We start from the raw sequence: 142,863 nt of genomic DNA on the forward strand, positions 1-142,863 counted from the left end.
TTGAGTGTTGCATTGGAGATGGTTTTGAAATAGAGTGTCTCTAAATGACCAAATAGAAAAGAGACCATTTAGAGATCCATTTTTTACACTTGACACATAAGGTTTTTAAAGTTTTTCTTAAGGCCCCATGCTGCTTATGTTTTTTTTTTTTTGGGGCAAAAAAGAAGCATCATATCTATTAGATTCTACTGCGTCACTGAGGCTGATTTGTTACATATAGAATATACAAAAAAAAAAAATGATATGAGTTGGAGTTGTTGAAACTTACTACACACATCAAAAATGCTAATTGGTCTGAAAATGGAGGGGGACCAAAGCAATGAAGTTGATGTGATCTGCTACTATTGGTCCAAACAAGTGGAAAAGAAATTGTCTGGCCCAATGAGATAGATGATCAAATTAACTTTCGAGTTGTTGTCGGCTTCCATTTTCGAGTCAAATGGCATTTGGTATTACGTATATATGATTAGACTTATACATGTTAAATATGAGCTTTTTTTTTTGTAAAATAAATCTTTACCTTCGGAAATTAAATTTGCATTATTGTCTTTTATCACTTTTTTTTTTGGAACCTTTTTTTATCACTCTTAACTTCACACGAAATCTATTTTTTGAATGCATCTGCAAAGAGCTGGAACACTGAAGAACTCAGCCCTAATTAAGAGTGGACCCAACAGTTATGGGTGTTCAAATATTTGGGAACCCAATCACTAGCCAGTGTGCTAAAGGGGGTCCCTTGGCTGGCTCCCCAAGAAGTTGGGAGCCTTTTGGGAGAGGTTAGGAACCTGTAATATTTTCTTAGTTCTTAAAACATCAAAGCTAGATATTGAACTATACAATGCACCAGATTCTCCTTTAGTGCTTCATTCCTTCCTTATACTTCTTGGGTTGATTTAGTTCGTTTTCATATCTTGTTTTGTTTGTCCTAATCTATCTCAAGTCAGACTTTAAATTCTATCTAGGTGCATGCTATTAGTATTAACCTTCTAATTTTTATTTTCAATCTGTCTATATTACCTGTTTAGTTGTGTTTTACTTGATCTAGCTTCTCCATATCCTTGTTTCCATTTCTATGGTACCTGACATTTCTTGCGTCATGAATCAATCTTTCCTCTTGAAATTATTTGATAATTACAACTCTTGGTTCATGACTTCGAATTCCTCCTTTTCCGGCACCGATGACGATCGTATATGGGACTTGGATGATAAGACACGTGCCCATCTCAAGGCCCCCTGCTGCTTCCTGGAGTCACATGTACGTTATCTTGCCCTCCAGGTGGTCATCTACACTTATTGGGCCTTCTTTTGATTTCTGGGCCCAGGTACATTTCAGACTGTCGAGCCCAGTTAGTCCACCACTTGGGCGCTACCTTTAACCCAGGAAAGTTTAGTGGGATCTGGTCTCTATTCCTTTTGGGTATGCCCTTTGATCCAGGCAAATTAATTTCAATGATGCTGATCAGATTGCTTCGAACACCTGCTATGTTGCTTAGCTTTGTTATATGGGACTCACCGCTGATCAGACCTTGCCCTGTATTTTCCTATGGATGCCTAATGTTACCCTCTTTTCCCTGCTCTTGTCACCACAATTATACCTACTACGTTATTCTCTTGATAGTCATATCTATCTACTTTTCCATCATTACTTTCGTGCGGTTCCGTGTCAGCTTTGAAATTCTTACTTCAAGTGTTGATGCGCTCCCTAACCTTTCGTTACTTCGGTGCAATACTTTTGTGTCAGCTTTGAAATTCTTACTTCAAGGGTTGACGTGATCCCAAGTCCAGGAGTTTACTCTTTGATCTTGCTATCGGGATCTAGAAAATTTATGGTCTCTTTATTGAGACGTCTGGGGGATAACCTCTCTATCACTCTTTGTCTCTACGGAGAATTGAGTTTTCACAGTTTGGTACGAGATTCGACGGTCAAGAGATATCACATGTTTCGTTATTTGTGTGCTTACAGTGCTTTCCAGTTACGGTCGTTATTCAAGGGAGCTCATATTGAGTTACGTGTTAGGCAACGAAGTTCTGAGAAGATCTATATTGCGGCTTTTTCTTTAGTCGCGAAAGTTACAAATGGGAGTGTTTGCTTAAATTTGTTATTGTTACCTTTTCACTCTGATGTTGTATCTTGTCTTCTCTTTCTGTAAACTATGAGTTATAAATAATACGATGTTTACAGATTTAAAAAAAAAAAATCAAAAAGTCTATAGAGAGATTCTTGAAGAATCATAATAGGAGGATAATTTAAAAACTCAAAATTTGGGGTATAATAGAAACCAGATCCAAATCTAAATAATATTTGAAAAAATTCATTTTGTGAAAATACAATTTTACACCCAAATCAACATAAAAACATTTTAGAAAATTCTTAAACAAATCTTAGTTTTCTCTCAACAATTTTGTAAATTTCGGAACAAATTTATTTTTGCTCAAAAATGTTTCACATTTTGTCTTTTCCATTTGACAAACACAAACTGACACTAACAATTTGGCTAAAACATCTTTCGATTGTCATTTTAAAGAAAAAATGGTTTCCGCATTTTTTTGTTTTGTTTTTTACATAAACATTTAGATTAATACATGTTTTAATTTGTCTTTTGCAAAATTAAAATGTATGCATATTATCTTTTGTATTTGACAAATCTATTAACGGACAAATAATATTTTGCCTAATGTATTATATATGTTGTCAACAACATAATTATGTGTTCAACAAAAAAAAAACAACATAATTATGTATGTTGTCAACATTTTATAACTAGTCATGACATTATTTTATATGTTGTCAACAGTTTATAACAAAACAGTTTTATATGTCGTTAATAGTTGATAATAACATATTTATATACGTTGTAAACACGTAAAAAGGAGATTATGGAAAAATATGATTGTCTTCTTAACAAGATAATTATATATGTTGTCAAAAGTTTTAAAAGTGTTAAATCGAGTTTTTTTTACATTAATATTTTTGGTTGGGTTTTTTTTTTCTATTAGGGTATAGATCTTGGGGTTTTCACTAATAATTTCAATCATAATCATATGGACATTAAACTGTAAAAATTGATGAATCTGAAAAGGTTACAACAGAAGTTGACGACTGTCAAGTAATCGGTAAGACCAAGGTCGATCCACGAAGACAATTCGAAAATATATTTTATCTAAATTCGTAAATGCGAAACTTGTGATTTGAGCTATCAAAAGATGAAGAAAAAATGTTGTCTGAGTAATCGATATGTTCCCCTTACTCCAGTTGCCCTTAGGCCATGACAACAACCAAGGCAACTCGAAGCCCTACAAGGCAATTCGAAGGCCTCAGCTAACGAAACAACCAAGCATTAGCAGTGGAGAGATAACAACATAAAGATTGGAGCTTATAAACGAGCCGCCAACAAAAGAAGTCGTAGAACTGTGATGTACGTGAACTCAGTCAGATTGAAAGCATTCATTAGACGAGAAATTAGTGTATCGATTTTCGGTTACACCCTTTTCTCCTTATCATGGAAGTGACCATCAAATTGTTTATTCTATTTCAGAACTGCGATTGTTACTGGTTATGCTGTTGTTACTTTTCATTTTGTTTATGTTGTTGTTATTGGCATGTTAAATGCACTAATATCCTTATTCATCGTTTTGGTAGGATTTTTAACGGTTGGCGCAATGATGGATCCACACCGATTATAGATCTTGCTTGACTTTTTATTGCGTATGAAATCTCTCATGACCTACTTGTTATCTCTATTCTGTAAGTAGTTGAAATGCATTTAATCTTGACGATTAATTTAGTTTTTACTTTTTATGATATTGTACTCAATTAACAACGATCGATCTCTCGTGAAACATATTGACATTATCAAGTAGTTTGTTAGTTATCTCATAAAAAAGTAGTTTGTTAGTTAATTCAATTTGGTTTTAGTCATCTTGTCTATGTTGATATTGTTTAGTTTAAGTATATTGTGTTTGGGTTGAATGTTTGTGGTTTTGAAACAGAGAAATATGGTAAAAAGCAGCAAAATATTACTACTGGTTTTCAAGGTTTTTGTATATTTTTTTTTTCTTGAAAATAAACGTTTGTAACGGCCTTCTAAAATTATGGATGTTACAACTATTTCTTTTATAACGACCACTCCTTTCCAAAGTCGTTACATATGTGTTCCCGCCAACCATTCCTGTGCACTTTTTTATAAAGGTCGGAAATAGGAAAGCCGTTACAATAACACTTTTTATAACGGCCACTCCTTTCCAAAGTCGTTACGTATGTGTTTTCGCCAACCATTCCCGCACACTTTTTTATAACGGCCAAAACGAGGAAAGCCGTTACATAACGGCCTCCGCTCGTTACAAGTTAATAGCCACGGGTGTTCTTGTAACGGCTTTGGAATTCATTGTAAAGGACCACAACCGTTACAATAATTTTTTTTGTAACGACTTTTCCTTTGTTGTAACGGCTTCTAGCCGTTACAAATACTCAGTATTTTTGTAGTGGTTAAAACTTGTCAAATATAAGTACCCATGAAAAATTAGTCACATCTTGGGGGGGTAAATGCCCCCTACCTCTATTATTTATTTTTTGAAAAGAGGCATCTTATCTATTCTACTGCCTCACTGAGCCACTGAGGCTGATTTGTTACATATATAATATACAAAAATAAAAAAAATGAATCATATAAGTTGGAGTTGTTGAAACTTACCCATCAAAAATGCTGATTGGCCCGAAAATTGGGGTCGACTAAAGTCGTGAAATTGATGTGGTCTACTATCACAGGCCCGTGTGAAAAAAAAAAACCTGGTCCAATGGAAACATTAACTTTTGGGTCGTTGTCGGCTTCTAATTTCGGATCAAATGAAATTTGTCACCACATATACGATTTGACTTGTACACGTTAAATATGAGAATTTTCTTTGTAAAACAGATCCTTACCTACCAAATATTAAATTCTACTTTACTTTACACAAAATTTAGTTTTTGAATGCATTTACAAAGAGTTGGAACCCTGAAGAACACAACCCTCATTAAGAGTGGACCCAATAGTTGGGGTGTTCAAAATTTTGGGAACCCAATCACTAACTAGTGTGCTAAAGGGGGTCTCTTGGCTTGCTCCCCAAGAAGTTGGGAGCCTTTGGGAGATGCTAGGAGCATGTAACCTTTTCTTAATTCTTTAAAACATCAGAGCTAGATATTAAACTACACAATGCATCAGAAAGTCTACAGAGAGAAACTTGAAGAATCATAATCATATGATATGGACATTAAACTGTACAATTGATGAATCTTAAAAGGTTACAACACAAGTTTACGACCATCAAGTAATCGGTAAGACCGAGGTCAAGAAGACAATTCGAAAATCAATTTTTTTTCTAAATTCGTAAATACGAAACTTGGATTTTTGATTGATGAGAAACTGTGAATAAAAGAAACAAATAAGTAACTAAACCAAAGGCAATCATTATGAGGAAAATTGCAGAGTTTGGGTTTCACCATAAAGATTCATAAATACTTTTTTTTTTATGAGATAACATTCATAAATACTTATCTACCCATTAATAATTCCTTATCTATTTTATAACTCAATATTTCATATACTAATGTGGCGTGAAAATACCACATCTATATCACCTAACTTCGATGAGTTAGTTCATTTCGGGTTTTATATATCATAATGCATGTGTTTTTCTTGTTAGGTAGTTTATTTGGGGTTAAGAACTTGATTAGGAATAAAACGAAGCAATTCATAACATTTTCATCTCATGTGGAAGAGACCGGAAGAAAAGAACATCAGTAGTATTTTTGTCATTTTGATCAAAATCAGAGGTCAAATGATAAGTGGAGTCAATAGTGAGACCGACGGTGAAAACAAAGTTCGGACGGTAAAGTTATGAAAGAAAGAAGTTTAGGGGCATTTTTGTCTTCTCTGAAAATTAGAGATGTAGAGACGAGGATTAAGGCACCCCCTTGATTTATAAATGACAAAGAAAACCCAAAGCCCAATGAACAAAGAAATTTGTTTTTTGTGCACAAATCCACCCTTATTTCTTGGGGGTAATATGTATGCACCAACCAGGGAGGTATATATGCTAGCAAATCGTAAATGTAACAAAACTGTATGGTGTCTATTTATATTTCCAAACGAATAACTGAGATTTTTGCAACAAAGCATCTAACTGTTCTTAGAGCGATACACATCATTTTTAACATCTTATTTCTCGTGTACTAAATTCCAATAACCCATTTACATTGGAATACTGCGAGAGAATAAACCACACACTCCAAGACTCGTATAATATCTCGGATTTTGAAGAAAAGACACAACGGTTGAGATAAAAGCTCATTATTTTGGTAATGAAACAAACACTTAGGGGGGTAGTGGTTGGGGACATTGGGGGACATTTTCATGTCCCCCAATGTCCGTGTTATTGGTTGGGGACATTTGAAATGTCCCCAAATGTCCGTGTTATTGGTTGGGGACATTTCAAATGTCTCCAAATGTCCCCAAATGTCCGTGTTATTGGTTGGAGACATTTGAAATGTCTCCAAATGTCTGTGTTATTCGTTCGGGACACGAAATTAGGGACATTTCAAGACAAATTGTTTTTTGGGATATTTGGAGACATTTTAGTGTAAATTTGGAGAGCTTTTGGAGAGAAAATGTCTCTCAAAATATGGAAGACACTTGGGGACATTTAAGTAAGGAAGATAATAAAAATAATAATTATTACCAAATCATATTATAATAATATTATCTTATTATTATATTACTACATTATTGTATTATTATTATTACTATTATTATTATTATTATTATTATTATTATTATTATTATTATTATTATTATTATTATTATTATTATTATATATTTGAGTAAGGAAGGTAATAAAAATAATTATTATTATCAAATCATATTATTATAATATTATCTTATTATTATATTACTATATTATTGTATTATTATTACATTATATTATATTACATTATATTATATTATATTATATTACATTATATTATATTATATTATATTATATTATATTATATTATATTATATTATATTACATTATATTATATTATATTATATTACATTATATTATATTATATTACATTATATTATATTATATTATATTATATTATATTATATTACATTATATTATATTATATTATATTATATTATATTATATTATATTATATTATATTATATTATTATTATATTAATATTTAACTATATTAAATAATAAATATTTACCAATTGTCCATCAATGTCCACAGATATCTACAGATGTCTACGAAAGTCGAAAAATATATATTTGAAAATATTAATTAATTTTTTTTTATTTCATATGGTAAGACAGTAATAATATTAAAAATAATAAATATCAACTAAATATCTATCAATGTCCACAGATATTCACGGATGTCTACGAAAGTCGAAAAATATATTTTCAAAGTAGTAGGGCAAATTTATTTCGTATGATTAGACAATAATGATTACATTAAAATAATAAATGTCTACCAACTGCCATCAATGTTCTCAGATGTCCACAAAAGTCGAAAAATATATTATTGAAACATGAGTACAAATATATTATTTCATATGGTTTGACAATAATGATAATATTAAAATAATAAATGTCTATCAATTATCCTTCAATGATGAGATAATAATAATAATAATAATAATAATAATAATAATAATAATAATAATAATAATATCCACTACACATTTTGTCCATGGATTCAATATGTTGAAATGTCCCCAGGACATTTTGTCCATGAACCAAATGTCTTGAAATGTCTCTGAGACATTTTGTCTATGAATCAAATGTCCTGAAATGTCCATAAAGACATTTTGTCTACGGACAAATGTCCCGAAATGTCTTGAAATGTCTCTGGAACATTTTGTCTCTGAGTGTCCTCTAATATCCTGAACCACTACCCCCCCTAACATTTTCAGCCATTAGAACACGCCCAGACAGTGAATGAAAAATGATAGAAGCTACAGAGATTAGACCTACCCGGCCCAAACCTAAATAGAAATCAATTGTTCATCGAGAGTGAAAAATCCCATAGAGAGAGAGAGAGAGTTGACTTGAAAACAAAGACTATTGATTCCATGTAGGTCTGAACTAGACTATGATTTGTAGCCTCTTCTAGCCTTACTCATAGAGTCGTAGTGAATGGCCGAAAATGATTAAAAAACACTTATATCAAGGTAAGTGAAAGCTAGTTGGAACTGCATAGAGAGGGTTTTTTCTATTGACAGTGAGACCAAAGGCTTCAGTCATGTCTAGTTCCTCACAGTAGTTACCAGCTGGTAGTTCCCAATTGAACCAATACAAGAGATTGGCAAGAGCCAACTCCACAGCTGCGACACCAAACGACATCCCCGGGCACGCCCTCCGTCCGGATCCAAAGGGAATCAATTGAAACTCTTGGCCTTTAAAATCGATTGGGTTTTCTATAAATCTTTCAGGACGAAATTCTTCTGGATATTCCCATACCTTGGGATCTCTTTGAATTGCCCACACATTGATAAGTACTTTAGTATTTGAAGGAATATCATAACCTTCTATTTTGGTACTTTTCATGGACAATCTTGGAACCAAGGTTGGTGCTGGAGAATGTAACCTTAAGCTCTCTTTAACAACACATTTTAAGTAATCCATTTTGTTAATGTCTTCCTCTTCTACTTTTGACTTATTCCCAACAACTCTTCTTACTTCTTCTTGTGCCTTTTTCATCACCTTGGGGTTCTTTATGATATCTGCCATTGCCCATTCCATCACCGTTGCAGACGTATCACTTCCACCAACAAACGTATCCTGATAAACAATCATGTTTCAAATGATAAGAAAATTAAATTTGCAATTAACTTTATAGAAACGAAGAATATTTTAACTAGTGATGAATTATTCAAAGAGTACTATAGCTTACCAATATTATTGCTTTGATGTTATCTCGGGTGACATTCGAGTTAGTCTTTTGAACATCAAGAAGAATGTCTATCAAGCCTACTTTATGTACTTCTTCTTGGCCATTAATATACTCTTTTGATGATTTATGAAGGAGATGTTCATCAATTACTTTATCGAAGAAGATATCGAGTTCTTGAGAAGTCTTTTTGAGCTTCCTAGTTAATCCAGTAAGAACATCTACCCATCCAATTAATGGGAAGTAGTCCTCAAAACTAAAAGTCCCCAACAACTCCATCACCTCTCTAATTAATCTGTTCTCATCAGCTCCTTCATACTTGGTACCAAAAGCATACCTAGAAATTATGTTATTGGATAGAGTTAGTACTAATTCACTTAAATTAACTTGTTCTTTCTTCATAGACGAACCAGTAATCTTCTCGATCATAACGGCAACTTCTTCTTTTCTAACAAACTTGAAGGTCTCCACTCTCTTATGGTTAAAGAGATCGAGATCGCAAATTTTTCGAACTTGCTTCCAGTAATCACCATAAGGAGCAAAAGCAATGTCGGTGCGCCCATAAAGAAGAGCTTTAGAAGCTCTAGCAGGAGGCCTACTACAAAAGACAAGGTCTTGATTCTTTGTTATCTCAGCAGCTATTTCGACCGACGAAACTATTAAAGTTGGAACCTGACCCAATTGCAAGAGCATGATAGGTCCATGTTTCTGGGACAAATCTCTAAGAGACCTGTGTATCAAGGCACCTAGCTGATGAAGGTTTCCAATGATTGGAAACTTGGGTGGAGAAGGTGGTAGATTGAGTTTATCCTTAGAGGCTCTTTGGAGGAGCTTAATCAAAAGGAGAAGAGAGAAGATGAGAATAAGAGCAAAAGAGAAGGGATGCAACAATAGCTCTTGTTGGACTACCTTCAACCATTTTAGGTCTAAAAGAAGTGATGATAGACTCCTCATTGTTATTTTGTGAAGTTTAGTAGCATTTGTGATCTATTTATATAACTCTATATGGCTACTAGTATAGTGTCTTTCTTACGTGGCTAATAGGACAAGAAGCTAAATTGTGATTCTAATGACAATGTTGTCTCTTGTTGTATATGAGGGGGTATAGTAGCTGGTGAGTTTGGGTGGGACATGTATCATTCCTCTATAACTTACTATATAAACAGTTTGTTTAGAATGTTAATGGCATATAATAAGTATTTTCTGTCGTCTTTAACCAAAAAAAATGAAGTCAATCAAGTCGTTAATGATAAAAGAAAATAGTAAATAAATAAGAAGTCCTAACTATAAGTCAACTCTTTGGTTAATCATAAAAAAATCCTAATTTTAGTAAGTAAATGAAGTCAATTCGATCTTAATGATAAAAAAAATACCTTGTTTTAGAATACTAATTGTTTGGATGAATAACTGAGATAAAGTACTTAAAAGATATTGTAGTTTAATTTTCCACATGAGCAACACATATTTATAGGATGACTCACTTAATGATGGCCAGATGAAAATATATTTTAAGCATATTGTTTTTAATAACCTCCCCATTACTGCAGGCCTGAGACAATTGTGACATTTACAGAGTACCAAGGGTGGAGTTAGGATTTTAAGCTAGTCTGGACTAGCTAAAATTACTTAAAGAGCAAAATCTTTGTTTTAATTTATACGACTCATAGTTTTTTGCCGAATAGGATACTATTTTATCATTATTCTTATATCTATTGTAAATTTTCAATCCACAACAAGATTCCAGAAATTTTCATTAGCACAAATAAAATCTACGTGAAATTTTCGTTAATAGTTCAAAAATGAAGCACTTAAGAAAAACTTCACTTTCATTAGAATTAATGTATGGGATCATTGGTAATTTGAAGACGAGTGACTAGAATATAGGACGGAACCTAACAAAAAGGATAAAGTTTAACTTAGCAAGAAGAAGGGTCAAAAAAGAATCTGGTTCAAAAATAAGGGGCATAAAGTTGGATTGAAAGTTATAAGAATACAATATGTAATGGGCAATATGGAATTAATTTACAAAAACAAAAACAAAAGCAAAAAACAAGGTTTGAGGTGAAAAGGAGTCGATTCATGACCCGATGTGCGTTGGCCATAGTAAGCAACCACCCCAGCTGCCAATCAGCTATGTCAAATGTGGCACATATATACTACAAGTACCTAACATTTGACCCCTGGCTGCAGCCGGGGACCGTCCCACCCCAGCTCCGCCCTTGCAGAGTATTATTTTCTCCACAAATATGTCCTGGTGAAATATTATTTTTTACTTTCTTATTTTTTTCGATAGATCCAACGGATCCTTTGAAGATAAGGCATAAGAAACAAAAAGATGAGAAAATGTAGTACTTACAAGTTTGGTGTTGCAATGAAGAGATGCCCTTACTCTAAAGTATTAGATAATGCGGCCACTACTGATAAGTAAACATTCGTAATACGGAAATGCTAAATGATCCGAAAAATTAAACCGACAGCAGACCAAAAATTGATGTTGCCTATTCCTATTAGACATGTCATTTCTTTTTCAACAGGCTCCGCCTAATATTAGTAGGCCACATCAACATTAGACCTGTGGTTAACCCCATTTTTTCAGACCATTTAAATACTATCAATTCATTGATGAAGGTTCAACTACGAACTACAATTTTTTTGTAAAATCGGAATTAATGACTACTTTTTAGTTTTTGAAAGGAATTAATGACTACTTGATGGTGCAAATGGAGATGGCAAATTAAAGTATCATTGTAAACCAGAGATAAAATTCAGAAATCCTTTTATCTGATTTATCTAATTTTTCTGTCCAAGTTTGAAGTGTTTACATATTTCAGGTGGAGACTGAATGAGTGAATTGTTAGTTTTTTTTTTATGAGAGGAGTGAATTGTTAGCTGAAACTTTGAACTCATTTTATAGGATCAATCTTGCTAGACCTAGACTTTAATGAGCTTTTTTGCTTACCAAATGTGTAACAAAATGTTTAAGTTATGAAGTTATGGGACCAATATTTAGTATGTATCCATGATTTACCAGAAAATGAAATAAATGAAAAATTAACAAAAGAAAATTTAAATAGTAGGTTCCCTACTGAATATTTGACTACCCATGTTGACACTAAGCATATCCTCTCAAGTTCTTGGTTTGGATGGTAGTATTGTGGCTATGTGAGCAGGGAGGGATCCAGAGTTTCGATTTAGTGATGTGAAATTGTATATCCAAATACTTTTTTTTACAAACATAGTAATCAACAACATATTTATATTCGTTAATTCTATTAGTACATCAAGGATTGCAAAGGCAAATGACTTCTCTACGACAGTTCATGTTTTGAAATGTTAGCATAATCGACTCACTGTTAATTTCACTAAAAACTTCATTTTCAAAAAAGACTACTAAACTATCATTCAACCATATGTTGTTTCTTAATATGTCTTAACTAACTTCGTAGCTGAAAAAACTCTTTCAGCGGAGATAGTTGCAACCGACAAAATCAATGCTAAAGTGATCAAATAAATTAAATGATATGTTTTATCTCTCTTAGTTTCCACCGATGTTCTTCGAAGAGCTTCAATCCCATCTAAATTTGAGAAATTACCATTCTGTCACATATCGTAAATCTAATTATCAAGTTGAGAACTATGTAGTATAATGTCAACACTACTAAAATCTGACGGAATGAAACGCGTTGCATTATCGTCTTTAGGAAAATTATGGTCATCTGGTTGAAATGGACACTGTTACAAATAGTATCTACGAATTTCATCTCTATATTCGGATTCATAACTTGGAATTGGTAGTGTAAGTTTCGGATCAATTGTAAAGATGACAAACTAAATCTGAGAGGACTTACCAATGTTGGAATCGGTTCCGGTGTTGGAATGGCAAATAAAATTTTCTTTTAAAATATTTTTCCATAGTTGATAGTGGAACTTGAATACTTGATTAGATGAAAAAGAAGAAGAGAAACGATAGAGAACAAGAAAATCCAGACATACATCCTATGTGGTTTGTCGTGATTCGTTATCTAGTGAATTAGAATCATCAAAAACACGAATCACAGTAAGCCACATAGGATGTATGTCTAGAGTATGTCTGGATTTTCTTGTTCTTTATCATTTTTTAAAGAAGAAGTAGTAATAGAATGTAAGTGATTTGGTGTGATTTGAGATGAAGAAATGAGAGACATATATATATATATATATATATATATATATATATATATATATGAGAGAGAGAGAGACGTAGAGAATTGAATTATGTAGTTGGGTGATTGGGTAGTTGAATTGAAGTTTATAGGGTTTAGAGTGAATGTGATGACGGGGGGGACTCGATCCTGGTACCTTGGACTCCATTCAAGCCTCACTCTCATACCACTGAGCTAGGAACCAATAGATGTTAATGTTTTCACATGATTAGGGGTGCGGCCGCACACCCTCGCATACTCTTGGATCCGTCCTTGCATGTGATGAGAAGTGACTTCTGTTAAAATCTTGAGTATAAAAGTGTCTGAAACTAATTGTGTTTAATAGTCAAAAAATATGGCTTGCACAAGTCTACATCGTGTTATCCAGTATAATAGTTTCTACTACTATATATTGTGAGAACGTGTTGTATATCAACCTTACTTAGTGTAGGGGTGGGAATCGGTCCGGACCGGTCGGTACCGGACTCTAACTTTATCGAACCGGTCGACTCGGACATAAATTGTTGGTGACCACCTATTTATTCGGGCGGACTCGGACGGTCACTCTTAAGAATTCTTTGTCCATTGACCGTCCAAGACCGTTTATTTTACCGGGCCAGTCGGACACCGGACGGTCTCGGTCCGGACTTTCCAATAAAGTTTACTTAAATTCAGAACTTTATTTTTATTACCACAAACAAATTACTTACAAATGAAGATGTTTAACCAAGAAATCAAAAGTAAATATAAAAAAGAAAAAAACACAGTTTGATCATCATTTGACAAGATATAATTAAGCCATGTACAAATGTTTGGTCTTCCAGAGGACTATATGACTATAGCCAATGACCATCATATATTCATATGTCTATAAAAATTCAACGGTCCGCTTCTAAAAATGAGGACAGTTTAGTCGGTCAACCTATTCGGTCATTCGTACCGGTCGGTTATTTAGACGGTCTATATTGGTCGGTCGGTTAGCGGTCGGTCCTTCGACATAGAATTTTGACCGTGACCGTCCGCCAATTCTTTCGGGCCGTCGAACACTGACCGTTATGACCATCGGGTGTCCATGGACACTTTTTATCTCGGTCGAACGGGTCGGATACCGGTCTTCCGGATCTTTTTCCCACCCCTAACTTAGTGTGAGACCGATTATGGTGTTCGTTGCAATTTCCTGACATATTTTCAGGAAATCCTATACACACACTGCTTTTGTTATTCACATCCACATATCATATAAACCCATTGTCTAATTAAGGCCAATGTTTCGGGGAAATAAGGATATTTTTCGGGGAAGACAATTTTGGGTGGAAACAAAATTTTTTATTTTTTTTCCAAACACTACTCATCACTTCTTATGTTTTGATTTTCTTCTTTCACCATCTTCCTTCTCACCAACATCAACTCCGGGGGCCATTATTTTCGGCGGTCATTATTTCCGGCGACAAAATCAACTCCGACGGTCATCTATCTCCCTCCATCCCTCTCTTTCATATTCTCTCTCTTACCTCTATCTTCTCTCTCTTACCTCTCTTTTTTCTCTCTTTCCTCTCTCTTTTTTTTTTATAGTTCCGGCGAAGGGGATGTCCTTTCTGAAAAGGGCATTGAAGTAGATAAGGCTAAAGTAGAGTTGATAAAGAGCCTTCCAGTCCCTAAAACGGTTAAAGATATTCGATCGTTCTTAGGACATGCTGGATTTTATCGACGGTTTATTAAAGATTTCAGCAAGATATCTAGACCTCTTTGTAATCTTTTGGCAAAAGAGAACAAATTTGTCTTCGATCAGCCTTGTTTAGAAGCCTTTGAGAAACTCAAACTTATGCTTACTTCCGCCCCTATTGTCCAACCTCCCAACTGGAGTACTCCATTTGAGATCATGTGCGATGCATCTGATTATGCTATTGGAGTCGTGTTAGGTCAACGTGAGAATAAACTTCTTCACGTTATATACTATGCTAGTAAGACGTTGAACGATGCACAGCTAAACTACTCTACCACTGAAAAAGAGTTGTTAGCTGTAGTGTATGCCCTAGAAAAGTTCAGATCATATCTTGTGGGTTCTAAGGTTATAATATTCTCTGATCATGCTGCATTAAAATATCTCCTTTCTAAAAAGGATGCAAAACCTAGACTGATTAGATGGATATTGTTGCTACAAGAGTTTGATATAGAGATTCGGGACAAAAAGGGTTCCGAAAATTTAGTAGCAGACCACTTGTCTAGACTTGTAGTCGAGTCTGTAGAAGACAAGTTACCCATGAGAGAGAGCTTTCCTGATGAGCAACTTTTTAGTGTCTCCCAATTACCTTGGTTTGCTGATATAGTGAACTATCTTGCTACTGGTCAAATGCCCAACCACTGGACCAAGCAAGATCGTGATAAATTTCTATCCGAGGTAAAACGGTTCTTCTGGGACGATCCATACTTGTTCAAGTATTGTCCCGATCAGATCATTAGGAGCTGTATTCCTGATAGTGAACAGTCCAAAATCATTTCCTTTTGTCACGATCATGCATGTGGAGGGCATTTTAGTGGTAAGAAGACGGCCGCAAAAATTCTACAATGTGGTTTTTACTGGCCGTCTATCTTTAAGGACACCCATGCATATTGTCTGGCGTGTGAACGATGCCAGAAGTTGGGAAGCATTTCACGTAGGAACATGATGCCCCTTAATCCTATTTTGGTAGTTGAGGTCTTCGATGTGTGGGGCATCGATTTCATGGGTCCCTTCCCAAATTCATTTGGAAATCTGTACATCCTAGTTGCAGTTGACTATGTGTCAAAGTGGATAGAGGCGGTCGCTTCCAAAACGAATGATCACAAAGTTGTGATCACTTTCTTAAAGGAAAACATATTTTCACGTTTTGGTACACCGCGAGCAATCATTAGTGACGGGGGAACACACTTTTGTAATAGGCAGTTTGAGCTTTTAATGAAAAAATATGGTATTACCCATAAAGTGTCTACCCCATATCATCCACAGACTAGTGGTCAAGTCGAGGTGTCGAATAGGGAGATTAAACGCATTCTAGAGAAAACGGTTAACACCAATAGGAAGGATTGGTCTTTACGACTAACTGATGCACTATGGGCTTACCGTACAGCGTTTAAGACTCCTATTGGAATGTCTCCATATAGACTAGTGTATGGCAGAGCATTCCACCTACCCGTTGAGTTAGAGCATAGAGCATATTGGGCTATCAAGCAATTGAATTTTTCGCTTGACAAGGCGGGTAGAGAGAGAAAGTTGCAACTCAGTGAGTTGGAGGAGTTGAGAAATGATGCATATGAGAGTGCTAGGTTGTATAAGCATAAGATGAAAATGTTTCATGACAAAAATATTTTAAGAAAAACATTTTCACGATAAAATCAGACCAACCAGGCTTTACAACAGATTAAAGTTTTTATTATTTTTACGATAAAATCTTCCGGGTTTTTAGACCATTCATGGACTAAAACCTGAGTTATATAAATAACTCCCTAATTAGATCAAAATTAAATTGTCGTTAGAATTGATTATATGGATGGATTCGAAAAACCCTAGGTTCCCTTTATCTGAATATCAACTTTAGTATTATTTGAATTTTAAAAAACCTAATATCTTTTTATTATTTAAAAAACCGAGATCATCATCCGGTTGATCAACATCATCATCTATTTTTCTTCTTCATCTTCATTTTCTGAATTTCTTTTAGTGACAGAGAGAAATTAAGAGAGGTTGTAGAGAGAACAAGCTGTAACTAGTTTAAGAACCGAGGTAGGTCAACTTAGAGAAGCCGTCAGATTTGAGAAGGAAAGACTCGGGTGTATGGTAATAGCTTGTCCGCGGTTGTAATGAATCTAAAGCCCCTGGAATCCCTGAGGTACACCCGTGTCTGACCGAAACTAACCCGAGCTCTATCCGAGCCGTTCAGATTGAGCGGGCCACTGAAAGTTTCTGCTCCATGAAGTACCAGATCATCTGCCTAATACTCTGCTGACTTGGTCAAATTGACTATACTCCCAACTTTGACTTGCTCCAATTTGATCTCCTGGACTCCGATTTGACCTCTGTTTCCGCCGTTGGACTCGTCTTGGGCTCTACTTTCATCCGAGCACCAAAAATTGATCACAACTCGCTGAAAATTAAAATGACCAAAATGCCCCTCTTTCATCTATTTTTCGCGCCCAATTCCGTAGAAGATACCTGAGAAAGAAAATCAAACAAATCATCAGAGTAACCGCTCGAATTGGACTAACTAACCCGAGTTAAGAGATTCAGATGGGACATTTTCATGTCTCATCAGGGGACTCCCCTTCGCCGGAACCCTCGTCTGGTTTTCCATACGAGGGGTCGTCTGGTAGAACCAGGCGAAGCTCGCCTGGATCTGGAGTCCAGATCAGACGAAGGGTTCCGGGAAGGGGCCATTCCCTTCGCCGGAACTTAGAGAGAGACTGAGAAGAGAGAGAGAAGAGATAGAGAGAGAAGAGAGAGATAGCCGGTCGGAGAGAGAGGGTTGGCCGGAGAAGAGAGAGGGTTGGCCGGAGAAGAGAGAGAAAAGAGTTAAAGTGTGTTTGGTTTGAATTTTTTTTGTTTTCCGCCGTCTTCTACGGAAATTTTTCTACTTTCCCCAAAACGGTGGCCTTAATTAACTAACTTCTTATTCACACCTGCCACATTCTCACCCAGGCGTGTATGTCACCGAGGAAGACCCTCGATTGTGTCTCTTTCATCGACTCTCTCTCTCTTTATGATCTCTCTCTCAATCTCTTTATGATCTCTCTTGCTCAATGTCTCTCTATCAAATTGGTAAGAACTTACAGAGACATCTACTCGACATACCATTCCAATTGAAGTAACCACCATCAGTGGAGGTGTACGGTAGTTAGGATTAACCACCAGTAGCCTTCTACTAGTTGTTCTTTAACCTTAGATAGAACACTTTTGTGCTCACTTGTACCGTCTCACAGGGAGGATTAAGGTCTTAGGAGACATCAAGAGGGAGAGGATTAAGGTTTTAGGAGGGAGGGAGAGAGAGAGACTGGCAGACAGACAAACAGAATGATAGAGAAAGATATTTGCTAAATGTACTAACGGATAGACAAACAGAGAGACAAAAAGAGATTTTATTAGATAGACAGACAGACAACCCAAGAAACAGAGATAGAGAAAAGGACAACAAGAGAGAGAGAGAGAGAGACAAACCAAGAAAAAAAATTTATGGGAGTTCACTGGCGGTGGTAGTTGGAGTTAGCTTGTCAGTCGAAATTGTGGAGAAAGGAGTTGTATAAATAACACTTGACTTCGTCATATTAATTTACCAAATCATAAATAATACGAGTGTGAATAACAAAAACCATATTAAAATTTTCCCATATTTTTGTTAATGAAACCAGGCCTAGATATGCCAAAGGGGCATTGGGAGTGTTAATAGTGCCCTTAATTTCTGTTAAAGATAGTCTATTTTTCTCACACCCCCAATATTTGTCTTTCTCTCTTCTCTTCCTCCAACCACACCACCATTACTTCTCTCTTCTCCCCCCTATTCCTCTCTTTCTCATCTTTTACCTCTCTTTCTTCTTCTCACTCTCTTATTCTCTTCTTCTTGGTTGTTGGTATATACAGAGCTTCCAAGAGCTATTTACAGTGCTGGATATTTACAAAGTTCACTTTTAATATTTACAAAAAGTTCATGTGTTCTAAAAGTGTACATTAGTTATAAATAAGAACCTCATTTTTAACCAATAAGAACTTCATTTTTAACCAGATCGATTTTGCGACGAAGAGAATTTTTCCTCGCCAAAATAGATATAGACATGGAAGAGGAAAGAGAAAAGAAAGATACAAGGAGTAGTCCAACTGTCCAAGAGGAGGAAGAAAAACAAAAAGATGAATAATGATGGCGGGATGTGGTGACAGGGGGAGTGTGGTCGGAGATGAGGAAACACTAGCCCAAATTTGTCATGTGGGACACGTCTGTCTTCATCACTTTTAATTTTTGTACTCTCAAAAATTTCCCTTTAAAATTGGGAAAAATGACTTTTTAGGTTGGAAAAAATATCATAATAACAAAAAAAGCCAAGATCTTTTTCTATTAGTTGGAAGTTACCAAAATATTATGTATTATAATGGGTAAAGTTTATAATAATATTGATAATTAACAATCAGGTCATTTCTTTCTTTTTTCATTCCTAGAACACCCCTACCCACTAAAACACTCTCTTCTCTCTCAAACGACACCAATACTTTTAGGTTTTGGTTCTTCTTCTTCCTGATTCTCCTTCTTCGAAATTTCTTCACGAAATCTTCCATTCTTCTTCTGATCTTCCATTTCTAATTCGTTGCAGAATCTGGTTTTGTTGTTATTTTCAGTCTGTATGAACTTGATTTTATCATTTCTTTGAGCCTCTGGTATGCAGTCAATGAACACCATATTAGGGTTTCTGGCGACGGTGTGAGAGTGAGGTAGAGAGGGTCGTAGTTTCTTCTTCTTCGTCGTTGGTAGAGGTAATATCTATCTATTTTGCTGTTTTATTCATTCGATTCATAGTTCTTACTCAAATATGTTGAAGCATGGATCATGTTCTTTCTGTTGATTTTTGTTACTTTGATCAAATATGATGGTGGTTATTATATATTATTGATTGATAGGGTATTTGATCTTTTTTCCCATGTTACAATTGCAATTTAAGTTTTTGCACACAATCTGTTTGTGAAAATGTCTGAGAGGATTTCCTTGACAAAATGTTGATTTCCTTCTCTGTTATGTACTTCCTAATATGTTGATTGGCCCACAACCCAATGTTTTCACTTGAAGTATGAGTTTGAAGCTAACAATTGAGAATGATGTATCCCATGTAGATGGATATGATACTTCTTTTTCTTCTTCTTATCCTTCTTCTTTCATAAATGAATGAATCGAGTTCAGATCCCCTAGAGATGTCGACGATTATGGAACTCATACAACTTCAAACATTGATGGTCGATACACATTCAAAGCGAGTATTGCTGGTTCAGAATGCAAGAAATTATTCATTTGAATTACATTTAACTATATATCTCACATTGAAATTAATAGTTTATTGTTGGTTGTGGTGGCAGGGAACCCTGTGTGCAGCAAGGAGGAATAAGATTCACCATTAATGGTCACTCTTACTTCAAATTGGTATTGGTAATAAACGTTGCAGGTGCCGGAGACGTTCATTCTGTGTCGATCATAGGGTCTATTACAGGATGGCAAGCCATGTCAAGAAACTGGGGTCAAAATTGACAGAGTAGCTCTTACCTTAATGGGAAGAGCCTCTCTTTCCAAGTTATCACCAGTGATGGCAGAACTACTGTTAGCTACGATGCTGCTCCTGTGGGTTGGCAGTTAGGTCAAACATTCGAAGGGAGCCAGTTTTAGACCTACTACTTCAGATCTATCAACACATTGATGTTCCACTACTGCTAAAAAGATCGAACATATTACTTGTATACTACCTATTAAGGCATTTATTCTTCTTTTTCAAAATGTGATGTTTGTCCCGGTTGTATCTGTTGCACCCATAGATAGTGAATGAGGTGTCTAATTTGCACCAGCAAAATACATATGGCCATATGGGTTAATTATGCGATCGTATCTCGAAGTGTTATGTGAAATTTTGAAGTGGGGATGAATAAGATTTAGTATTTACAAGTACAGAAATGATCTTTTATTTTGCATTGACATGATCAAGATAGGAATACAGCAACAAAGATGTGACTAAAGTAGCACTTGGGTTTGATCATTGAATATATGTAGAACAATTATGAGGGGGGAACTTGATATTGTTATTTGACCTTTGTACCTTGTAAATGTATATATGAGTGGGTTAGTTGATGAAAAGTTGATCATCGTTGTAGGCAAGCCTAAGAGAATCATGCAATAAAGGCGAGTCTTGCAAACTCGCAAATCATGCTCTACAAAGGCGAGTCTTGCAAATCAAGTTTGCAAGATACGCAAGAGATTACATTATGCAAACACAGTTTGCAGTTTACATTATGCAAACACACGTTTGCATAACAGATTGTTGCAAACACGTTTGCAGAACAGGTTCTTGCAAACACGTTTCCATAACAGATATTTGCAAACACGTTTGCAGAACAGATTTTTGCAAACACGTTTGCAGAACAGATTTTTGCAAACACGTTTGCATAAAAACGTAAAGGAAAAAACGTCGTTTTTTTCTGGGTTTTTTTTTTGAAAAAAAGGTATTGAAAGCGGATCTTGTTAGAAAGCTAATGAAAAATCATTTCTAAATATATAATTTTTATAGAAATCCGACATCCCAAACAAAAGTTATATCGATTTAAAGTATAAAGAAAAATAAAAGAATTTAGTTACACAAAATGACAAAAAGGGGTATTTTAGTATTTGCACACTTTTTGACCTGAATAATCATTTTCAAATGTTTTGTGCTTTTCTACTCATTTTCAATATTATTTTGACCTTTCTAGAAATTACGTACTCGGACGTAGTCGCTGGAGTTGAGTCCACAAATCCCTTTAAAATTTTGCACTCCAAATAAATTTTTGTTTTCGGAAACCGCAGGCCTATATTTGTCAAAGCCCATAAGATTGGCCCACGCAACATTTTAAGAGCTAGCCAATTGTTTAACAATAAAATTGTCTTTGAAATTAGTAGGTAAAGGTAGTTAAGTAGTTTAGAATCCCATTTAAAGTCCTCAGGAGTTAGAATTCCCCATAATTAAGGTAGAAACTAGAAAAACGTAGAAAGAAAAAAGGACATCTTTGGAGAAGTTTAGCCCGGAGAGGAAATATAGTACTAATAGATATCAGGTTTTAACCACCATTCCTATCCTCGTTTCATAAGAATCGCCATTCACCATACACATTACCCGATTTCCTTCTAACAAGAATTACAGGTCCATCTGAATTTAGGGTTTCCTCAAACTCTCTCAAAAAACACCTCTTGATACGAGTAAGTTTCTCAGATCTCTAAAAATTTCTGTTTTTTTATTTGATTGTTTTGTGTTTGATTCAAAATTGTTTGTTCTAAATTAACTATAGACATAATCCAGAGAATTATGCTTGGCTACTAAAATTGAATTTAGGGAATTCATCTCTGATACCTAAACTCCAATTAGATTCTTAATAATTTGTTTAGAACGTAAATATCAATCATGGGTAGCTGTTTAAACCATTAAAGGAACCATCTTTGATTCCTGAATTGGGGTTTTGAAGAATTTTGTTTCAATTTTGGGAAATTAAAGAAGAAGAAGATGATAGAATTCCCTCTTTCATCTTCACTGAGAATACCTGTCTAATCTTTATGATGAAGCTCCTCCTAGTGATACTTGAATTATTTCATTAGGTGTTAGTGCTTTGCTTTTGGGGTTTTTTTGTTATTTATGTTTTTCGATGCACATAATAAACATATTTATCCTGCACTTTAGTTGAATGTGTTAAGCTAAAATTCGTTAAAACTCCCATTCCACTATGGCACTGCCCAATCCGATTTTGTTAAATTTGATTTGATGTTTGAAACGAAGCTAATAAAATTGTTCATGTTGTTGTTTTATGCGTAAGAACGTCAATATTTGGATATAGAAACATAAAGCATTTTATAATTTCTATAACTAAAAAAAGAATTAGACTCGATTGGAGGTGTATATTATTTTAGCGTCTGAACTTTGAACAAGATTATCTTTAGAAGTTAAGTGAACGACATGCTACGATATGTAGAGCTTGAGGTTTGAGAAAGTGACATTGAGCACTCGAGTCAGTTCCCCTTAAGCTAAAATCTTTACTACCTCTTTCACATTTGATTTCATATAATTAGGTGAGTGGTGACGAGTTTATAGGATGGTACAATTACGTTTTGCATTAACTTCTCAGAGTATTCTCATATACAATAGGAAAAAACATGGAATATACATACTAGGATACGATAGAGGGAAGAAAAACGAAATCATTGTGATTGATATAGTACACTGTAATTGTTTTAATTTTCAGTGTGATTAAGCTTTTGGTTTGTCATGGTATTTCTTCCGATAAGTTTGTGATCTTCTTCTACCTATGCAGACATCAATTATGAAATGTAAAGAGCAGTAAGAAGTTCGAAAAGTTCTTGTTTTGCTATTTAAATGTTTCTACTTTCCTGACCATATGTTGTTTTTTCTTATTGAATAGAAGGATTTACTCGCTAACTACACATAATAGCCACTTTTATCGGATTACTACCAATGCAAGGGAATCAACCACTTTTCTCGTTTGGAGTCATATCAGATGTTCAATATGCTGATATTCCCGACGGTCGCTCGTTCCTTGGTGTTCCTCGCTATTACAGGCACAGCATACAAGTTCTGCAAAGGGCAGTCAAGAAATGGAACAATCATCGGAAAGTAGACTTTGCAATTAACTTCGGAGATATTGTCGATGGGTTCTGCCCGAAAAAGGACTCTCTAACAGCTGTGGAAAAAGTTGTTTTGGAATTCGAAAAATTTGACGGCCCTTCCTACCATATGATAGGTAATCACTGTCTCTATAATCTTCCAAGAAAAAGTTTACTCCCATTATTGAAGATACCCACACAAAATGGATGCGCATACTACGACATCTCTCCTTCACCAGAGTATAGATTTGTTATTTTAGATGGTTATGATATCAGTGTTATCGGTTGGCCTCGTGATCATCCAAAATCCATACAAGCCGTGAAGACTCTGCAAGAGAAGAACCCTAATTCTGACAAGAACAGTCCAGCAGGAATGGTGGGTCTTGAACGAAGATTTCTAATGTTCAATGGTGGTGTCGGTAGTGAACAGTTAAAATGGCTCGAAGAAGTCCTTCAAGATGCTACGAAGAAAAAACAAAAAGTAATTATATGTTGCCATACACCTCTTGATCCTGGAGCGTCGGGCAAAGAAGCTTTGTGTTGGAACTATGATGAAGTAATGGAAGTTATTCACAGATATAATTGTGTGAAGGTATGTATAGCTGGTCACGATCATAAAGGTGGGCACTCTATTGATTCACACGGAATCCATCATCGAGTTCTTGAAGCGGCTCTAGAGTGTCCACCGGGCTCAGACGCTTTCGGGTGTGTGGATGTTTATGAAGACAGGTTATGTCTATTGGGTGAAGATAGAATGGCTAGTACTGAAATGATTTTCAGTTCTCAAGTCTGACTTAAAAGTGTTTTATTAGCACAATCCATTCTTTGATTAACCATAATTATTTGTAGATTAGATTTTTGAGAAATAGAAACTCTTAAGAGATCAAAAGATTTAAGTGTACAAATTATTGATTGTGGGGATTATGTTTTACTTGTTCAAAATGTTCTTCTCTCTAATATAAAACCTTTCTTATAATTGAAGCACACAAACATATTTATTTATATATACCAATCTTTATTGCATGAATTCATTTTCTATTCAAATGTTGGAATGTATGGATTACCATTAGGTATCCACATTGGTTTAACTTTCTTAGATCATTGGAGTTTTTTTTGGAAGACGACTACGATCTACGTAAGTCGTGATATTTGGCATTTGATACATCATAAATGTGATAAGTTCGATAACCGCCCACACAAACACTAACAAGACTTGGCTTGTAGCCCAACAAAACAATGACCTGAAGCCCAACAACACTATTTATACCCTAATAATACCAATTCAAATAACTAAATATTCCACCTTCTCTAGTATTCAAACCTGACACCTTCAGGACTTTCTGGAGCTTAGGTCAACACCTTCAGGACTTTCTAGAGTTTAGGTCAACACCGTGGAACCACTTCGACTACCAACTGTTGACAGACAATACGAGTTAAACAAAAGTTCTAGCACACATAAACTAATCGATTTTTTGAAAAAGGAGTATGTCAAATGTGGGGCCAAACATAGCTTTAAATATGTATGACTTGCCCACCCACCATTTGGTGGAAAAAGGTATAGGAAATAGCTTTTGCTGGTTGGGTCATCCGAATAAGATAGTATATGAAATTTTGACATTCCTTCCATCCAATCAATTCCCACCCAATAGGGTTGACAAGAATCGTGTGTCGTAATGTAAATATTTATTTGACTAATCGATGTGTTGGTTGAATATGGAAAACTATTAGTAGTAGTAAATTCCTCTAGAATAAGAAAGTTACACAAGTCTTGTTTCAACAAAAAAAAAGTTACACAAGTCTTCTAAAATATTTGCAAAAGTTCTCATCACTTAAACAAAAGGAAGTATTCTTTTTTCTTACAACCTCTTCACTTTTATTTTTTATTTTTAAGCGAATCACATAACATTCTTCCTTCTCTCTTTCGTCTTTCAAACTGTCTTTCATTTTCGAAAAAATACATCACAAATGCACAAAAAATTGTAGCTAAAATTCGTAGAATCCCAAGATTGAGGTTAAAGAGTACTAGACGATGTTTTTCTTTGTTGCAAGAGTCCTAGACGATGTTGTCAGACTGTCCACTAACATTTTTAAGCCCCTTAGTCCATAAAATTGTGAAATGGAAGTTCCTTATAGGTAAAAATCCAAGTCCAATTTTTGTATTCTCTGTACCACCTTTTTTAAAATATTATATAAAATTTGGAGAAAACTAAAAATCTTGGTTTTCTTTCTCGTCCACTCTTTCCTTCATTGCCTTACCGTTGTCAATCGTATCTCCTTTGTTGTTATCAACGGTAGAATCTAATTTTTATGCAACAACCTCCTCATTAATTTTTTTTAATGGCATGAATGTTAGGCCTATAAGCTATTTTAAGCCTGGTGTACTTAACACCCATGGCAACCAACAATAGGAAATAGGCAAGGAAGTCCGATGCTTTGGAAAAAAGATCATCGTCTTGGTGACGGAAATTATAGGAGGATACAATATAGTTTCTTAGACTTCACACGAATAGATATATCTATGAAATCATTTATTTTGAAAGTCTTTCATCTTTTCTTTTTGGTGGAATCACTTTTCTCCATTTTCATTCCCATCTTTAGTTTTTTTTTTTGTAAACGTCAGCATACTTTAAGGGGTATGACTTCGTGTCTCGAACCTTTGACCTATAGGGTGGAAACCAACTTGGTAACCACTCCAACCAAAGATTGTTGACGACCACCCTAACTACCATTGTCAGGTTGACGACTACCAACATCTCTCTTTCTGTGAATCCTTGATTGAGAATTTCACGAGATGAAGGGGTGGTGACAGATAAAAGAGAAAGTGAACAAGTGAAAAATAACTTTGTAGTCCTTAACTATTGTGATGAAGAAGAAGAACGAAAGAGAATGACCAAAAAGTAAAAAGGTTAGAATTTTAAGTCCTTAAAAAAATTGTCGGCATTTTGGCGAACAAAAAAACTTTCGGGATACAAAATTGTAAAGAGAAATTATGAGTTAGTCGATTTTTTCGGGACATCAAAACTTCTTCTTCCTTCTCAGCTCCTTGCATCACAAATTCTTGTTAACACTTCCTGTCACGACCCACCCACGACCACCATATTACTCATTTCTCTCTCTCTCTCTCTCTCTCTCTCTCTCTCTCTCTAAAACCTTATGCTTAAGTCGGTTGGAGTCTAAAGATTCGGTCTGAGATAGAAAGAGAAGAGAGAGAAAAACAGTAGTGGTGATAGTCGAAGGTAGTGGTCGACGGAAGAGAGAAGAGAAAGATTAGAGTAAGAAATGGTGGTGCTAGTGTCGGCGACCCTTACTAATGCGGAGTGAGGGTGGTGGGGAGTTCAAGAAACAAAAAAATGATCAAAATTATCTACTGAAAATTTTGTATTTCGAAAAATTTCATTTCTTTTCCCAAAGCAGGGTTGCCCTTGAGCACAATTAGGGGTGGGAAACGGACCACACGGGTAGTCCACAGTCACTTACCATTTAGGTCTGGGCGGAACAAACAAATTCTCAATTTGTTCGTCCGGACGTCTGGACAAATCAGGCGGGCACTTGACAAAATTTGGTTGTCTGTTGCTCGTCTGTATCTGCCTAATTGCCGGGCAATCTGGGTACGAGACCAGTCAGACTCGGGCACAATGTTTATTTTTTACTTGAGTGCCTATAAAAGTTACTCATTAAGATTTCACCCAAGCAAAGTCCATAAAACATAATCCCACATGTAAACTCTTTGAGATGAAAGGATACAAATCTTTATAGATAAGAAACGTAGTCTTTCCGTGTAAGTGTAGTATAAATGTTAATTATATTAATTGATTATGACTACCTATATACGATTAAAATGTTTAAGTACGTCGAAAATATCAATCGGTCGGACATCTCAGTCGGACTCAGGCGGAATGTCGGTTGGAGCCTTTTGTTTGTGCCCGTCCGACTAAATTTGACAGTCCGAACGAGTAGTGTCTGTCTCTGACACTGGCGGCCCACGGTCACATCGGGCTTGGACGATTCGTGGGCGGATGAGGACTCCCCGGCCTTTTCCCACCCCTAGGCACAATTATGACATTCGTCCGCTTAAAAATTTCTCAAGTCCCCAAAGCAGCAGCCCGGAAAAGTAACAAAATATCTATCTGGAGATTCTGGAACGACATTGTTTGCTCGAATGGTTCAATTTCTCTCTCTACTTTCTCTCTCTTCTCTAAAAATCTTTAACCGCAGAAGCGCATGATAGCAGAGCTTCGGCTCCATTGAAGGAGCCCTAGCTTTCTTTGTCTCTCATTCCTTCCACTTGTCTGTCTCTCTCTCTCTCTCTTCATCCTCTTTCTATCTCTATAGAAAAAAACTAGGGCTTTCATTCATTTCTCACAAGATCTCGTTTGAAAATGTCGAAACCTTGGGGCGGTGGTGGAATTGGTGCTTGGGCGGAGGAAGCAGAAAGAGAAGATGCAGAAGAACGTGAACGCCTTGCTTCTGTTGCAGCGGCGACTTCTAAAGTTCCCGGTGGTGCTCCGATTGAACCAAAAAGTTTCCCTAGTCTCAAAGAAGCTGTTTCTGCGAAACCGAAGAAGAAGAAACAAACGATGTCGCTTTCTGAGTTCACCGTTGGAACTTACGTCGGACCTGGTGGTGGTTTACGCCGAGATTCCTCCATGGATTCTAAAAGATTGACACCTGATGAGATGATTAGGTTACCGACTGGTCCTAAAGAGAGGTCCGGCGAGGAAATGGAGTTTGGTCGTCTTGGTGGTGGATTCAAATCTTATGGTGGTGGTGGTGGAATGCGTAGCGGCGGTCCTCCTGGACGCATGAGGGAAAGAGGCGATGATTCCGAGGGATCTTGGGGTGGTGGTGGTGGTAGGAGGTCTTATGGTGGTTTCGACGATGAAAGGAGGGCTCCACCTCCTAGGGTTTCTGATTTTGATCAACCTTCTAGGGCTGATGAAGTTGAAAATTGGGGATTAGGTAAAAAGTCTCTTCCTTTGATGAATTCTGGTGGAAGGCATGAACTTTCTGGACGAAATGATCGATATAGTTCACTTGGTGGTGGTTCTAGGGCAGACGAAGTCGATAACTGGGGTTTTGGTAAAAAACCACTTCCTGCTAGAACGACAAGCTTTGTTGGTAGTTATTCAGCTGGTCCAGGACCTGATAGATGGAGCAGGGGAGGAGGAGGAGGATCGTCTGATGGTGAAAGACCTCGAATTGTTCTAGACCCACCGAAGACTGAGGTTGCATTGAATGAGCCTCCCAAATTAACAAGGCCTAGTCCATTTGGAGCAGCTCGCCCAAGGGAGGAGGTACTGGCTGGAAAGGGTTTAGATTGGAGGAAATTAGATTCAGATATTGACACAAAGAAGACGAGTAGGCCAACGAGTTCTCAATCTAGTAGGCCGACAAGTTCTCATTCTAGCAGGCCACAGAGCCCGGGTACCCAGGTTGTTGAAGGAGTAGTAGTACCAAAGCCCAAGCCGAAGGTGAACCCTTTCGGAGATGCTAAACCTCGAGAAGTATTGCTGCAGGAGAAAGGAATGGATTGGAGGAAAATTGATTTTGAGTTGGAGCATCGTGGGGTTGATCGGTTTGTTTTCCTTGCCCTGCTACTTGTCATTTTGTCATTGCATGTTTAGTAGAAATTGTTATCATTTCTTTCGGAACATAGCTTTAATCTATGCCATATAAATTTGATTACTTCCAATTTATGGTAGCACATTTTGCTCTAATTGATCTAGGCTGTGAAATGATTGAAAAGTTCTTTCACTTTTATATCACTTCAATGACAAATCTCATAATGGTCAATGGATTTTTATAAAAAATTATTAAAGTTTTAGACATATAGTAATTGATAAATGTTTCTGTAGAAATAATTTGTCATCGATCTTCGTTGATACGGTATAGTTGTGAACCACTTACATTGGGAAAAGAACCAGCAAAGATTTTCAACTTGCCAACTTGGTATCCGGTGGTAACACATGGGGTATTGAGATGTTGTTGAAAGGGTTTGTCTTGAATCTTGACCAGTTCATGATAAGCTTCATTTATTGTGGCCTTTTATTAATACCAGTGCCAATTGGCTAACTCTGGAATTTTAAACCCTTAAAGTTGTAGATATCGCTTACTTACTTGGTTATAGGATATTTGTTTGTCATAAGTTAATAGCATAGCAATAGTGATAAGTTAACTATTTCACTTCCACATTGGATCTTTTGATGATTTTATGAGTTCTAGCCTTTGTTTTCATTTTTTACTTCCGTTTTCCCCTTGTGTTGTTTCACGTCAAGGCATTATTATAAAGTATGGTAGTGGATCTGATGCCGTGTCTAATGCTGTTTTTCCGTCTCTGAAATTTTTATGTGACGACTAGCCGCAAAATTGAGTTATATGCAAATAATTGCTTTATATGATTTGTAAATTGCCAAGGAATGCATATTCCTTGTAAGTATACGTCTCCTCTTCATATGTGTTTCTATGGTTGAATGAATCTACCCAATGAAGAACTAAAAGATGATGACCTAAATGCATGTTATCTTAGTCCAGACAAGCTTCTGCTAAATAAATGTGGTCTCTCTCGATAAATTGTCTCAGGCCGGAGACGGAGGAGGAAAAGAAGCTCAAAGAAGAAATAAACAATTTGAAGAAAGAATTGGAGAAAGAAGATGCAAAGGATGCAACTGATGAGTCTTTAGGTGGGGTGTCTGGTGGTGAAAAAAGCCGTTTGCGCGAGGCAATACAGTTCAGAGAGAAGGACCTGGAGCTTCTCATTCGGGAATTGGATGATAAAGTCAGATTTAGTCAGAAAGCCAATGAGAGACCTGGTTCTGGAGCAGGCAGGGTTATTGGTTATCCCGAGAGGCCACCCTCTCAGTCTGGTAGGTCAGAGGATTCGAGAAATATGGAGTTCATGGACAGGCCTCTGTCTCGTGGAACGGGAGATGTGTGGTCAAGGCCAGTGGACGATAGAAGAGCTTTCTCGGGTGGTAGGGAAAGAGGATTTCTAGGCAACAGAGACGCAGACAGGTTCGACACTACCTTTTTGTTTTGAACAACTAGGACTCTCCCTCTCTATCTCTCTTTATCTATACATGTGTGTGTGTGTGTGTGTGCGCGCATAAGTGCGTGTGTGTGTCATTAGAAACAGAAGTTTCATGTGTAGACACTTAGTCCTACATTGCTTAAGAAGACGTTCCGGACCTGGTTTATAACACAATACTTTGGTGTACATATCTGGTAGGCCTTTTGGGTGGGTTTGGCGCCTAGATCGGTCAGGTGGGGAGCCTAGGGTTGTCTAGGGCAGGCCCATGCAAAGGAATAATCTTGTACCTCATGGAACTAGGCCAGTAGGCCTAGGTGTGGCCTAGGTGGTGCCTAAGTAGCCATATTGTATCGAGACAGGTGTTAGTTACATCAGTTTGTGTGTTCAGAACTTCAGATAGAAGCATCATAAGTGGAAGTTCCGGGTAATTTGTGAAACTGAAAAAAACATCTCCACGACATGTCCTCTTTTCTTTCCTTGCTTATGCCACTCTTCACTTTTCTTTATTTGGTATTTTATTTGAACTTTCTCCCATATACTTCTTCTCAACTTCATATGCACGTCTCCTAGATCCAAACTTGGTCTTTGTAACTTTGAAATCCATGACTTTATAAGTTGAGTATCTTTTTCGTTCAAATGATATAAACAACCAAAAAAGTAGAATTGCTTCTCTGTGGTTAGAAAATTAGGGTGTTTTAACTTCATATATGACTATGATGGTCCGAATAATACATGGTAATCTGCTAACCAAGTGCCTGTATTTTTTGTTTCAACAGGCCCAGGAGTCGTGGGGAGAGATGGTGAGAAGCTGTTTTTTGTGTGAATTCCTCCGGAGTTGGTTCTTTTTTTGACACCAGGACTTGGATTCGCCATTTCCTTCATGTTTCCGATTTGTTTTTTGCTTCTCTCCATTATAGTTCTTGTTCTCTCTCTGGGGGTTTTGACCTGTGGTGATAATAGGGTCGCGGCGAGTTGCGAAATCATTCAGGGTAACTTAATATGATTATGATTTAGACCTGAGGTAAAATTTGCAATTTTCCCCTTTCATGTTGAGGGTTAGGAATCTGTATTGTTTTGAACAACTCAGTTAAATTCAAACCTTGTATTTCTATTTATAATTAGACAAGTTTCTTGCTTGGCATTATGTGTTATTTTTTAGGTTTTCAATCAGTACCATCCACATGCCTGCTTGACATTGATAATCAATGTCAATGGTTTGATACAGTACCTTTTTTTTTTTTTTTTGTTGAAGTAGAAACTTTCATTAATGAATCATACAGTTATTACAATATTTGTCAATTAAAATACAGGAAATATTCGACCACTTCTTATTTCTATTCTTCTTTCTCGCCCATTTAGCTATTTTGTCTGCGAGCACGTTGCAGTCCCTTTTAATATACTTGAAATGAACTTTCTCGAACCATCGTCTGATCTCCCGTATTTTCTGGATATGAGACATCGATTGCCATTGTATTAAGTGCTTCTGGTTATTTAAGTGATTGATGATGTTGATATTGTCGCTTTCTATGATAATAGACTTGAGGTTCTGTTCCTTGGCCCATTCAAGGCCATGAAGAATGGTTTGATACAGTACCTTACCTTCTAACGTTACTTTCGTTTCGTAGAGAGACAATATGAAAATAGGTGGGAATTACCGATCATATTGGTATCGGTACATCCCTCCATAGTAGCATTATTACAGAGTCCGAAACAACCCTAAATTGACCATGATAACAAATACTAAAAGCTATAAAAAATGCAAATAAAAGTGCCTATGAATCAACCTAGGACGATTTGTAAAGACGGAGCGTATAACCTTAATCTCAACCTTAGGTAATAAGTTTGGGAACCGTAATCTCAACCTTAGGTAATAAGTTTGGGAACCGTAATCTCAACCTTAGGTAATAAGTTTGGGAACCGTAATCTTAGTCATTGAAGAAGGTGATATATTCTAAAAAAGATACCCTCCTAAGATTTAACTACTTTGGGTACAAGTCTATCTGCCGTATACATATTTTTGGTTTTTTTTCTTTCTTGATTAACGGTTGATATTTGATTTAACCAAAGACTTTAGATGATTGAGATTTATCTATATAACAAATGATTAAGATACTTCCTCCTCAATTTGTCGTCAATGATCCAACCAAAAAAAATTGATAGAAGAGAAATGGTGGAGAAATTTGAAACAAAATTCTATTTTAGTTCATCGAGGTAATTCGGTTTTCGCTCTTAAATGTGACAACCCGTCTCAGTGGACGTCCAAAGCTGACCAACTTCCTAAAAATGTTCCACCGAATGACTGTTTAGTAAGTTAACTTCTAATTTTCACTTTCTTTTCTTTTAAAAATCTCTCTCTTAGGCGAACGGGAGAGAGAAAACGACTTGGTCTGCATTAACAATATTTTTTTCTTCAGTATCATGTGATTGTTTACGACAGTTTCACGCTCCCAAAGTGCATTCCCAAGAGAGGTTACACGCAAACATAAACATTTTTTATATCGACAAAATGCTCATTAGCATAATATGAAAACAAAAATGTGTATCACCGAAATATATCCCGGACAAATATTGGTCGGGGTATGTGTCCGGTCATGATCTAAAGAGAAACTTTTCTCCCTAGATCATGACTCAACACACACCTGCCGGAATTGGGTCAGTATACGTCGGAGCATAGCATCACGCTGATGTGAAAAATAGGTCACACCTAGTTACTCTGTAAGAATGAAATCTAACGGTTGTGGTTAATTCTTAACCTCATAAAGATCTCCACCGACTCATCTATCCCCGCGGTGAAGGAGCTCCCAATATATATATTCGAGACTGAGGAAAAAAGTGAGAGATCGAAATCTTTTCCTTCGCAAGTTCTTCGCTTCAATTATCCAAACATGGCTACTGCTTCTGGTACATCATCTCTCTAATCCATCTTTTTTAATTCTAATTTGATCTATATATTGATGATTTTGTTATTGCTATACCTCTTTATATTCTGTCGAATTAGGGTTTCTGATTTACAATACTTTTTAATTCATGATATCTAGGTTATATGTTATTCGAATCATTGAAGGATTATCGTTTCTGGGTTGTTCCGTTTTCACGGTGTTTGAACGATTCATTGATTGTGACTTAGGATCCCTAATATGCCCTAATAAAAAACGGATTTTGGTACCTTTTGATCCTTCCTAAGTGTTTCTGGATGATTTAGGTTTCAGAAATTCTGGAACTTTTAGTTGGTTCTAGGATGCCCTTACTGAAACAATCGAAATCCTTCCTTTTGCCCCTTTCGAAATACAAATTAGGCGAAAACTTTTCTTTGCCTCGAATTACTCATCTAAGGTTTTTAGGGTTTCATAAATTTGCTAACTTTGCTGTTTTACCGTCTGTTTATTGCTCCTATGGTAATTGATTTGCGATTTTCTTCTGTTTCAATTTTTGAAAGATATGGGGAAGTATATATGGTCATTGTTTTAATTTTGCTCATCTTAATCTTGCTTTCTGTTCATCTCTTAGTATATAATTTATTTTCTTGTGTTTGTAGTTTCGTTTAAGTCAAAAGAGGATCATCGAAAGCAACAAGCATTAGAAGAAGCACGTAAAGCTGGGCTAGCACCAGCCGAGGTCGATGAAGATGGAAATGAAATCAATCCTCATATTCCTCAGTATATGTCATCTGCACCTTGGTATCTCAAAGCCGATGGACCTAGTTTGAAGCATCAAAGGAATTGGAAATCGGATGGGACTATCACAAAACAATGGTATGACAGAGGAGCGAAAGTCTTTCAAGCCCAAAAGTACCGAAAAGGTGCTTGTGAAAATTGTGGGGCAATGACTCATAATGTCAAGGCATGCATGGAGAGACCTCGACAGAAGGGAGCAAGGTGGACCAACAAGCATATCGCTCCTGACGAGAAGATAGAAACGTTCGAGCTTAATTACGATGGGAAACGAGATAGATGGAATGGACTTGATACTGCAACTTATTCCCGTGTTGTTGAGCAATACGAAGCTAGGGATGAGGCTAGAAGGAAACATCTAAAAGAGCTGCAACTCCAAAAATTAGAAAAGAACGAAAATCAGGATGCTGAGGCTGAGGTAAGTGAAGAGGATGATGATGATGATTTGAGGGTTGACGAAGCTAAGGTGGATGAAAGCAAACAGATGGATTTTGCTAAGGTTGAGAAACGTGTTCGAACCACAGGTGGTGGAAGTACGGGAACTGTCAGAAACTTGCGTATTCGGGAGGATACAGCAAAATATCTTCTGAATCTTGATATCAATTCGGCCCATTATGATCCTAAAACTCGTTCTATGCGTGAGGATCCTCTTCCAGACAGTGATCCTAATGAGAAGTTTTATGGAGGAGATAATCAGTACAGAATAAGCGGGCAAGCCTTAGAGTTCAAGCAGCTCAATATGCACGCTTGGGAAGCTTTTGAGAAAGGGCAAGATATTCATACCCAAGCAGCTCCTTCTCAAGCCGAATTGCTTTTTAAGAATTACAAAGTTATCAAGGAGAAGCTGAAGTCCAAAACGAAAGACACAGTCATGGAAAAATATGGAAATGCAGCTTCGGAAGAAGAACTTCCGAGAGAACTTCTTCTAGGACAAAGTGAGAGACAGGTTGAATATGATCGGGCTGGTAGAGTCGTTAAGGGTCAAGAAATCGTCGTTGCAAGAAGTAAATACGAAGAAGACGTCCTTATCAATAACCACACGACTGTCTGGGGTTCATGGTGGAAAGATCATCAATGGGGTTATAAATGCTGTAAACAATTTATTAGGAACAGTTACTGCACAGGTACTGCTGGAATCGAAGCTGCAGAAGCAGCAACTGATCTTATGAAAGCTAACATTGCCCGTAAAGAGGCAACTGAAGAGAAACCAGCACCAGCAGAGGAGAAAAAGCTTGCTACTTGGGGAACTGATGTGCCCGAGGACCTAATTCTAGACGAGAAGCGATTGACTGAAGCACTTAAAAAGGAAGGTGGACGAAAGAAGGAAGAAAGAGATGAAAGGAAACGGAAATACAATGTTAAGTGGGACGATGAGGTTACAGCGGAAGATATGGAGGCCTATAGGATGAAGAGAGTTCATCATGAAGATCCAATGAAGGATTTCTTGAATTAGGTAGTGTTCTGTTTCATTGTAGTTCTTGAATATCTTTCAGTTTATGTGGACTCGTTTTCATAATTTGTACTGCTTATGTGCATCTTGTGGTAGTAAAAACTTGTGTTATGAAATGATTTACGATTTGGATGATATTTGCAACAAAACTTCTAGATGTACATACAACCATCGGGAATGTAAGAGAGACCGATGTTGGTTTGTGATCGGTATCCTAAATGACGGTAAAATTTTACAATCACATTCTTGCCGAGTAGTTATATATTTGTATAGACTTTGTAGCACCACCTTACTTGCAAATTCTGCCATGACCTATAAACCAACCACCACATTCTTTGAAATAGAACTACTTCAGTATCCATGTTTGTGGACCTAACAAGGTCTAGTTGTCCATTATAAGATATAGTGAGGGTTTGGGCTGTTGGTCTTTAGTTAAGCAGGAATTTTGATACTATTGCTATATGGCAACTACTGAATTGTGGCCCAACAGGCCATGTATATATTACCTTTGGCCCGTGGGCTCGGGACCTGTGAAATTGGTGGGCACATTTCAGAACCCACAAGGCCACAATGGACATCGTACCTCTGTAAAGGTTATCCATTTAGCCAATTGGAAAATTGTACATGGCCCAAGAAGGTAAAATTGCTGGTTGTAAAGGAGTTTCGTTTTTGGGCTATATATTAAGTCGGACTAAGTAGCATTGTTGTTAGCAAATCGTAGAGATGAAACATGGGTCCGAGATTTTAATGTTTGAGATGGAAAATAGATAGAGGGCTAAATTTACCTCATTATAAATTCGACACGAAAAAAGCCCTCATGAGTCATGAGGCCCATGTAAGTAATTTCATGTAGCATTCACCTCATGGACCAAGCTGCCATCACCTACAAGTAAAAAAGACAGATTCTTTGCTTAAAACGTGTCTATGTTGTAACAGATTTCACGGCGGTCCAATCGGTTTTCTCTTTCGGCTTGCTTTTCAGCAAACTTTTACCTTAATTTGCTCTGAAAAGAAAAACAAACTATAATTGTGTACGTTTTTTCCTTTACTAGTTTCGATGAACTCTTCTCTTATACTCGACCAGTTACTTAAAATAATTGAAACAAGCTGACACATTTCGAAGTCTTGTGTTATTTATATGGGAATTCGAATATGCTAAAATAAAAGATAACCCGCTTTGAAAGTTTAGGTAAAAATGAATAATTTGAGTCATTTCTATTTGATTCGCTTTCCTAGTTAGCTATTTGGGTAAGGTAATGCAGATTATATTTTATGGACTCCCCTCGTAATGGTGGTAAATATTAGAAATCCACCTTATAATCAAATTTTTTTGTTGAAAACTTTATAATAAAGGGATATGCTAAATATACTTACCATATTGACTTTATTTATGATTTAGTAACTCTTTTTTTTTCTTGTTGAAAATGACTTAGTGACTCACCTGGATAAAAAACGGTTTTTTTTTTTGTTGAACTTAAAAACGGTCTTGATTATAGTCAAATTTTAATTTTTTTTGTCTTTTAGTGAAGGCAAGTCATTAAGTCATAAATTAAATCAAATTTTTTTTGTCATTGTAGCACTCCCCTTCTATAATCAACCGGTATAAAGAAATGATAAAGAAAGAGACCCATTGAAATGAAAACTCAGTAACCCTTGGTACAAATCACTTGTGGTTCTATAGAAATTTCTAACAAGGAAAATGCCAAAGCTTATAGCACCCTCGGAGGCCATAATGGACCAAACTTTGTTATAATCAAACTAACTGTCTTCCTTTAAAATCAAAAAAGAAAAAGAAATTAAGAGTGTCTTTGTTTTTTTTTTTTTTGTTGAACTAAATTAAGTGTCTCCACCAAACTATAAACCTATGCCGGTGTTAGATGTACAAATGATAATCTACAATTGTGTTATATGCAAATAATAATATATCTACTCGTATACACCTCTCACATAAGGAGATAGTTGATGAGTGGAGCAGAGAAAAATTATTTTAGTTAGAAGATGTTAATTAACAAAAGAAAAATGAGACTTTGTCCGGTCACTATCTTGCTGAATCCCGAACGGAGTATGTAAATTTAGAGAAAAGAAGTGAATGCATTTTTGCTCTCGTCAAGTTTTAATTGACAAAAATACCCATATTGTTTAACAAGTCAAGGAAATAGGCTTTTTAGGCATGGGTATTTTTGACAAGACAAGTAAATAAATAAAGAAGAACATGTGAATAGTGGCAGTCCCTCTCACCTTTCTAACTAGTACTACTTTTCTAACTCCCACTTTTATATTAACACTCTCTTTCTCACACTTCACCCACTCGACCTCACTCCCTCTATCTCTTTCCCTCTCCAACCTTTCTCTCTCTCTGTTATGGACTACCATAGCTTTAGACTAACCTTTGTTAGTTCCAATCTTTTAATTTCATTAATATTATTAGTTTCAACTTCTGTATTTGCTTCAAGTGGTTCTTGTCATTTTCCGGCAGTATTCAACTTTGGTGACTCCAACTCCGACACTGGAGGTTTCTCCGCCGCTTTTGGACAAGCTCAACCACCAAGCGGGGAGACATATTTCAACCACCCTGCCGGAAGATATTCCGATGGCCGTCTTGTTATTGATTTTATAGGTACATATATACTCATGAGACATTATATAGATTTACATTGTTATTATGATTGTTTTGTCTTAAATGTCACATGATAGAATATCACTAGTGATATATATATATATATATATATATATATATTATATTGATACATTAGGTAGCTATGCCAGAGATATCCCATTGTATAAAATAAACATTGATTTTGAATTTTTAAAACGTGCATATTCATTTAGAAGATTCGAATATAAAAATGGATTGTACTTATAAAATTATGATGCACCATCGATATTTCAGATTCGTACTATATATTATAATGATGTCTCAGAGGAAGCATAATATCAATGTTGATGCAGTTGAGATTGACATCAGCTTATTCATTATCCTTTTGTTCTTTCACATTATTGTTTGGTAGGCCGTCTTTTCTTTTTCTTCTTTTCTAGCTCTTCTAAGTTAGGAGGATTTTGTTATTTAGTGTGAAGTACTTTCCACGGCTACAATACCCCCTTTTTGTGAGAAACTCCATTTAGATAGTCTACTGGTATACGTGCACGGTGCACACCTCTCATGTAAAATATGTCGTGGTAGTCCGTCCCACCACTATTCTGACTGAATCTCGACCCCTATATATGGCCAACAGGATTTAGAGAGAGAAAAAGACACGTACCCCGCCTAGTGCTGGCCGAACAAATCCCATTTTCCGCGCCAAAATCTTCTTTTGCCTCAGACCACCACTAATAGACAAGTCACAGTCTATAGTTGAAATTGGTAAAAGTAGATATTGAAAAGTAGGTATAATATTTGTTTATGATATATTTTGCAGCTGGGGGTTTGGGATTACCATATCTTAGTGCATTCTTAGATGCAGTTGGAGCCAACTTTAGCCATGGTGCTAATTTTGCAACCGCGGCCTCAACCATCAGACCCTCAAACCTAACATTATCACAAGGTGGAGTCAGTCCAATTTCATTAAATGTCCAATGGTACGAGTTCTCTGGGTTTTCAACAAGGTCTCAGTTTGTTCGATCACAAGGTAATTCAAACCCTAAATTCTTCAATTGTAATTCATTTTAACACTACCGATTCCGACTCTGACTAGTTCATTTCAACTTAAATGTTTATTATTGTAGGAGGTTTTTTTGGAAAGCTGATGCCCAAAAAAGAAGATTTCTCACGTGCTTTATACACATTTGACATCGGTCAGAATGATCTTACTTCAGGGTACTTTCAAAATATGTCTACAGATCAAGTTCGTGCATACGTTCCTGATGTACTTGACAAGTTCTCCTTAATAATAAAGGTAATTTAGACATTCGTGTAATTTGACTAATTAGATACTTAAAAAGGTTGAGACAACATCGAAAATTGGTATAAGAACATTTCTATACGATATTACTAATTCTGAGGTTTTATATTACAATAATTTCATTTGGTGTGCCTCTTTGATCTCCCACTTGGCCCTCTCGCTAATAGGACAGGAGGGGAGAGATGAGTGTGACGGTATCGTTATTTCACGCCTCTTTTACTTCTCATTTTATCATCATACGGTCGAATAGAAATTAAGTAGGTGGAGAACCTTTTTGAGAAATGCTAAAAGACCCCAATTTTAGGGCCGACCACAGGGTGATTGTTGATGAGGCCAGCCACGATTAGTTTGGCCATGGCCTGACCATTCTGGCCAGACCCGTGGTCAGTCTCAAATTTCGGGTCATTTACCATTTTTCAACATATTTCCTGTTCTTAGGATGTCAAACGATAATCTTTTTTTAACATATACTTCAAGAGTCATTACAATATGACATAGATACACTGACAGATACATGAATTCGATAACTCCTACAACTAATCATCCACCATCTTTTTAGGAGCCATACAAGCTATCATATGGGTATGAAAGCCCATTCGTACGTTTTATTTATATACTTAATGATAATAATTCATACAGGATATATATGACCATGGAGGAAGATATTTTTGGGTCCATAATACAGGTCCGGTTGGTTGTCTACCATACGTTTTGGACCGTCTACCAGTGAAGGCAAGACAAATTGATAGTGCGGGATGTGCTCGTCCTTATAATAAAGTAGCACAGTTTTTCAACCATAGATTAAAGAAAGCAATTGTCCAATTGCGCAAGGAACTTCCGTCCGCTGCAATCACGTACGTTGATGTTTATTCGGTGAAGTACTCTCTCATAAGCCAAGCCACGAAATATGGTAATCTCATGCTCCATCCACACCTTAACAAAATCACTTCTTAAGTGCAACTCTAGTTTAGGTCCGACTTGTATAAAAAAGGTCCAGTCTGACTAAATCTCAGGCTTGGACCAGGCCACCCTAGGCTATCTTTGCTAGCATACTGGCCTGGTTTAGACACAATTTGACAATTGATAAAGTTTTAAAATGTTTTCCGTTTGGCAGAAGTATTGAGAGGTCGAACAGTGAAGGTCATCAATGACCCGTCTTGAACCCTCCCAGAGCGATTGGGCTGGAACTTGATCGCGTCCACTAGGCTTCAAATTGGATTACGTAGGCTGACCTAACCAGTCAGGGGTCTCGTACGGGGCTAGGTTGCTCTACCCAGCTATTTTAATTTGTTGGTTTGGTCTAACTATTAGACAAACCAGGCCAGACCCGACCTTAGAGTCCTCGTGCCCTCCGCGAGCGGTCAGACAAATATGGTTGAACCCGATGGCATCACTAGGCCATAAGGCCAATGGACCTTTAAATTGGATCCTGAGATTAAGAGCCTATCGCGTTTTAAGTGTTGAGAACTTGATTCGACTAGATTGTTCATTTTCTGAACTGGGCATGATTTATGCTCGGTTGTTGTAACGTTGTTTCTCATTCTGTAAACTTTTAATTATGAATGCGCAGGATTTAAGGAGCCATTGAAGGCTTGTTGTGGGTATGGAGGGAAATATAACTACAACAAGCAATATGGATGTGGAAGTAAGATTATAAAAGATGATAAAGAGATTTTTGTTGGTTCATGTAAAGATCCAAAGGTCAAGATTAACTGGGATGGAGTCCACTATACTGAAGCAGCAAACAAGTTTATATTTGATCATATTGTTGGTGGTTCATTTTCAGACCCACCCATTCCTTTGAAAATGGCATGTCATAGACAGCCCAACTAAATTTCCAATTTGGTTCCATCTTGAACTACTATTTCTTGAGAGCTTCATTTTCGTAAACAACAGCAATATTAATATCTGATTTCATTGAAGTGCTGTTGTTATCAGACTTGTTATATTTTACCATGAAACTGTTGTTACAAGACTTGTTACATTTTAGGTGGAGATAGCGAGAGTGAATACGCATAGGCAAGGAGCTACCATCGATAGAGCTCTCTGATGGACCATATTAATCCTGTTAATTAGATAATGGCTCCCTTAGAGCGTCTCCCATCCAAAACCTCCAAAACAAATTCTAATCGTTCAATTTGTTAAGTTTTTGAAGACATCTCTAATGCAACACTCCGAAAACTTCAAATTTGTTTAGGTGACATCTTATAATTAAATGGGTTATTTTCCAAATGGCCCCCAACTTTGTGACCAATTTCCTGCCTAGCCTCCTAGATTAGCAAAAATACTCATATGGCCCCTTTTTAAGATTCCGTTATAACACCGTTAACCAGTCAACATTTCTCTCTCCTCCATCTCATAATCTCTCTCTGCCACCTCATCTTCTAGCCAACTCATCATCTTCTCCGGTGAGAGTCGCCGACCGGCCAATTTCCGGCCGGCTACTTCAAACCTAAAAAAAAAAACTTTTTTTTCCTCTACCTCTCTCTCTCTAAAACTTTTTTTTCTTTCTTCTCTCTCTCTAGAACAGATCTAGAGAGAGAGAGAGGAGGTAATTGGGGAATGAGTTTAGGGTTTTGGTAATTGGGGAATGAGTTTGATTCTAATCATTTAAAAATGAAATTCATTGACGTAATCCAAATTGAGATCCCTAATTATTGTAAATTTTGGGGGATAGTTTGATTTTAAACAATTATAATGAATTTTTTTGTTATATGACCAAGATTGGGGTTCCTATTAGTTAGAGTAGTTTCTAGGGTAAATTAGATCTCTGGTTCGTGAAATCAAGTAAATAGGTTTGACAAAGGAATTTTATTTTGTTAGGTTTTAAGAAATGGATGATGAGTTTGGGGATTCAACAAACATACCACCACAAAACCCATCTTGTTCAGGAACTGGTAGCAATGATGCAGGTAGCTTTGAATGCAATATTTGTTTCGAGCTTGCTCAAGATCCGATTGTGACACTCTGTGGTCATCTTTTTTGTTGGCCATGTCTTTATAAATGGCTCCATATTCACTATCATTCACAGGAATGTCCTGTTTGTAAAGCCCTTATAGAGGAAGAGAAATTGGTTCCTCTTTATGGAAGAGGAAAAACGGCGACGGATCCGAGGTCTAAATCTATTCCTGGTGTTCACATTCCTAATCGTCCGTCAGGTCAAAGGCCTGAAACCGCTCCTCCTCCATGTCCAAACCATTTTCATCATCATCATCATCATAATCATAATGGATTTGGATTCAGAGGTGGGTTTGCACCAATGGGAAACGCTAGGTTTGGGAATTTCACACTTTCTGCAGCCTTTGGTGGTTTGATTCCTTCGCTTTTTAATCTTCAAGTTCACGGGTTCCCTGATACTTCAATGTATGGATCAACTGCTGGTTACCCATATGGTTTTTCGAATTCATTTCATGGTGGGCATACTCATGGTTTCCGTATGGATAATTTGTTGCAAGATACATATATTATGTTTTCTGTTATAAAAACATCGTACGGAAGATGTTTGAGTAATTTACTATAAATTATGGGAATTTATCAGAAACTACATGTAATGTAGATTCTGTTATGAGGAACCGTACGAAAAAACGCCGGTTTCATAAATCTGTGCGAATTGAAAATGAGATCTGAAGAACAAATGTGAATATCATTAAGCTTAAACAACAATCTAAAGATATATGATATGATGATTGATTGCAATAATAACATACTCGATTTGAAGGATTCAGAAAAGAAAATAAACATCAAACATTCGAAAAATAATGAATTAGTAAACAAATCTTTGAAACTTTTACTCAAAATCATATATGATCAACTTTAGAGAGAGATAATCTGTTATAATAAACTGAAACAGAATATAAAAACTTATAAAACAGACGAAAATTGACTTCAATAATGTGTTTTACCTGATTAACGATGAAGAAGATGATTTCAGCAGCTTGATTTTTTGATGAAGAAGATGATTTCAGCAGCTCTAATGAATATGAAACGATAAAGAAGATGATTTCAGCAGCTCTAATGAATATGAAACAATGTTTCTGATTTAATGGAGGAATTCCAGAAGATTAAGATGTAAAGAGAGAAAGAAAACCATTATTTAGATTTCGGTTACAGATTTATAATGAAGATCACAGTTTCTTTGTTTAGAAACGTGATTGGAGAGAGAAATTGGGAGATAAAAATAGAAAAGATATTTGGTGAATTAGAAGATAAATGTGTTTGTATATTTAAGGAAGATTAGTTTAGGTATTAAAATTTATTATATATTCTAGGAATTTGTGTTTTCTCTCTAGATTAATCCAAATTGACTAGATATCCATTAAGATTAATATTTTGGTTTTTAAACCCTTTATGAGATTATGGAGGATTAAAACTGTTATTAGGAGGTGTTTTTTGGTCTATATGCTCGTAAATTCAAAAAACGAAATGATAAAGAAAGAGACCAATTGGAATAAAAACTCAATATCCCTAGGTACAAATCACTTGTGGTTCCATGGAAATTTCTAACAAGGAAAAGGCCAAAGCTTATAGCACCCTCCAAGGCCATAATAGACCAAACTTTGTTATAGTCAAATTAAGTGGCTTTATTGGTCCTCCCAACTATAAACCTATGGGGGTGTTAAATGTACAAATGATAATCTACAATGGTGTTATATGTACAAACAATAATATCTCTCCTCGTATACACCTCTCACATAACGAGGAAGTTGATAAGTGAAGCCGAGAAGAAACATCTTAGTTAGAAGATGTTAATTAAGAAAAGAAAAATGAGACTCAATCCCGTCACTATCCTGTTGAATTTTGGGCGGTGTATGTAGACTTAAAGAGCATAAATGGGTGCATTTTTTCTCTTTAAATCAATCTAGCTGAGATAATTCATTAATTTATTGGTAGACTATCGCTCTCTTTTTTTTGTTGCAATCAGACTGTCACTCTCGTTAAGAAAGTGATTGTTCTCTATTGTCAAGTTTCAAATGACAAAAATACCCATATTGACTTGACCTAGTGAAGAAAATAGGCTTTTCAGGCATGGGTATTTTTGACAAGACAAGTAAATAAATGAAGAAGAACATGTGAACGGTGGCAGTCCCTCTCACCTTTCTAACTAGTACTACTTTCTATCTCCCACTTGTATATTAACACTCCCTTTCTCACACTTCACCCACTCGACCTCACTCCCTCTATCTCTTTCCCTCGATCTCCAACCTTTCTCTCTCTGTTATGGACTACCATAGCTTTAGACTAACCTTTGTTAGTTCCAATCTTTTAATTTTATTAATATTATTAGTTTCAACTTCTGTATTTGCTTCAAGTGGTTCTTGTAATTTTCCGGTGATATTCAACTTTGGCGACTCCAACTCCGACACCGGAGGTTTCTCCGCGGCTTTTGTACAAGCTCAACCACCAAATGGGGAGACATATTTCAACCACCCGGCCGGAAGATATTCCGATGGCCGTCTTGTTATTGATTTTATAGGTACGTATATACTCATGAGACGTTATATAGATTTACGTTATTATTTATGTCTTTTTTCTTAAATGTCACACGATAGAATATCACTAATGATATAAATTATAGATTGATATATTAGTTAGCTAAACCAAAGATATATCCCGCTGTTTAAGATAACATTGATTTTTGAAGTTTTAAAACGTGGGATTCATTTAAAAGATATGAATATAAAAATAAATTGTATTTAGTCGACTACGATCTACGTTAGTCATAAGCTCAATAACTGCCACTCAAACTGAAACAAGACCGGGCCTATAGCCCAACAAGACAAGACGACGGCCTAAAGCCCAACTACATTATTTACACCCTAATAATCCCAAATCAAATAACCAGAGATTCCACCTTCTCTGAGATTCGAACCTAGGACTTCCAGGGCTTTCTGGAGTTTATGTCAACACCTTGGAACCACTTGGGCTACCAACTGTTGACTGATTCCTGCCATTATATTAATGTCTATGAGGAAGCATAATAATATAATATCAATGTTGATGCAGTTGAAATTGACACAGGGCCGTGTTTGAGGGGGGACGGGCAGGGCGTCCACTCTGGCCCCCCCATCAAACATGGGCCCAATCTTTAATTTCAGGTAATAAGTCTTCTTAATACTAAAATAATGTACTTGTAATGTGTATGGCAGAGCGGAGAAAAGTATGTCATCCACGTCAATGGTCATGAGTTTGACTCCCATGAATAGCACTATCTTTAAACTAGTACAAATGAAATTAGACTTCGTTCAATAAGATTTCAATAAGAACTCCACAAGTTCTTGTGTTCAATAAGATTTCAAATTGATTTCAAATATTCTAGGGTTTCACGGTTTTACAGATAATTCAACTTTATTTTTTAAACTAGTACAAATGAAATTAGACTTCGTGAGTATGAATGTCTCTCTTATTCATAAATATTTTGAACCGAAGTATGCATATAGTTTTCAGTGTTATACCAAAATAATTTTCACAACGTTATCAAATTTTATGTTAGCCTATTCTGACATGAAATCTTAGTTCTACATGTATCGATTACGTTCTCTTTGATAATCTGAAAGTCTAATTACTTAGTTGTAGACAAGTCACAATCTATAGTTGAAATTGGTAAAAGTAGATATTGAAAATTAGGTATAATTTTTGTTTATGATATATTTTGCAGCTGGGGAATTGGGATTACCATATCTTAGTGCATTCTTAGATGCAGTTGGAGCCAACTTTAGCCATGGTGCTAATTTTGCAACCGCGGCCTCAACCATCAGACCCCCAAACCTAACATTATCACAAGGTCTCAGTCCAATTTCATTAAATGTCCAATGGGACGAGTTCTCTGGGTTTTCAACAAGGTCTCAGTTTGTTCGATCACAAGGTCACTCAAAACCCTAAATTTTTCAATTGTAATTCATTTTAACACTAACAATTCTGATTCTGACTAGTTTATTTGGACTTAAATGTTTATTATTGTAGGAGGTGTTTTTGGAAAGTTGATGCCCAAACGAGAAGATTTCGCGCGTGCTTTATACACATTTGACATCGGTCAGAATGATCTTGCTACCGGGTACTTTCAAAATATGTCTACGGATCAAGTTCGTGCATACGTTCCTGATGTACTTGACAAGTTCTCCTTAGTAATAAAGGTAATTTAGACATTCATGTAGTTCGACCAATTAGATACTTTAAAAGGTCGAGACAATATTATACGGTCAAATAAGAATTAACTAGGTGGAAAACCTTATTGAGAAATGCTAAAAGACCCAATTTTGGGACCGACCACAGGGTGATCGTTGATGTGACCGGCCCCGATTAATCCGGCCATGGCCTGAACATTCTGGACAGACCAGTGGTCGGCCCCAAATTTCTGATTATTTAGCATTTTTCAACATATCTTTTGTTCATATGATATATTAAGATGTCTAACGACAATCTTTTTTTTAACATAGACTTCAAGAGTCATTACAGAATGACATAGACACATGGACTCTTAACAAAAAAAAAGACATAGACACATGGACAGTTACATGAATTGAACACCTCCTACAACTAGTCAACTACCATTTTTATGGACATTTTAGGCCCTAAAAGCAATATGTATCGAACTCCATTCATACATATCACTAATGATAAGAATTCAAACAGGCTATATATTCCCATGGAGGAAGATACTTTTGGGTCCATAATACGGGCCCGGTTGGTTGTCTACCTTACGTTTTGGACGGTCTACCGGTCAAAGCAAGACAGATTGATAGTGTGGGATGTGCTCGTCCTTTTAATAAAGTAGCACAGTTTTTCAACCATAGACTAAAGGATGCAATTGTCCAATTGCGCAAGGATCTTCCGCACGCTGCAATCACATATGTTGATGTTTATTCGGTGAAGTATTCTCTCATAAGCCAAGCCACGAAATATGGTAATCTCGTGCTCCATCCCCACCTTAACAAAATCACTTCTTAAGTGCAAGTCTAGTTTAGGTCTGACTCGTATAAGGTAGGTCCAGTCTGACTAAATCTCGGGCTTGGACCAGGCCACGCTAGGCTATCTTTGCTAGCATACTGGCCTGGTTTAGACACAATTTGACATTGATAAAGTTTTAAAATGTTTTCCGTTTGGCAGAAGTATTGAGAGGTCGGACAGTGGAGGTCAATGACCCGTCTTAAACCCTCCCAAAGCGATTGGGCTCGACCAAACTTGATCGCTTCCACTAGGCTTCAAATTGGACTACGTAGGCTGACCTAACCCAGTCAGGGTCTCTTACGGGGATAGGCAACTCTACGAAGCTAAATTTTGATTTGTTTGGTTTGGCCCGACTATAAGACAAATCGAGCCAAGCCCGACCTTAGAGTCCTCGGGCCCTTCGCGAGCTGTCAGGCAAATATGGTTGGACACGATGGCATCACTAGGCCCGTGGAGATTCAAATTGGATCCTGAGATTAAGAGCCTATTCATATTTTAAGTGTTGAAAATTTGATTCGGTTTGATTTTTCGTTTTTTCCATTGGACAAGATTTATACAATTTTGCTTTTCATTCTGTAAACTTTTAATTATGAATGCGCAGGATTTAAGGAGCCATTGAAGGCTTGTTGTGGGGATGGAGGTAAGTATAACTTCAACAAAAATTATAGATGTGGAAGTAAGAGGATAGAAAATGGTAAGGAGATATTTATTGGTTCATGTAAAGATCCAAAGGTCAAGATTAACTGGGATGGAGTCCATTATACTGAAGCAGCAAACAAGTTTATATTTGATCATATTGTTGGTGGTTCATTTTCAGACCCACCCATTCCTTTGAAAATGGCATGTCATAGACAGCCCAACTGAATTTCGAATTTGGTTCCATCTTGAACTACTATTTCTTGAGAGCTTCATTTTATTAAACAACATCAATATTTATATCTGATATCATTGAAGTAAAAATAAATTCCATATTTCACCGTGAAACTGTTGACTTGTTACATATAGGGGTGTACTCGAGTAGTGCCGAGCCTAGTAGTAAGATGTTCAAGCTCGGTTCGTGTATTTGACTGTCGAGTTCGAGTTCGTTCGAGTAATTGTCCACTTGTTCAAGCTCGGTTCGTATAAGTTTGAAAGAGCTCGAGCTCGAACTCGAGCTCGCATTCTTTTAAGCTCGGTTATCAAAATACTTCAAATGAAAACTTTCTAAACTATCGAAATACTTCAATGATCATTTGTCACATACAATAATAATGATTAATGATTCATATTCCGATCATTTTTTAATGTTTGATATTTCATGTACAAGTTTCAATACTAATACGTAATTATGTACTACAATATTATAAGAGTATGTTAAACGAGTTGTTCACGAGTAGCTCGTGATACACTAAAGAATGATCAAGCTCGGCTCGTTTACATAAACGAACATGATTTTGGGCTCGTGTTAAGCTCGTGCTCGTTAATATTCGAGTCGAGCACGAGCAATAGTCGAGCCGAGCTCGAGTAGCTCAATAAGAGCTCGACTCGTGTACACCCCTAGTTACATATTAGCCTGATAAAAAAGACATTAGGAGAGAGGACGTTTCTCTCTCTTATTTGGCTCTCACTACTTTTTTCTCTCTCCTGTAGTACCATATATCTCTCACTCTTCTCTGACTCACCTCATTCACCTTCATTTCACTTTGTGACTTTTTTTTTTGATGAGACACTTTGTGACTTAATATCCATTAACATCAACAAGCTGAATTTTGTGCAATTCTGAATGGGGAACATTTTCTTCAAAATTTAGACACTACAGAACACGAACTTTCAACAGAATTAAAAAAAAAAATCGGCATCAACAAGTCAAACCCGAATATGGAATTTCAAATATAAGGTCCAATCCATCAACCACCACAATAAATTGATTAGAGTGTTGACATCTCTAGTCTCTTTCGGATGAGGGAAGCTTTCTGAAACCGAATATTTATTCAGTGAGTTTTAAAATTTTCAGATAATCACGATAAATTTATATTGTCTCCGTGTTCCATGAGGATAAAATTGCGAAGGCTACGTAAGCAATCGTAATACATAATAGGGTTCTTGTTAAGTTTGTGGGCATCCAAATGAGAAGAAGAACTAGATATTAAATTCTTATTCGTGAGAGTATCATGAACTATTCTCACACACTTCATAACGTGCGGCGTTCTCTTGAGCCTAACATATGTTCTTTTTCGTAAGCGATGTAGAGGATGTCTGACTATTGCATATTTGGACACATCACCTTTTATTTCATGTTAAGTTCGTGAACATCCAACTAATAATTAAGCGGTGACGAGAAGATAAACCTAAATATTATATAATTGATGCTATTATTCTAGACTATTCTTAGAAACACAATATAAAATTTACCTCTTACAGATGATTTTAAGACCCATTTTTCTTCAGAATGGTAAACCAAGAAATTTAGACGTAAAATCAATCTCTACTAATCTTATCCCACGAAGACTAAAAAGTAAATTATTCTTATCAATTACATTTCATTTCCGGGTGCCAAACATAGTGGATAATGTGGTGGTGGTTTTATCTTTTAGATCTGTTATTTCATATTCCACTCTGAAACCCTAATTTTCACTGACATCTTCTCTACAAATTTCAATTTTCATTCACTGTGCGCAATTCATTATCCTTTCAGTTTCCCCTAATTTATCAGATATTAGGGCGATTATTAGTTTCATTTATATATATATATATCGGGAAGAACTGAAGCAGAAGAATAAAAGAAAAAGGGTATGTAGGATATGTATAAAGATCGAAGATGAGGTGTTGGATCAAAGTCACAGACTGCTTCCCTTGATGGTAAACGGATCAATGATGCCATAGATAAACAACTTGAGAAATCATCACCATCCACTTCAAAAGGAGCAGTTACTGACGATCTCTCGTTACTTCAACATTTCGCGGTTTTATCAAGGATGATCAATCTACTACTACAATGGAAGTCGAGAGAGATATAAATTAGTATTTTCTATATTATTAGTATAATAAAATTCTATATTGTCGACCTTTAGGGTCTTTTCATTCTCCATCTCAAGGATCTCTTTTGTCTACCTTTAGGGTCTTTTCTTTGAGTCTGTGTCTTGTCAATTCCTTTCCCTTCATGAGACACTTTACATTCGAAAGTTCTATGTAGAACTTTACTTGCGTAACTCTCATGTAGCTCTTAGAGGAATAAGAATTATCTACCATGTAATTTTGTGATCGATATCACTTACGAATGAAATTGTAACCACAGTGAATGAAAAGACAGCCTAACTTTTTAATCAGCTAGGGCCCAAGTAAGTTTTTAAAATAGGCCTGAAGGACATTTTTACATGCACTCACTTTTTAAAAGTCCAAATTACCCTTTATTCAATTACAAATACCTAGGAACCCAATTAAACCTAAACCAAGAAGTTTTTTTAGGGATCGATCCGAGCTAGTGGAATTGTGGTGGCCGAGTTGAATTTTTAGGGTTGAATTGATTTTTGCTATAAGATAGGTTGATGTTTTTAGGTTTTGGTGATTTAATCTATTTGCATGTTGTTTGGAGGTGATTTTGAGTGTTTCAGTTTAGTTTTTGGTGGTGAATTCCAGAGAGAGAAAATTGCAATTTCTTTCATTATTTGCTAGGGTTTCAAAAGTTGTATATACTTTCAATGGAAGGAGAATCTGATAGTGTTTCAAGGTATAATCTAACTTCTTCATTGCTTTATTTTCATTGAATAATAGATTATGAGTTATGAATGACAATTTGTTAGTTTAGATGTTTATGTTCAAACTTATTTGTTGGATTTATATGGAAGTTGTGAAAGTATAGTTGATGCAATAAATGTGTTTAATAAAATGCTTGAAAGAGATGTTGCTTGGAATGCAATGTTAGTTGGTTATACAAGACTTAGGTTGGTTATAATAGCTATAAAGTTTTTAGATGAAATGCCTGTGAGAAATATTTTTTCTTGGACAATCATGATTGGTATTTATGTTCAAAATGAGAATTTCATGATAGCTTTGGAAGTTTTTCGAATAAATGTAAAATGATGGTGCTAGAACTTATAAAATAACTATTATGAATTTGTAGGGGTTTTAGCTAATTTTTTGATACAACATTCTATTAGACAAAATATAATAATTTGTAACAAATTTCATGTTAAATCAATTCAAAAATTAATTTGCAAACTATTTGCAGGGTACTGCAAGGTGTTTGCAAGGTTATTGCAAGACTGTGCAGGTTGTTTGCAAGGCACTGCAAGCTCATTGCAAGGTATTTGCGAGGCACTAAAAGGTGTTTACAACGCACTACAAGATATTTGAAAGGCACTGCAAGGTGTTTGCAATGCACTGCAAGGTTATAGTTCATATGACTTCATTAGTGATTTCTATCATGCTTCTCATTATCGTGCATCGTATGATAAGGTTATTGAACTTGTTGTTGATTATGACCTTCCATATCATTATTCTGACGAGCTTATTATTTTGCCATCGACTGAGAAGAAGAAACCTGGAAGACGAAGGCGAAAGAGGATATCAAATAGTGGATTAAAGTGGAAGAAGTCGATAAAGTGTAGCGTGTGTCATACACGTGGTCACAACAAGAAGACTAGACTTGTAAACTTGATGTTTGAATAAATTTTCATTATGTTTTACTTTCTACGAAGAATACTTGCCTACTTAATTCATGAATTAGTTTTCATTATGTTTTCACTTACTATTTCTCTTCATTTTTTTGATGAATTATGTTTATGTAATTGTTTGTGACAGTAGGTGAACTTCATACCATTGTGGCAGCAGTTGTAACATAATTGTAGACTCTGCAAAGTATTTGCAAGGCTCTGCAAGGTGTTTGCAAGGCTCTGCAAGGTGTTTGCAAAGCTCTGCAGGGTGTCAGCAAGGCTACGCAAGGTGTTTGCAAGGCTACGCATGGTGTTTGCAAGGCTACACAAGGTGTTTGCAAAAGTCTTCTAAGCTCTAGCAAAATTTGGAATTTTTTTTCAAGATTGGTCAAAATCACTTGAAATAACCATGAACTCTATTCACATCATTTTCGTCTTCTTTTTATGGAGGTTCAGGGGCGGAGCTCCCGTATTTTTGAAGAAATTTATGTGTATCTTTATATTGTAATTGTTGTCGACCTTCTATTTACGGGAGTTCGACGGCGGAGCCCCCCGTTTTTGTGAAGAAGTTTTCAAAGCAACTCATACGAAAAAATGTAACTTTAGAATTTATTCAAAAAAATAATTAAATGAATAAAATATAACTTTAAGAGTTCGACATTTATATTGCAAATGTTGTTGAAGTTCTTTTACGGCGGTTCGGGGGCGGAGCCCCCTTTTTTTTTGAAGAAATTTTCAACACAATTCATACAAAAAAAATATGTAACTTTAGAAAACTTTGCAAGGTTATGCAAAGTGTTTCCAAGACACTGCAAGGAGTTTGCAATCTATTCAAAACATGTAAAGACAATATGAAAATAAGAATACACAAACATTGTTCAAAATGTAATTATCATATGCATCCAATCTACAAAATATTAACAAAAATATTCATTCATTCATCAAAATATTCAATCATTCGTCGAAATGTTCATATCCAAGAGACAAATTCAAACTTTGTTTTCTTTTTTCGACCAACAGTAATTATCATCTCCGAGTTGATAATTTTCTTTCTACGACAGCTTTAGCATTTGATCTCGTTCGTTTTTTGTTTGTTTCTGCTTTACCCATACTGTCCATCGAAAGAATTGTACGTTAGTCAAGAGATTATAAACCTTACAAAGATATTATAGGATTTTCTAATTATGAAACATAAATTAAACTAAACAAGGTGTTTGCAAGGCAGTGCAAGGTGTTTTGTAAGACAGTGCAAGTTGTTTGCAAGGCGTCTGCAAGGCAGTGCAAGGTGTCTGCAAGGCTTTGCAAGGTCGTGCATGGTGTCTGCAAGGCAGTACAAGCTCATTGAAGCATTTTATCGAGCAGGTCTTGTGCATCATTTAAACAACATAATTTCAACAAAACCTACACAAAAGCCTTGCAAGATACCTTTAGGTGTTTAATACAAAACCTAATAGCACCATAAAATAGACTTATAAACCTAAATATTACAAAAATTCTTTCTGCGAAATCCATCAGCGACAATATTAATAACAACATAAACAACAACATCAACAAAAACATCATTTTCTAAGTTCATTAATATTTCATTCAGGCTAAACCCTAAGTGAAGAGTAAAATTAGAAGAAGAAAAACAAATACTGATTTGTAACATCAATGCAGTTTTATAATGCACAAGAATGCCGAAATGGTCGGCTAAAAATTGAAACCCTAAGTGAGAAAGATGGTGAACTTTTAAGTATGGGAGAAAGAAATGAGAGACAAGGAGTACCTGAAAAGAAAGCTTCAGTCGCGAGAGGTGGACGAGAGTGTTTCAGTCGGGGTGAATGAAAAGAAGATGAAGAGAGAGAAATTGTAATTTCTTAGACTAAGGTTAGGTTGGTCTTTCACGTAAATAGAAAATTTCATAATTGCGACCAGAGAGGTAAAGCCTAAAAACCAAAGTCATAATTTTTTGGGTTATTTCCCTAATGGCCCCCAACTTTGTGACCAGCTTCCCGCTTGGCCCCCTACTTTACGAGAAATACCCATATGGCCCCCTTCCGTTATAACACTGTCACTCTCTCTCCTAAATCATATTTTCTCTCTCTGCCAAGTCATGCCACATCATCTGTTACGCCACCTCGTCACCTTCTCCGGCGAGAGTCGCCGGCCGACCAATTTCCGGCTGGCGACTCAAACCTAAATTTTTTTTTCTCTTCCTCTCTCTCTCCAAATTTTTTTTTTCTTTCTCTCTCTCTCTAGAACTGTTAGATCTAGAGAGAGAGAGAAATGAATTTTTTTTTGTAAAGAGAGAGAGAAAAAAAAAATTTAGTTTGAAGGTCGCCGGCCGGAAATTTGGCCGGTCGGCGACCTCTGCCGGAGAAGGTGGCGTAATAGATGATGTGGCGTGAGTTGGCAGAGAGGGAAAACATAATGGAGGAGAGAGAGTAACGGTGTTATAACGAAAGGGGGCCATATGGGTATTTCTCGTAAAGTATGGGGCCATATGAGTATTTCTCGTAAAGTAGGGGGCCAAGCGGGAAGCTGGTTACAAAGTTGGGGGTCATTAGGGAAATAACCCTAATTTTTTAGGTAGTTTTGGCCAAATTCTCGATTGTGGTTCCAATCAAATAAAAAAGAGTTAATTCCTATATGGCCCCCTACTTTGTGACCAGCTTCCTTTATGGCCCCTCTTTTTCGTAAATTCAAATATGGCCCCCTTTTTTGATGTAATTGTCCTAACTACCCTTCCTTTAAATCTTCTTTCAAAATTAAAAATAAAAATAAAATTATAATTCCACCTCATTTCCTCTCCACCACACATCTCTCTCCATGTCAACTCTCTCTCTCCACATCACCTCTCTTTCGAACTCACCTCTCTCTCTCTCCAACTCACCCCTCTCTCTCTCTCCAACTCACCTTCATCTTCTCCGATTGAAGTCGCCGGCCGGAGATTTTTCCGGCCGGCGACTTCAATCGGAGAAGATGAAGGTGAGTTGGAGAGAGGTGAGTTGGGAAGAGAGAGAGGTGAGTTGGAAAGAGAGAGGGGTGAGTTGTAGAGAGAGATGAGGTAGAGAGAGAGAGGGGTGAGGTGGAAATAACTTTTTTTAAATGTTTTAAATTTAGAATTAAGAAGGGTAGTAATGACATTTACTTGAAAATAGGGGGCTATATTTGAATTTACGAAAAAAAGGGGGCCATAAAGGAAGCTGGTCACAAAGTAGGGGGCCATATAGGAATTAACTCAATAAAAAAGGCCATAAAAAATGAGGGGGTGGTTTTGTGCGGATTTAGTAAAAAGTTGGGTGGAAATATCGGTTTCTTTTCTGAACGATTGAACCCCATCTTCTCTTCTTCTTTCTCTCTCATCTTCCATTTCTCTAGAGAGAGAAAGTAAGAAGAAGAAGAAGAACCTTTACTTCCTCTGTTTGTCGCTCATCTTTCACTAAAGAGGATGATCCTCTCTGCAATTTCCCCCAAAATCACTACTACCCATAACCATAATAATTACCATAATGATCTCTTTCACTCTCACAACAAATTTATTCTTCAATCTCGTTACTTTTGTACACAGAGAACAACTATTCTACCCAATGCTTCTCCTTCCCTTACAAATGGAACTTCAGAAGATAAAAAAACCATTGGAAACCCTAATTCTAACAGAGAAACAACTCTTTATGTTAATTATAATGGAGTAGATGAAGAAACAGGTACTACTAGTTTAGTTCCTTCAGCTTCTGCCGTCGCTACAGCTATAAGGAATGCTTCTTCTTCTCCGGTTGAATTTGTGCAGAGAATTGAGACTGATGGGAAGAGTGGGTTGGTCTTGCCTAGTACAGATTTTCAGAGATTATGTATAGAACAGTTGGATCTCTTTCGTGGAGTCATTGATTCTGAAGCTGTTTTATCGGTTTGTTTATCTCTCTCTCTCTCTCTGTGATTTCATTACTGAGTACCTATAAATTAGTAACTTCAAATTCCATGGGTATGAATCTCAAGTTAAGAACTTGAAAAGGAAATTGTGTAATACCTGTTGAGAAAATTATATCACTCTAAATAGGTGATCAGTCTAGTTAGAGTTTTTCTATTACGCCCGAAATACCAGGATCTTAGGATGCAATGGTGAATAAATACAACATAACCACGAAGCAAATAAAGAATAATGACACGCAAAATTTATAGAGGTTCATAGCAAGTCCTACGCCCTCTTTGAGCCGCACCAAGTTAATCCACTATGAATGTGAAGTTACAACTTTCCTGAGTTACCGTACACAAAATCCAGTTCACTCGCGGGATACATAATTTCACTACAACTCTCCAACCCTCACACTTACAAAACTCTCATGATCTGACACTCTTTCTTACTCTCTCACTTATTCAAAGGAGAACTTGAGAATGGGATAATCAAACTTGTGAATGAGCATGACTATTTATAGCCTTCATTCTAAGATTAAGAGAGGCAAGATTTCCTCCCCCCACCTTACGAGTATGGGTGCACTTGACTTCCTATAGCTTGATCTTCACCTTGCCACATTAGAGAAGTCTGCACAAATCAAGTTTATCAAATAGGTTTTTTTTACTCTAAGTTGTTTATTTGACCCCAAGTGGGAGATTGTCACATTGTGGGGCTTAATAAACAACTCGAAGTCAAAAAGCCTATTTGCTAGATTGTTTAGGATGTGCCTTCTCTGATGTACGAAGGTGAAGATTAAACTCGAGGAACTCAGAAGTTCAATGCACCCATACTCTCATAAATGAAGGTAAGGTGGGTGGATAAAATCTTGGCAAACATTAATTACTTCTACTAATCTTACGGGTAAATGAAGGCCTATAATTTGGCTTCTTCATTCACAATATTATCATCCCATCTCAAGTGAATGTTCTCATTTTTACAAGTGGGAAAAGAGAGAGTGTGAGATCAAAGTTACCTGGTACGCGGATCGCTCCGTTACGTGGTACATGTACTAGTACGCGGTTCGCTACCATGTGAGTATTGGGTACGCCATACGCTAAGGGTATATTTCTTTGGTGCGCCATTTTCAATTTCAGTTTGTTTTGGACTATTTTCCTAGACAATATATATTCTTTATGATGCATTTATAATAGACACACCTATCCTCAGACATTCTTTTTGCATAAAATTTACAATCAAACAAGCTAAATTAAAAACTCTTGTAGTTGACTGCCCAACTAGTCGAATTTATAGTTTTCTAAAAAGATTTTAGGTAAATTAAGACTAAAAACTCGGGTACGCTAATTTTGGGGTACTGGATCGCGAACCCACCCAAAAAGGGTACCGTGAATCGGGCACACAGTACGTCGGGTGGATGAGAGTATATGGTAACTCTATGTGAGGTCAACAAAGAGTTCTATAAGTGAGGGTAAGAGAGTTGTAGTGAAATTTTGTAATCGGGAAGTGCACTAGACTTTGTCTACAGTAACTCGGGAAATTTGTAATTTCATATTCATAGTGGATTAGTTTGGTGCGGCTGAAAGAGGACGTAGAACTTGCTCCGAACCTCGGTAAATCTTGCGTGTCATTATTCTTCATTTGCTTCGTGGTTATGTTGTATAATTCACCATTGCATCCTAAGATCCTGGTATTTCCGCATTAGAGAAAAACTCTAAGTAGACTGATCACCTATTTGGAGTGGTTTATTTCTCAACAATACCCACTTTTATGAAGAAATTTAGTGATTTCTTAGTTACCATTTTTATAATTGTAGAATTCGACAAAGATCTGAGGTTTTTTAATGGTTTTTTTGCAGGTTTATGTAAGGCCAGCTGGTAGTTATGTTATGGATAGACTGGAACTTAGGCGAGTTATATTTTATCCAGGAGTAACAACAGTTGCTAAAAGAGCAGATGTTGTGATACTAATTGGTAATTTCGGTGTTTCGGCCGGATTACGGGTAGCTGAGGCTGCTCTTTTGGATAAACAAGTATGCAATTTGACTAAACCAATCTTTCATGAAAAAGTATATTGTTTGTCAATTCATTTCTTTCACTCAATTTCAAATGCTTTTGCAACTGTAGGCAGAAGTGATACCCGAGTGTCGATCTGTGGTTTTTCCGATGGTAAAACACCCGTTTGTTGTGGGGTTTTTGGTTGCTGAGCTTCCAAAGATGGAGTTTGAAGCTTGCATGAATTCAGAAGGAGATGGACAAGATGCGCAACTTGGGCACTTGCCCAAGGAGTCTCACACTTTTCCTCCGTGCTCAGAAAGAAAACTTTGGGAACTTCAAGCTCTTAAGGAGGACATATTGAAAACGTATAGCCATTTCTCAGCTGAACAAAGTTCAATTGCTACCAATATCTCTCGCTCTTTGGCTACGGCATATGTCATGGATCAGGTAGCCTTGTACTGAAAAATTATAACAATGTTTAACAAGCTAGGGACCTTCGATAGCATAAATCGTGTGAAAAAGAGGCCCAAGAGAAGTTTTCTTGAGAATGACCAAGGATAGCATAAATCAAGCATATCACCTCTTGATTTCCTCCTTAGAATGGTCGATAAAAGAGTAAAGATCATTTGCTCATGCAAACGCGAAATAGTTGCATAGCTATAAGGGGTGTTATTTTTTTTCATGCAAACCAATCTTTAGCTTTCAAATGATTGATCTGTCATTTCTAAATCTTCTCTGCTATACTTAGCAGGTTGTTTATAATTTTTCTATTTCTGCCGGGCGTTTAGTCCTAATAGTTCATACTCTATAAAAAATTCAATCTTTTCGGCTTGCTACATTCCTTTGGGCAATTCAGGATTCTTACGATTGTTATATTCTTCTACAGAAAGCACTTCTACTTCAAGAATCATCCTGGCAAAATAATGTCAGAATGAGTGATCTGGTCGAGCAAGTAAGCTAATATTCTAAGTTAGTGGTTTGGACACAGTACAATTTTTGAAAGACCTTCCATTTTGACCTTAATATTTGCTGACAGATTCGAGGTCCTCTTTCTAGCATCAGGACTTTGAGTAAAATGTTATCTGTCCATACAAAGAGGAGCGAGGTTTGAATGCTAATTATTTTGTTATTCAGATTTAACTCCTTACCCTTTTAGATTTCTAGGGAATGATAACGTGTATATTCATATGATCTGCAGATATCTTACGATCTTGTCGAAGACATATTAGTGCAAGGTGATCAATTAAGAGATACACTACAACAACTTCAGGAAGCTGTGTACCTCACAAAGGTTGGTATTTCCTAAACTTTAAGTTCTTAGATACTTGATACTTCTAATTCAGGATCGAAAGCTTCTGTTCAAGGGGTTCTTGTTGTGTGATATTTGAAATTTTAAATATGAATGGTCTTGTTGAATCCAAAAAGAGAAGTTGAAAAGGAGGAAAATTTAGACCTTTTGGGATCACTGGAGGAGGTATCCTATATGTGATGGACATAAGAACAATAGCAGTGCTTGTTCCGATAAATAAACATCGTAGTGCCCCACCGGTAAAAGAATCAACTGTAATAACGTAATGGATCTTAACCAGCTAATCCTTTCTTATTGGGAATCATAAATTCCTTCAAGATATCAATGGGCTTGGATTTTCAGCCTCTCTCTTACTAGTTCTATGCTAACATTTCCAATTTTCCTTAAGCTTTTATTTTCTATTTAGAAGAAATATCTAAACTTCTCCCCTTTTCTGACATTCCAGGCTAACATAATCCACTACAATGACGAAACAATTAAGAACATGGATAATTCAGCGGATATCTATCCAAAATCAGTAAAATCTCGATTATCCGATGATTTTTCAAGTGGATCCCGTATTGATAACTCGAGAAAACTGGGACCTGCTCTTCCTTCTGGTGCTGCAGCGAGGGATATGGAGATGCCAATGCCACCGCTTACTCTTGCAGCAGTGCCACAATACAATATCAGGTAGGCTTATGTTTTATCTTCTCTTAGCTTAATATACAACATGTTCACTAACCTATGATCTTGATGCTTTTTAAAAGTAAGATCATCTTAATATTATATAGTAAGCACAGATTCTTCTGCATATTGATGGTGCTCGAATATAGTTTACACCTTTCAAATTACTTCATATTGACTGGACAGATTTCTCGTTGCTTATGTTCGTTGTTTTGGTTAGGCAGACCGTGCAATGTCTCTGATGTACTGGTAGATTTGGTTGGTGCCGCTGGACCGTTAGCTAATAAACAACAAAGGACAGTGGAACTAAATGAACTTTCACGTTCTCTAGTAGTTGCCTTGGAAGAATCTGCTTTACGACAAGCACTGAGCAACTTGATTGAAGGTGCATTACTGCGTACACATGTTGGTGGCAAGGTAAATATCATATCAACTGGAGCTCCGGCTGGTGGTGCACTTGTCATAATCGACGATGATGGACCTGATATGCACTATATGGTAACTATTTTAAATTACGTTCGATACGCTATCTCTTAGAGATTCGCTTTGTTAGTGCCCTTATGCTTGAGTATTACCAAATAATCTTCATGAAAACTAACTTCCGCAAAAAGTTTTCTGTACAGTTTAGGGTTTAAGGTTTACACACTTCACTATTACATAATTTCCAGGTAACGTGGGAATACCAAAATCAAAATCTGGAACTATGATTCTAAGGATTTGATAGTGTTTAGTGATCATGGGACTCATGGCCTTCTCTCACACTGAAAGCTAGCTCAACAGATACAGCTTTCCGTCACACTAACATACTGAGCACCACCGCGCCCCACGACTAATGTGGGATAACTCCAACCGACACAGTAGTTATAATTTTTGTGCCTTCAATGTCTGGATTCTTGCAGAATGAAATCATGCACTATATGTCTTTAAATGTGTAGGAATTGCCATCTGACTTTTTCGATTTAAATCAACGAAGTCGTTTCCGTTTTAGTATCTGCTAAAATAATCACTTGAATATTTGCAGACACAAATGCACTCCCTTACACCATTTGGGAAAGATCTTATTTCAGAAGGCATGGTAGAAGATAACATTACATGGAATTTTATCGCTGGACTGACTGTGGCTCGGGAGATACTAGAGAGTTATGGTTGTGTTGTTCGTGTCATATCTCCTCGTTTACAAGAAGCCGCCTTTGGAGCAGGTGGAACACGGATAGAGCTATGGCTACCTTCCCTCCCCTCCACATTGGACCCAATCGAACCAGCTCACGAAGCTTAAAAGGACAATACCATATTACTGCAGAAATCAAGGGAATCCTTTCGCGGCAATGAAACAGGTACATGACTGCAGATTGGAAGCTTCGAAAACAACTTCGTCTGGTAAGAAATCTAGGCCTATGTAGTATAATATAATGTATAAATGATTATATATATAGTCCATTTTTCGAGTACTGCTCATGTCATTCAAGGTCTGTAAATAGTTTACAATTTCTTTCTTTGGTAAAGTTCATTGTATGTAGAAGTGTATAACCTTATGAATTTCTGATTATCATGCCTTTTTTGTTGAAAGTTCTGATTATCATGCTGGAAAAAGCGATTTGTTACCTTTTCGATTCCATAATATATATATATATATATATATATATATATATATATATATATATATATATATATATATATATATATATATATGTTATGAGCTATAAAAAGTATTTAATGAGGGTAGGTCGAGAAATAGACTCGACTTCCACATTGGTCTCCAAGTCTTTAATGGTCACCACCTACTATCGTCGCCCCGTGGTTTGCAATTTTTTCGACTAGGATTCACTTCTTCAACAACTAAAAAGAATTTATTTGGTTGTATGAGGCTTTGAGCTGTATGCTCACTTTTAACTAATCTGCCAAAAGTGAACTTTGGACTAGGTTGAAATTCATGGAGTTAGGTAGGATGAGTTTGGGTTTTGAGGACCTTATTCTTTTCTTTGTCTTGATAGGGTAATTCTTGCACCATTGAGTTATAACTATAGTTTTCCAAAAACAAGAAGATTACTCCATCACACCACCAATAATAGAAGACTTCTTCCCATGTTAGAGAGACAACAAGACACTAGAGTTAAAAGGAAGATCAAACAAACACTTATAAAAGGGATAAACCTGTATTTATGTATCATTGACTTTGACAAAAATGGGAATCGATTGAAAATGACTTCAAAAATATGTGGTTTCATGAATTCGTAGATTAGAGGTTGGATTTGATGTGAACCTTATCTCTTGCCAAATTCAATAGTTTCATCCCTTATTTGGTGATAAAAGGTCTTATCTTAAACTTTCTAATTTGTGATAATAATATAATATTAGAGAATAATGACTTGGTCAATCAAGATTAGTGTAGGCGGTATCATTATGTTTGGTCCAAAAATAAATCTAATTATTGTTTAGTCCCTAATTTTCGTCTCTGTCTCCACTTTACTTTTACTCTCAAATTCCCACCACCACCGCTATAATTTTCAGCCAGCCTCACCACCATTATTTTTTCCTCACTCCCCCTTTCTATCTTCTTCTTCTCATCTCCGTAGATTTTTTAGAATGTCCAAGAGAATTAACCTTTTTCAAATAACAGAGACAACAATAACAACGAACATTATTAGCCAGAGTTGAAAAATATAACCTAATTTCAATTATAACGAAGCTTCCTTTGACATCGAAGGCGGACAGAAGAAGAGAGTAGGACAGAGCTGTTTTAACAGTTTGTATCAGTTGAGGTAACAAATAAAAATACCGTTCCTTCATCAAAAATAAAATAAAAATACCGTTAAAACCGTCGTATTGAACTGTTACAAACAATAAATCTGATTGGTGAAGAAGATGGACTGGACCGGACCTAGGGGTGGGAATCGGGCGGGCTCGGACGGGCTCGGGCAAGAATGAGCCGGACTCGGGCGGATCGGGCTCGGATAAGTCGAGCCCGTAGTAGAGAGTCGGGCAGATCGGGCCGGACCAAACACACCATATTGGTGCCCGTAGCCCGCCCGAGCCCGGCTGCCCGAGCGGGTTCCAACGGGCTCGGACCGGACGGGCTCGGGTTTTTTTATTATATTTAAAAAAACCAATTTATCTTATATTATCTTATTATTTTTTAAAAAACAAATAATTACTCAATACCCAACCCTAAGAGTGGGAATGATACCCGTAGGCTCGAATCTGCCCGCGGGTACCCGCGACCCGACCTCACTTGCGGGACCAGGTACCTTATGACGGGTTGAACAACCCGTACTAAAAAGTAATTAAAAAGTACTCAGCAAGGGATGTCTTTTATAAGCCTTTTACAATTGATTCTCACACTGTGTTGGCAGTGTGGGACTAAAAGTGGTCCTTTGCTACTAACTCAACTTCAAACACTTTACTTTATTTTGTTAAAAACTTCAAAGACTTACTTTGTTAAAGTGTCTTTCAACCAAAAATAACTTATTTAATGTTTGGTTAGGCACTACCATTTTACGTGTGTTGATGTTTGGTGCTCTTTAGATGGGAATTAAGAGATTACTATTGGCCAAGAAAATGACTTCATGATTAGACTATATATTAACCCCTAGATGATTTTTCCACTTTTCAAAAAATAATAAATGTTGGTGAACATGGAGCAGAGTTATGGTTGGGAAGTAAGTTTATTCATGGCCCTCTCAACATATATACGTACTTCTGTCAACAAAAACATAAATAAATATATATATTATACTTAATTTTTATGTTGACCCAAGGTCAAATAAACTTATCAAGTGGATAACAATCACCTTTCAACAGAAAAAGAAGTGGATGACAATCACAAAAATCGTGACATACTGACATTGGCTTAGACAGATTCAAAAACGATCCTCTGACAAATTGACTTTTCTGTATTTTCTAGTCCAATTATGAAATTTTGTCGAGTTCAAGGTGCCGATATAAATTAACATTTTCACAATTGTTTGTCACAACTCACGTTATAGGCAACACATTTTATTCATTTTTGACCAATTAACTACCACCATACAAGATTACAATACCATCATACCTAAAGAGTTATCCCCATCCACCAACACCCCAATTTAGTTTCTCATTTATGGGGTACTTTACGACGTTGGCAGTATGTACGAGGTGAAATTGTTATTTGGAATGTCAATAGGACCTCTTTCCATATCACAAACCTGTGTTAGTATTTGTGTTATATGTTCTTATACGAACCACCCTCACCCACTCTAACAACACAAGCTATGTCATACGTCGACGATGACAATACCATACATATTGTATTGGAAAATAGTAATAACTATATAATAAACAATCTATATCATACGTCGACGGTCAACGTATTTTTCTAGGCAAACACTTTATTATTATTTTTTGCCGACCAACTACCACAATACATCTTCAACAAAAAAAAAACTACCACAATACACTTTCAACAAAAAGACTACCACTGTACAATATTAAATTACCATACAACAGGCTCCAATCTTTCTCTTCCCTAGTAAGCTTTCTATGTAGGGCTAAATTAAACAAGAAACACTCATACTAAGCAATGTGTATTAGTCCCACATAGAAAGATTATAGGTATTGAAGATATTTGAACTTCTATAAGTACCATCTAGGATCTCTAACATTCTCAACTGACTTATTTGATGGCATGGCATAAGCACAATGCCTCAACATCGGTATACTACCAAATCTCGGCTCGGCTTTGTGGTTGGTACTAATTCCTAGTCTTGCGCCTCACGCCTCAAGCATCCTTAACATTAAACCAAACAAAGGCTAATTCCTAGTCCCCAGTAAAACAAAATAATGATATTAGACTATTGGATATAAATTATTACTTATTATTGTACTAAATTTAGAACTCATTTAGCACCACAAAAGAATTTCAACACAACATAGCCAATGGTGAATGCAAGAAGCCTATATAGGAAGCTCATAATTCTCCTCAACTTTATTTCCTTTCTATGTGGGACTAAACAAAAAGAATGAAAACTCATTGTTGATAAAAAATATAGTACCACATTGTCCACTTGTGAAGAATTAAAGAACCTTAAGCTTCTATAAGTATGTTCAACACTTCATCTACAACCTATCCAAGTCATATATTGTGTCTTGTGATAATGGGCTCAAGCCTAGTGTAAGTTTCATCTCTCAAGTCCCTCACTATTGGGTTAAAGACATGGGAGCAAGACACTTTAAGGCCAAATGATTTTACCCCTTGGATAAATTTAAAACATTTCTATGTTTTAAAGACCTTGGCCATTGGATCTTAAGATCCCGCGGGTTGTAATCGGGTGATCATCGGGCTCGATATCGGGCTCGGGTGTCGGGCGGGTTTATCGGGCCGGGACTCGGAATTGAGTCCCTGTCCGAGCCCGGCCCTATAAGCCCGAGCTATCGGGCCGGGTAAGCCCGGCTCGGGTTGGCTTCGGTCATCGGTCTCTCACGGTTCGGGCCGAACGGGCCGGATCGCGGGTTTTCGGACCGTTTTCCCAGCCCTAACCGGACCCACTCTCATTTCTCTCTCTCTCTCTCTCTAACAGTTATAACATCTCTCACTCTGTACAGTCACTGAATTTGTTCTTTCTCTCTCTAGACTTTATAGTGAATTTGCTTTTTGAAGAAGAAGAAGAAGAAGAAGATAGAATAATTAAGGATTAAGCCAAAAGCTAAAGGGCTCTAATAAAAACAACTTTATCAAATTAGAAAGAGAAAAAGGAAATCCTAGCACATCATCAAATCCTTCTCTTTCTTTCTCATTAACAGTAAAAATCTTCTCTCTCTACTTTCTCTCTCTAGACTCTATAGTTCTCAGTGGATATTATAGTCTATATATATATATATATATTTTTTTTTTTCTCAGTGGAAATTTAACCTTTTTCTCTTTACTTTATTCTTTATATTCTTCTTTCTCTTTTAATCTTTATCTTCTTCTTTAATTTACTCAGACAAGGCAGAATTTACTCAGAGGCAGGTTTGATTGCTGGATCATCCGCTTAGCTTCCAGGTAACTTTAATTTTCTCTTAATCATCTTATTAATTAGACAGTTAACCAACACTTGATCTTGATTAAACTGATGATTATTTCTTTCCAGAGACATAAGAATCGATTTATCTTAAGTAATTCAAGAATTTAAAATTGAATTAGTTTCAATTTTGAAGTTTATTTAAGATTTTTATGCTAGTCCATCAGTTATCTGTTGTTAATTTAAGTTTAGTTAGGTTAGGTTGAAGCTTACTAGTACTACAAGTCCTGGCTAGAATTTGGGTTGGATCTTGCCTTTTGCTCTACTCAATTTAGTTTTAGGTGTTTTAGGGTTAAATCAGTATACCCATTTAGGGAATTGTGGTGTGGTTTATATATATTTGACAAAAAAAAGAAAGTTCAAAAAGTTCCTTGAACAATTCACACAAACTCATATGAAGTTTACAAACCCATTTCTCGATGTCTTTCCACTCGAAGATTAGTATTCGAGTTATAATTCAGTCTGTTTGTTCAGAAACTAAGAAATTCTATGTTTTGGGTCATTCCACATTTTAGCAGTTGACATAATCTCAGTTTTTTGTGTTGCTTTCAGGTCTAGCCGTCTATGTAGCAGTACTGGATAACCTGCGTTTATATTTCTGAGGCATCGGGGATAATAGACATGAATTAAGCTAAATGGAGTAGCTTTCGTTGCTGAAAAGTGCCGAATTCTTTGTTATTATACCGAGTCAGAAGAAGATCCTTGCCTACAATGAGAACCCTAAGAGGCAGGTTCAAAAGTTTGAGTTGGTGTAGATTAGTACTAGCGCGACACCTTTTACTATGTACTGACATATTGTTCATTTCAGTATAGTTGCTGGAAAACCAAATGTGAACATGAGGACTACTATTCTTTCGACCTTTCTTGCAGTTGTTTTTGGATTCTTGACAGGAATGTCCTTAACTAAGGTTTGCAATCATTGATAGGTCATTTAAATACATTTTTTTCCTTCTTTCTTGCTGTTATTGGTGGATTATGCAACAAGTCGGTAATGTTTTCCCTTTGTATCTGAAATGAGCAGTTCTTAAGCTATCGTTCCAACCTTATTAAAGACATTGAAGATAGCTCAGACCTTTCATCTCAAACCTCGTTTGCCCACACTTGGTCTTCTGCAACATGTAATATAAGTAGCATACTCAAATCTGGAGATACGAGTGACACATTAAAGGTATACTTATTGGTTACTAGTCTTAGTTGTGGCATAGATTTCGTCTACACCAAGAATATCTCGGAATTACTAATGCCATATCCTCTCTCGTGTTCTCCTTCTTCCACTGTGCTCCTGCTGCAGAGACAGGTTCCTAAGAAACCCAGAGGTGCAGAAAGACTACCATCTGGCATAGTTGCATCGGAATCAGACTTTTATCTCCGCAGATTGTGGGGTAAGCCCAGTGAGGTGTGATTTCAGAACCTTTATAAGATTTTTAAGAGTATGAGTACCAAAAGATATAGTTTACAAGTGCATCGATCTTGGTTTCATGTAACTTTGCTTGCCTAAAAATACATTTTAGTAACAACCCGTTTCAGTATTCTTCATCTGAACTTAGTTTTTGTTGAAGAGCAAGTTCTTCAAAATTGCATCTTTGATTGATTGATCAAGTTGAAATCTGCAGGACTTACCTTTCAAGGAGAAGTATCTTGTAGCGTTTACTGTTGGATACAATCAGAAAAGCGACATTGATGCAGTAGTAAAAAAGGTCCGGCGGAACATCATTTCATACTGAGTCCATTTCTCCCTCCTTAGACGTTAACGAGTATCTTGGTTATTAGTGACTATTTCTCCTACTGCAGTTCTCAAATAACTTCACTATTGTGCTGTTTCACTATGACGGCCGGGCTACCGAGTGGGATGAGTTTGAGTGGTCAAAGCGAGCTATCCATGTGAGTGCTACGAAGCAAACCAAATGGTGAAGAACTACAACTCATATATCTTTTTATCAATCCCCTTGTTTTTTATTAGTAAGATTCTTCTTTTTTTTTTTTTAATTGGGACTACGTTCGACATTAGTCATTACATGGCATTGTTACATCATCAAGATGTGATAAGTACGATAACCGCCAAAGTTAAACTACAAATGAAAGAGGCCTAAAGCCCAACAACATAATAAAGAGGCCTAAAGCCCAACGAACTTATTATTTATACCTTTTAGTAACCCAAGTTCAATAACCACGGATTCCACCTCCTGTGGGAATCAAACCTGGGACATCCAGGTTTTTGGAGTCTATGTCAACACTTTCAACCACTTGGGCAACCAAGTGCTAACAGTAAGATTGTTATTGTATTAAGATCTCTTCTCTGTAAGCTTTTGATATTCAATAAACGATGAAAATTTGTTCTAGGTGGTATGCAAAACGGTTTCTGCATCCTGATATTGTGGCACCATATGAGTACATATTTATATGGGATGAAGACCTAGGAGTTGAACATTTTGATGCTGAAGAGTGAGTTTTGGACAAACGAACATCTACTACTACGATTAACGTTATATGTGAACTCTGAGGTATATGTATCTTTTCCCCCAATTTGTAGATACATAAAGCTTTTGAGGAAGCATGGACTGGAAATCTCACAGCCTGGTTTGGAGCATACGAAAAAGTTTACATGGCCAATGACAAGGAAAATGGATGACCATGAAGTTCACAAGTAAGCGAATAAAGAAGGTTCCAACTCTTCTTCGTACGTTTTCTCTTTCCTTCATATAAATTTACTGAATGGTGGCTTTGTTTTTTTATCCTCTTCATAAGAGAAACAATGGAGAAACCAGGCGGATGCAACAGTCCCCTTTTGCCACCATGTGCAGCGTATGAACTTAGTACACTATCTTCTTCTTGCACAACGAAGGGATTTACTCCTGGGATTCATTCATTCTTATCAGTTTATCCTATCTTACCGATGCAGATTCGTTGAGATCATGGCGCCTGTGTTTTCTCGAGATGCCTGGCGCTGTGTTTGGCATATGATTCAGGTACAGATTATCCCATGACATTTTTGAATCCTCTGATAAACCATTCTAACATAATCCGTTTTGTGATTTACAGAATGACTTAGTTCATGGATGGGGTATAGATTTTTCACTTAGGAGATGTGTAGAGGTCAGCAACTTAACAAAAAGTTTTCGTCTTTGCTATTATTAGTACATTTACCAATTACAACTAAAGCTTTGAATGCCTATACATATCTTATGCTCTCTATCGAAAATAGCCTGCTCATGAAAAAATAGGAGTTGTAGATGCTCAATGGATTGTTCATCGAAGTATTCCATCACTTGGGAACCAAGTAAGAACAAGCCAACCATCAATGCACTTATTCAGTATGAAGTTTCGAATTCCTGGAATAGAAAATGTAGCTCGTTTACTTATCTTATTTTTGTTACAGGGAATATCGGAGAACGGGAAGAAACCAACTCAAGTGGTATGTCAAATCCTTTCGGCATTTGCGCCTAATTTTTTGTCTTTTATACTTGTATGAAGTTCCTTAACTTAAGCTATACTTTTTCAACAATGTACCTCTATTTCGAGTTCGAGTTGTTAGTATTTATATACTGAAACGTAAAACTTATCATTGTATCAGGTAAGAGAAAGATGTCTGAAAGAGTGGAGAATGTTTCAAGATCGAATGATCGATGCAGAGAATAAGTACTACGACAAAGTCTGCAATTCCGTGACTGGTTCTAAAGGAAGATGATGAAAGTGTCTTACATCACCATTCGAAAACTATACCATTATTAGGGGTTTAGGTTTTTTCCCTGCTATCAATTTCTAGCCCCGACATATAAGGCATTCGAAATATAATAGTCCTTATTTTTGTAAAGATTAGGTATCAGTGATATTCAAAAAATATCACAATTTGTGTTTCTATTCTTATCCATAATAATCTAGTAGATGCAGCTATTTTAAATCATCCTTGTACACTTACTCTATTTTAACTTGTTAATATGGGAGTCAGTTGAATTTCTTAACTGAGTCAGTTACCTAAATTTTGTTTTTCTTCTAAGCCAGATATGATATCTAATTCAAATTCTGAACCAGCTCGAGTTAGATTCAGACTATTTGTTTTTGTCTGACATGTGGGGACTACTTCGTCTAAATGACTTACTTAGGTTGATTTTCTGGCCATCTGGGACGTACATAAATGTTTCGAATAACCTGAAATGACTATTATGCCCCTCGCTGCATTGAGTTAGACAAATGAGTCAGCTTTGGAAACGGACTTAGTAACTGCTGAAAGAGATTTAAGTTTTTTTCCCCGTCGATATGATATAATAATTGACTTGAGATTGATAAGAAGAGTGTTTGGACTCCATTTACAATATACGATGCCTTATAACACTAAATACACTTGCATTTTTCTAGCTATTTTACGATCGTTTTTCTCATCTCAAAGCTTACTCTTATATACGATAACTACTTAAGTTCCTATAGCAAAGCATAACCCAGAAGCAAAATAAGATGCCTGTCGAGAACGGCTGCGTTTATACAGCTGGATGGGGTAGGATTAAGATCTGGCTTGCTAGAAAATTGTTGAAAGGACCATCTGCTGAAAGAACTCGGCTCTCTCACTTCGTTCTTGATAATCATGTTCTCTTGCTTCATCTGATGTAGATGACGACGATTCTTTCCTGCATATACAGAAAGCATCAGTAAGAAAGTTGCAAGGGCTTCCTGAAGATATATTTGAAGAGAAACGTGCCATGAAAATGCACCAATAAGCAATGTTTTAAAATTTGTTTTCACTCCTCAAGGCGGTTTGCTCTCACAAGGCGAGAGTATGCCTCGATGTGTAAAAGGCGTAAACTATTGTTTTGTAAGAACATAACATAATTTTTCTACTTTACTACCATAACATAAAATCCTGAGTGTCCCCCCCAACAAAATCAAAAATAACAAGCGACTTCAAATGCACACGTTTAATTCTCGAGTTCAAATATGTACGCCTTGAGGCATCAGGTGACCGCCTAGCCTCGAGGCGCGCCCCAAGACATAAGCCTTGAAAGTTTTTTAAGACATCGCCAATAAGGAAATCATAAAATTCATAACAAATCCGAGGATCAAGAAAGAGGTGATAAGGAATGCTTTTGATATCATATGGAGCTAATAGAAGTATACCTTTTAACGTCTGAAGCGGTTGGTCTCTCAGTAGTGGGGCTTGTATCTTCGGTAATATTAGACTCTGGAAGAACACCGCATAAAAATGGAGAGAGAAGTGGGTCGGGTGCAGAATCAAAACTGTTTCCCCTGATGTTTGATGTAACTCCAAGAAATGAACTTAGATCTCGCATTTCCCTGCTAAGCATTGCCGAACTGTTAGTTGTCCATTGTCCTGTTTTTTGAGCCTTTTTTCTTCGCTGCATTTAAATAACAAGTGATAAAAGAAGTTAAGGTATGAAAAAGGTTTTATTTTAGCTAGATTTGCAGGGGTAAAATGCAAATTCAAGTCGTACCTTTAACATATGAGAGTGTTGCACTGTAAAATGTCCAATCATATCTTTGCCAAGGTTTTCGGCACATACGGGGCAAACCTGCCAAAAGTGACATGCCAATTGTTTAAAGCAAAAAACTTTTCATTCTTAGACAGAAGCAAAAATACTTTATTGAGATCACATTTTTTTACTTTTCTAGACTCCTAGTTGGATATGACTAGGAAAAAGAACAACACGACAAAACGTTAAAATGCAAATGAAACATGCTGTGACGTTACGCAAAGAATGGAGCTATGAGGGAGTGGTAGTATTTAATCAAGTTTTCTTTTCCGAAACCACCAAGACTAATTCCACGTGCTAGTTGTTTTTGGCAAAATTTTATCTTTCAAGATCCTAAACTGCATTTTGTAGTAAATGTATACTATTTCCAAAAGTCACGGACTAAGAGCACCTTCCATAGTGAAACCTAGATTTTATTTCCTTTTCTTACTTAGTAGCAAGATTTACATTTCGATGAATAGCATAAAATTGCATAATTTTATCATTTTAACTCCTTCCTCGAGTAATTTCATCGCTGCACCATATACCGGTATCCGGATAGTGTTTAAGGCACCTCCAGACCTACTACTCTACTAGCCTAGTTGCACATGGCACAAGTTTTTTTTTTTCTCGTCAAGACTTCGCCACCTAACCAGTCTAGCTTAGAGTTGCACATGATACAAGGTTTATCTCTGGCATGGGTCTGCCTTAGAACCCAAGACTTATCCATCTGACCGATCTAGGACCCGAACCAAAATCAAGCAAGAAGCCTAGCCAATAGACAAGGTGTTAATGTGTTATACTATAATCTAGGTTTAGAAAGTCTTTCTAAGCAATGTGGGAACTAATTGTGTTCCACATGAAACTTTCAGTTCACGTTTCTTCGAGAGTGTAAAAACAAGACTAGTCATGCTTGTCTATGCAAGTAGTACCAAAAGAAACTAAATAACACTTCGACGTTAACAAACACATGATTCTTAAGATGAGTACAAAAAAGACAGTTGTAAACATACCGAATTTTTTACGTCGAAGCAATGTTCTTCTTGAAGATGGGCACATAATAAGGGAACTTCAATTTCTATATAACAAAAAGGACAAGGGAAGCAAGCTTGAACATCTTCATCTCCATCTGAATCAACCATTATCAAATGGTTGTCTGTTTTAAAATCAAAAAACACATTCTCATATGAATAACAGGAAAAATTCAAACATCATCTTAAATCTAAACCCTACTTCTACCAAATCTTAGATACCCATTAAGTCATACAAGATCTCTAAATGAAACCAACTAATCAATTCATACAAGTTTGGGTAATTGAATCAAAATCTTAGATACCCATTACTTCAATTAAACTAAAAACCCCTAATTCTAACTAACCCTCAAAACAACAACAACAACAACAATTTAAAAACAGAAAAGATCTAAACTTTAGCAAAATTCATGAAAAAAAATGATGAAATTTCAAGGAATTTAAAGGAGAATGAAATTTGGGTACCAGAGTGAAGCCTTGAAGTATGCATAGTAGTAAAGTAGTTGTTGGATGAATGAACCCTAGATGACCAGTTATCAAAGTCCATGGATTGTTAGTTTTTAAACTCAGAAACGTGTCAAATTTCTTACCCAAAAAAGGGGTTAGTTTCCGGTGAGCATGAAACTGGACAATAGAGAGAGAGACTGAGAGAGAACATGAAGCTGGTGTTAATGGCCTAATATTTATAGCAAAGACTAGCTGGCCTATTTATCAGACTAAGAACAAATGAAAAAGTGACACGTGGTGATTTTAATGAATTATTAAAGGGAGAAGACTGGAAAACCTGCTGGTTGAATTTAGTCTCATGGAGAAACACTTGATGGGTACTATTAGGGCATATGCTGTGGGTAGTAGGAGATGTGAAATTTGAGTTTTAAGAAAGAGGAGAATCATCTCCTCTTGGTGTAGTGGTGCAGTGGTTGAACAAATGACTCTTAAGACCATGAGGTTTTACGATCCAATCTTGATATAAATAGTTAGCACCCAAAAAGCAGTACAATAAAGATAAGGTAAAATGTATAGGTTATAAGGCCCTTTAGCCTTTAGGATCCTTTAAAGGTTGGAGTCTATATTCTCTTTTCATGATGTATTTATGTCTTGTAACGATTGTACTGAGTGGTTGGAGTCTATATTCTAAGAAAGAAAAATGAATATTACAAATTTTAGATTATTTAATGTAATTTTTTAGGGCCTCCCTTTTCATGTATATTGGTTAGAAACCTCGGGATGAGGTCGTTGATCAAGGTACATTGTCGTCTTTCATGATGTCGTTGATTGTATATTTGTATAAGAGAAAAACTTCTCTCATTCTCTCTTCTCTTTCACTTTTCTATTCGTATAATTTTGTTCTCTCATCATTTTCAGTCCTTCCCCTCTCTCTATCTCTTTTCTCAATGAGTCAATTTGTATGGGCGTAAAGAAAACAAGAGAAATTCTCCAACCCCTTCACTTGGGCACCAGGGAAGGTGACAAAGTTGAGCAAGGGAGAACCTAAGAGTAACTTTGCCTTTGCTATGAGAACGAGAAGAGAGGCAACTCTGCGTATGAGCCCAAATCAAAGCAAGAAGGTTGACGTATGTCTGACCCCTCTTACTTTCTGTTTTGTTGTAGTTTTTCTATTGGGAAGTTAAGTTAAAGGCCCCATTTTAATTTTTTTTTTAATTAGAAGACAAGTTATAATTTGTTTGATTTAAAAAACATGTATTTCGTTTGGATAAAAACTAATATTTGTATTTTGTTTGGATAAAAATTCAATATTTATATTATGTTTTATTAAAAGCTCAATATTTGTATTATGTTTGGTTGAAAACCCAAGATGTTTTGTAAGCAGTTGCAACCCTCTTTTAAGGAGTTGCAATCATTTTGCAATCAGTTGCAACCCTTTTGCAAATCAGCTATACAATTAGTAGTAAACCTCTTTTAATACTTAGAAAGTTGAAAGCTATACAAAGTTGAATGATCATTTCTCACCGAAACAAAAAATTTGTAGGTTTTTTACCAATTTCTCACCTCTATTTTCGTAATTCTTTAAAACAATTATAGTGCTTATTCCTAGCTCATGTTTTTATCACTAAAAACTAATTATTATCTAGAAAAGGAAATTTTCATGTCTCTTAATACTCAAGTTATATCTCTAAATACCAATGACCAAAAACTTTAGTTGGTGGAGAAAAGAAGGGAGGGTGTTTTTTTATGGAATTTGTTGATGCAAACACACTTAGACAGTTCATTCAATTTTGTCGGTTTGTTATTTTCTAGTGATGGAAAGCGTCCATACATGACCCACTTTCTTGTAAAGAACTATTTTAATCGGCCTCTAATTACTATACTTTTTTAATCAATAATACTATCTATTGATATCTTCTAATTGTTTTTTTTTTGAACTTTATCTTCTAATTGCTTGATCTCACAATAAAATTAACTTACCAAAGTATACAAATGGTGTTATAAGAATCAAATCATCAAGCCAAAGATAGCAACGGTTTGGAGCACGTAATTGATGCATAATTGATTCTGATTATAACATTGTGTAAATTTTTTGTTTTGTAAGTAGAATAAAGTATGTTCTTATTAAAAGATACTATATTTCTTGGTAGAAATACTCTGAATGAACTTTTGATTTATCTCGTGAGTCAAACTAATTAGAAAAACATTTATTGGAGTATTACTTTGTTAAAGTTAATATATACTTTCTAGTAAAATTTAAAACTCGAGAACCTAATAAACACGTAAGCCAAAGTGAGTCGGCTTAGATTTGTTTAATTTTGTTGGTGGGGTTAATAAATTTAGATTAAAAAATGTTAATTAAAGGATGGTGACGATGATGCTGCATGTGATTCTGTATCATATGAATCCGTTACACGTATGAAAGATTAGTAGGTGACGTGCGTCTGATACGAAGAATATAGAGGATATTCCACCCTCATGTTGCTTATATATCCAATAAAATATAGTTCATGGTTCAAGGGATTTTCTTAGGTTGGTAAATGGTAACTGTTTGTCCCACTTGAGACCTTGAGTAAAGACTAAACTGCAATAGTGCAATGACAAAATGATAGGAATTATTGTCTCCAAAATTTCCTAGGGAAATGTTAAAGTTACAAAAGATTTTGACAAAAGATAGTTCCAGCTGATGTGGCGGTTGTGGTTTGAAACTTTGCCCAAATCTAGGCCGTTGGGAGGTGAATATCACAACCGCCACATCAGCTGAGAACTTTCTTTTGTCAAAATCCTTTGTAACTCTAGCATCTCCCAATTTCCTATGATTAAGCAAATAGAATGAACTCCAAAAGAAAAAAGTTTTGGAAATATATTCCTAAACTTAAGAGCATCTCCAATGCAAAACTCAAAAAAATCTCAGTTCGTCCTATTTGTCAAGTTCCAATTGAGATTCTCACTCCTAGGTGTCGAAAATAGAGATCCTCAATTCTTGTATGTCTCCAATGCAACACTCTAAACTCTTTTATTTTACTTACGTGTCATGGTTATTTTTGTAAAAAAATAATTTGTTATTTTGGAAATATACGAAGACTTGATTTCTATTGGTTGAAATTTAAATATTGATGAGTTGGACAATTAGAGATATCTCAAGAGGACACTCTGAAAATAGAGTGTCCTCTTGAGATATCTCTATTCCACTCTCGACACATCATCTTTGAGATCTTAGTTGAGTTTTGCATTGGAGATGATTTTTTAAGAAAAACTCAAAAAATCTTATGTGGCACTCCGAATTTCTAAGATTGAGTTTTGCATTGGAGATGCTCTAAGGTTGATATATAAACTCAAGCCAATAAAAACTCAACCACAACCTCCAACAGTTTGAATCATTGTTTCGAGTGACAAGGCAGCCAACTACTATGTTGTGTTGCTCAAAGTAACAAAGGGTGCATGGGCCACCATCTCATTAGGCCCATCCCATTAGCAAATGACTAGTCGAATCAATATAATTTACATAATAGCTAAAAAAATAGTTCACTTTTTCAAATAAATATTTATATGTGTAATTGTTGTCCAAATTTGAAATAATATATCTATTTACTTTTCAAGTCATTTTTATTATTCCAAAATTACACTCCACCCTAGTTGATCTTCTAGGTAATAATTTTCTTTTTCCACATTGTTCTCTCTCTAACTTCTCTAATCTACTTTGAGTAACTTTCTTTTTGCAAATCTAATTTCTATTTCGTAAAGTCAATTTATTACTGCTTTTACTCGTGATCAAGTTTGAAAACAAATAGTTAATAAATTATGGCTCCGAAATTCCAAAAGAAAATTTTGCTTGTGTTCGTCAACAACTCATCTTAGATCTTCTACCTGTAGTCTTCAGAAAAATTTTAACAATCGTCATCACTTGGTTTCATTTTCGTCAAATCAATGAATGTTAGAAAATTGTGATGACAAATAATATTGAAATTCTCTGATTTGTTTTCTTCAAATTGATAATATTAGAAAGAATTAATCAGATTTGATTTTTCTTCATAGGGATCTTTGATTATAGCTTTACATTTGTGTTATGTTGTTATGATTAGAAGGAAGGTAATAGATGTTTCAGAGATTCGGGAAAGGTGTGACTCTTCTAAATTAAATTGCAAGTATAAGGAAGAAGAAACTCTTCAAAACTAGGACAATTTGTTGACTTCTCTAAGATGTTGGACAAAACCTTAAAAACAAGCTCAAGCTGAAAAAGCTGCAGAATTGTCCATGTCAGACACTGAAACTTGGAATTAGATTAGAAGGTAAGTTTAGTCTTCTTCGAGCAAACAAGCTCACGTTCTTATTTTTCTTTTGTCTTAGATCTTAGACAGAGAGAAAATTTGTTGTTGTGTTTTGTTCGATGATGAGAGTTGTAGTTTTAGATGATGAGATAGAATTCGTTTGATGAGAGAGAATTCGTAGTAGTTCTTTCTGATGACAAAACCTAGAAAAACCAAAATATAAATGATTGTTTAGGTCAAAATATTAAGGGTTCTTCTAAAGGCACCAGGCCAAAAGACTGTTAGCATCCAGAAATTTTATTGACTCGGGTCAATGGTTATTGACCGAGTTCTCTATAAGCACCGGTTTTTAATGTGGGGGACGTTCACCTTCGCTTGCTTCTTCTATTTTCTTCTTCCAAAAGTTTATCCTTAACTATACAGTCGGACACTATGTTAGCACCATTAGGTTCAATCCCTTCAAGATTTTCATTCACCATTAAGAAAAATTCTTTCCAAATGTGAAGAACAACTAAAAGACTGAAAAAAATGAAAGAACAAAACAAAGTTGCTGACCTCTCTCATTCAAGGGCTTGTCGATTTGCATATGTGTCCCTGGAACAAGAACGAATCAGATTCCCAAACCGTGAAGGAGATAAATATCCTGCATATGAATGCCTAAATTGTTGGTGATAGTTCACAATATTTTACTTCATATAGATTAAACAGCACAATATGTAGAAATGCCAAGTTGATCTTATCGATGTTGTGATTAACTAATTGTGGTTCTCTGATGATTGACTCAATACAAGCAAGCGTAATTCCTTTCAGTTCTATTTATATTTCATGAATGTCATTAAACATTTGAACTATAACAATAGAATTAGAGTTTCACAACTTAAAATCAATTTTAAACCCAAAAACCTAACCAAATAAGTTGTCTACAAACAAATTAGCATCGAATCAATGAAAAGAAAAGCCTAAAAGGAGATCGAAACTGAAATTTTGTACTAGTATATACCTTGATAATTGCATCTAAATGAGGACTACATACAATTTCACCAGAAATAATAACAACAAAAGTAATACCACAATGAGCTCGAAAATAAGGCCAAGCTTCACGAAACCACCTCACAAATTGTTCATCGTCTTCTTCTTCTTGAACATTAGCTGAATCAGTATCGTCATCCGTACCAGAAGAACACATATAGTGATTAAGAAATTTGGAATTAAAGGAAATCTGTTTGTTTCTCTTCAACTCATTTCCAATTAAGAAACGGAAAGAAGAATATTTGAATGAAAGCATGTTTATCATCTTCTTGTGAACTGATCAATGTCCCTGAGCTTGAATAAGCCGCCATTACTTCTTTTAAGAACTTCACTCCTCTAGTCTTGAGGAAGAAAGAATGAATATATATATATATATATATATATATATATATATATATATATATAACAAAACACAATGTTTTGTGCTGACTGGGACAAATCGAAAAACAAATCCGGCCGTCTGTTGCGAATTTGATAGGTTTCTCACCTTTAGATCTATTACCCACCTTGATTTATTGACCTACTCAAATAAGAAAGTGACTAAACCCTTTGATGTGGTCGGTTATATTCCCTGGCGCCTTATCCCTCTTTCCCTTCCCGCGTTACAACTCTCCAAACGTTCCAACATTGATGAAGAAATTGATGACCTGATGTTACAAAACATTGATGAAGAAATTGATGACCTGATGGGATTCCTTATCTTCTTATCTTCTCCTTCACTCTTCTTCCATTTCTTCATCAATTTCTTTTATGGATTTAGAGTTTTGTTCATTTCTTTTTAATAGTTTCCTTTTCAGGTTCAGGTGTTTTGATGAATCATGGCAGAGGATTTCCAAATCGAAATGGTGTTGTAGGGTTCGTGTTCATTGGTTCATTGTTACAGTGATCTTGTAACTACCTAGACCAAATCGAAATGGTTTTATTTTCATGGTGGATGGGTTCTTCATCAATTCTTTTTCTTCATCACTTTCTTTTCAAATTCTCTTCAATTTATTTGATTCAGGGTTTTCTTCCTTTCTTTTTAATGGGTTTCTTTTCAGGTTAAGGTGTTTTGATGAATCATTGCAGAGGATTTCCAAATCGAAATGGTGTTTAGGGTTCGTTTTCATTGTTACAGTGAGTGATCTTGTAAGTACTTAAACCAAATCGAAACAGTTTTATTTTCAATACTTAATATGGTGGATGAGTTCTTCTAAAATGAAATTCTTGTAAGTACAATATACCTAATTTGATCGAAATGGTTTTATTTTCAATAAAATGGTTTTATTTTCAATACTTATATATGGTGGATGGGTTCTTCATCAATTTCTTTGATTTAGGGTTTTCTTCCTTTCTTTTTAATGGGTTTCTTTTCAGGTTCAGGTGTTTTGATGAATCATGGAAGAATGATCTTGTAAGTATCTAAACCAAATTGAAATGGTTTTATTTTCAATACTTATATATGGTGGAGGAGTTCTTCTAAAATGCAAGTCTTGTAAGTACAATATACCTAATTTGATCGAAATAGTTTTATTTTCAATACTTATATATGGTGGACGTGTTCTTCTAAAATGAAAGTCCTGTAAGTACAATACACCTAATTTGATCTTGAATAGACGAAGATCCTTCGATGATAAGTATTGAAAATAAATTACAGGTTATCAACCTCTTGGTTTAGGGATTTAGGGATTTGTTCGATTTGGTTGGTAGTTCGATTTAGGTTTAGGAATCTAGGGTTTTGTTCATTTGTTTTTAATGGTTTTCTAATGATTTAGGGATTTGTTCGATTTGGTTGGTAGTTCGATTTAGGTTTAGAGAAATTGATTAAGAATTTTAGCCTCTTGGTTCAGGGATTTAGAGTTTTATCCATTTCTTTTTAATGGTGTTCTCATGATTTTTATGGATTTCTTTTCAGGTTAAGGTGTTTAGGTTTTTGATGAATCATGGCAGAATATTTGCAAATGGAAATGGTGCTTAGGGTTCGTGGTCATTGGTTCATTGTTATTCAATTATAGTGAGTGATGTTATTTATTTTCATCCTCTAGGTTCAGGGATTTAGGGTTTTGTTCGATTTGGTTGGTAGTTAGATTTAGGTTTAGAGATCTAGCCGCAAAATTATCTACTTTTCTGATATTACTTCGATTTCATTCTCTCTCTCTCTCTCTCTCTTTAGATTATGGTTTTATTGTTTCAATCTTTACAGGTATATAATACTATGCATTTCTTTGTTTCAATCTTTACAGGTCTATAATATTTTCACCGTTTAAGAGTAGATTTATTGTATGCTCCTAGAAAATGGTAAGACCTTTTCATCTCTCTAATTATCATTTATCTTTAAGTGTTTTACTGTTTCATTCTTTACAGGTATACACACTCTCTCTTTCTGTGTAAATTTTTTAAGGTTTTATTTATTCTGATTCATCGAGGATAACTTTGATGTTGCTGACTGATAACTCTAATATGATTTAGATTTTTCTTCTCTGTTCTCTTTTTAATTGTGCTTAGATAAATTGAGACCTACAATATTTACCATTGACACACACTAAGTATTCGACAAATTTCCTAAATGAATTCATTACATTATCTTGTTCCTTCAATTTGGTGGCTTAAGGTGAATATTAAAAGCGGGGCTTACGATAAATTGAGGTGTATTTTAGCTATTTCCCTAAAACTGTAGCTTCTAATTTCTTCTCTACCTTTAAATTGGTAGTAACAAATTTCATGCAAAAATTCTACCGTATCTTCATTAGTTGTGAAATCTCTTTCTTTTACGTTAAATCTTCTTTGTTTCAGTCTCTATTTCTGGCTCTCCTTCGAAATTTATAGTTAGGTTTCTTATAGTTACCTAACATATATATGCTACTGCTTTTTATATCTAAAAATACCGTTCTATGTGGATTTGTCAACTTTTTTATTTTATACATGTGATTCTTAAGAAATTTTGCGCTCCTTAGGTTTCTTCCCATGAACCATGCTTAGATACAACGAATTTAATTCGTTATTGTTTTTGTTATTAAGTTGTATGTTGATGGAGTGATTTCAGTGTTATATCTCATTGTTTTTAACTTCAGGTTAGTTTGGTGTTTTTTTATGAGCTGAGCTCTGAATTCAAATCTTCTTGGCGGATCACCCATTTTTGTAGCCCAATCTGCTCATATAATTAGGTGCCATTACTATATTGCATACAATCTGTTTGAGTTTTTATGCATGTAAAAAGATAATGTTGATACCTATAATTCAGGGATCCGAGATTCACATACAATGGTAGACGTCAATTTGTTGAATCATGATAGATCATCTGACTTGCGTTGGAGGTTACAATTTCTACTAAATCTATTTAAATAGGGAATTATTGGGTTTGTGTTCAAATGTTCCATTCAGTTATTTGAATAATGATAGATCATTTGACTTGCGTTGGAGGTTACAATTTCTACTACGTCTATTTAAATAGCGAATTATTGGATTTGTGTTCAAATGTTTCATTCAATTAGTTGAATCATGATAGATTATCTAATTTGTGTGGGAGGTTATAATTTCTACTACTTCTATTCAAATAGGAGAATTATTGGGCTAGCACAACACATATTTTATGGAATGCAGGTTTTATTCTATATGAGATGCTTTATGGTTGTACATCTTTAAGGGAAAAGACATACTAAAATCAAGCCTCTGATTTTGGATTTGGATTTGTGTTCTTCGTATCTTCTTATCATATAATAGCATAAGATACAAGTAAGTTGGTCTCACTGATTCTTCTATTATGCTCACCTATGTTTTAGTTGCATTTTATTTTTCTTTCTAGACTTAGTTGCAGACAACATCCTTTTCAGGAAAAATAATGAATTAAATTTCTGTAACTTTTGTGCTACATGAATCACTTTTGAGGAATTACTTTTGAGGGATCATCTTTTTCCAAAAAATGTAAAATTTTAGTATTTAAGAATTGTAAGCTTGTTTGCGTCAAACTGGATATTTTGGTTATAAGTATCGAAAACTAACTCTTTGATAAATATGTTGTTAATATTTCTTCCTACCACTTCAGAGTATTTTTATAGAATTTATGTTCATTTAGATTTCAATTTTGATATGTATTATTGTCTTTTTTATTTTAAATAACTTAAATCATTGGTGAAGTTTTATACTCCTATTTCTTATTGTTTTCAATAGGTTTGACGTCTATTACTTGGAGAATTATGTCCCCACTTATCAGTTATTGTCAATTTTACAATTTTTCAGTTAAAAAAGAGTTCGACTCTTCGCGATATTCATTTCATAATGCTGAATTCATTTCGCGATGTAGGTTATGCCATCTGATTCTGCAAAAGCTCCAAATGACTAGATATAGATAACTTACCTTCGGTAATCCCGTAATATATAGTTGAATTCTCCTCTTAAGTGCTTTTGGAGAACCTATCTCTGCCTATTCGATGCACATCCCGTGTTCGCTTCCGATGATGAATTCACCTTAGGAGCACAAAAGATACCATAATTCATAATAAAAATGAAACTGGTGTAGAGTTTTGACTACTTCGTTATTGTGTTTGAATACCTTCATTAGTAGCAGAAACTCTACATTTTTGTGTCTGACATGGTATTTCTTCAAGAGATTTTGAATAAAGTTTATTTTTCTTTTTTTTTGTCACTGTAAGTTTCTACTAATATTGTTTACCGTAACCTTTTTACTTTTCTTATTGTTCTTGCTTCAACAATTTTTTTAAGCTAGAAAAGACCCTATACGTCTAAAATTTCATTGTTGCTCGAATTGGCTTCACTTTATTTCTTGTGTGTTTTTATCATTTTTTGCTTTCAATGGGTATCAATACACTGTCTACCGAAACCTTTTTCGTTTTTTTTTCTTTTTGCAGGTTTACGAATTATGAGTAATCTCGTACAAAGTCAACTGAAACTTTGTTTTACATCTCATTTCATGTTAATATTGAAGTTTCAGTCCTTGATGTTATTTGTCAAAATCTGCATGGAATGTAGTGTAACTTTTATGATCTCCTCTCCGAATGGGTATTTAGAACATTTTACAATTTGGTCAAAAGGTATTTTATGTTTATTTTTAAATGACATGAATTTATGGTATTGCCTAATTTTCATTTTGGATTTTTATATCATTATCATTTTCTATATACAATTTACCATTGTGTTTGACGATATTTGCCCGTGCCCTTGGGCACGGGTTATACCTAGTCTATATAACAAAACACAATGTTTTGTGCTGACTGGGACAAGTCGAAACACAAATCCAGTCGTTGGTTGGGAATTTGATATGATCCCCACCCTTTGATCCATTACCCTCCCTAAAAATTACAAATTTATTCACCCACTACATGCAAGAAAGTAAATTAGACTCTCAATCTAGACCGTCTAAACTCCCCGCACTGGTTCAACATTCCGATTAAAATAACCTTCCCTCTGTAGAAAGTAAATAAGAAATTTGTCCCATTAACTCTCCGTTAAACGCCCCAACCCCTTGATGAGATTTCATTCTCATTCTCTCTCTCAGTTCAAGTTTTTCCCATTAATCTCTGAAACGCCCGAACCCCTTAATGAGATTGCATTCCCATTCTCTCTCTCTCACTTCAAATTTGCCTGCTTCCTTTCCCCTACCAAATCGATCCACTTTCTGATCCAAAAAACGTTGAGAAGACAACCCTCCACCTTCTCTCATTAACACTTCGTGGCTTATAAATTTCTTCAGGCAGAACAGATGTTAGATAATCCAGTTTTTTCAGTTTCTTCATCTTCACATGCTACCTCTCAAGGTAAACCGTAAAATGTTGTTCATCTTCATCTTCACAATTATATCGCTTCAGATTTTCCCAAATAATCTAAAAATCTAAATCTGTGATCTTTTGCAAATAGTTTACTTGTTCAGTTTGATTTTGGACAGTGGCACCACTTATCAGAGACTGTTTTTCCATGGTAATATCTCAATTACTTTTGCCTATGTTCTTTTCATGTTCTCTAATCTCAAATTCTACTTCTTTGTATTTTTATTTGAAGGGTTGAATTTGAAAGGTTGATTAGGGTTTAGGGTTTCAAACGTTAGATTTAATGGTGAAGTTATGGTTTTACCTCTTTAAGGGTTTTATTTTTAAAAGGGTAAACAAATTCTTTTGTAAATTAGATTGGTTCTGCTGTTGGTGGTACTGCTAGCGCATTCTATGGATTTAATCATGGTATGAACTTCTGATCTTTGTCCGTTATTGGATCTTTTATTTGAGAAATCTTATATCTTTTTTGCTTTGCTTCTTAACTGTATCGTATTCAATACAAATCCTAACCCATTGTTACGTTTTCGGAATATGAAACTATAACAAAATAGTTAATTACAAGGAAATCTTCTAATTTTTCCTAACTTAAGAATCTAAAGATGACCCATAGTTGAAGAGCTCGTTCCAACATGAATGTGCATAGAGCGTCTCGAGCTCTAATTAGCAAGGGAATTTGGTGAAGTCCTACACTCACTTTTTGTGATATAGAAACCAAGGAATGAAATTTTGGTTTAGGTGGAAATATCTGTAGGCATTTAATTCCTTGATTTGGCATTGTTAAGAGAAAGTAATTATAGTTCGGGTTTGGTGGAAATTTCTGTAGGCGTGGAAATGGAATATTTCAGTCATTTTACGTTGAAATATTTCGAAATTTAGTTCTTCGATAGAAACTTTGACTGACATTTATTTAAGCAGACAAATATGGTTTTTCCTGATGACCTTGCTAGGTTAATGCCAAAGTTTTGAACTACTTAACAGCTTAACAGTGGCATGAGATGGTTCTTCATTCAATACTATCGTGAAAAGGGAAAGAATAAGAGTGATACAAGTAAGAAGAGACTCGACGTCTAGCGAGTAAATCCTACATTTTTATGGAACGAGTCACGGCTTAAAAGTCATAAGCAACTTAATAAAATCTGTACTTTTTGTGGACTATTAGCGTTCTTATGTCAGTTATGTGGCTTATGTATTTTTCGCAGTGATGCCTTTGGTTCAAAGAAGGATAAAGGGACCTATGGGGGGGCATTTCCTCATTGGTGTAAGTGTGCTTAACGGAAGTTTTCGTTGAAGTCAGTCAATATAAGTCATTTTTTATCTTCAATTTTGCTCGTTGTCACGGATTTATGTACAAGTTATTCTGCTGTTTCAAAGTTTGGGTGTTTCTCAATAAAGAAAATAATAAAGCAATATAGGTAGACATTAGTACTTTAAAATAACAGCTACACACATAGATAGTAATAGCATCATGAGGGTTCAAGCAAGGTCGAAACAGGTGCCCTTTTTTCATTTTAGACTTTAGTTTAGAACCTTGGCTTTCTACCCTTCGGGGGCTCATTCTTCATCACCTATTCTTGTCTGTGCTCGTACCGCTTAGAGCATTCCACCATTCATTAGTGACTTTTTCAAAAATTTCTTGCACTACAAAATGATTACAGAACTAGGTATTAGGTCACAAAGCCACTCTACTGCTACCAGGAAACAAGTAATTATTGCAAAATTTTGAAATACCAACATTACGTATGGATGTGAACTTTTTTTATCGTCATTTATGCCAAAAAAAAAATGAAACACAAACTAAGGCCGTGCTGGTTATCGTCATAGTTTTTGGATGGGAACTTTTTAAATTAGCCATTAACAAATTGTAGTTTCAAAAGATAATGTCTTATTCGAAGAAGTTTCAGCTTTATCAAGGTGACAAAATGTGTTTATTTCTATCTTATGGATGCAGACCCCGCCTGTAATGCTATTCTCCTCTGTATGTGCTGGGTTGGCAGGTCAGATTTTGTTCTCAATTTGTTCTTTTTTGGTGTTTTATTTAATCACCCGTCTGTAATACTCGTCCATAATTAATATGAACAATTAAATGTTCAGGGTAAGATAGTTGTATTAGATTAGATTAATCTATGAACATAACCAGCCGGAATTGTATTGATTTACTTTATCACTGCAGCACAAAGACAAGAGTTTCAAAGATGTAATGACCGAGACGTATGAGTTAGCAGAAGAATGTCTAGAAACAAATTACTGTGGTGCTAAAGCAGTGATAGAAGCTCTTATTCCCTGGCTTAAACTTTCAGGTTCAACAAGAATTGTTAATGTTTCATCTTGTATGGGACAACTTAAGGTACATATAACTTTGATAGGTTGTAATGTTATTATATTTATGCAGAGATGTATATAGGCAATGGCGAACCTAGGTGGCCTCTTTCCGCCTTGCGCTGCCTCACTAATTTATACTCCACCCGACCCCCAGTTTTCGCTCCTGAGAATCTAGACTACTAATCTTGATATGCTGTAGCTTTTGACTAAGCTTGACGACCCTTTCCTTTAGATCAAGACCCTCCATATATTGTCACTATCTCTTATAAAAATCTGGCATATCTAAAATCACTCCACAAATCGAGCTATGATTCATTCAATGAGCTCAAGATCAGACATCATATTTTAAGCTAGAGCTAATATGCTGTAGATTTTCATATAATACAGTAAAATGCTTTCATTTCTGATTGCATCAAACGAATAAATACTGCCATCAGCAGTCAGCTCAAGCTCAGATACCAAAGCTCAAGCTCATTAAGTTCTTTCTCTATAAAACTGTTAGAACTGAAGTCTATAGCCCCATTCGGGTGTTTTTCCATCACATACAAAAACCAAAACTTTCTTTCTAAATCATTTGATGCTTCAATGGTTTAAGGTCCGCTAACATAGGGGTTTTTTCCAGAATATTCACAACAAAGAGGCTAAAGGAGATACTTGGTGATGCTGAAGGGTTAACAAAAGAGAGATTCGATGAAGTTCTGAATTTGTTTTTGAAGGATTTGAAGGAAAATTTGTTAAAAAACAAAGGATGGCCTGTAATGTCTGCATATACAGTCTCTAAAGCAGCTCTCAATGAATATACAAGGATTTTAGCTAAGAAATTTCCTTCTTTTCGGGTGTTATGTTAACTTCAATACTGGAATCTTGATTGTTGAAGGTGCAAAATTTCCGGTAAAGTTGGCTCTTTTACCCAATGATGACCTTCGGGCCTGTTTTTTTATCAGTGAAAAAGTGTTTGAACTTTGAATCATGGTGAATGATATAAATTAGAAAATTCATGTTTTATCTTGGAGCTATATACAAATAAAGAGTTCGGTACTATGGTAATATATGTCTCTCAGATGGGGCAACTAGAATTTGAATCTTACCCCATTCGAGTGTTTTTCCATCACATACAAAAATCAAAACCTTCGTTCCAAATTATTTGATGCTTCAAAACAGGTTAAAAGCATAAACTAGGTAGAACCCCCTGCTCTGCTGTGGTGAAGCAACCCCATCAAGCTAAAACGTTGATCCTTCTTATTTAGATATTAGTTGAAAAATATTGACAACGTTTCTATGTACCTACAGACAACTGAAAACTATTATGATTATTAACGGAGTTGTCCATTGTTGAGAAATTTTAAATTTTCATTTTTGATGTTATTTTCGTATATTTATTTAAATATGATATTCTCCGTGCCGGAGGCACGGGCTATATACCCTAGACAAAACAAAGACAAACTAAACAAATCTATTATATAAAACAGGATGTTGAGTGCTGACTGGGACAAACCAAAGACAAAACAAAGACAAACTAAAGATAAATCTAGCCGTCCGTTATCCCATGATAAATCTTGACCCTCTATTTATTTAAGATTAACAAAATAAATAATACGTGCATAGCTCTTATTTATTGTTGACTGGGACAGACATTGGGATAAATCCAACCGTCCGTCGCAGATCAACACTAATATCAACCTTTAGATCCCCTCTATTTATTTAAGATTAACAAAACAAATAATACGTGCATAGCTCTTATTCTTGTTGACTGGGACAAACATTGGGATAAATCCAACCGTCCGTCGCAGATCAACACTAATATCAAGCTTTAGATCCTTCCAATTATGATTCACGTTAAAAAGTCATTAATTTGGCCGTTACAAACTAAATTTCTTCCTATTTAATCAACCTCTCACATTTTCTATTTAATCTGATTAAATGATTTTCAGTTACAAACTAAATGATGGGAGTTTTAGTTATTAAATCTTATGGAGGGAAGTTGGACAACAATCTATATAATACATTTGCTTGATTTTATCTTCACCTCCATCTTCATATGTAATTTATACAGTTTTTCTTTCTAAATTTTTAGCATATTTGTCTCTATTTTAATTTCGTTTGGAATAACACTAATTTGAAGTTGATTCGAAATCGATGGAGGGAAGTTGGACAACAATCTATATAATACATTTGCTTGGTTTGGAATAACACTAATTTGAAGTTGATTCAAAATCGATCATAGAATATATTTCTAAATTTATTTTTTTTAGTTGCCACTGACTAATGTGGACCTCATTTTAACATTTCATTTCTTGATTGATTTGATGTTGGTTCAGCCTAGAGAGTTGAATTCAAAGTGCAAGTATTAATGTTTGTGTCTCTTTCTTCATCAAAGTTGTTTCAAGGTTTGTGAATCTGATAGTACAATTTCTTCATTGATTTGAAGATGGTTCAGCCTCGCAGAATTCATTTTAAGGTGTCTATACTCATTCTATTTATAGTCCAATGTTTATGTTTCTTTTGTGTTCAATGTTTTTGTTTCTCATATTCAATATTTGTTTATAAACCAGAAAATATGGCGTAAAGATGTGAAAGAGGCAAATCAGTTGATTTTCGTTCTGCATTCCTACCGAACCATGGTAACTACAATTTCACAATAAATTTGTTTTTCGAGTTGCTACCGATTAATGTGGACCTGATCTTAACATTTTTTGATTAATTTGATGTTGGTTCATCCTAGAGAGTTGAATTCAAGGTGCAAGTATTAATTGTATTCAGAGCCCAATGCCTGTGTTTCTTTCTTCATCAAAGTTGTTTCAAGGTTAATTTGTGATCTCATAGTACAATTTCTTGGTTGATTTGAAGATGGTTCAACCTTGCAAAATTCATTTTATTCTATTTATAGTCCAATGTTTATGTTTCTTTTGTGTTCAATGTTTTTGTTTCTCATCTTCTATATTTGTTTATAAACCAGAAAAATATGGCATAAAGATGTGAAAGAGGAAAATCAGTTGATTTTTGTTCTACATTTCTACCGAACCATGGTAACTACAATTTCACAATTTATTTGTCTTCATGTTAGCTATTATATTGGTAAATTTTGATATAGGTTTTTTTAACTTTCTTCACTTTAATTGTGCTAAAAAATATTGAGTTCTTTTAGCCTTATTTGGAAAAACATAGAACAAAGAATGCAAAGCAACAAAACAAAAATAATATCACCAGGGAATCCATAATATAGAACTGGCAAAAGGGATCACAAATCCGGTAAGTTTGTCATGTGGATGAGCTTTCAGAAAACGTATTGAGAATAATTGTTTGTTGTAAAGGGTTTTGGATTGCGGTTCGTTTCTGTTTTCTTTATGTGATTTTCATGGTTACTGGAAGATTAACGAAAAGAAGGGTTCCAAATAGAACTAAAAAATTAACTACGTTTTTCCCAGATCGAGTTTGCATCAGCCTTGGAAAAGTTATATTTGGAAGTCTCGACATCTGATGGAAAACTAAAAAGCTAAAGGAAAAAAATAAACATAAGGGAGAAAGAGCTTTCCAACTTTATGATATTATTGGAAGTCTTATTAGAGAATGATTCTGCAGTGTGTTGGACTAATGTAATTAAAACTTGAAATCCTGATTCGTTCTATTTGGAATACTATAGGTTGACAAGTAGTTTCTTTACTTTTTGTGTGAGGTTATATGGTTCATATATCAAAATTTTGAATTTTTTTGTTTGATTATATACGATCAGTTTCTAAAATTCTCTTTGATTTTGGTACGAAACCTCAAACTTTGCTTCAAAATTTGACAAAACACAAAATGTTTTGAGACAAACGTTAGTATAGACCATAGTTCGTTTCATTCAACTCTGACTCTAGCCTTTAAATTTTATCTCCCGTCATTAAATTTATTAATTGTCACATTGATTGATTTATATAAATCACATATTCTACCTTTTAATTTCTCTCGACAACTTTTCCATTTCCTATGGAAACCTTTAGAATTCTCATACGTAACGTTTTCTGCTGTCTTTATAACCACACAACCTTTCTTCTTTTCTTCATCATGTCCATAATTTTATCTCTCTAAACTAAATAACTACAAAATGACTTCATCTTTTTTCTCATACTTTTTCTTTCTACCAACTTTTTTATCTCTACAAACTAAACAACTACAAAATGACTTCACCTTTAGGTTCTATCTCCCCCTCATTAAGTTTGTTAATTGCCACAAATTTTAAGTATATTTGTTAAGCCATTTACACTAATACTACATCAATTAATTTCTTAAGTCATTTACACTAACACACTCAAAGTGCTTAATTCAATGTCGACGAGTGTTTCTGGTGAGTGCATGTGAGGTCTGAGCAAACAACCAATCAAGCATATATATATCTAGATACCGTTTTCTACATTTCGTAATTATTGTTTTTTGTTCAATTCATTAGTCTAATTCAAATTTTGAGAATAAAACATTATATATAACTTTAGTTTCTTAGATTCATAATTCTATACAACTTTCATTCAACAAAAGCATCCGTGCCGTAGGCACGGGTCATACCTAGTATATAACAAAACGCAAAGTTTTTTGCTGACTGGGACAAGCCAAAAGACAAATCCGGTCGTCCGTTTCAATTTTGATACGATCCTCGCCATTTGATCTATTACCCACCCTGAAAATAACAAATTTATTGACCCACTAAATATAAGAAAGTGAATTAAACCCTAAATCTGGTCGGTCAGATATTTTCCTGGAAACCCTAAATCTGGTGGGTAAGATGTTTTCGCGCGTTATCTTCCTCACCGAAGAAAGGCTCTTCTTCCTCTCTTGGTACGTTACAAATTGATGGCAGAAATTGATTACGAATAATGACACAAATCGATTATGAATAATGGTAGAAATTGATTTCCTTTCTTTATTTCTTCATCTATCAAATTCTTTATTTCTTCATCTATCAAATCCTAAACTGTCTGGAACTATAACGGCTCCTTATCGGCTTCATGTAGCTCACGATTCTTTCTTCCTCTGAAATTGTAACTCCTTCAGTTACAGATTTATCCACTTTTAATTCTTATTCCTATTTCATCTTTAGGTTTTTGTACTCCCAATTTCTAATTTGTACCACTTGAACATGCTCATTGTTATTGTTCTTTCATTGCGATTTTGATTCTGTTGTTCTTCCCAATTTCTCTTTCTAATTTGTACTATCTGAATATGTTATTTCATCACAATTACTATTTTGTTTTGTAGATTTATTAGTGGCTACATGAAGGTATGTTTAACTAATCAACTTTTTCAATTTCTCAATTCTATCCCTTTCTCTCTAATTTGCAAGACTTTATATTATATGATTTCATATTGAATTTTGTATTTACATGAAATTATGTTCAGGTTGCAGTGTTCTTTATTCATTTCTATTCAAAATGATTCAAAATGAATTTTTGGCATACATGGTTGTATTATAATTTGCCTCTTTTCAAATCATATTAGTATTGATAACTCAAATTTGTCTTCATTAGATTGAAGGAAATGGCTCAAAATTCTTTGATACGAGTTATCTAATTAAATATTCTTATTGTTACGAAAAGAGTGGGTTGAAGTAAATCACTTAAAGTTGTGTGGCTATGTCGAGTACTTGTAATGTTGAATGGGATGATTTTGTTTGAGTTTGTTTGTATAAAGTTGGTGAGTTTTGCAGTCTGAGCATGCATCAAGGAATTGGGTAAGGATGGTGAGTTGGAAATTGGAAAAGAAAATGAGTTCCTTGCTGATGCTCAAGCCAAAGAAATTGGTGTTTTGAAAGCTAAAAGAAAAAAGATTGTTCCTTGCTGATGTTCAGTCTGAATTCCGTTGGTGAGATCTGGTTGTCAAGGTACTATGTTTTATGTCAGTGCAATTTTATACCTGTTGTTTTTTCTTAGATTAAATGTGTAGGCGTTGAACACTGGATTAGTAATGTTATTTTCTGAAGAAAAAAATTTGATTTGTTAATGCCCATCACATAGTGGAGCCTAAATGTGAGGGGTCAAGTAAATTTGAGTCTTATGTGACGCTCAACTAATATAATGGTTCTGGTAACTCTTTGTATGTGTAGAGTCGAATCAGATCAAATCCATTTTCAACCTCAGTTTTAAAATGTAGTTCAAGATAAGACAGTCCTAATTACAGACCTGACGCCATAACATCTCTGAACCATAAGTCCACCGTCACAAGTAAATAACTTTCTCTTGGTCATTACATAATGATAAAAAATGGATAAACTCACTTTGATAGTCAGACACGATTATTTAACACATTTTCCTTCAACACAAAAAAAAATGAAGATAATGAATGCATAGTGGACTTGAAGAGATATTTAATAACACCTGCTCAGCTCGATACGAGAATCTTTGTGTAGGGTTAGTATTTATAGAATTTTTGGTTCCCATATATGACCATCAAGCGCTTAACAATCTTTGGCCAAATTTGGAGTTCTGGTATGTGATTTTTATGTCTTAATAGCTAGCTAGAAATGAAAATTTGGATTTCGATAATGTTCACATATATGTTCCTACAGATATATAATGTTCTGTCATTTTGAAGCAATACTCTGCACAATGGTAACTTGTGGAGATGATAAACTGATACAAGGTGAGTGGAACAAAAATGGGGTCTTTTATGGTTAAATATGGCAAGGCTTTCCTCTTTTTACTCTCCCATGGTTTATGGTTAGGCCATGTATGCATAATAGATGTCGAACTTGGATGGAATCAACAACTGTACCTTTAGAGGTCATAAAGTCCTTGTTTATTTCCTAAACCCCAATTACAAAGAAAATACAAATGTAAGCACTGTTAATCATTTTGATCTTCAATACTTGCTTGATCGATTCTATTCCACTGATGGTCTCTATGTTTGTGTATAAGATGCAGTAAATTTTTTTCAGTTGGTGTTGATGGGAAACTTAAGGCCTAGAAGCATATCAAAGTGGGTTCTTTACTTGACGTTAATGATCCTGGACACAACGCAAAATGTGATGCTTTGTAGTGCTCATGTGAGCAGGTAAAAGAAGATATATGTAAAAGATCTATAATGAACGTGAGTTGCGGTCATTATACTATCCTTTTCAAAAGAAATACATTGTTTTCGTTGTTGTCTTTAATGTTTCTGAGGTTGTTCTCATCTGGGACAAATAATGAGGGAGCCAGCTTCCTAGGTGAATGGAATGAGAAGAATCACTAAAGCTGAGGTAATGTGGTCTTATAAAGAAATCAGCGGGGTCGTTTAATTTGGTATAACGAGGAACGACTTTCTGGTTACTAGATTCTATAAAATCCATGTAGTTTTTTTTTCCCTCAGCAATCAATTTCTTCAATCAATGAATGCAACAGTGTGGTCACTTCGTTCGAAAATGAATTTGAATTTTGTTCCAATTCATTTTCATGTTGATTACTCTAGTCTTTGCCGTATGAAAAATAAGGTTTTTGTTTGTGAATCTTAATCATTGTCTACTTTGTTGTCAAATTTTCATCAATCTATTTCCAAACATCATCAAATGATGGACGAGAAGAGCATAAATATGTTATGTTTGTGCTAAACGAATTAGTTTTGATAATAGGAGATTCACCACTTCATAGCACTCAAAATGTTCTACAAGAGCGTCCGTGCCAGAGGCACGGGTTATGCCCACCCTGCACAAATCTGGTCCTTCGTTCTGATTTTGAGAAGATCCACACCGTTTGATCTGTTACCCACCCTAATTTTTACAAATTTATCACCCCACTAAGTGCAAGACTGCAAGAGAGTTAATAAAACGGTTAATCTGAGCCGTTCGAAATCATCACATGCACACTTCAATTCCTTTGGGGCGTTACATCCCTTCGCGCGTTAAAGCTTTCCCCTCACCCTTCCTTAGCCAAAACCGAAGAAATCTTGACAGCTATTCCGTTACCAAGTCGATCCAGCCATTAAGAAGAAATCTTCACCGAAATCTCATTCTCCGGAAGATGGGTGGTGCAATCTTCCTTCACCCAAATCGACTAGGATTTTGTCTACTGTCAACTTTTTCACCAAAATCCACTAGGGTTTTTCTATTATCAACTTCTTCCGGTATGTACCGGCTTGAAGCAGATTTTGCTTCACTAGGTAATTTCTTGAAACATCTGGTAATCTATTAATCATCTCTGTGTACCTTAACTGTTTGTTAAAATGTCGATATTGGGATGTTTGGAAACATTTAATCTTCTTGAACTTTTTTCTAACGTAAAAACTTGGGTACCAATGCCCGTTAAAATCATTCTTATTGTTTTTTAGAAATCATTCTTATTGTTAAAAGGTGTCAAATCTTCTCTTTTTTTTTTTTTTTAGTCAATCTAGGGCTTTTATATTTTTCAGATGGTATGTGTTCAACCTTATCGGTACGTTTCTTCAATTTTTCTTAATTTTGATTTTCTTTTGCTCTTTCTTACTGCTCCTTAATTCTTCAGTTTTTATATGGCAAGATGCAGAATATGAAATGCTACTTGAAAATATTTTCAGAAATGTTTAGACAAAGTTAAGCTCTTGGATGCAAGTTAGTTATATACTGGATAATTATATTTGTATTATTTGTTAGTTTTGTTCATCTGACTCTGACCTTTATTTCCTATTTATTTTGTTTTTGGAGGTCGATTGAAACGTAACAAATTCGAGGTTTTTTTTGTTCATCTGACCTTTTATTTTTTTCATTTTTACCTATGTATGAACTTTGATCAATGCAGGGATGCTTGTCTTTGTAGTTCAGTTTATGAATTAATTGCTAATGTCTTTTGTGCAAGTATTGGATATTAGAGGAGACGGTGGGGTTCTTAGGGAAGTAGGTGGTCATTCTTCAGTTGAATAGATTGATATATGCTAAATGTATGGAATGGTTGTTGATACATGTAAATGAATATTCATTAGAAGTTTCATTTGTCGGTTTAATAAATGGAAAAACTCTTCTTTCACAAAGATCAATGACAAAATATTGAGACCTTGGGATTTCATTAAGGTTTGCAAGCAACTTTTCCCGGACCTCGCTGTCGGTTATGAAGACCCTCGTGTAAATTTACACATCAAAGATGGTATGTTCTTTGCTTGCAAATTTTATTTACTCAGGCACTTCAGTCAACTAAATCACATAATGCTTGCCCCACTGCAACATTTTTCCTTTCTCGTAAACCCTTATTGATTTTGTATTAACTTCACAGGAGTTGCATTTTTGTAAGGCTGTTCCTGAAGGTGCCTATGACGCTGTCATTGTTGATTCTTCTGAGTTCTGACCCTATAGGTAAACATCTTTTTTTTGCATTTATTTTTTTTGCAGACCATGGTAGTGTTTGTTTTATCTCCAAATCCATATATGAAATCTGAACTATTTCTGATTTGACTTGAGTCGGATCGTAGAATGACCATGAAAGTGGTATTTATATGATTATGTGGACTTCAACAGGGGCAAAACCACATTCTCTTCTGTATGATTTGTGTGAATTAGACGTAAAATGTGTCTGAGTTCAGAGCGCCTTGCTTGGAATAGCCTAAAATGACTGGTTCTGCCCCTTACCGAAAACAAGTAGGACTTAATTTCATAAGAGTCAGATTCTAACGATAAGAAAACATATTTTACCTATTTCCAACTGAAATTTCCAGTAATGTGAAGCTTTTTGTTTTTTGTAACTTATTTCAAATTGGTAACTTAAAAGACTGACTTAAAATAACAAAACTTGTTCGATCAGGTCCTGCTCATGAACTATTTCACAAACCCTTTCTCGAGTCAATAGCAAAGGCGCTCCGGAGGTGTACGTACTACAACCGAAAGTATATGGCTCCACATGCACATTTTCGGAGATATTGTCGCGACTTGCCGTCAAATATATAAAGGCTCCCCAAATTATGCATGGACAACAGTTCCTACTTACCAAGGTAAGTAATAATCATCTCTTACATCATTTCATCATTTACTGATATTCTCCAATTTATGTTCGAACGTCGAATTGGGTTATAAAGTATTTGCATTTACATGTAAAATCTTGAAATTGCAGTAGGGTAATTAGGTTTGTGCTATGCTCAACTAAAGGACCAGCTGTTGATTTGAAGAACCGAGTGGACTCTGATAGGTGATATCGATGATGATCAAAAGACACCTTTGGAGTACTACAACAAAGAGATGATTCTCCTTTTCTTATTGCTTTTTCTTTTAAAATTAGTTTTTTTCTAGAGTTCATTAGTTCTTACTTCGGAAAATTTTATTTCAGACACAAACAACATCATTATGCTTGCTATCTTCCGCAAAAAAAAAAAACGATCAATTCTAAAATCGAAGTGACAGATGCTAAAAGCATTTCTCATTCTATAAAGAACTGAAACAAGTAACAAAGTTGGGCATCAGAACGCAGGATTGAGACGATCAACACCTGCTGCTATGAACTCCGCGGGGAGTAGAAACAATTTTGGTAGAGATATGGGGGCACCAGCAAATCAGACGGCACAATATGGAAACACTCATAGCAGTACTAATAATCCTTCTATGGCGAGTACAGGTGTGTATCTGAGCTGCAACAGGTGTGGTGTCACTGGCCACAATTCTCGGAACTGCCTAGGCACCGTGAAAAGAGAAGCACAGTCAATTGGAGGAGGTGGACGAGGTGACTATGCAAATAGGCCTCAATCTCTTGGAGCTGCTGGTGGAGGTGGATATGGTGGTGGTACTGGTGGTGGAGTATCTGGAGAACGCTACAAATGTCATAAGAGTGGGCATTGGGCCAAAGACTGTCCAGGTACTAATTTTACGTCTTCTGTCTATGGTTGTGGTAATGGGCATACTGGTAGATACGGAGTTATATCTAATGAACGGGTAGGCGGTTTCTAAGTTTTAATATGTTGCTTGAATTGTAGGATTATATATCATCTTGTTTTATGCTCTTGGCAAATCCATTGTCAATAGGAGTTAAACAAAAGCGTTCTTAAAGGCTTAAGTAAAATCTGTCTAAGTGTTTTCGAGTTATGATTTATGTACAGTAATGGATTGGTAATCTCCTTAGTAGAAAAAAAAATACTTGTTTGATCCACAAGATTGTGATTCAGAGGTGTCTGTTTGATTTGAATTTTGAACTGCAGATTATTATTATTATTGTAATCCCTGAATCGTTTTGAATTCTCTCAACCACTTGATTATTAATGTGTGGTTTCCTATAGAAGTATAGAATGTAACCTAGAAAGTTACGAGTTTAGAGATAAAAGGTATCGAACTTATAATTCCGATCAGAACAGGATCTTGGTCGAATTGGCCTACTTGCTCTATAATGGTCAATAAAAGGTTCACTACTTTAATCCTTGTACGGAAAATAGATAATTGGGGTCAACACATGGTTGCCCAAGTGATTGATAGTGTTGATAAACTCCAAAAATCTAGAAGCATCGGGTTCCATTCTTAGAGGAGGTATAATCTATCATTTATTGAATTTGAGGTGGACTCTAGGCCGTTTATTTAGTTGACTGTTTGGCCAGTAGTTTAGTTGGACTTTGGGCACGTCTGTGTTTCAAGGTTTAATTTGACGGTTATTGTGTTTATGACATCTCTGATGTATCAAATGTAATTGCAATGACTTTTATACTCAATTTAAAAAAAAAAAATACTTGAGTATGTAATTGTATGAAGAAATTCGTCACGGATTTGGGCAAAGTAACATCTGACTCATTTGAAAAATATGCCAAAAGTCCAAAACTAATCAACTATAATAATAATAATTAGATCAATGGAGATTTCTGATTTAAATGAAAATTGTGGGGAGTAATAATAGATAAATAGTCCATTTTTAACATCTTAAATTTCGGATAATAAGGGTGTTCTCTGTCAGTCTTCACATCTTCCCTAACTTGTTTTGAGGGTTTTTATATCATTTTCAAACTTCTTTTCTAATTTTTCTGCTACAGGTAATAACCATTCGATTTAAACTAACGATTTCTTGATTATCAAAAGTCAGCAAGGATTTTCTTTTGATTTTTCAAGGTCCAAAAGTCATTTATGTTTCAATGAGTTAATATTACACATGATGAAGTCAACAACTGCATCCTCTTTCTTCATAATTTGATTCTTTTACCTTTTTTTATTGTGCAATTTCTTTGGATTGGATCAGTAAATTCAAATATTTTTATTTGTTAAGTTTCATCAGCACTTAAATATTTTCTCTCTCTTTCTCCCCTTCCTTTCTCTATTCAATACAAGCTTTCACTTACTAATTATGTAAAGATTTTACATGAATAAATTGAGAATTTTGAAGATTTTAAGTGGATGTTCCAATTGACTTCTTTAAACTTATATTAAAATGTTTTTAATATTTGATACTAAATTTTTTAGATTCTCAAACAAGAGCGAAAACAGCGTTGAAAATGTTATGCAATATATTCAAACCTTATACTAGGTAAAGAAAATTATGTTTAAGTATATTCATGTCCTTATACAACCTGCTAAAAAAATGACCTTGCAAAATTGACTTCTGCAAAGGGTACCCATTTACCCGGAACCGAACCGAAACCGGAACTGTTTATGCCGGTTTTGGATCCTCATTTTCATACCCGATAAGAATTTTAATACCCGATTAGATCACAATACTTATTGGGTTTATCTGACAGGTACCCGATACCCGAATTTAATGCGTAATTAGTCGATTCTTTCACAAATTTTAAGGTCTTAATTACTTATTTTATGTTAGTTACATTCTAATCATGTCATATTGAGTTTCTCATTGAACATAAAATTCTTAAGCGATAATCAAACTATATTTCAGAATAAATTTTATAGCAACTTAAAATATAAAATAATCATATTTGTTATAAATTTTAATAACTCATTCATGTATCTTTTATTTAACAGGTTTATATAAAAAATATTTGAGTTTTTGAATGCAGTATAACCTTCCTAGTTAGTGTTAGAGACAATTAAATACGAATCCTAAAAGAACGGATAAATATCCGATACTTGATGGGTACCCGCATTTTTTACAGGTTCCGTTTCTGGTTCTTAAATTATGGAACCGGACCTGGAACCGCCAGGAACCGGAACTGTAATTTTTAATAGGTTCCTGTTTCCGGATAGTGAGATAACTGAACCGACCCGTTGACGCCCCTAAGTAGTATGGGTTATTTCTTAGTTGGCCCCTAAACTCTGACCTGATGGTCAATAGACGAAAAATTTATAAAGGGATCATTTCTGTATTTTTCTTTTTTTGTTTGGAGGCTAAGCACAAAGCTGACTTTAAATTAGGGAACAAATTTAATATTTCTGTAGTAATTGGTATACAACAATTGCAATCTTTATTTATCACTAATTCACCTTTTATTTTTGTTAAAGTGGCAAAGAGAGGTTTATGATTACGATTTTGAAATATATTTTTATAATTTTTGAGTTAGCAGCGTAGATTGACAATTGCAATCTTTATTTATCACTAATTCACCCCTAACTTGATTATAATGTTGTAACTTCAAGTGAATGGACGCTACTCACGTTACAGAAAACTATAGAAATGCCGCTCAAACTATTAATCTTCGTAAATTTCCATGTAGTTTAAGGACTTCACGAATTTGAAGAAGAAAGACGGAAAGACATTGTCCTATTCTACCGGCACAACAATGAAGTAGTGAGAGAAACAACCATGTCGTTTAGGGTTTTCTCATACCTTTTATCAAGAAAGTGTTAGGGTCTCGTATTTCAGCTGAAGGAGTTCTTAGTAATGCCGGAGAGGCGTTATTCAATGTCCAAGGGTATTTGTTACGGTAAGAACGGGCCCTTGAGGAGCCAGACATGCAGTGCTCGTCGTTACTGCTTCCATTGTGGTGGTGAATCCAACTTCATCTTCTTTTTCCTTTATATACATATATGTATAAATCCTCATGAAATATTATGTTCTGAGTCGTCTTTGTCTGGATATGCGTCTGTTCAAGATTCATAATTACATACAAATGTCTGTAGGTTAATGTCATAAAATATATCATGGGTTAACTAAGGTGGAAGGAGTGTTTTTTTTCTTGTTCTTGCACTAACAAAGAGAACTCATTTCGAATTATCTATTCGTCTTCAACTGTTGACCTTTGGGAGACCTGTAGTGTTTAATGATAGTTCCTGTGAAACATGACTTTTATCTTATTTGGAGTTTTTAACATTATTGTGTCTGGTTACGGCGTCAGCAGTTTTATCGGTTTGTTCAGCAAGTCTCAAGGAAGAAACACTAATCCGGTCGTCCATTGTGTTTTTGATGCAATCCACACCCTATGATCCGTTACCCAGCCTAATTTAATAACCCACCAAACGAAGGAAAGTAAATAAAACTTTTAATCTCTCACGTCAGCTACAGTCAATCAATCTTTAGATTATCTTAATTATGATTAACGTTGAGAATCTGTTATATAAATCATGACCGTTCTTTTGAGTACGATAAGAGGGTGCCCATTGGATCATACCAATAATCCCTTGGTAACTCCTGTCATTAATTTAAATAATCTCTCTCTCCATCTTAATATCAATTATTTCTCTTTCTAATATCTTCCTCTTCACAATTTAACCCTTTCACAGAAATCAACTTTTTTTTTATGAAAACACGGAAATCAATTTAATCCTCTAATTTCTCTCTCTAATAACTTTTATTTCTCATAACTAAATTGTAACCGTTCCTCTCTGTAACGGTTCCAATTAATACCCAATATTGATACTCTAATAACCCCCTTTATCTCTCTTTCATTTTCTTGAAACGACTTTTAAGTGGGTATCTGTATCATTTTGTTGTTTTCACTGTTCAACTTCCAGGGTTGTACTTTCATACTGTCTCTGTGGTTTCTTTCACTCCATAATTGGTATTTTCTAAATGATCTCATTCATTACAAGGCCTCAATGGTTTCACCTGAATAGGTTCCTTTCTCTCTCTCTCACAAAAAAACACACACACACACAAACACACACTCATATTTTAATATTTCATTGAATAAATTTTTCATCATGCTTATCTTCTTATTAATAAAAAAATGATTTGTAATATTTCACTTGATTTGTGTTTCAGAAGTATGAGTGCATGTTCTTGTTCTTTCAGTTGTAGATTTGGTGTTGTACTGTTGTGTATAACTTTCAATTTTGTATAGTGTTTGATTTTACCAGGTAAGACGTAAGTTGTTACTGGATTAGATTGAGATAAGTGATCAAGAAGGTTTTCTGTTCTTTTAGTATAACTTTTAACCTCCTTTGTACTTAAAATAAGATTTGAACCTCAATCTTTTGTGTGGTTAGGTTATAATATAGTTTTCTTGATTATATTATGTTTTTTCTTTCAGAATCTTTGAGTACATCATCTTGAGGAATCAACTAATACAAGTTTTTCGTATATTTTTTTTGTTTTAGAGGTAACCACATCCCCATTTAGGGGTTTGTCAGGTTTTGATTTTTAAGTTTTTACTTCTTTATTGCAAGGTTAAATTTGTTTGAGTATGGTATGTTTGTTTTCTTCATTCAATAATTGAGATATCTATCCTTCTCTATATTACGTATTAGGGATGAATCTAATTTCGAATAATTTCTTTATGGTAGGCTTTGGTTGCAAAGATGACATCTTTTGTTTGATCAACATATGTTCGATTGATGTAGCTGGTGGCTACACATAACCAATCTTTTTCAAGTAATTGTCTGAATATATTAGTCTCTTCTCAACTTTCATACATAACCAACTTATATTTTGTTAGACTTTTATTTATTTTTTTAGTGATTGGTCGTTTGATTCTCTAATATAACGCTCTATATATAGAGTACTTAGTAAATGAATTTGGTTAGCAACTGATTTTGGTTTTTAATTTATCAGTTTTTGGTCATTACTTGATATTTATTTTTGTTCTTCTAATATTGATTTTGATCTTTTCTTATTACGTGTACCTTAGAGATATGTAACTTGTTATGTAATTGTACTCGGCTTTTTCTAGGAACAAACTTTGTACTCTCGAGGGGAACATAGTTGCTCATAGTTTACCCCTTGGAGCCCTCTTTGGCATTGCTTATCATGTGTAGTTAACTTAGAGATATGTAACTTGTCATGTAATTGTACTCGGCTTTTTCTAAGAACAAATTTGATCTCTGGAGAGGAACATGGTTGCTCATAGTTGACCCCTTAGCCCTCTTTGACATTGCTTATTATGTGTAACTTGTTATGTAATTGTACTCGGCTTTTTCCGGGGAAAAAATTTGTTTCTTCACATGTGCAATCTGGTAAGTTTGCATCGGTGATTTTGAGGTGTTTTTGTTTGTTGGTGAGTGGTGACTAATAGTTTAATGAGACAGAAAGCGACAAAGTGTTGGACGTGAAGTAGAGATCACATAATGTATCCACGTGATACTAATGTTGTCTTAAATCTTATTTTGTTTTCACTTTCTCTAATTCTCTCTATCTTTGATCTGTCGCTCTGTATTAATTAATCAGAAGGTGAAGAGTGCCCAGCTATTTTACTATCTTTGCTTTTTCACTGTTCTAGAAGGTATATGCTTCATTCTTCATCTTTAGTTGTTGGTTCACAATTTCACATTACTCGCCATATCTTATTTTGTTTTCACTTTCTCTAATTCTCTCTATCTTTGATCTGTCGCTCTGTATTAATTAATCAGAAGGTGATGAATGCCTAGCTATTTTACTATCTCTGCTTTTTCACTGTTCTAGAAGGTATATGCTTCATTCTTCATCTTTAGTTGTTGGTGGTTGGTTCGCATTACTCGCCATAACGTATATTTTGAGGTTCTTTCATCTCATATTAAAAAATAATTTTCTGTCTCGTAACAGTTATAAGTTTGCCTTTCTATTCCACGCTATTGGCCTTCTCCGCTCCCAATGTATTTCACCACTTAAGGATTGAAACATGAAGAGATAACAGAAATGATAGCTAAATGAGCTCTGATTAGTTGTTGACAAATATTCTCCTCTTTTTTTTATCTACTGTCTTTCTCAGTAATCTGCCTTTTTGTCTTCTTTCCTTTTTGTATCTATTCTCCGAAACTAGGAAGTGCTTTTTGTTAGGTAATTGTCATGTTTTCATTTGTGGCTAAAGTGCTTGGTTAATGTATTGTGGTTTAATATTAGACCATTGTCACTCAACATGGATGGTATCCAAGTGTGAGATTATATTGTACCTCTGCAACAACTAATGTGTCATGTCTACGTAATCAATATGACACATGAAACATTTTCTTTTCACGCTTTTAAATTTATATCTTTAACGCCGCCACTCAAATGAATGCAATGTTACAGTTTCTTCTTTCTATGCTATATTTCATGTGGATGCAATAAAAAATACCTATTTGTTAGCTTTCAGGAGTCTGTTTGAATTTGTGAGGACATTCTTTGTATGCTAATTCAGGTTTTCACATGTTTAAGATCAAATATGGCACAGGAGTATCATATGTACAATTATTTTTACCTTTTGGTATAATGTTGTTTTGTTTTTGTACTTTTTTTTATTCTTATATATCTTGATGATGTAAATTTATGGTATTAATTCATTTTTATTTGGATCTTCGTTTTGTTACGATTTCTTAGAGATGTGCTTGACAAAACTACCCGTGCCCTATGGGCACGGGTTATTTCTAGTATATATAATAAAACAGAAGGGAAAACGATGACTGGGACAAACATCCTTATTTAATTATGCATATGTCTAGAAGTCCTTCTCAAAATTTAAAATATAGTCCTTCGTAGAAATAAAGTTACCTATTTAAAAAACAATAATCCTTTCCTTCTTAGAATCAAAAATCTTTTTTTAATAAATGATATTGTCTAAACCCTTTCCTTCTTAGAAATAAAAATCTTTTTTTTATAAAGGATATTGTCTAGATGCCCTTCTCAAAATTTAAGGCATAGTCCTTCGTAGACATAAAGTTACCTATTTAAAAAACAATAATTTTTTCATTCTTAGAAATAAAAATTCTAATTTAAGAAAAAAAAAGAAACAAAATAAATTTCAAGGGTTAAAAAAAGAAATTAAAATCTCTCTCTCTCAATAAAATAATAACTAATTTAAGATAAAATAAACAAAAAATAATACAAAAAAATAATAACTAATAAAAATCTCTCTCTCTCAATAAAATAATAACTAATTAAAATTTCTATCAAGTATCCGTGCCCTAGGGCACAGGATATACCATAGTATATATAAAGAGAGAACGAGGCAAAGGGGAATAAGGCCTCGGCGTCTTTGAGAGTGATATTTTCGGAAAGTAGAAACAGATTAGCCAATCCGCGAGCATGTGAAGAGTAACGGATTGGCTAATCCGTGACTTAAGGGAAACGAACAGATTGGTCCAGTCCGTCTAGTATGTCTTAGGGCATCATTGTGGTTGGATTTTGTGAGAGATGGATGGAGGGGTTAGGATTAACTCCACTTGACCGGTGCCTACATAGTTGGACGGTGCTAATAGAGAAAGAAGCAGTTGGACCTGGTGCTAACAGAGATGGATGCTAACCGCCTTTGGGCCGGGTGCCTTTAGAAGAACCCAAAAGTTAATCATAATAACAAAGAAGCCTAGATATTTTTCTATTAGATAGAAGTTATCAAAATATTATGTGTACTAATAGGTAAAGTTTAAATTAATATTGATAATTACTATTCAGGTCATTTTTTTTTCTTTCCCGAAATAATCTTACATACCTACTAAAACTCACTTTCTCTAAAAAATACATAAATTTTTTGGATTAGGGTTTCTTCTTCTTTGGGGTTGTTCTTCTTCTTTTTCTTCTTCAATTCTTCTTCTTCTTGAGCCGTGTAAGATTAAATGAAACCAGTATCAATAGATCGACGATCGCACTTCCAAGCAAGCTTTGTAATTGAATCATTGACGAGAAAGAACCAAAGGTAGAAGACCAGATTTGTTTAATGGACTCGTTTTTATCTTCTTTGATTTGAAAATCCTCCATTTTAATCATCTTAAATCCCGTATTCTTCTTCTATGTTGCTATGGATGTTTTTTTTCTTCTTTAATTACTTCTTAAATCAGGTTCAGCTTCTTGTAATAACACCTACTATTGGTCTTGTGATGATGATGAATCTGAACACGTCTCTATTCTTCTTCTCTCTTTCTTTGTCTCACTTAAAACATAAACCTTATTTTTTATATTGATGATAATGAATCTGATGTTGACGATGAATTTGATGATGATGATGATATTGATGATTATGTACACCCAAATCTGAAACCCTCATCTATCTGATATGATGAAGATGAAATTTTTCAAATTTGAAGAAGAAACTTCAGTTTTTGTTATCGATTTGCAAAATCTGAACTTAAACTTACATTCTGTAAAACTTGCAAATTCATTTTGCAACCCTATGCAATATACATTTTGCAAATCCAGTTTGCGATTTACATTTTGCAAATCCAGTTTGAAGAAATACATGGAAAAACATCGTTGTTCTAAGTTTATTTTTTTGTTGAAAAAAAGGTATTGAAAGTAGATCTTTTTACAAAGCTGGTGAAAAATCTTTACTAAATATAAATTTCATAAAAATCCGACATCTCGAGAAAAAGCTATACAAATCTAAAGATTAAAGAAAAAAAATAAAAAAGTTAATTACCCAAAATGACAAAGAGTATTTTAGTCTTTGTGTTGTTTGACGTGAATATAACTATGAAATGTTTAGTATTTTTTACTTATTATTTTCAATATTATTTTGACATGTTAGTTAAACCCTCCAAATTAAATCAATCTAAAAGAAAATTACCTTTATAGGTGCCAAAAGAGTGTTGTTGACCTAAAAACGACTGACAATAGTTTATTTATGAGGAGGGTAAACACATTACGGCACGAGCCATTTGTGACTAGTCATAGGTCGTGGCTGACCTGAGATTTTGGGTTCACATATCTTTTGACCTTGATCAACTAAAAACGACAATATGACCGACTGGCCACGATAAGTATCATTCGTTACTCGCCACGCAACGTAAGACACTAACACCCTTGTGAAAACATTATATTAAATAAAAATCAAGGGTTATTTTCCAAACGCCCCTTACTTTATGACCAGCTTCCCGCGTAGCTCCCTACTTTATCAAAAATATCCAGATGGCCCATTTTTTTGTTATAACTAAATGTCCGTTAACTCTCTCTCCTCCATCTCGTCATCTCTCTTTGCCACGTCATCCCTCTCACCACCTCATCATCTTCTCCTATAAAGTCGTCGGCTGGTCAAAATTTCGGCGACCTTCATACTTAAAAAAAATTTCTCCTCTCTTCTCCGGCGACCTTCAGACATAAAAAAAAATAAATGTTGAGTTTACAACAATAATCCTCCAAATTGGACTTATGAAAAAAGATTTGTGTCATTGGTGTTTCATGAATTGACGTGGCGAGTCCAAATCCTTCACGCTCCAAAATGCCACGCCAACAATCATATCGTTGCCATCGAGCTTTCTATTGCCCGAACTCTCTCCAGTATAGACACGAACCACACGATTCAAAACTCTATCTACTGTGGCCTAGGGGTGGGATTTTGGTCCGAAAACCCGGAACCCGCCCCAAACCCGCCCACCACCGTCGGAGTTCGAAGGATCCGTGACAGTCCGATTCCCGAACCGGTTCGTACCCGCCTGACCGAAAGAGCTTAAGCGGACGTGCGCGGGCAATGGGTCCTTACTCGGTGATCCGACCGAGTCCGCCCGCTTATATAGTCCGCCCGCATATATGATTGGTTTTAAGCCTTTAGATATGTAGGGTTAGCTACAACCGTTAGATTTCAAGAGTAAAAATATATAACCTTAGAAATCACTTTTCTTAATTTTGTCTACGCTTCTCAACTTCTCTAGTCTCTCTCTCCTCCAAAATCTCATCTCATCAGTAATCCTAGAATCCACAATATACCGATCGTAATCCATTAGAAGAAAAACAGAACCGATCTTAATCCATGAGAAATCTCAATGATTATCTTTTAATTTTGTATTCATTTAGTTTTTGGAATTGTAAAGTGGAAGTTTAGAAAGTTGTATTTAGCTACTAAACAGTTTTAATTTCGAATAAAAAAATCTTTATTTGTTCATTAGTGACCGACACCCGACCGACTGATACCCGTTTGACCGACTATCAAAACGGTCACGGACGGACACTTTATTGGAGAAAAATCTGAAATGTCCGGATATATGAGTGGACACTTAAATGGGGGTAGTGGTTCAGGACATTGAGGGACATGTTCATGTCCCTCAATGTCTGTGTTACTGGTTCAGGACATTTCAAATGCCCTGAATTGTCTGTGTTATTCGTTTGAGACATTTCAAATATCCCGAAATGTCTTTGTAATTCGTTTGAGACATTTCAAATGTCCCGAAATATCTTGAAATGTCTGTGTTATTCTTTTGAGACATTTCAAATGTATATCGATTTCTGTGTTATTCATTTGAGATATTTCAAATGTGTCCAAATGTCTATGTTATTCGTTTGAGACATGAAATTACAGACATTTCAAGACAAATTGGTTTCAGGGACATTTGGAGACATTTTTGTGTAAATTTGGAGAGCTTTTAGAGAGGGAATGTCTTTCAAAATATGGAAGACACCTGGGGACATTTTGGTAAGGAAGATAATAAAAATTATTATTATTATCATAAAATTAGATTAATAATATATAATAATATAACACCATGAATAATTTATATATTATAATAATATTATATATTATAATAATATTATATTATTATTATATTACTATATTACAATAATATTATATTACTACATTATACTATTATATTATTATATTATTATTATATTACTATGTTATTATAATATTGCATTATATTAGAATAATAAATATCCATCAATGTCCACAGATGCCTACAAAAGCAACAAAATATAATTTTGAAGTATTAATAAAAAATTGTTGTTTCATATGAAAAGCAAAGAATAATAATAATATTTAAATATTTATCAAATGTCTATCAATGTCCACAAATATCCGCAGATGTTTACGAACCTCGAAAAATATATTTTTGAAATATTAACAAAACTTTTATTTCATATGATAAGATAATAATAATGTTCAAACAATAAATATCCATCAAAAGTTCATCAATGTCCACATATATCTACAGATGTCTACAAAAGTCGAAAAATATATGTTTGAAATACTAGTACAAAGATATTGTCACATATGATTAGACAATAATGATAAAATTAAATAATAATAATAATAATAATAATAATAATAATAATAATAATAATAATAATAATATCCACTACACATATTGTCTATGGACTCAATATTTTGAAATGTATCCAAGATATTTTGTCTATAGTCTAAATATCTTGAAATGTCTTGAAATTTCCACAAGTCATTTTTTCTATAAACTCAATGTTTATAAAGACATTTTGTCCAGGGGTGAGCAACGGTCGGTTTGTTTCGATTTTGGCTCGAGCCGAAGTCGAATCAATAAGTGACGGTTTAACTAAATCATCAGGCGAAGTCGAGTCGATCATTCGGCCGGCCGACAAGGTTCGGCTCGGTTTGGTTCGGCCCGGTTGGATTCGGTTGATCGGTTTAGCGAAAATTAAAAGCATTCCGTTGCATATACCCAAAACAAAAATTAAGAAATCACCGTACTTTTAATCTATGCTTGTGTGATAATATATTCACAAAGGAAATAAACAATAATTTTTGAGTCTATAGACCAAAATTAGGGTCCTAATAGGAGATTTAATCCTCTATAATCCTAAAAAGGATTTGAAAACCTAAATAATAATTTTAATAGATATCTGGTCCTTTTGGTGTCATCTAGAGTGATTACACAAATCCATATAATACTTATTATATATGTAATACCTATATTAACCTTCTTTTAATATCTAATCGTGATTTTCCTTCTAAACCGTATTAGATTTCTCTCCATATTTATCTCAACTTTCTCTCTCCAATCACGTTTTTTTTGTAACTAACAGCTCTCTCTCTCTCTCTATAATTCTGTAACCGAAATCCAGTAACTTTCCCACTATCTCTCTAAAAATGAAATCTTCATTAAACATTCATTAAACTCTCGCCCAGCTGTAACAAACTCCATTGATTAGTATTCAATCAAGAGCTATCATCACAACCTCCATTGTTATTTAGGGTTTTTATTGATTATCTTCTTATTCTAGCCACAACTATTCAGGTTTAAAATCTTATGTATATTGACTTTTAGTATTTAACGATTCATATTGAAGATTTGAAAAATATCAAATGTTCATCTTTTTCATATCATTTAATCTGAATCTGTCTTGCTGTAATCTTCTATATCTAAAGTGTTCTTCCATGTATTTGATATTTCTGTTTCATTTTTATTGAATCCATGTAATCTAGATCTGATGTTTTCATTCAATTATTTAGATGTTTCACATCTTGCATTATCTTCAGATCAAATTGAATTGATAGTACAGATAATGATGGGGTATTAGATTCCAGTTATTTAATCTCAGATCTGTTTGTAAAACTCTTTGTTTGTAGTATACATTATGTATACTTTATGGTACATATTTAAATCTTTCTACTATTATGGTGTTGTAAAATATATGTGCATATATAAAATTCATTTCAAATTATACATACTTTCTGACATGGTGTTGCCAAAAATTTTGTAATAGGCATAAATTATAGTTTTACATGCTACAAAGTATGCGAACTTTTTTTACAATTGACTGCTATTCTCATACATACAGAACAAAGTACGTAATTTGTTCTGTACAGTTTGAATTGTTTACGTATCTGAACAATTTGTCTGTATTGAAAAATATCCATAATTATTAAATCAATATCTCATAATTTAATATTATGTTTTACAGAACAGATGGAGATTCAAGCAGATTCAACACTACAAAGCAAGAAGACGATACTAAAATCCGATGGTTGGGATAAAATGTTTACTGAACCTGGTCAATTATTTCCCGGGGGTGCTAAAGCCTTTCGATTTGCTCTTCGGCAATATAGTATAAATACTGGCCATGATTTTAAATTTATTAAAAATGATTCGAAGCGGGTAACTGCTGTATGTCCTGTTGAAGATTGCAAATGGAGAGTACATGGATGTGCGCCATTAAAATGCGAATCTATGTTTATTTTGAAAGACATGGAAATGAAACATGACTGTGAAGATTTCATTAAGAAGAACAAGAAACCAAAAATAAATAGTTCATTTGTTGGCAAACTTATTTTAGATGAGGTTACAAGAAGTCCAGATCGTTCCACAGCAAGTCTGAAGAAAGATTGCTTGAAAGATTACGCTGTCCAACTTCCATATTACTACACTTACGAGGGGAAGAAAATAGCAATGAATGAAGCATTTGGTCAAGAAGGAGATTCCTATGCAAAACTTAGATGGTATGCTGATGCCTTTTCACGTACCAACCCAAACAGCATAGTACAACTTGAAGTTGACGAGGTGTCTCGGAGATTTAAAAGAATTTTCATTGCACCACATGCTTGTATAGTTGGCTTCCAATATTGTCGACCAGTTTTATATGTTGATGGGACTTTTTGCAAAACTCGTTTTAACGGGTGCATACTGGCTGCTGTGGCTAAAGACGGTAACAATGGTAAATTATGAACATTCTTAAATTTATCAAAATTAATATAAAAAGTATCTACTTTTTCAACATCATATTACATCTTTTTGTGCACATTACTCTATATTTACAATAAATTATAAAAACTTTACATAACATCTTATATGCTTTTTTAGATTTTCATACTTTATATTTATGTACATTACTTTAAATATACCATGAATTATGAAAACTTTACAGTAGTATCCTTTATAAATATTTAAATTTTCATACTTTCACTCAAATATTTTCAAATTACAGGTCTATTTCCGTTAGCATATTCTGTGGTTGATGTTGAGAATGACCAAAATTGGGACTGGTTTCTAAGGCATTTGCGCAATGCTCTGAATATGGAAAAGACTTATATCTTTATTTCAGACCGTCACAACGGTATAATCAACGGTGTTAAGAACATTTTTCCGACAACACACCATTCGTTTTGTGTTTGGCATCTAAGGAACAATCTGAATTTAAGATTGGCAAATGGAGCTAGAAAATCAAAATTCTTCCAAACATTAATTTTCAAGGCTGCTAGAGCTCTTCCCGAATCTGAATATCACGCAACTATTAACCAGATGATACAGATGGGTGGTTCAAAAGTTGCTGCATTTTTTCAATCCTTAGACCCTTCTTCTTGGGCAGATGCTTTCTTTCCCGGTATAAGGTACGATCAGATAAAATAGTCTATTCATTTCATTATCTATATTGATTTTTTTTTTAGAACATTATGTACTTTACCGTATAAAGTATTGACTTTGTTATGCAAATAACATGTACTTGCCACAGCAGTTATACTACTTTTCTGTACATTATTTATTCTTTATAAAAAAATTATCATTTTATAAAAAAATATAATAAAATTTACATACTTTTTTTTTATACAGATACACAGCGATATCATCTCAACTATCAGAATCCTTTAACAATCAGATTCGTCATGCTCGTGGACTACCAATTACAGCAATGTTGGAGGCAATTCGTATTCATATAATGAACAAAATGAACACAGCACGCGAATTGTCTAAAAAATGGACGACATTCTTGTGTCCAACCATCACTGATCTGTTGAAAGCAAAATATGATAGTGCTGCAACTTGTAATATTGCCCAGGCAGCCCCATTCATATTCGAGGTTTACTCAGAACCTTCTCATTGTGTTAATCTTCTACAGATTTCTTGTATTTGTAGAAGGTGGCAAGTTGATGGTGTTCCTTGTGAGCACGCAATGTTGTGCATTAAAAGCTTGTCTGAAGACCAACAAGATTGTTTTTACGATCCTATTTGGACAACGGAGTCTTATGTGAAGACTTACCAGGAACATATAAGGCCTATATCCAATGTTGATGAACCAAGGATTTTTTATGAAGCTACCAAAATTCTCCCACCGTTGATTCGTCGTAGACCAGGTCGTCCAAGAACAGTACGGATCGAGAGCTCGGGAAATATGCCAAGAAAATTAAGGATATGTGGTAGGTGTAAGCAACCTTCTTACCACAATCGCAAAACATGTAGGGCAAACATTTGATGTATTTACATATGTTACATTACACTTTCAATCCAAATAATTTAAAAATATTCAATCTTTTTTTTCTACGTTTTGTTTCACTATTCTATTTTTATTCTCTATCAAAAAGGTGTATACTATAGCGGTTTTGGTATGAACCTTGCCTAACATATGTGGTTAATATTAAAGAACACCAATTACACCAAATACAGTATAATTGATGTATTTAGTGCAAATTAGTTAAAGTATGTCTAGACTTTAAAGTTACATAATTTTTCTGTTTAAAAGTTCTTGTTTTGTTTCATAAATTAACTGTTATTTATTGTTAAAGTTTCATACTTTGTTTCATGTTGTCCATACTTTATTTCATTTTTTTTATATGTGTCGTACATAACACGTTATTTATCAACAAGTTATTCATATTAGTATCATAAATTAAAGGAAGAAACTTGATAAATTTCAGACATTTTTTCAACAAATATGACATTTTAATTAAAAATTACAGTTCCCATCCAAATATTTTATACTTCAAACGGTCAAATATAATTCATTACAACTTTTTTAAAATCCAAAAAATAAAACCATACTTTAATTAAAACTATATTAAAGTTTTTTTCCACAAATCTCTGGTTTCATACAATAGCTCGTACGTCACTTCCGCTCTTCTACGCTGAGCTAATTCAATCCAATCGTGCGCAAGGTATTCATCCGGTACTCCCCATTTGTAATGTTTCATGAATACTAAATCCATATGAAGCATAACAAATAGTCCACAATCCGCACTGTCAATCATTGATATAACATTTATTATGAAACCAACAAATAATTTATAAACTATATAACTATCTGTATGCATTACAGTAATCACAAAAGTGTGAAATATTTTGTACTTACTTTTCTCCTTGTTGATGATCATATGGCGTCTTCGAAATCTTACATTTTTTTCTTAAATTCAGGACTCACATATTTAGTTTTGTGAAGCACATCTAATATGTATTGTCCATATCTTGCAGCATTTTCTTCACATTGTTTACGGAGCTTTGTGTCAAAGAATAAGGAGTTGTAATGGGTCCAAGACTGATCAAAGTAATCAAATACTAACAAAGTCCAATGAATACCCCTACTAACATCTGTAATCATCGAATGACACATTGGAGCAACTATATAAGATATAAGCCCTCTTTCAGCCTCATTTATTAACCGATCTGATAGGTGGGGGTCTATGTTTGACTGAGCTGACTTGCAATTTATCATTGTCTGTCAAATAAAAACAACATAATGTATCATTATACATGAATACTTTTCAATAAAGTATTTATAATTTATGTCAGACAATACATATAATAAGTAAATTATGCATACTTTTCTAATCATTCTAAACCTTTCATCTTTAGAAAAAATGTAATGTATACAGATAAAAAAATATCTATTATGAAATTATGAATTCTGTAAATAAAACTTACCCATAATTCAGAAGCGAGAACGAACACTTGTCCAGCCCCTTTTAAAACTTTGGAAGATAGATGCTTTGACCACCAATTTATAAGCTGAGCATCGGTTTCACAGTTCATCATAAGCCAATTCACCTCTCTTCCTCTAACATCACTTGTCAGATTTGATTCCCATACAATTGTTCTGCATGTTAATTGTTGTTAGTTTAAAAAACTGAATTTATAGCAAAATATTTATATTATATTAGAGATAACAGATTATGTTTGTTACAATCATCATAATGTAACACAAACAACAAAACATTTCATAACATAGACAACGACAAATATTAAACTTCTAATTCATTACTTCATCTTCACTCCTTGGTTAAACTCCTCAAGCAGACCCTTCTCATTATCTTTCACTTTCTTCCAAACTTTGCTCTTCTTCCAGTTGCTAAGTGGTTCATCATCATCAATCGAAACTCCCTTCCCCTTTTTATCCAATTCTTCAACATTCACAACTTCCTTTTTCGCAATTTCCTTTTTTTTTTCTTTCTCGGCCTTTTCTTTTGGCTCAGCCTTTTCAGTTAGTTTCCTTGTTCTGGGAGCTTGTTTGATTCTCTTAATAAGAGAATTTTGTTTTGATGTTTCAACCGGATCCTTAATTTTGTCCGATCCACCCTTAACAGCTTTTGATTTTGTTCTCTTCTTCTTTACTGTGGTTGGAGTTGTCTGGACAAAGTCATCATCTATGAGACTATCTGTTTCAGCATTCTCTTGATAGGTTTTTGCAACTTGAACAACGTCGGTGAAGTCGGGTGCATTTGTGAAATCTATTCCCAAGTCAAAATTGGGAGTTGAACTATAATTCTGCTCTTCCTCATTATGCACCAACACAATGGCTGTGCATGGCACGTTTCCATCATCATCTGACAACAAAAATCATGTGAAAAAAAAATCATTTATCATAAAATTTACAAAAAAGTATATATCATTTTTTCCTGTGACTATAAATGTATCTGTAAAGTATGCATAATTTACCATCAATTATAAATGTATTCAGTATAAGTATTTATAATTACTGACCTTCCTGTTGTTGTTCTTCAACATTTTCTTCTTCCTGAACCTTATCATCCGGTTGTTCTCCATCAATCTTCTCATCATTGACATTATCTTTCTCCCCAACATTATTTTCCTCCTCATTCTGTTCCACATTATCTCCACCAATTCCTTCATTATAATCATTATGAATCAGTGATTCATCCCTCTGTTCAGTCTTTAAAAGTAACTTCAGTTGTATTACTTCATTCCTCAATCTTTCAAGTTCCTCATCCTTTTTCTTTAATTCTTCTCTTTGTTTATTCACTTCTCTACTGAGTGCTTCCATCATCTCCAAGTTATTCAACTGTTCATCAAAAGGTATTTCCACAACTACCTTTTCAGTAAACTTTAACAGTTTCTTCTCTTCTTCACTCACATCATCCACAACATCCTCATAAACCTGTATGTAATTTATAATAAATAGAGTGTTCTTTAAATGATTTCAACAACCTTCTGAAAGTATATGTAATTTATAATAAATTACATATACTTTTTAAACAAATATAACATATTTATAAAGAATTTAAATTTCAATCAACGAAAGTACAGATAAAAAGTTGATTTTACCTCCTCAGGTACAAGTGCAGCTAGATCTTTTTCCATCCCATTACTAAATCCATCCACAGACCACCTCAAGAACCTTGGGTATCTTGTTGCATTTAGTGCATTTTTCGGATACAGATTAGTATGCATGCACACCCAGAACTAAAGGAAAAAAAGAAATGTAAATTATTCATACTTTATATGAAATAATATGCAATTTATATAACAGAGGGTTGTAAAAAATTTACTCACAGGCAAAAGTAACAAGCAACCAGATGCTTTGGTTGGGTCTTCTGAATGTTTGTCGATCGTTTCCATCATATATGAGTGTATGGCTCTTGGCCATGACACCCTGTTGATTGCTCTTCTAGACTGGATGTTCTTATAAATGCTAGGCAATACAGTGAAACCAGCCAAAGTGGCAAACAGGAAGCTCGCCGAAAACATCATAATTAGAAGACCAACAAATTCTATTGCTGGTTCACTGTTCCTCACGCATTTCTGAAGTGCATTCCCAACAACAGCACTAGAAAGACCCATATTTTTGTTTCTTGATGCTTCAAGTGTTTCCTTGAAATACTTGGTCAAGAATGCACACTTCAAAGGATCTATATCATTTTTCTTAGGGAATGCCTCATATTCAGAACCTTCCATTGGCATACCCAACAACAAAGAGACATCTTCAGGTTTGAATTCTATCTCAACACCCCCAATAACAAATTTCTTTGTCGATTTTTTATATCGACAAAGAACATCCAAAATGGCAATTGTTGGACGACTAGTATAATTCTCCCTTAATATAGTACCTTCTGCCATTGCATCAAAAAGTTGGCTGAAAGGAGTTTTGCTTATCTCCTCCTTCATTTCTTCAGTCATATAGGAACGGATGCTATTGATCAACTCTATTGGTTTACTAAGGGTGTACCTGAATAGAGCCGATGTCTTTTGCTCCGGTATTAGTTTATGGTCCCCTACTATATCAACCCACCTACTAGAGCTTCCTTTGTCTTTCAACTTCAAACTTTTAGAACTACCACCAGCCTGCACAATATCACAAAAAAATAAAAATGTACACTGTAACATAAATCATGTAAAGTACGAATACTTTACTTAACATGATGGTAACATATATAAACAGTATTAATATTTTAATGTATATCCCAAAATTGTATATACCACAATGGAGAAACTCTTAAAAGATCAACACATATATGTAAAATATTCATACTTTATCAATTTAGCTTCAATATATCAATAAAATATATCATATTCCAAATACATTACCTCGGAAACTGATGTTTCTTTTTTTTTTTTGATTTCTTCTTAACAACAACTTCTTCCACAGTTGCCTTTCTTTTCATTGGACTCCTTCTTAATGTGGTTGTTTCTTCCAAAACATTCGATTTAGATTTACCTTTAGGTGCCATGATCAACCTTTTGCTGCAATAGACAATATTTTTTATTAAACCCTAAAGAAAGAACAAAAATTTCATAAAACCAGAAAAACCAAGAACAATGGTTTCTTTTTCCATAAATTATATGTTTTTTCTAGCACAAAGGTATTTTATTTTTAGACAGAAGTAAAAGTTTAAAAAGAAGAATTAGGTTTTTCATGTTAAACTAAAAACTTTAATGTCGAGATTATCTTCAAAAACATCTAAAGATCTATTACTCCTGATACAAAACCGATTTTGTACCCTTTTATTTTAAAAAAAAATCAACGAAAAAACCCTAGACAATTTCAACATACGTTAAACCGAAAAGAACCTTCCTATTTACAGAGAAATCGTTACCAAAATCAACAAATCCTCTTCAATATTAAGAGAAAACGACATGCAACAACTATTTATAATGCTTTCAAAGAAGAGAAAGAGACGTTTCGTTTTAAATGGTTGTGATAACGAAAAGGTTTTATCAACCAGCTTACCTTTTCACCTGAACAGGTTCTTCAATGGAAAAGATGAATGGAGAAGATGAAAGGATGCAAACTTTCTGGGTTAGACGATTTCTTTAGGGTTTCTGAACGAGATCTTCGGACGATTTGGTTGAAAACCCAAATCGAGTAGGTTTAGAGAGAGAGAAAGTGTCTTTATGAAATGTGACATCCACTTTCTGTTTCGGCTTCTATAGATTCTCCACAAATCACGCCCACGGGTTTTGGGAAAGTTTCCTAAAACCCTCGGAAATTCAAATATCCCGGGGTTTTTTGATTTGGGATACATTGGGTAATACCAAATAAATTACACATACTTTATGCCCTTCTTGTAAAAGGACCAAAAATCCATAATCTAAGAAGAGTGGTCTATAAACCTATTATCAATTTGATTTTGGTCTATATACCCATGGACTCAATAAACAATTACCTTACCTGTTTAATTGTTCATGCTTGATGGATGATGGTAAAGACGACAATAACAATGCGGGAAGGTGGGAGGACAGTGGACTCTTGAACACTTTAGGTTTTTTTCCTTTCTACTTCAATAGTTAACACTTATAATCTTTATTAAATTGGTCCCAAAGTTTAGTGTTTTTTAATCTCCACCTCTGTATAATATTTTATTGTTGTAAAGTTCATAGGGTTTGGTCGCTTTCGTTTGGGCGGTTTTTAGATACCCAAGCTGAAGCCAAACCAACCCGATTTTGGTTGATCGGTTTTTCGGCCGAATCGAGCTGAACAGTGATCTGTGCGGCCCAAAAACTGGTCGGTTCGGTTCAGCCAATTGATTCGGTTTTTGCTCACCTCTAATTTTGTCTATAGATAAATGTCTCGAAATCGCTTAAAATATCTACGAGACATTTTGTCCATGGAAATCCGTCTAAATCCCCTATCCACTGCCACTTAGCCTCCAATAGTTACTTTAACTCTTGTGAGTTGAGCAGCTGTTACATACGTAATCCGACGCGGCAACCGGAATCGAGAAACTTCTAACCACGTCGAAAGGTCATTTTCTCCACCTCCCACCGCCACATGGCGGCACTTTATTGTCCCCACTAAAAACTACCAACACAGACACGTGTACTTCTCATACAAATCGCCCCACATTTGACCTTAAAATTTAGTCATTTTTATGCAATTCACTTCTCCTCACACGTACGCGTGTCAGCCTACGTGTTAACCCTAGTCTAATCATGGTTACTTTCCCAACCATAGTTAGTTAGTATAAACCATGGTTAGTTAGTATATATATTCATTTGGCAAGTCAATGTAGACTTTGTGGTGGTTTCTTCTTTTGTTAGTAGTAAGAGATAAAAAAAAAGATCATGGGACTTTCTCACTACCCTAGTTCATGTGAAGGAATAATTCCATTGTTAGTGATGAATACTGTAATTTCAATTTCTTTATTAAAGAGTTTTATGAAGTGGGTTTTCCAAATTATGGTTGGAATTGAAAACCCATTGAATTTAGAAGATGATAGTAATGTTGGAAATGATGGGTTCTCTATAGACAATCTTAGAGAGAGGAAAATGAATATTTGTAGAGAGAGAAAGAGGATTTCAAGGCATATCCTTTTCAAATCTCTTTGTAATGAAAGGTTTAGATCAATAGTGGAGTGTTGTGTGTGTCTTAATAAATTTGAAGGAGATGAAGAAGTGAGTGAGTTGTCTTGTGAACATTTTTTTCATAAGGGGTGTTTGGAAAAGTGGTTAGATCATAAACATAGTACTTGTCCACTTTGTAGATCAACCTTCTAATTATCAAACAATATACAATTCAATTTTATTTATTTATTTATTGGTTTTCTTTTTATTATTGTTCATTTATCTTCTTGTATTTGTACAAAACTGGCACAAATCTTAGTTCAAGTCTGAATGATATAAAAAAGAGATATAAGGGGGGGCATTCCTAGAATTGAACTCGGGACCTCTCGCACCCTAAGCGAGAATCATACCACTAGACCAAATGCCCTTTGATGTCTGAGTTCTTCAACCTATAAATTAATATATTCATGAATAGTTTGGTGAAAAGGTCCGTTCACTAGTCAAGCGCCCTGCTATAAGCACCCAAGCGAATTGTTCTTAAAAGTGATTTTTATTTTATTTATTAAGTGAAAAAAAACTGACCTACAATTATCGGTCCGCAATTAATAAGTGAAAATCACTTGATGAATGCAAGAATCAAACACCCTCTTAGTGGGCAGGTGGTTAATTTGAGTCAGGGTCAATAAAACGTTGATTATTACTTCGCGTGTAAATTTTTTTTACTTCGAATTTGTGTAAATGGGCCTTGATTAAAGTTTGGCACTGGGTCCCAAAATTGTCAGCCACGGCCCTGCTCTTTAGCACCCAAATCTGATATTAGAGAAGGATTGTTCGCAGACTGTCATTGTTGGCTATCCTTTAAAAGGATTTTCAAAAGCTCCACTGTCACCATTATCTTCTCCTTCTCCCTCTAGGATCAACGACCCTTCAAAAAAGATTTTCAACAGCTCGACCACCACCACAGTCTTCTACTCTTCTCTTTCTCCCTTTAGGATGGGCCGACACACCATGGGATAATTTGCGATTTCCAATTCTAGTCGATTCAAGAGAAAAAAAAGGAGATGGTGGTGACCGACGGATGATCGGACCGGGTGCTTACCAACGGGTTCGGTCTACCAATTTAATAAATGCCATACCCTAAATATTCTTAAGAATTTTTTCCACCTTATTTTGCCCCACAATTTTGGGTTAAAAGACAAATGCATCTCTATCCTACTTATTCCAAGGCTTACCCTATCACCAAAACAAACAAACAAACAAAATTGAGAATTCATCTTGTTGGATGAACAATTCAAGAGATAAAAAATCTGTAATCTTATCTCTCTTTTCAAGATGGGGCTCTCATTCACCAACCATAACATATGACCCTAATTAACTACAAGCATTTGCTAGAACACAATGAAGAAAAAAACAGAGTTTGATAATGGAGAAGAAGAACATGAACTTGAAATACACAAAGCTGTGGCACAAGCTTGGTATGGCCGCTCAGTCGATTCTGCACCAACCAAAGAATTCGATGCATACCGAAGTAACAAATTCAAGAACAGACCTACTCGTTTCAAGCTCGAATCCATGAATAAATCTTTGTCGAAAGAGGTTGGAACAAGTAGTACTAGTCATTGGGATTTTGGGCAGTCATTATGGGACTCTTATGAGATTGTAACCTTATCGAAAAGGCTAGAAACAGGGCTTCTACTAGTAGATCATGAAATGGAAGAAAAACGAAAGCGAAAAAGAGAGAGTAAGAATAGTCTAAGAAATTTAATTTATCGAATTTCTTCGAAAAGATTTGATGCTAACAACATTCCATTACAAGATGATTAATAGATATAATCTTTCAATTTTGTTACCATTTTGATTAGTACATTACTTCTTATCCATACTTGTAAAACCAAAGAGAATTTGCAAAAAAAACAACAACAACATATACTAAGTATTTATGAGAGTATATTATTCGAAGCTAGTTCGATACATAAATTCGCACACGTCGAAAACATTATTTATCAAGATTACTAGTTTCTTGATATAAGCCATTTTCTTAGTAGCCTTTTAATGATGTCCATTTACATAATTCAAAGTTCTTATGCTTTTGTTGAATATAATCTTCAGCTTCAACATCAATACTTTTCTTGGGAACTTTGGTCTTGTTTCCATCCTTAGGTTCATCAATATGAACTTTTTTTGACAATTTATTATCTGGTTCATTCTTCGCAACTACTTGTTCTTGTTGAAGAACATGAGTATTTTTGAAGTGGAAGTTAGGGAAGTGAGGAGCATCGACGATGATACTAGGCGACCGTGCTATCTTCGAAACATAAACATTGTAATCATCTGTTGTTGTGTTCCAACGATTGTGTTCTTCGTGACCGAAGGTAGTCCTTTGAGAAGACATTGAAGAACACTTCGGTCACTCGGAAACGTTTCCAACTTATCGAATTTGTGTTTCGATCTATGCATTTTATAACTAGGGAAAAAGTAGTTTTATTCTAAGTTGATAAGATTTGAATCTAATTCTTTAGTCATTTCAAAGCATATGATATTAATATCTTTTGTGAGAATAACTAACTTTTGATCATGTACATAAAGTTTGAGTATGATTAGTGGTTAAAGACTCTGTCTTCCCTTAAGTGGAGTGGAGAATCAAATCCATAAGTGGAAGAGAGAACAATTCACTACAGACTGGTAAAATCAAAGGGAAAACGCAATGTTATCTATTACGCAGTTTGCTAAGGTACGCAGTCTCCTAGACAGCGTGTGGTACGGTATGCTAGAGGTATATCTCATTGGTATGCTATTTCAGAGGGGTGCCTTTTGGGTTGTTTCTAAATAAATACTCTCTATGGTGCATATACAATAGGGGTACCCACTCTCAACTATTTTATCTCTACTAAACTTAAAATAATAGCTAGTTAACCATGAAATCTTGTTGTTAACAATTGATCAACAAGTTTAGCCTATAGATTTTTACAACGGAATTTGGGTAATCAACGTTGGAGATTCCAGTACGTCAAACTTGAACTACTGGATCGCTAAACCATTCATTATTCTCTCCTCACAGGTAGTCGGTAGACTAGTATTTTATGTTTTGTTCTTCTTCAACTTTGTCTTCCTCATAGTCCCTCCATTCTCATTTTGTGTTCTCCAAAATGGGAGGGGAAAAAGATTGCTAAATAATATTGAGGCCCATAGAGCCTAAAGTCCACAGTCGACTACAGTTTTAAATGCACTAACAGTGCGTCTATAGCAAAATGGGTGCACTTTTAAAATTAGCCACCACTTAATTCTACCAAAACAAGAAGGTGTCTATAGATCTTTACAAAATAAATTAGTCATTAGCCATGTTATTTTAGTAGTCGAAAGGATTTTAAACGTCAACAGTTGGTAGCCCAAGTGGTTCCAAGGTGTTGACATAAACTGATGGAGACCATCAAGATGGGCCTCACGGCCGAACTAGTTAGAGGGCCTCATGGCCGAGCCCATTAGGGTTAGAGTTTAGGAGTTTCCATGTTTTAGTATTTCCTACTAAGTTTAGGTTTAGAAGTTTTTATGTTTGAGTATCTTTGATATTTAGGAATCTTAATTTGAGTCTATCTAGAAGTTTCTAAGTTCCTATAAAAGGAAGTCAGGTCTGTCCTTGTTATTCAGATCAGAGAATATTATGAATCAAGTTTATTGTTAATCAAGTTTATCGTTTTGTTCTTTACTTTATCAGTTTATTTACGTATTTTATCAGTTTATTTACGTATTTTATCATTGTTATAATGGTGGATTCCATTACTTTTACGCTTCCGCAACAATCTACATCAGCTGGTATTCAGAGCTTTAAAAATCTGGGAACAAAAGATGAAATTTTTTTCATGGATACATCTCTCCTTGAGTGTTGGAAAAATTTTCCACGTTTAGATTGGGATCCCTTTCGAGATTCAAAACAATTTTATGTTGATCGAAAATATGAAGAAAAAATTAATACCGTTTCTAAAATTCCTCTATTTGACGGTCAATATCATATAAATTTTTGGATTCAACATATGGAAGATTGGTTCATAAACCAAGATATCCATGATGAAGACAAGGTTTTTCTCACTGAACAACATATGTCCGAAAGAATCTATGAACAATTCAATGCAATGCAATGGAGACTCATTAATCAAGGGAAAAAATTCGTCGACGATTGGACTACATTGAAAAACATATTTAGGTATGTTTTTCTTCCTTTAGATGAATATTTTTCATATGTGGAGACAAAAATTGAATCCAATAGACAGTTCTCGAATGTTATTTCGGTCACCGTGTTCGATGGTATTGAAGAAAAAGTTCTTGACAAAAAGAATAAAATTTTCTCAATGACGGAGGAAAAAGAAGAACAAAGTGAATTATCCTCTTTTAGCTTGAAAAGGTCAGTTCATTCTAGTTTAGATTTGATTAAGCCATATTCGAGTTTGGTTTATAAGCAACACGAAGATGAATGTGGGAAGATCGTTCAAGTGAAGAAATTCAAGGTTGATTTTTCCATAAAGTATTATGTGGTGTTTGTGGTCTTCTTCATCAAATTAAAAGATGATGGGAGATGTTGCAATTTGTTGGAAGTTTCTTTCCTACATTTATTTTTGCAAGATTCTTTGCACTATGAGATTGAAGCTAGTGATTTCGTCCAAGTGGGTGTCCTTCAACCCCAATGCATTGTTCGCTCGAAGTGGGAATTAAGGATTGCATTGTTGAGTCTCACTTGAGGGCAAGTTCGTTCTCGGTCGGGGAGTATGATGGAGACCATCAAGATGGGCCTCACGGCCGAACTAGTTAGAGGGCCTCATGGCCGAGCCCATTAGGGTTAGAGTTTAGGAGTTTCCATGTTTTAGTATTTCCTACTAAGTTTAGGTTTAGAAGTTTTTATGTTTGAGTATCTTTGATATTTAGGAATCTTAATTTGAGTCTATCTAGAAGTTTCTAAGTTCCTATAAAAGGAAGTCAGGTCTGTCCTTGTTATTCAGATCAGAGAATATTATGAATCAAGTTTATTGTTAATCAAGTTTATCGTTTTGTTCTTTACTTTATCAGTTTATTTACGTATTTTATCAGTTTATTTACGTATTTTATCATTGTTATAATGGTGGATTCCATTACTTTTACGCTTCCGCAACAATCTACATCATAAACTCCAGAAACCCCTGGAGGTCTCAGGTTCAAATCCCAGAGAAGGTGTAGTTGGGCTTTAGGCCATTGTCTTGTTGGGCTATAGGCCCGGTCTTGTTTCAGTTTGAGTGGGCAGTTATTGAGCGTATCACATCTTTGATGTATCAATGCCAAATGTAATGACATACGTAGATCGTAGTCGACTTCCAAAAAAAAAGGATTTAAACAACCAAACAATTCAGTTCTACTGGTTACATAAGTTCAAATCAGGGTCGTTCGTTTTGAAACACGAGCACTTTAGATCTTGTAAACTTTCTTAATTACTGATTTGTCTAACTATATGGCTGATTAAATTTGATGAATTTAAAGATTATGTTATAACATCACAAATTTGAGTACCTAATGACTATATGGGAATGCATGAATAGGTGAGAAGAAGTTGTGCACGAGTGGGTGCACCAATTCTATTTGATGTCTCCTATTTGTCCTACACAAAACTTCCTTATTTTGGATGGCGGATCCCATTAGCAATTTCCTGAATTAAACACAGACCAATCAAAAGATACTAATTAAGAAGAAGAAACAAAAACTTCACATGTTATTGTTTAATGGTCTCTCTCTCTCTCTCTCTCTCACTATCTTTTGTGTGAAGAAATGGACAAAAATGGTGGAGTTGGAGTAATGCTGTAATGGGTGTTCATTTGATGTTATGTGTTTTACTTAGAATGGACAAACACAACTCAAGTTTTTGACATCCATTCTCGCTTCTTCATTATTTAACTATTTTGGTTAATCTTCAATACACATGATATCATCTTAACATTAATAATGGAAAAAATAATTATTCCTAAAGGATATCACACTATCACTTTAATGCTTTTTACAATTATTACATTTTCTTTTTGTTATTTGAATAGAACTCCTTTTTTTTGTCACTGTTTTTTGGTTGTTAACCAAAGGGTTAGTACTTAGTACCGATTTGGCGACCAACTTGTTATTTTAGTCCACATACGTGTCCAGCAGTTCGTTTGGCCCCAAAAAACAAAGATTTTTCGTAATTTTTAAATAACTTTTTCATCCCATCATCTCTCCTTTTCTCTTAAACTTTACTCTCTCGCTCCTCTAGTACTTCTCTCCCTCTCTTGGCCTCAGCTCCTGCCAATCAGTAAGGTCTTTCTCTGTTATTCAAACGCTGTTCTAGATTAATGAAGGATTTTCTTTTTATATGACGTGATAAATAAGAGGGATCATGTCAGTGTAGCTAGATTCCAGCTAATTAAGAATGGGATGTCTTTGTTTTGCTTACGACAATGTTGAATTTTCTCCGCCGACCTAAACCTTCTACTTTTAGTCTTTTTTTTTATGAAACGAGGCCAACGCCTAAATTTATTAGCTACTTGAGCGAGAAATTATATTTGTTACATCTGCCGCCAACTGGCTTACAAGATAAGAAGGAGAATCATAGATCTCCAATGTTTGCTCTAAACTAGAATTAAAATATTGTTTCGCCAATAAGTGAGCTACAGAATTTGCACTCCTAATACAGTGGTTGAACTTTATGTCCCGAAGTTTTTCCTTTCCCTTATGTATTTCTCTCATAGTAGTTCGAATTCGCCAATGAATTTCTTCTAAATTCTTCGAACACGCACTTATGACCGTTTGTGAGTCTCCTTCAACTATACACACATACTCTGGTAACCTGTTTGCTGTCTCAATGGCCAATTTAACTGCTTGAGCTTCAGCTTCAGCTTCAACTGCTGTCGAGATGGAGCACTTCCTGATAAAGGCCATAACGAATTCTCCTTGTGCATTTCGACATACTGCTGCTACCGACGCCCTTCCATCGGCAAACGCTGCATCACAATTTATCTTAAGTTCTGTATCTCCTGGTGGGACCCAATAGGAGCTATGCTCCAATGCTTCTACAGTTGTGTGTTCAATATTCAAGAGAGTGCCCGAGTACTCCTTTTGTAATGTAACAGCTTCCTGTAAAATTCGATAAGGATTTGGAATAACATGCTCGAACACACATTTATTTCGTGATTTCCATAGACACCAAGCTACATAAAACCGAAGTTCTGTGGCTTCTCCATTTCCAATATCCATAATCCATTTGCAGAGTAATTGTGTAAAATCCTCTTCTCCATCCACCCTAAGATGTAATGGGTAGTTCATCCATGTTTCTCTTGCAACTCTACAAGTTCTAAATAAGTGATCAATATCTTCATTCTCTTCTTTACACATATCGCATATTTTCGGAACATGTAGATTAAACTTTAGTGATTTTACCTTTGTTGGTAATGCATCATGCAATATTCTCCAAACAAAGGTTTTGACTCTTGGCATGAGATTATATTTTTTCCATATCTTTGTCCGAGATAAGCCATTCGGTAGCTCCATGTGAGTGGACGAGCTCGGTTGTTCCTTCAAGATAGTGGTATAAAGCGATTTAGTGGAGAAATTTCCTTTTTCCGTGTATACCCAAATTAGTTTATCCTCTTCTTCCTCGCTGTCCAATGGAATTTGTAGAATTGCCCTTTTTAAGAAATCATCAAAAAGTTTGTCTAGCAACCTCCCATTCCACCTTCTACTTTTAGTCGATACAACAATGTTATCGATACAGATAATTGATATAGATAATATTCTTAGATTTGGGTCTCAAATTTCTTATTAAAAGGAGAAGAAAAAGATAAAAAAGGGTGAATATGATTGATACTTATGGATAATTATGATTAAGAAACTTTTAATCCAGTTCTTTTGTTTCAAAGTTGACTCATATTTTCTAATTCCACTTTTCTTTTTTCCTTCTCCCCACACGTCGAAACCAAATGTTTGAAACAAGCAGTTCAATGAAAGTAATGATCATGTTAACATACTTCGGTTAAGAACATAAACCTTTTAATTACTTACTTCGGCTCACCGCCTAAAGTGCTAATCTATACTTAATTATAATGAACTTGATTAGTGAATATTAATTAATTAACAAATATTATATATGCGGGTACTTAAATATAATACTAATCCAACCTTTTCTTAAGGTGTAATTTGACACTCCGATCTAACAAAACCTTTTAACAGAACTTTTTGTAAAAGTTTCAATTCAATAGAGTAAATAATTGTAGAAGTTCTTATTTATTCATGGGTTTTATCAACTATGAAAATATGGTATTTTTCTCAGTTTTCTTGTTCTTTTGGGATCGATGTTATCTAATATGTAAATTTTGATACTTTGAGGGCTATCACGGCACAATAATCAATATATTACATTTTTTAGAAAAAAAAAACAAAACTTTTCTCCCCCCATCAACATATTATTGATAACCTAAATTATTTAAATAATATAATAAAATGATTAGCCTATTAAATGATACATTTTAATGCATGCATGATTGAGTTCATTATAGTAAGAGCATGGAGATTTTCTTATTACCCACCCAAAAAGAAAATAAGAACTTTAAGTAAAGGACTAGGATATGATAGGTTTGGGATTATTTAACACATTTTGATTAATTGGTAGTTGAGCTAATGATGTTTCTCATTATGATCGAACTCGTAATATCTGTTTTCTGTTATTGAAAGGTTACGAGCTCTCAACAAGTCACCAAAAGGATGTGGTAACTGGTAACCAAACGAAAATTTGAAATTGATATTTTCATATCATTTTAATGTAATAGTGTGAGATAGAAATTCAATCTCTTCATCTTTGGGTGTCAGGGTGTGAGATAATTTTGTGTATCAATTTTTTTTTAATGTTTTGTTAGAGTTTAAGAACTAGTAGTTACAAAACGAAAATTATGGATACCTTTCGTTGGGCAACATATTCCTATTAGTTTGAAAAAATTTGCTTTTTTCACACGCTTTTCTTTACTTCGATTATCTTTGTTTCTTTTTGTAATAATTTTCTGTCATTATTATTCTATAATGTTACATCTAGTTCAACAGAACTATTATCACAGTTACTTTTTTCATTGTAACAGTATCAAATGTTTGATACACCTAATGACCTAAAGTCCAACAACACAGATATGAAAGCATCAACTGTTTTGAATCGTTATGAAATAAAGTTATGTCTTACCTTGCACGCAACCGAACTTTATAAAGCAAAAGTAGACCCCAAACGAAGATTGTCTCCTCATCTCAAATATTGTGCAAGTAAAACAAAACAAGAAGACAATGTTTAGTTTCTTGTAGTGTTTTAAACTTTACCTTGCCAAATAGTGATGTCTTACCATAATGAATTTGAAAGCATTTGTCTTGATTAAGCTTTTGCTAGCTCTACCAGGGTTATATATGGTTGTGGTTTGGTAGATATTATCCTATGAAACGACATACGTTTTTCCTTAACAGACAGTCAAGTTATCAGGATTTCTAATTAAACGTTTTACATAAGGATGTTATTAGCTAGGGACCATATATACCTTTTTTTGTTGAAATTAGATTTTCTTTTTCTATTAAATACAGCTAATTAGCTCTTCATATGAGTACTTACTTCACATTTCATTCAGAAGATATGTCTCTTAATTTGCTAGACTAATAACTCGGCCGATTGTGGGTTGGGGTATGTGGGCGAACAAGATATATAGAAAAATTGTTTACTATCTCTCTCTAAATTATGTCCCTCAACATACTCCAGTTGGGATTTGGGCAGGATATTGGCCGAGCAATTTTCATACAAAACTTTTAGTTTAATTTGGCCTATTATTATCTTGGGAAGGTTTAAAGGCGCCCCAAGAACGTTTTAAGGTGCCTCCCTCAAGGCAAACTTGAGAAAGAGTTCGTGAGTGAATGAGGCGCCGTAACACTTACCGAAGCCGCATACAAAACTTCCCATATTTTTATGGTACTGTTAGATTCTTCTTTGATGGACAAGGACAACAAAACTAATGTCACATACCAACAACCACCCAACACCATATAAGGTAGTTGATCATCTTCTACCCCCCACAACATCCTCTCTTTCTCTGTCTATGTAGGTTTCTCTCTCATTCTCTCCCTCTATACAATTTTACAAGTCAAGATTCAAGAGTGGTAGTTCCTAGTCATATCTTTTTTTTGCTGAAAATCCTAGTCCTATCTTTGGGTTCTTGTGATCTTCAATCACATATTTTTTTTTCTCCACCATTAACTCAAAAATTATTTTGATTGAATTAAATGCATTCACATAAAATAACCCTTAAGGCTCAAGGCATTCACATCTACATATGACTATCCTAAATGTTCCCAACTGTTTATTTTTTTGAAAAAATAGTCAATTATTTTCACGACAATTGACTTTAACCTAACTAATAACATAGGCGTAGTAAGTAAATAGTTTGAACGAATTTATGAATTTTGGCTAGAGGGGCTCATACCTACCAACAACCACAAATACAATTAATTACAACTTACAACTTCAAATATTCTCCATTATATATGATTTGATTGATTACAACATGAAAACTAAATAAAATGTAACAATGACCACCAAAATTATAAGATGATGGACTACATAGGGAAAAAAACAAGTGGAATGTACATAGAGGTTTAAGTAGGCCCAATGCCAATCCCAAAGCTTTTACAATGAGTGCTTCTATTCTATATGAACTCAATAAAATAAATGAATAGTGAAATTATTACTATTTTTATTGATAATATCTATAAATAATTATTGTATAAAAGAAATAAAAAGGGAATCAAATTCATCATTTGCATGTAAGGTGTAGAGTTCTCAAGAGAAATTGGAAAAGCATGAAGAGGCACAAAGAATCTCCTTTGCTTTTTCAAAACTAGTCATCAATGGCTTGCTACTTCTTAAAGGCTACCTGAGTTTACTTACCCATTTGTTCAAATGAAAATGATGAATTAAGTGATACATATTTTGTGATTATGGATGAAGATATTTTTCATTCATGAAGATTGTTGTGTATCCATACAAACAATTCATTCTATAAAATCATATATGTTCATTTGCTGGAAAGAAAATATTATCTTAGTTACGCAGTATCTCAAAACATGTATATATCATCTGAGTAAAATATAACGAAGGCAATTTTTATGGCCGACCGACTGCCTTTCACTGGAGTTATATATAACAATGGAGGGGGCCTTGGCTTCAAAAGTAATTTAATAAAGAACTTAAAGACGAAAACCTAGAAATTTTAATCAATTACGTGAAAAAGATAATCTAATGGAACTAAATTACAATAATAATATGCAGAAAGGACTTTTTTTTTGAATTTTTTAATGAAGACAATCAAGATCATTGACGTTAACATAATATAATGAGAGGGTCTATAGGCGATCTGGCAAATCGCTCTAGGCTCACATTCACTCTTAACGTCTACATACTGGACAGTCTCAAAACGTGTTAGGTTTGAACAACCCGGACTCAGGTTAGTCCTAATACCTTCCGATTGCTTTGTCAATGAGTCTACGACTGCGCAGTCGTAGACTCACATAGAGTGCCAAGAAAGAGGTGGGCCAAATGTAAAATAGATGGAAGGCCCATAGAGGCACCCTTATATAATAGGACTACAGATTTACTATAGAATAAGACCGGACTAAAAATGTCTAAAAAGGATGGTATAAGAGGAAGAAGATAAGTTAAAGATGAAAGCTATTCCTTTTATTTGATCAGTGAATGAGTGATTGATTGAGTGCCCTTTTGCTTTTGAAATTCCTTCTAGGACACCACTAGAGGACTGAGGGTCCCTTTTTCTCCCTTTAGTTTTAGAGAGAGAAAGTAATGACACCACAGACATGTAGAGAGAGAAAGTAGATGGGGGTTCATTAGTCCCCACCCCACATTGAAAGTACTGTTGTCCATTGGCATCCTCACTGGGTAACATAGAAAATGACTCCTAAATTGGGTGGATTGTTCTATCAAACTTTGATATTTTTAGTCAATATTGTCCCTCTTCTATACTGAAAATATCGGATTTGCCATTGCCTTATAGAATAGACATAGACCAAACGAGTCATAGTCTTAGCTAACATTGATCAAGCCAACACCAAGAATTTGGTCGAAGTTCAAGGGTTCATGGTCCAACTATTTGTTACGTATAATTGTTGGGGTCCCTCCTTATAATTAAAGGACTCCTAGTTGGAATAGGATTTCCCTTATTCCTTGTTTGGGGAAAAAATAGAAACTTCTATTTTTTCAAGCCTAAAAAGGAATTCCTATTTCTATTGGTAAACCTCCTTATTTATTATTATAAATAGGGAATGAAAGGGAAGAGATTATACACAACAACTTCCAGAACAAAGAGAAGTCAGAGAAAGAGAGATTTCTGAAGTGGTTCTTTCAAGAGAGATTGAAAGAGCAGAATATTGGTTTGAAGAAAAGAAGATTATTAATCTTGTGAAGCAATTTAGTTTGTGGTTATCTTCTTCAACCTTTAGTAATCTAGGATTTGTTCAAATCCTAAGGAGTAAGAGATTTTATTTCTTTGTTTCTTTGTTCAGTTTATCCACCATAGGTTTGGTGAAGAGTTGTCCAAGAGTGTTTCTACACATCTTGAAGAATTGTGTAACCCATTATTTAATTATAGTGGAAGATTTCTGGACTAGGTCCCGTGGTTTTTTACCTTCTAGTTTGGAGGGGTTTTTTGCCACGTTAAATAATCTTGGTGTCTCTACTTTTACTTTCGCATCGTTTATCTTCATATTACTGAACAAGTTAATTAGGTTATTTTTCCTAACAAGTGGTACCAGAGCTAAGGTTGGATTTATTGTTCAGAAATATGGAAGTGAATACTAATCGCATGATTAGTTTAGATGGAGAAAACTACTTGATGTGGAAAGCAAAAATGGAAGATTTGTTATACTGCAAAGACCTAGCTGCACCCATTGAAAATCACGGTACAAAACCGATGAAGATAGATGAAGAAGACTGGAAGGTATTAGATCGTAAGGTTGTTGGATTTATTCGACAATGGGTAGAACCCAGTGTTTTTCATCATGTATCGACGGAGACTTCCGCTTATAGTCTATGGAGGAAATTAGAAGAATTGTATGATCAGAAGACAGCTGCCAAAAAGGCTTACTTGTTCAGAAAGCTAGGAAAATTACAATATAAAGAAGGAACCTCAATTGCTCAACACTTGAATGAGATGAAAAGTCTAGTAAACCAGCTTTCTGCAATGAAGTTAGTTTTGGATGATGAGTTGCAGGCCTTACTTCTTCTAAATTCTTTACCAGATAGTTGGGAGACATTGGTGGTGTCTCTTAGCAATTCTGCTCCTGATGGCATAATGCGTATGAATCACGTAACAGGTAGTTTGTTGAATGAAGAAACAAGAAGGAAATCATCGTCAGACGAGTCTCATTCAGAGGCACTTGTTACAGAAAGACGGGGGAGAGGTAAAAGTAGAAAACCTCATAACCGTGATAAGTCAAGGGGGAGATCAAAACCAAAGAAAGAAGTTAGATGTTTTGGTTGTGGAAAAATGGGTCATTACAAGAGTGATTGCAAGAAAACAAAGAAGGAAAATAAAAAGGATGATGAAAAACAAGATAATGTTGCGGCAGTTGCCTCAAGTGATGACATTATCTTACTCTCAGGTTGTGGAGACACTTGCTTAAGTATTGATGAGTCAGAACCAGAAACGACATGGTTGGTTGACTCAGGTGCTTCGTATCATGCTATTCCATGTAAGGATTTCTTTAACTCTTACAGAACTGGTGACCTTGGCAAAGTCAGGATGGGAAACTTAGGTTTCTCAAAAATCGTAGGAATTGGAGAAGTGAAAATTGAGACGAGCACAGGAAGTACATTGATTCTTAAGAATGTGAGGCATATACCAGATCTTCGATATAACCTAATCTCTACCGGAGTATTAGATGATGAAGGGTACCACAGTCACTTTGGTGATGGAAAGTGGAAGCTCACAAAAGGGTCAATGGTGATAGCAAGAGGGAAGAAGTGTTGTACTTTATACAGAACTCAAGTAAAACTGTGTAAAGGAGAATTGAATGCAGTTGAAAAAGATTCTTCCACTGATCTTTGGCATAGAAGACTCGGGCACATGAGCGAGAAAGGACTTCAAATCCTTGCTAAACGACAAGACTTACCGAACGTAAAAGGTATAAATTTAAACACTTGCTCTCATTGTTTAGTAGGAAAGCAACATAGAGTATCCTTTCAAAGGAATGCATCTGAAAGAAAATCCAGTGTTTTGGAGCTTGTTTATTCTGACGTTTGTGGACCTTTAAAGGTCAAAACACTTGGTGGTGCTTTGTATTTTGTTACTTTTATAGATGATGCTTCTAGGAAAGTTTGGGCATATGCCATAAAGACCAAAGATCAGGTACTTGCAGTTTTCAAGAATTTCCACAACATGGTAGAACGGGAGACAGGAAAATCATTGAAGTGCATTCGCACTGACAATGGAGGAGAATATATCGGGTCGTTTGAAGAGTATTGCAAAACCCATGGTATTCGACATGAACAGACAGTTCCCAAAACTCCACAACAAAATGGTGTAGCAGAACGCATGAACCGCACTATTGTGGAGAGGATCAGATGTATGCTCTCAGAAGCAAAGCTGCCTAAAAGCTTCTGGGGTGAGGCAATGCGTACTGCATGTTATCTGATTAATTTATCACCTTCAGCACCATTAGATGGAGATGTAGCTGAGAGAGTGTGGGCTGGGAAAGAAGTCAGTTATGGACATCTAAGGGTGTTTGGTTGCAGGGCTTTTGTGCATATACCTAAAGATCAAAGAGCAAAGCTTGATGATAAAGCCAAGCAATGCATCTTTTTAGGGTATGCAGATGAGAAGTTCGGATACAGGTTATGGGATCCAGTCGATAAGAAGATTATTAGAAGTAGAGATGTGGTCTTTCTTGAAAATCAAACTATTGAGGACTTTGGGAAAGTTGAGAAGCATGAGAATCATAGTAATGATCTCATTGATCTAGATCCACATATCTCTTCTAAGGTTATGCATGATAATGCAGGTGAAGAACAAAATCATGAAGATGAAGCTCATGAAGATGTTCCTATGGGTGATGATGTTGAGCAAGGAATGGAAGTTCAACATGAACCACCAGTTGAATTGAGAAGATCGACTAGAGAGAAAGCACCATCTACCAAGTATCCCCCACACGAGTATGTGATGGTTACAGATAGTGGAGAACCACAGTGTTTTGAAGAAGCCCTAGATGATGAACACAAGAAGGAGTGGTTGAAAGCTATGCAAGATGAGATTGAATCATTGCATAAGAACAACACTTTTAAGTTGGTTGAAAAACCTAAGAATAAGAAAATTCTTAAAAATAAGTGGGTTTTCAAAATCAAGACCGAAGAAAGAAATTCACAACCACGGTATAAGGCACGCCTAGTGGTGAAAGGATTTGGGCAGAAGAAGGGTATTGATTTTGATGAGATTTTCTCTCCGGTGGTGAAGATGTCCTCTATACGGTTAGTATTGGGATTGGCTGCAAGTATGAACCTAGAAATTGAACAACTAGATGTCAAGACCGCTTTCCTTCATGGTGACTTGGAGGAAGATGTGTATATGGAACAACCAACAGGGTTTGAAGTTAAAGGTAAGGAACACTTGGTTTGTAAGTTAGAGAAGAGTTTATATGGGCTGAAACAAGCACCAAGACAGTGGTACAAAAAGTTTGAATCATTCATGAAGGATCAAGGGTATCACAAGACGACTTCAGATCATTGTGTTTTCGTTCATAAATTTCCTGATGGAGATTTGATTATACTTCTACTTTATGTTGATGATATGTTGATTGTTGGTCAGGATGCTAATAAAATTAGCATGTTAAAGAAGGAACTAAACAAGTATTTTGATATGAAAGACTTGGGTCCAGCAAAACAAATTCTTGGCATGCATATCTCTCGTGATAGGAAAGCTGGAAAACTTTGGCTATCACAAGAAAGATACATTGAGAAGGTTCTAGAAAGGTTCAATATGGACAAGACAAAACCAGTGAGTTGTCCATTAGCCAGTCACTTCAAGTTGACTCGTGATCAGTGTCCATCAACTAGAAGTGAGAAAGAAGAAATGGAGAAAATTCCTTATGCTTCAGCTGTAGGAAGTTTGATGTATGCAATGGTGTGTACAAGACCGGACATTGCATTTGCAGTTGGAGTAGTAAGCAGATTTCTTGCTAATCCAGGCAAAGAGCATTGGTTAGCAGTGAAGTGGATTCTGAAGTATCTTAGAGGTACGTCTAAAGCTCGTATATGTTTTGGTAATGATAAGCCAGTATTAGTCGGTTACACAGATGCAGACATGGCAGGAGATGTAGACTCTAAAAGGTCCACATCAGGCTACTTATTTACACTTTCAGGGGGAGCAGTGTCATGGCAATCTAAATTACAAAAGTGTGTAGCTTTATCTACTACAGAGGCAGAATATATTGCCATTACAGAATGTTGCAAGGAGATGTTATGGATGAAGAGACTGTTAGAAGAACTTGGTATGAAACAAGATAATTATGTTATTCATTGCGACAGTCAGAGTGCCATCCACCTCAGTAAGAATTCTAGTTTCCATTCCAAGTCCAAGCATATAAATGTGAGATACCAGTGGATCCAAGATGTTCTTGAAGAAAAGGTGTTGAAGATCGAGAAAATCCATACTGAAGACAATGGTTCAGATATGATGACAAAACCATTACCCAAAGGCAAACATGAGCTATGTAGCAGTGTTGCAGGTTTGGGGATGGTAGGTCCCTCTTCATAAGTCGGGAGGGGGAGTTTGTTGGGGTCCCTCCTTATAATTAAAGGACTCCTAGTTGGAATAGGATTTCCCTTATTCCTTGTTTGGGGAAAAAATAGAAACTTCTATTTTTTCAAGCCTAAAAAGGAATTCCTATTTCTATTGGTAAACCTCCTTATTTATTATTATAAATAGGGAATGAAAGGGAAGAGATTATACACAACAACTTCCAGAACAAAGAGAAGTCAGAGAAAGAGAGATTTCTGAAGTGGTTCTTTCAAGAGAGATTGAAAGAGCAGAATATTGGTTTGAAGAAAAGAAGATTATTAATCTTGTGAAGCAATTTAGTTTGTGGTTATCTTCTTCAACCTTTAGTAATCTAGGATTTGTTCAAATCCTAAGGAGTAAGAGATTTTATTTCTTTGTTTCTTTGTTCAGTTTATCCACCATAGGTTTGGTGAAGAGTTGTCCAAGAGTGTTTCTACACATCTTGAAGAATTGTGTAACCCATTATTTAATTATAGTGGAAGATTTCTGGACTAGGTCCCGTGGTTTTTTACCTTCTAGTTTGGAGGGGTTTTTTGCCACGTTAAATAATCTTGGTGTCTCTACTTTTACTTTCGCATCGTTTATCTTCATATTACTGAACAAGTTAATTAGGTTATTTTTCCTAACAATAATTTGACATAGCTCCCCCAAATTAATCCACATCATACACTGATAGAGCCAACACAATGAAAATGGGTTCATGGTCCCATAGTTAGTTAGATATAACCTGAAATTGCTTCGACAATTTAGTCACCGTTAAACATTGATCGAGCCAACACAGAGAAACGAGTGCATCCAAATTAGTCATAGTCGATTGGTTACAGAATCTTAGGTCACACTCTACATATTCATTGTCCTCTTATAGTTAACACGAATCTTTTGTTTTTTATTTAGACTTTACCTTGTTGTACATGGGTAAAACTTTGGGTGAATAGGATTATTTTCCTTTCGACTCTAATTCCTCACTGGTTGGATTGTTTATATACTTTTATAATTTTAAGTATTTTCTTCTTCCATGAGTTAAATTCAAGTAAAATAAAGAAGTTATAAGACATCTCATATCATCTTTCAACTATTCTTAAAATGTATATATATAAATTAAACAACTGTCAAATGAAAAAAAAAGGAAATCAAAGAAACGAGTGAATAAAAGAGAATCCAATAAAACCAATTTGAAAATCCACAAAAAAGTCAAAAAAACAAGAAATTAATTAACACATAAATAAATGAAAAGCTTGACAGCTTTGAGGGACCAAAAAAAAGACTAGACCTCTCTCTGTCATACCTAACATAAAAAATGTTACTTTGATTTTATACCAGTGGGAGACATAAGATTTTAATTAATAATATCTCTGTTTTTTTTTGTGAAAGATAAAAGTAATGGCATATTAGGATATTCAAGACAAAATCAAGGCCAATTTCGACTACTTACATATATAATAAATAGAGGTTTCCCCGCTAGAATGGATTGCTATAAAGGTAACCTTCTCATTTCAGATATTCACTACACAATAGTAAAATTTTATTCTTATTAGAGTTGTTTTGCAGAAGAATTGCATGATGCCCGTAATCAGATTAATGGTCCTTGCAGTCGGTTGGAAAAACATAGCTAAAACTACGAAGTATATGTGGGAACATTTTTAATTTTTGTTTTCTGAAATGTGAGGACTAATTTGGTTATCAATTCAAACACGGTTAGTGTCAATCTTAACTATGATTGTCACATAGTAAAGCAACAAAGGTCCATTATTGAGTTACTAAGTCATTTGAAGTGAATTGCATGCAACCTATTTTTAAGCAATCATTTATTTTATTTATAATGAGGCTTAATATCATCAAATGTTAAAACCATAATAGTTAAAGATACTGACCCGATGATGGCACTTGCACATAATAACTTCGTTAGATTATTCTCTACTAAGTCTCATAACATATAGTTCTTAAAAGAATATGTGAAGTAAAATGTATCCTCAGATATTAAGATTTGAATTTTGATCTCAACATATAAAATATCACTGAGTCAGAAACATTTCGACGTATAATGTTATGTTAGATTGTTGGTTACTTGTTTGTGATTGTAATAGAGCTAGATCTTATGCTATAAATTATACAATCAATGAATAAAAATATGGATTGGAATAAAATAATCCAAGGTGAATAAATAATTGATTGAATTAGCAATTATAAGACTACTCACTACTATAGGAGAGAAATAGGAGTGTCTAGGGCATAAAAAGGTTTAGCAAGTTAAGCACGTGTGCATATCATCACCTCATTCGCACGCCACACGCGTGAAGATTGTCTTAAATTTCAAACATTTTTATTACCACTTAAATGACAAGAAGAGTTGTCTAAGAAGTTGCCAATTCTACTTCATCATTTTTTTATACTTCTCCATACTGAAAATCAGGGTTTTCAGGTGACAATTATTTCATTTCTTCTTCTTCTTCTTCTTCTTTTTGGCTTTCATTAATCTTTTGTTTCCTAAATTCTGATTATATACTCTGTTTTTATCTGATCATCATTAATCATGTTCAATTCTTGAGCTAAACTAAAAACAGAGACATGGGTATTTAAGTCTGATTGAATTTTCATCAATATAAGACCAAATCATCATCTGGGTTGTTGAATTTTGTTGATCATTTCTTCTATAATGTTTGTCTAAACAAACCCTTTCTTTACAAACCAAAAAAAAAAGAAAATCATGATTTTTTGGGGTATTAAGGTTTGATTGTAGTGGGTTTTAAGTTTTAAGTTTACTTACTAACTAAGAAGTATTTATTGCAGAGACGGTGATCTATAACTGTTCTTGATATCAAGTTAAGAGAGTCTTTAAGAAAAAGCTAAACAAAAAAAGGGGAAAGTTTGATCAATCATGGAAGTAGGGTTCTTGTTTCTTTTATGTTAAGGAAGTTTGGGTAAGAAATAAGAAGCTTAAAGATGAAGTTTATGAAGCTTGGATCTAGACCTGATACTTTTTTCACTACTGAAGCAGTAAGGTAATCACTAATCAGTCTATGAAGGTCTAATCTCAATTTTAATCTTGTTTTTTCTTAAGTTAATTTTAGTGTTAATGTTTTGTTAATTGTGTCTTAATTTAGGTCTGTTTCGACTGAAGTATCAAGTGATCTCATAATTCAAATCAAGGGTTATAGATTTTTACTTCACAAGGTAAGATTTCAAACACCCACGATCGTTCGGTTTGTTTTAACTTTCGAGTTTGATATTTGATGAAATTGATTTGTGTTATAATGGTAGTTTACTTTTTTTTAGCGTATAATTGATTATTTTCAGTTTTTTTCATGACAGTTTCCTCTTCTTTCGAAATGTCTAAGACTACAGCGAATGTGCTCCGAAACACCAAACTCGTCTCATCAACAAATAGTCCAACTCCCCGACTTCCCCGGTGGAGTCGAAGCTTTCGAGGCATGTGCGAAATTCTGTTACGGTATTACCATTACCCTTAGCTCCTTTAACATTGTTTCAGTCCGTTGTGCCGCTGAATACCTCAAAATGACCGAGGAAGTTGAGAAAGGAAATCTCATTTGCAAGCTTGAAGCTTTTTTAAATTCGTGTATTCTTCGTGGTTGGAAGGACTCTATGGTAACTTTACAGACCACGAAAGCGTTGCCTTTATGGTCTGAAGAACTAGGGATTACGGGCCGATGCATTGATGCTATTGCATCTAGAATCCAAATCAACCCTTCGAGGGTGAATTTTTCACATAGTTACTCTAGAGGTAGAGATGATGGTTCATCGTATAATGGAGAGAGCCAACGACATAATAGAGCGGGATCTAATGGATGGTGGGCTGAAGATATAGCCGAATTGGGTATAGATCTTTACTGGCGATTGATGGTAGCAATAAAAGCCGGTGGAAGAATACCGGCTTATTTAATCGGAGAGGCATTGAAGATTTATGCATCAAGGTGGTTGCCAAACATTTCTAGAGACGTAAATGTTGAAAAACAGGTAACAAATGATACAGAATCGGGGACTATCAATGACATAACTTCAAAACATCGATTGATCTTAGAATCGATAGTAAGTTTACTTCCAATGGAGAGAGGTTCCGTCCCTTGTGGTTTCTTGCTTAAGCTCTTAAAGGCTGGAAATATACTTGGTGCTTCTTATTCGTCGAAGATGGAATTAGCAAGAAGAGTAGGACTTCAATTAGAAGAAGCAACAGTAAGTGATCTATTAATACCATCACTTTCATACACGAATGAGACAGCTTACGATGTCGATATAGTCATGACAATATTAGAGCAATTCATGCAAGGGCAAAGCCCACCAACAAGCCCACCAAGGGCCAAGGCGAGTTTCGAGAAGAGGAGAAGGTCAAGGTCCGCGGAAAATATTAATTTTATGTTTCAGGAGAGTAGGAGGTCATCTTCCGCATCACATAGCTCGAAACTTAAGGTGGCAAAGCTTGTCGATGAGTATCTTCAAGAGATTGCTAGAGATGCGAATTTGCCTCTGTCAAAGGTGATTGCACTAGCCGAAATCATACCCGATTTTGCAAGGGTTGATCATGATGATCTCTATAGAGCAATAGACATATATCTCAAGGTACTTAAACATCTTTGTTTTACTAGTTTACATTGTTATATTGCAACTGAAACCCAAGTTCTCGGAAACCAGGATTTTATACAAAATTCGGGTGGTGCTTGAAAATGTATTTGCTTATAAAGCTAGAAAGAAAAAGAAGTTCAGATCTGCACCGCTGTGACAACCCAGCCCCCAATATTGTCCCCCATTAGCCACCATAGCTGAGCTAGTGCTTTGTTCTAGAGTGATCTCTCACAAGCTCACCTAAAATGCGTCAATCCTATGGTATTGACCTCGCTCCTATAGCTCCGGGTTTGAGCACTCGCCCAAGCAATGGAGGAATAAGCATGGTCTTTTACATGTTCCGCTCACACGTCGGATGCCTTGCACACCCTTTTCACTAGACTTAGGATTAGCGTCCTTTCTCGGACACCATCAATGACAACCCAGCCTCAGGGCCACAAGGTGGCGACTAATTGTTGTCATTTTCAGCATAGGGGCTATATGTAGATTGTGTCTGAAAATTCATTTCTGCACAGGGCCTAACCAATTCTTATTTCGATTTGTTCCAGTCTCACCCAGAGCTCAATAAGAGTGAAAGAAAAAAGTTATGCCGAATCCTAGACTGCAAGAAGCTATCTGTGGAAGCTTGCATGCACGCAGCACAAAATGAGCTTCTTCCACTGAGAGTCGTGGTGCAAGTTCTCTTCTTCGAGCAAGCACGAGCAGCAACAGCCGGTGGCCAAGTTATTGATGAGATCCCTAATAACATCACAGCACTACTCACTACTCACAGGGAGGATCCTTCTTCGAGGAAATCACCATTAGGCAACAATGGTAGAACAGAGGATGAATGGAGCGTCTCTGGGCTTAAATTACCAAAGTCAAAGCTTTCGACACTTCGAATGAAACTAGCTGAAGAAGATCAAGACATTGGCGATATAAACCAAGAAGTTCTTGTAAGAACTTCGAAGCTCAAGGGTGTTTTCTCCATTCCATCTAGACCGAAAAGAATGTTAAGTAAGTTATGGCCTATTAATAGAAGTATGAGTGAAAGACAGTGATATCTTGTTCTTGTTTATTCTTCTTAAGTTGAGTTGAGAAATCGTAAGGTGAAAAACTCGGTTCATACTGTAATTTAGGTTCAGATATCTTGTTTTGCATTTTTATTGTACTCTATCCTAATAATCAACTAAATTTTCAACAGAAGTGTAAATCAAGAAGAGCTCCTAGACTTCAAATCCTGAAACTTAGCTAGGATTCTAGTATGTAAGGATCTTCAAAATATACGTCCAACTTTCGTTGAAAACCGGCTCGCAAAGAAAGGATTGTCCAAGGCTTATCTACTTTGCAAATTCTAATACCCACGTGATTTGGGATAATGCTAATACCTCCATTCAGAGCTAGGGTTGGAGTTACTCGGCATGTCCATGGAGGGCTAAAGTTACTAAATCCCGACTCATCTGTGACACAGTAGCTTCGATACCATGTTAGAGCCAATTGGACCAACTCTCCTTGAAAACCGACTTGCCAAGAAAGGATTGTCGATGCCGCTGGATCTACTTTGCAAATTCTAATGTCCAAAGGATGTGGGATAATGCTAATACTATTTTCACTTTAGCGTACCGGGCTTTCGCCCTTTTTCCCATCCTTAGTTTTCCCGTAGTTAGATGTTCATTGATTGATCCTACAATAAATCTTAGTAGCTACCATAATGGCCTAATGGGTTTCTGTGGCCCATGAAACCTGCAGGACAACACAATGAATGATACAAACAATCTAGTCCCACTTTGGATTCATTACTCCACCAACAACCAAATCGAAATACAATCTCACATTCCAATTTTCAATCAAATTCATTATAGATTTGGACAAGTATCTGTTTTATTCCATAGTCATAATATAATACTGAACTTCATAATCCTCACTTACTCAAAGAGAAAAACAGAGAACAATGAGAGATAGAGATATCCTTAACATATACATACATATATATAGATATAGAATTAATACAGAGAGAGAAAGAGAGCTTAAGAAGTAGTTTCGAGCGTGTCGGTGACATCTTTGGAATGTAATTCAGCAAGGGTATTAGCAGGATCGACACTTCTTGTTCGTTGGAGACCAGAAGGTGCACGATGAAGTCTACAACGAAACGAACCAGCGTGGGTAGTAGGCGAACATAGACAATTGATCTTTCCACCACTTGATGTCTGTCTTACTAGCCCGGTTGGAACGGGTGGTGTTGCTGATGTTTCTGATGACTCCATTGTGTTCTCCTTGTCTTTCTCCTAGAACATTATCAACAAAGATATCAAGAACTCATGAATTCTGAATTTGGAATTCAAAAGTTATATTTGTTGATAAACAAACACAAACCCATGGAAGTTAAAGAGAAGAAGGGGGAGAAGAAGACATTCATGAATAGAAAACAAGAAAGGCCCAAAATTGAGAAACAGAGTATTGATGAAGTTGATATACTAATTAGAGTTCATACCTCTTGAGTAGTCTCAATTTTTATCTGGGAATCCATTCAAGGAAGTTGTAACTGATGATCACCCAAGACAGTTTCTC

General features: G+C 35.1%; 12 protein-coding genes, 5 long non-coding RNA genes and 1 other non-coding gene across 28 annotated transcripts; 14 read left to right on the plus strand and 4 right to left on the minus strand.

Moving 5' to 3' along the window:
- Positions 1 to 6,186: 6,186 nt before the first annotated feature.
- On the minus strand, positions 6,187 to 10,051 carry LOC147542677 (cytochrome P450 71A1-like). Its single transcript, XM_086634528.1, has 3 exons — positions 8,924 to 10,051; positions 7,926 to 8,811; positions 6,187 to 6,352 (listed from the first exon to the last, which is right to left on the minus strand). The coding sequence occupies exons 1-2, from the start codon at positions 9,872 to 9,874 to the stop codon at positions 8,197 to 8,199; spliced, it is 1,566 nt and encodes a 521-aa protein (XP_086490654.1). The 5' UTR covers positions 9,875 to 10,051; the 3' UTR covers positions 6,187 to 6,352; positions 7,926 to 8,196.
- Positions 10,052 to 21,808: 11,757 nt separating this feature from the next.
- On the plus strand, positions 21,809 to 24,435 carry LOC147542678 (manganese-dependent ADP-ribose/CDP-alcohol diphosphatase-like protein). Its single transcript, XM_086637835.1, has 2 exons — positions 21,809 to 22,046; positions 23,258 to 24,435. Exon 2 carries the CDS (start codon positions 23,311 to 23,313, stop codon positions 24,250 to 24,252), a length of 942 nt encoding a protein of 313 aa, XP_086493961.1. The 5' UTR covers positions 21,809 to 22,046; positions 23,258 to 23,310; the 3' UTR covers positions 24,253 to 24,435.
- A 3,089-nt stretch (positions 24,436 to 27,524) lies between these two features.
- On the plus strand, positions 27,525 to 31,627 carry LOC147542679 (eukaryotic translation initiation factor 4B2-like). Its single transcript, XM_086633011.1, has 3 exons — positions 27,525 to 29,034; positions 30,039 to 30,470; positions 31,263 to 31,627. The coding sequence occupies exons 1-3, from the start codon at positions 27,839 to 27,841 to the stop codon at positions 31,288 to 31,290; spliced, it is 1,656 nt and encodes a 551-aa protein (XP_086489137.1). The 5' UTR covers positions 27,525 to 27,838; the 3' UTR covers positions 31,291 to 31,627.
- Positions 31,346 to 32,224, minus strand: LOC147542680 (uncharacterized). Its single transcript, XR_015223161.1, has 2 exons — positions 32,081 to 32,224; positions 31,346 to 31,714 (listed from the first exon to the last, which is right to left on the minus strand). It is a non-coding gene; the product is annotated as an uncharacterized LOC147542680 (long non-coding RNA).
- An 859-nt stretch (positions 32,225 to 33,083) lies between these two features.
- LOC147542681 (pre-mRNA-splicing factor SLU7-like) lies at positions 33,084 to 35,756 on the plus strand. The gene is made up of 2 exons (XM_086634974.1): positions 33,084 to 33,387; positions 34,022 to 35,756. Exons 1-2 carry the CDS (start codon positions 33,372 to 33,374, stop codon positions 35,608 to 35,610), a joined length of 1,605 nt encoding a protein of 534 aa, XP_086491100.1. The 5' UTR covers positions 33,084 to 33,371; the 3' UTR covers positions 35,611 to 35,756.
- Positions 35,757 to 37,834: 2,078 nt separating this feature from the next.
- LOC147542682 (GDSL esterase/lipase At3g26430-like) lies at positions 37,835 to 41,428 on the plus strand. Its single transcript, XM_086635252.1, has 5 exons — positions 37,835 to 38,224; positions 39,024 to 39,233; positions 39,331 to 39,500; positions 40,146 to 40,416; positions 41,077 to 41,428. Exons 1-5 carry the CDS (start codon positions 37,969 to 37,971, stop codon positions 41,337 to 41,339), a joined length of 1,170 nt encoding a protein of 389 aa, XP_086491378.1. The 5' UTR covers positions 37,835 to 37,968; the 3' UTR covers positions 41,340 to 41,428.
- A 911-nt stretch (positions 41,429 to 42,339) lies between these two features.
- On the plus strand, positions 42,340 to 43,175 carry LOC147542683 (uncharacterized). The gene has a single exon (XM_086635254.1). The coding sequence runs from the start codon at positions 42,340 to 42,342 to the stop codon at positions 43,024 to 43,026; it is 687 nt and encodes a 228-aa protein (XP_086491380.1). The 3' UTR covers positions 43,027 to 43,175.
- A 1,415-nt stretch (positions 43,176 to 44,590) lies between these two features.
- LOC147542684 (GDSL esterase/lipase At3g26430-like) lies at positions 44,591 to 48,434 on the plus strand. Its single transcript, XM_086635253.1, has 5 exons — positions 44,591 to 44,979; positions 46,162 to 46,368; positions 46,467 to 46,636; positions 47,136 to 47,406; positions 48,052 to 48,434. The coding sequence occupies exons 1-5, from the start codon at positions 44,724 to 44,726 to the stop codon at positions 48,312 to 48,314; spliced, it is 1,167 nt and encodes a 388-aa protein (XP_086491379.1). The 5' UTR covers positions 44,591 to 44,723; the 3' UTR covers positions 48,315 to 48,434.
- A 6,918-nt stretch (positions 48,435 to 55,352) lies between these two features.
- Positions 55,353 to 61,508, plus strand: CSK (chloroplast sensor kinase). Its single transcript, XM_086635216.1, has 9 exons — positions 55,353 to 55,970; positions 57,829 to 58,002; positions 58,097 to 58,414; positions 58,854 to 58,919; positions 59,004 to 59,072; positions 59,166 to 59,258; positions 59,722 to 59,948; positions 60,167 to 60,440; positions 60,964 to 61,508. Exons 1-9 carry the CDS (start codon positions 55,515 to 55,517, stop codon positions 61,216 to 61,218), a joined length of 1,932 nt encoding a protein of 643 aa, XP_086491342.1. The 5' UTR covers positions 55,353 to 55,514; the 3' UTR covers positions 61,219 to 61,508.
- A 3,944-nt stretch (positions 61,509 to 65,452) lies between these two features.
- LOC147542686 (uncharacterized) lies at positions 65,453 to 69,971 on the plus strand. 5 transcript variants are annotated; one of them, XM_086673760.1, is made up of 16 exons: positions 65,453 to 65,716; positions 65,900 to 65,958; positions 66,530 to 66,708; positions 66,786 to 66,885; positions 66,999 to 67,145; positions 67,269 to 67,373; positions 67,591 to 67,674; positions 67,769 to 67,884; positions 68,318 to 68,419; positions 68,508 to 68,621; positions 68,723 to 68,779; positions 68,877 to 68,943; positions 69,017 to 69,070; positions 69,180 to 69,254; positions 69,354 to 69,389; positions 69,549 to 69,971. In XM_086673760.1, the coding sequence occupies exons 3-16, from the start codon at positions 66,689 to 66,691 to the stop codon at positions 69,660 to 69,662; spliced, it is 1,191 nt and encodes a 396-aa protein (XP_086529886.1). In that variant the 5' UTR covers positions 65,453 to 65,716; positions 65,900 to 65,958; positions 66,530 to 66,688; the 3' UTR covers positions 69,663 to 69,971. The 5 variants fall into 5 exon arrangements, with proteins under 5 accessions (XP_086529886.1, XP_086529887.1, XP_086529889.1 ...); XM_086673761.1 differs by having other exon boundaries at positions 67,275 to 67,373; XM_086673763.1 differs by having other exon boundaries at positions 66,530 to 66,704.
- Positions 69,972 to 70,232: 261 nt separating this feature from the next.
- Positions 70,233 to 73,374, minus strand: LOC147542687 (protein DEHYDRATION-INDUCED 19 homolog 5-like). 2 transcript variants are annotated; one of them, XM_086673765.1, is made up of 5 exons: positions 72,933 to 73,374; positions 72,450 to 72,592; positions 71,419 to 71,496; positions 71,084 to 71,322; positions 70,233 to 70,596 (listed from the first exon to the last, which is right to left on the minus strand). In XM_086673765.1, exons 1-5 carry the CDS (start codon positions 73,012 to 73,014, stop codon positions 70,488 to 70,490), a joined length of 651 nt encoding a protein of 216 aa, XP_086529891.1. In that variant the 5' UTR covers positions 73,015 to 73,374; the 3' UTR covers positions 70,233 to 70,487. The 2 variants fall into 2 exon arrangements, with proteins under 2 accessions (XP_086529891.1, XP_086529892.1); XM_086673766.1 differs by having other exon boundaries at positions 72,450 to 72,565; positions 72,933 to 73,154.
- A 5,629-nt stretch (positions 73,375 to 79,003) lies between these two features.
- Positions 79,004 to 81,924, plus strand: LOC147542688 (uncharacterized). 3 transcript variants are annotated; one of them, XR_015224292.1, is made up of 7 exons: positions 79,004 to 79,141; positions 79,252 to 79,339; positions 79,568 to 79,604; positions 80,106 to 80,204; positions 80,434 to 80,488; positions 81,262 to 81,354; positions 81,432 to 81,715. It is a non-coding gene; the product is annotated as an uncharacterized LOC147542688 (long non-coding RNA). The 3 variants fall into 3 exon arrangements; XR_015224291.1 differs by lacking the exons at positions 81,262 to 81,354; positions 81,432 to 81,715 and adding an exon at positions 81,791 to 81,924; XR_015224293.1 differs by lacking the exon at positions 81,262 to 81,354 and having other exon boundaries at positions 81,432 to 81,504.
- Positions 81,925 to 83,671: 1,747 nt separating this feature from the next.
- Positions 83,672 to 87,297, plus strand: LOC147542689 (uncharacterized). Its single transcript, XR_015224112.1, has 7 exons — positions 83,672 to 83,961; positions 84,090 to 84,121; positions 84,327 to 84,378; positions 85,173 to 85,231; positions 85,922 to 85,967; positions 86,144 to 86,317; positions 86,915 to 87,297. It is a non-coding gene; the product is annotated as an uncharacterized LOC147542689 (long non-coding RNA).
- A 3,836-nt stretch (positions 87,298 to 91,133) lies between these two features.
- LOC147542690 (uncharacterized) lies at positions 91,134 to 93,702 on the plus strand. 4 transcript variants are annotated; one of them, XR_015239666.1, is made up of 5 exons: positions 91,134 to 91,543; positions 91,954 to 92,143; positions 92,828 to 92,901; positions 92,984 to 93,094; positions 93,183 to 93,702. It is a non-coding gene; the product is annotated as an uncharacterized LOC147542690 (long non-coding RNA). The 4 variants fall into 4 exon arrangements; XR_015239667.1 differs by having other exon boundaries at positions 93,002 to 93,094; XR_015239664.1 differs by having other exon boundaries at positions 92,828 to 93,094.
- Positions 93,703 to 95,099: 1,397 nt separating this feature from the next.
- LOC147542691 (uncharacterized) lies at positions 95,100 to 97,337 on the plus strand. The gene is made up of 5 exons (XR_015223471.1): positions 95,100 to 95,351; positions 95,478 to 95,557; positions 96,003 to 96,189; positions 96,309 to 96,417; positions 96,522 to 97,337. It is a non-coding gene; the product is annotated as an uncharacterized LOC147542691 (long non-coding RNA).
- Positions 97,338 to 119,255: 21,918 nt separating this feature from the next.
- TRNAP-AGG (transfer RNA proline (anticodon AGG)) lies at positions 119,256 to 119,327 on the minus strand. The gene has a single exon. It is a non-coding gene; the product is annotated as a tRNA-Pro (tRNA).
- Positions 119,328 to 120,169: 842 nt separating this feature from the next.
- On the plus strand, positions 120,170 to 120,752 carry LOC147542693 (uncharacterized). The gene has a single exon (XM_086637428.1). It carries the CDS (start codon positions 120,299 to 120,301, stop codon positions 120,722 to 120,724), a length of 426 nt encoding a protein of 141 aa, XP_086493554.1. The 5' UTR covers positions 120,170 to 120,298; the 3' UTR covers positions 120,725 to 120,752.
- A 17,119-nt stretch (positions 120,753 to 137,871) lies between these two features.
- Positions 137,872 to 141,508, plus strand: LOC147542694 (BTB/POZ domain-containing protein At1g67900-like). Its single transcript, XM_086634150.1, has 5 exons — positions 137,872 to 138,160; positions 138,529 to 138,740; positions 138,843 to 138,912; positions 139,051 to 140,313; positions 140,865 to 141,508. The coding sequence occupies exons 2-5, from the start codon at positions 138,682 to 138,684 to the stop codon at positions 141,354 to 141,356; spliced, it is 1,884 nt and encodes a 627-aa protein (XP_086490276.1). The 5' UTR covers positions 137,872 to 138,160; positions 138,529 to 138,681; the 3' UTR covers positions 141,357 to 141,508.
- Positions 141,509 to 142,863: the final 1,355 nt, after the last annotated feature.

This window comes from Eschscholzia californica, unplaced genomic scaffold (genome assembly GCF_041429995.1).
Source record: "Eschscholzia californica isolate CP2 unplaced genomic scaffold, dmEscCali1.0.p SCAF_4, whole genome shotgun sequence".
Classification (NCBI taxonomy): domain Eukaryota; kingdom Viridiplantae; phylum Streptophyta; class Magnoliopsida; order Ranunculales; family Papaveraceae; genus Eschscholzia; species Eschscholzia californica.

Coding starts and splice junctions, on each gene's coding strand:
- CSK (XM_086635216.1), top strand. CDS start 55,515: ATGATCCTCTCTGCAATTTCCCCCAAAATCACTACTACCCATAACCAT. Junction 55,971..57,828: donor ATTCTGAAGCTGTTTTATCG/GTTTGTTTATCT, acceptor GTTTTTTTGCAG/GTTTATGTAAGGCCAGCTGG. Junction 60,441..60,963: donor GACCTGATATGCACTATATG/GTAACTATTTTA, acceptor GAATATTTGCAG/ACACAAATGCACTCCCTTAC.
- LOC147542682 (XM_086635252.1), top strand. CDS start 37,969: ATGGACTACCATAGCTTTAGACTAACCTTTGTTAGTTCCAATCTTTTA. Junction 38,225..39,023: donor TCTTGTTATTGATTTTATAG/GTACATATATAC, acceptor TATATTTTGCAG/CTGGGGGTTTGGGATTACCA. Junction 40,417..41,076: donor AAGCCAAGCCACGAAATATG/GTAATCTCATGC, acceptor ATGAATGCGCAG/GATTTAAGGAGCCATTGAAG.
- LOC147542687 (XM_086673765.1), bottom strand. CDS start 73,014: ATGGACTTTGATAACTGGTCATCTAGGGTTCATTCATCCAACAACTAC. Junction 72,593..72,932: donor TACTTCAAGGCTTCACTCTG/GTACCCAAATTT, acceptor ATTTTAAAACAG/ACAACCATTTGATAATGGTT. Junction 71,323..71,418: donor AACACTCTCATATGTTAAAG/GTACGACTTGAA, acceptor ATTTAAATGCAG/CGAAGAAAAAAGGCTCAAAA.
- LOC147542694 (XM_086634150.1), top strand. CDS start 138,682: ATGAAGTTTATGAAGCTTGGATCTAGACCTGATACTTTTTTCACTACT. Junction 138,741..138,842: donor TTCACTACTGAAGCAGTAAG/GTAATCACTAAT, acceptor GTCTTAATTTAG/GTCTGTTTCGACTGAAGTAT. Junction 138,913..139,050: donor ATAGATTTTTACTTCACAAG/GTAAGATTTCAA, acceptor TTTTCATGACAG/TTTCCTCTTCTTTCGAAATG.
- LOC147542684 (XM_086635253.1), top strand. CDS start 44,724: ATGGACTACCATAGCTTTAGACTAACCTTTGTTAGTTCCAATCTTTTA. Junction 46,369..46,466: donor TCAGTTTGTTCGATCACAAG/GTCACTCAAAAC, acceptor TTATTATTGTAG/GAGGTGTTTTTGGAAAGTTG. Junction 46,637..47,135: donor AGTTCTCCTTAGTAATAAAG/GTAATTTAGACA, acceptor GAATTCAAACAG/GCTATATATTCCCATGGAGG.
- LOC147542693 (XM_086637428.1), top strand. CDS start 120,299: ATGAAGAAAAAAACAGAGTTTGATAATGGAGAAGAAGAACATGAACTT.
- LOC147542683 (XM_086635254.1), top strand. CDS start 42,340: ATGGATGATGAGTTTGGGGATTCAACAAACATACCACCACAAAACCCA.
- LOC147542686 (XM_086673760.1), top strand. CDS start 66,689: ATGAGAACCCTAAGAGGCAG. Junction 66,886..66,998: donor CAGGAATGTCCTTAACTAAG/GTTTGCAATCAT, acceptor TGAAATGAGCAG/TTCTTAAGCTATCGTTCCAA. Junction 67,885..68,317: donor GCTACGAAGCAAACCAAATG/GTGAAGAACTAC, acceptor AATTTGTTCTAG/GTGGTATGCAAAACGGTTTC.
- LOC147542678 (XM_086637835.1), top strand. CDS start 23,311: ATGCAAGGGAATCAACCACTTTTCTCGTTTGGAGTCATATCAGATGTT.
- LOC147542677 (XM_086634528.1), bottom strand. CDS start 9,874: ATGAGGAGTCTATCATCACTTCTTTTAGACCTAAAATGGTTGAAGGTA. Junction 8,812..8,923: donor ACATCAAAGCAATAATATTG/GTAAGCTATAGT, acceptor ATTGTTTATCAG/GATACGTTTGTTGGTGGAAG.
- LOC147542679 (XM_086633011.1), top strand. CDS start 27,839: ATGTCGAAACCTTGGGGCGGTGGTGGAATTGGTGCTTGGGCGGAGGAA. Junction 29,035..30,038: donor GAGCATCGTGGGGTTGATCG/GTTTGTTTTCCT, acceptor AAATTGTCTCAG/GCCGGAGACGGAGGAGGAAA. Junction 30,471..31,262: donor GGCAACAGAGACGCAGACAG/GTTCGACACTAC, acceptor TTGTTTCAACAG/GCCCAGGAGTCGTGGGGAGA.